The following is a 144,179-nucleotide window of genomic DNA, read 5'->3' on the forward strand; positions in this document are numbered from 1 at the left end:
CACTGATTATTATAATAGACTGCAAAATTTACCTGCGCTCTAATGACTGGCCTTCCCTCACTGTCTGACCCTGCTAAGACATGATGAGCATAGTGTTGTGAACTGACTGTGCACCATGACAGTGAAGCCTGTAGAGCTGTTTATACCGTGTCAGTGTGAAAAGTAGGGAATTATATAGGAAAACTGACAGATCAATAACGTTACATTGCTATAATGACTGTAATAAAAACTCACATTGCACTGTCAAAAAACATCCGAATATCAGTGTTCAATCCTTTGGCCGCTGGTTCCATTTCATACACAAATCCAAAAGTAACGGTTTTTTTTTAGGTTATTAAGTTGTGATAATGCATCTATGTGCTAATAACCAGGCCTCCTCAGTGTATCTCAAAATAAGTGGATATTCACGACCACTTTGAATAAAATTCATTATTTCATTGATGCAATAAGTGTCACGGCCGGCGTAAGGATGGGACCAAAATGCAGCGGGTACGTGAATGCTCATAATACTTTTATTAGAACATTTACACAAAAAAACAAGAAAAACAAAAAAATGAACGACAGCTAAACAGTATTGCAGGCTAACCCTAGCAGTGCAAAAACAACTTCCCACAAAAGACAGGTGAAAAAAGGGCTACCTAAGTATGACTCCCAATCAGCAACAACGATGTACAGCTGTTCCTGATTGAGAGCAATACCAGGCCAACAGAAAGAAATACACAACATAGAAAAACCATAGAAATACAAAACATAGAACAATACCCTAAAACCCCGACAACGCAAAACAAACACACCCCTGCCACACCCTGACCAAACTACAATAACAAATAACCCCTTATACTGGTCAGGACGTGATAGTACCCCCCCCCCCCCCCCAAAGGTGCAAACCCCGGATGCACCTGAAACAAAAAAAACTATCAAAACAATAACCCACAACAAAATATTTAAAAATAAAAATATTATAATCCCAAAACTACAGGGGAGGGAAGGGAGGGTGGCCACCGTCACCGACGGTTCTTGTGCAACACCCCCCCCCCCTCCCCAATCCTCCTACCACGGAGGTGGCTCAGGCCCCGGCCTTAGTCCCCAACCAAACCTCTCCACCCCTGCTGAAGGCTCAGGGATTAGGTGCATCGCTGGAGACCTCGGGCTGATGCGCGTCGCTGGAGACCTCGGGCTGATGCGCGACTCTGGCTGCACCGGTTCCGGACTGAAGGGCCGACTCTGGCTGCACCGGTTCCGGACTGTAGGGCCGTCTCTCTCGGTTCCGGACTGTAGGGCCGTCTCCCTCGGTTCCGGACTGTAGGGCCGTCTCTCTCGGTTCCGGACTGTAGGGCCGTCTCTCTCGGTTCCGGACTGTAGGGCCGTCTCTCTCGGTTCCGGACTGTAGGGCCGTCTCTCTCGGTTCCGGGCACTGTAGGGCCGTCGCTCTCGGATCGCGGCACTGTAGGGCCGTCGCTCTGGACGGGGCACTGTGGGCCGTCGCTCTGGACGGGGCACTGTGGGCCGTCGCTCTGGACGGGGCACTGTGGGCCGTCGCTCTGGACGGGGCACTGTGGGCCGACGCTCTGGACGGGGCACTGTGGGCCGACGCTCTGGACGGGGCACTGTGGGCCGACGCTCTGGACGGGGCACTGTCGCCGGACGCTCTGGACGGGGCACTGTCGCCGGACGCTCTGGACGGGGCACTGTCGCCGGACGCTCTGGACGGGGCACTGTCGCCGGACGCTCTGGACGGGGCACTGTCGCCGGACGCTCTGGACGGGGCACTGTCGCCGGAAGCTCTGGACGGGGACTGCGCACTGAAGGCCTGATGCGTGGGGCTGGCCTAGGAAGTGCCAGACTAGGGACACACACCACAGGGCTAGTGCGAGGAGCAGGAGCAGGACGAGCTGGACTGGGCTGACACACTGGAGGCCTGGTGCGTGGTGCTGGCTTTGGAGGTGCCAGACTGGAGACACGCACCTCAGGGCTAGTGCGGGGAGCGGGAACAGGATACATTGGGCCGTGGAGGCGCACTGGCGGTCTCGAGCGCAGGACTGGCACCACCCGTACTGGCTGGGTGCCCGCTTCCCCCCGGCAAATGCGGGACGCTGGCACTGAACACACCGGCCTGTGGATGCTGGGCCTCGATGCCATAGCCCTGGATATGCTCATCCTCATCTCCGCCCATGTCCATCCTTCTTCATCATGCTCCTTACCCCGCTGCTTGTTCCTTTGTTGGTGGGAAGTTCTGTCACGGCCGTCGTAAGGATGGGACCAAAATGCAGCGGGTACGTGAATGCTCATAATACTTTTATTAGAACATTTACACAAACAACAAGAAAACGAGAAAAAAAAACGAACGACAGCTAAACAGCATTGCAGGCTAACCCTAGCAGTGCAAAAACAACTTCCCACAAAAGACAGGTGAAAAAAGGGCTACCTTAGTATGACTCCCAATCAGCAACAACGATGTACAGCTGTTCCTGATTGAGAGCCATACCAGGCCAACACAAAGAAATACACAACATAGAATAACCATAGACATACAAACATAGAACAATACCCAAAGACCCCGACAACACAAAACAAACACACCCCTGCCACGCCCTGACCAAACTACAATAACAAATAACCCATTATACTGGTCAGGACGTGACAATAAGAATAATATGCATGTAACTAGAAAGTATGGTTGAATGTAGGCTACACATTTAGAGTGATATAGTGTGCATAAACAAGATACAAGAAATACCGAACAGAAATATCACATTCTGAAATTCTTTTTAATTTAATCACTACATTTTTATAAATCCAAGTTTAACGTATATTATATACTGACAATTCGAAATGATGTATTTTTACAGTCTTATGGTGGTATGAATGATTGTTTTAGAAATGGCACAAAGTAGGCTATGTAAAGCTTCAGGCAGTAAATCAAATGATTTACACTTGTCATTGGACAAACCTTGCATCTTGAGTTGGATCGACATATTGACTAGCCAACCATTGATTGCAGGTTTGTTTGCCCTTCCCTCTCTGATGCAGTGGTAGTGTTATGAATTGTTCTACTAGCATAACAGGATGGAAAATAGCCTACTATGTATAGCCTACTATACATTGTTGCAGTATCAGGTTCAACGGAAGTGCAACATTCAATAACAGACACCTCAAATGAGATTTTAACTATTTTATTTCAGTGCCAGGGGTAGCTATGTCTGTTTTGCAACAATAGAGTAGCACATACAAGTGCAAGTAAAATAAAAAGGTTTGCCAGTTCTCTGCATTGAGTTTCTTGTTAAAGTTACATATTTTGTAGTAATTCATCTGTATCTATCCGTGAATGGATAGATCCTCCGACAAAGACTTCATTCTATATGTAAAATGCTCACCTGCAATAAAAGTTCACCAAGTTTGAAAGTGTAACTTTGTGGGGGGCAGTGCAGCTTTGAGAAAATAAGTTCAACCACAAAGTTATTTGTAAATGTCAAATAGCAGGTTAGTTAACAGCCAAAGAGATGTGTGTATTGGAGTCGTGCTTTGTGGTGGGTGTTTCTTGTGTGTGTCTTTGCAAGTGGGAAGTGTCTGTACATCCAAAACAGTAACACTGTGTTCGAATACTGTTCGAATAAGCTGTGTTCGAATACTAATACTAACCGTACTATTTGTGATTTGAATTGAGTATATAGTGTGCTTATTGGTCATAGTTTGGATATAGTTAGTATGCCTAAAGTTCCCAGATGTTGTAATAAATTCACCAAAATATGAAGTATTCACACAGAGGACACTATTTCCGTACTTTAGGGCCTATAATGCAATTCTTCAGGAAATGGGTGTGGCTTCACCTCATTTTCAGATTTGAAGAAAATGGCGGAAAATATGGAGCCGACGTACAACGAGAGCGGATACAAAATCATTGCTTTAACAATTTATGACAAATGTTAAGAAAATGTTCAGCAATGTAATTAAGTTATGACTTGTCAAATAAGTTACCTTACACATTATGTTGGCTGACAGTTTGTTAGTTACACTGTCCTTACGAACCACATAGCATATTATTACAGCAGTACGTACCTGTATGTAACATTCGTTGGCTATTTATACATCAAACTTGCCAGTATTTTAACTATAGGCTATCTAACAAACTACCCAACGGTTATTGACTTGATTATTCCCATCATTCTTAGCTTAGCTAAATGGTATAGTTATTGTGCGTTCAAAATGGACATTCGGGTGCTTTCGTAAATTTGCTCTGGCTGTCACGTCCTGACCAGTAAAAGAGGTTGTTTGTTAATATAGTTTGGTCAGGGCGTGGCAGGGGGTGTTTGTTTAGAGTGTTTCGGGGTTTGTTGGGCTATGTTCTTTGTTAGTCTATTTCTATGTTGGTTCTAGTATGTCTATTTCTATGTGGTGTTTATTGGGTTGACCTTCAATTGGAAGCAGCTGCTCTCGTTGCTTCTAATTGAAGGTCCTATTTAAGAGGGGTGTTTTTTCTATGGGATTTGTGGGTAGTTATTTCCTGTTTTGTGTTCGTGCACCTGACGGGACTGTTTAGTGTCGTTTGTTGTTTTTGTATACGTGTTTCTTTTGTTTTCCTTCTTTAATAAAATAAGAAGATGAGTTTACACGTTCCCGCTGCGTTTTGGTCTAATCCCTACGACACCCGTGACACTGGCTCTCTACTCAGATTTCAGAGCACACTCGTCTGAGCGTACCAGAGTGCAGAATAATGAATTTACGAGCGCTCAACACCCGCTGAATATGGCCGGTGTCAGAAAACATCAGCAAAAAAGCATAGTTAAATTGTTGCCAGCAGCACAGTTACAGTCACCAACCCTCTGGATAACATGAAAACTGCCTAACCAGCTCTGCTTGGGTGAGTAAAATGATCAGAGTGGTATCATGTGTGTCTGGGAGTAGCTAGCCAATGTCAGAATGCTCAGTGGGCACACGTACAAACTGACAATGCTCTGAATTTACGAGCACACTCTGGCACTCCAGATTGAATTTAAAAACACACCTGAAGTCGTAAAATGTCCAACTAGTACTTTGTTATGCTAACTATCTAGCAAGAGGTTGCATAGCAACAGCATCAACTTCTGGTAGACAGGCGAAGAGTTGAAAGAATACCGTTAGTTAACAGTATACTAAAATGAACTAATAGTATAGAGTATGTCGTATACAATTGAAGTCGGAAGTTTACATACACTTAGGTTGGAATCATTAAAACTCGTTTTTCAACCACTCCACAAATTTCTTTTAACAAACTATAGTTTTGGCAAGTCGGTTAGGACATCTACTTTGTGCATGACACAAGTAATTTTTCCAACAATTGTTTACAGACAGATTATTTCACTTATAATTCACTGTATCACAATTCCAGTGTGTCAGAAGTTTATATACACTAAGTTGACTGTGCCTTTAAACAGCTTGGAAAATTCCAGAAAATTATGTCATGGCTTTAGAAGCTTCTGATAGGCTAATTGACATAGTTTGAGTCAATTGGAGGTGTACCTGTGGATATATTTCAAGGCCTATCTTCAAAGTCAGTGCGTCTTTGCTTGATATCATGGGAAAATCAAAAGAAATCAGCCAAGACCTCAGAAAAAGAATTGTGGACCCCCACATGTTTGGTTCATCCTTGGGAGCAATTTCCAAACGCCTGAAGGTACCACATTCATCTGTACAAACAATAGTACGCAAGTATAAACACCATGGGACCACGCAGCTGTCATACCGCTCAGGAAGGAGACGCGTTCTGTCTCCTAGAGATGAACGTACTTTGGTGCGAAAAGTGCAAATCAATCACAGAACAACAGCAAAGAACTTTGTGAAGATCATGGAGGAAACAGGAACGAAAGTATTGATATCCACAGTAAGACGAGTGCTATATCGCCATAACCTGAAAGGCCACTCAGCAAGGAAGAAGCCAAAGCTCCGAAAACCACCATAAAAAAGCCAGACTACGGTTTGTGACTGCACATGGGGACAAAGATCGTACATTTTGGAGAAATGTCCTCTGGTAGTCCCGTGTAGCTCAGTTGGTAGAGCATGGTGTTTGCAACACCAGGGTTGTGGGTTCGATTCCCACGGGGGACCAGTACGGAGAAAAAATGTATGCATTCACTACTGTAAGTCGCTCTGGATAGGAGCGTCTGCTAAATTACTAAAATGTAAATGGTCTGATGAAACAAAAATAGAACTGTTTGGTCATAATGACCATTGTTATGTTTGGAGGAAAAAGGGGAAGGATTGCAAGCAAAGAACACCATCCCAACCGTGAAGCACGGGGGTGGCAGCATCATGTTGTGGGGGTGCTTTGCTGCAGGAGGGACTGGTGCACTTCACAAAATAGATGGCATCATGAGGAAGCAAAGTTATGTGGATATTTTGAAACAACATCTCAAGACATCAGTCAGGAAGTTAAAGCTTGGTCGCAAATGCATCTTCCAAATGTACAATGACCCCAAGCATACTTCCAAAGTTGTGGACAACAAAGTTAAGGTATTGGAGTGGACATAAATGACCTCAATCCTATATAAAATTTGTGGGCGGAATTGAAAAAGCTTGTGCGAGCAAGGAGGCCTACAAACCTGACTCAGTTACACCAGCTCTGTCAGGAGGAATGGGCCAAAATTCACCCAACTTATTGTGGGAAGCTTGTGGAAGGCTACGCAAAACGTTTGACCCAAGTTAAACAATTTAAAGGCAATGCTACCAAATACTAATTGAGTATGTAAACTTCTGTCCCACTGGGAATGTGATGAAAGAAATAAAAGCTGAAATAAATAATTCTCTCTAGTATTATTCTGACATTTCACATTCTTTAAATAAAGTGGTGATCCTAACTGACTTAAGACAGGGAATTTTTACTAGGATTAAATGTCAGGAATTGTGAAACTGAGTTTAAATGTATTTGGCTAAGGTGTATGTAAACTTCCAACTTCAACTGTATGTAGTATACAATATGTTAGTATGGGTATTCGAACACAGCTTTAATCGCAGGTTGACATTCATTGTCTGAGTCTTGTCCTGGAGGCAGAACTGAGCACTTTCCACTTAGCTGCAAAGTCAAAATAGTCTATATTGTGATAATTCACTAAAAACAAACATTTTGCTTTTTGGTTTTAATTTAAGGTTAGAGTTAGACATTAGCAGTGGTGATTTTAGCATGTAAATCTTGGTGGGGCAAACAAATGTGGGATGCATGCCAGCAAAGCCACTACAAAACACAACACTTAACAATACATTAATTTCAGTATAACGGTGACAAACGGTGCCCACCAACTGTTTGGGCCTACATTACATAAAGCTTTCCCAACAGCAGAGTCCCAACAGCAGAGTCCCAACACCATTACCACTGCTACACCTGGCTATCATCGGAGCCTTGTCTGGCAGCGAAACAGTTCATTTAGCCTCATTTACTGCCTTTTAAAAAAACATAGCTGATATGGCTGACTTGCTTAAACAAATGTGGTTTCTACTGACAATTGAGATGTACAAACTATGGCATAAGGGGACAACAGTAGGCTGAAATTAAGAGGGGAAAATAGACCAAATTATTAGGGTGAGGCACATGGGCTAATAACAGCTTACTACACAACATACACTTAGTATTACTTTCTTAGCTACAGTATACATATCTCCCTGGCATATTACATAATTTATGCAGCAGCATACAATACCTTTTTGGACTCACCTTGTGCTGTGCTCACTTGAACAGGAAGGTGGTGCGGCGGTCCTTCGTGGGCAAATTCTGTCATCAAACTTTGTCTTCATATTCTGGCGTTCTCTGGATTTATGGTGCTTTCAAGACAAATGCGAACTCTGGGGAAAAAAACAAAGTCGAATCATAATGACGTCACTGTTCTTCAGGCCGTAGCTCTAGAAAGAGGCCTGAGTTACGGATTTACATTTCCAAGTTGGATGACCATTCAAAACGTGAATTTTCCAGTCTGAGATTTGTTTACGAGTTCCCAGTTGTCTTGAACTCACTGAAGTCATATTTCGCAGTTCCAAGTTGTTGTTTTGAGCGCGGCACAAATCATGCTTCATTGACAGCATGGCCAATGTTGAATGTTTATCATTTTAAGCTTGGAAAAGAGACCCTTAATTCCAGACTTGGGACCACACAGCCACTCCGCTGAATAGCAGGCTAGTGATTGCTTTGCAATGCTTGCAGTTAGCCACTGATTCCTTCTAAACCACTCATTGTTGAATTTGCGATTTCCAAACCTGTTGTGTAATGTTTATGTCCAATGGCCAATGAGCACCGATACCTTTTATCTATAAATTCTCTTCATATGACAAGGATTAAACAGTTGATTGTTAGCTAAGATTATGAAAGTATGATGATGACACGATCAGTCCAATCAAAGTTACTGTAGATAACGTGATTTGGCGAAGTCAGTTTAAAACAGTGACATCAAGCACGTGGGGTAATGTAGGATCAAGGAAATGCAGAATACTTTTCAATTTGAGAAGGGCACATTCCTCTGCCCGGTCATGTCATGGGCCATAGCCCGGTAATCGACTACCTCAGTGGCATGGAGGTGTTTCTATGGGCGTTGTCAAGTCCAGTTTCAGGTGTCACTATTTCTATGGTCTCGTCCTCCCCAGGCATGGCCCCAGGTGGGTATCCGTGACAGGTTTGTACTGAAGGACAATTTTGCTCTCCCAACAGTACTCAGTTCAGGGAAAGTGCATTTATATTTTTGTTCAGTGTAAAAGTGTGTTTTGGTCCCATGTTTCATAAGCTGCAATAAAAAACCTGAGAAACATTCCATAAGCTTGTCTCAAATTGTGAACAAAAATGTATTGTTCACATCCCTGTTAGTAAGCATTTCTCATTTGCCAAAAGAATCCATCCAGCTGACCAGTGTGGCAATTAAGAAGCTGATTAAATAGCATGATAATTACACAGGTGCACCTCGTGCCAGGGACAACAAAGGTCCTCTAATGTGCAGTTCTCGCGACACAATGCCAAAATGTCTCAAGTTAAGGGAGCCCGCAATTGGCATGCCAACTGCAGGGATGTCCACCCGAGCTATTGCCAGAGAATGCGATGTTCATTTCTCTACCATAAAACCTGTTTCAGGAAATGTGGCAGTATGGCCAACCGGCCTCACAACCGCAGACCACGTGTATAGAGAATTTTGCTGCTGTCAACGCTGTGAACAGAGTGCCCCATGGTGGCGATGGGCTTATGGTACAGGTTTAAGCTACGGACAACAAACACAATTGCATTTTATCGATGGCAATTTGAATGCACAGAAATACTGTGACAAGATCCTGAGGCCCATTTTTTTAAAACGTGTTTGACCAACAGATGCATACATATTCCCAGTCATGTGAAATTCATAGATAAGGGCCAAATAAATGTATTTCAATTAAGATTCTCATATGAACTGGAATTCTAAAATCTTAAAATGTAGCATTCATTTTTGGTTCAGTATAAAATAAGCTACTAGTAACAAGTAAATAACCCAAACACAGGTGCGGAAAGGACAGTATATTCTTTGATATCGGGGTTAATTACCAGAAGAGGGTCCCGTTGTCCTATAACACATCAAGGAATGATTATCCATGACAGCAACAAGAAGTTTTAGAACATGACCATGGCCTAAAACAAGCCAGGTTTATTAAACAATTGCGTTCTAGGTCCTTTGTTGGTACTGATGTAGCGTGGTTCGTTCTGCGTTGTGTATTTTTTATTTAGGACACTGCCACAACTGGAATTCTGTTGGTAGAATCATTTTTATTCGACCTGCACACGAAGAGACAACACACAATATGTTAGCCCTCGGTGCAGTCACAGCTCTCGGGCACCTTGCTAGCAGAAGGTCCGGCAAAAGAGAACGATAAAAGGGTACGTAAGTACGGATAACCCGCGATGGACCAAACCAAAATATACAAACTTTTACAATTAGGTGTATTTACAATATAGATATCAAAAAATGTTTGTTAACCGAAAAATAACAGTAACTATGCTGCTGTAATTAAATAAAGAAAACACATTGAATTATTATTATTATTGTTATTAACTTAACATCCCCTCTTGACCTGGCCTACTTGAACTGTCCTTGCGTGCAACTTGGTGCATAATCTAGGGGAACAACATCACTCTACTACACTAACAAAGTTCTGTTTTTACAAGGTATATTATTTTCCAAAAACCAAGGGATTTTTTAATTATTAAGTAGTTATCGAGGTGGCATTTCCTTACCTGGCTACCCAGACTCCTTGCTACTTACCATTCACCAACTGTAAAAGTGCCATAAATCAAACAATTGTCAAATTAATTATTTAGCATGGATGAAACAGGAAGTTGAGACAGACAACAGTGTATTTTCCAGGTTTTATTTTTGTACAGAAAGAAAATTCAGGGTCCTGCTTCCATCTGAACAAATGGTTGACACCTGGAGAAGAAAAGACAATATCAGCCATTAGGACACCATCCCTAACCCTACCAGAATCACACACAACATTCAGTAGTTTAGCTAAATGCGCAACAGTCTAGAAACATGCTCATGGTCAATTCCGCCACCAGTATATTGTCTGACTCAAATAGCACCCCATTCCCAATACAGTGTACTGCTTTTGAACAGAGCCCTATGGGTCCTGGTCAAAAGTAGAGCAAAATTAAGGGAATGTGGTGCCATTTGAGACACACATACTTGCTTAAGTCAGGAAGCCCTTCTCAGACAAATGCCTCGATGTCGTCAACTGAAGAGACACACTGCTCTGGGGAACTGAACCCAGAGACACAGAACGTGTCCTTGACCCAGTGACCCCAGACAGGCTGTGTCCCATTCCGACTCGTCATCGTATCATCACAGAAGGGAAGCGGAAACTAAACTAAACAAAACAAACTTAGTGTATCCCACCCTGAGATAGACGCTTTGGTAGAGCATTTTAAATGAGACAATCATGGGTGAGTCCTTTCACTACCACAAGCCTCCTCCAAAAATAATACATTATCAATCTAGATTTAAAAATGATTTCCCAAATTTAATTTGTGGTGTTCCCCCACAATGCACATTTTGAGTCAACCTGGTTAAATTTGGGTCCTGAGGCAAAACCAGTTGAGACTGATTAACAGTACATTTCTACTGTGCAGTGGCTGGGTTAGTGTAGGGTATAGTACCTGTCTATGCAATGGGTACAGGAGTCGGTGGCATGGCTGCTGGGGCTTCTGGCTTGGCCCCCTTCTGCTCAGACACGGGGGTGGAGGGGATAGTCTCGTCTTTGGGCTCCACAATGCTCACATGGTCTGGCAGAGGCTTCTTGGGGCCGATCTTACCACTGGGGTCCCATGGTAACATGATCTTCACCTTGATGCCCAGCACACCTGACAAGACAAAAACACACACATCAGTGCCCTCCACCCAACAGTTATCATTCTGCATACGTAGAACAGAGTATACACAGAACCGTGAAGCATATAGAATAGAGTATGAGGGTTAGCCTGTGTGTAGCGTAGCAAGAAAGCAGTTGATCATAATATAACTAGACTTAAGTCATTCCTGGCCCTTCTCAGACAAATGCCTCGATGTCTTCAATTGAAGAGACGCGCTGCTCTGGGGAACTGAACCCAGAGACACAGAACGTGTCCTTGACCCAGTGACCCCAGAGACAAACCGTGTCCGTTCCGACTCGTCATCGTATCATCACCGACGGAAAACATTTCATCTTTAAAAGCAACAGACCAAAACTTATACTGTTGATGACTCACCTTGACAGAGCAGAATAATCTAGGGGTAGGGTATAGGGGTTGATTTGGTATTTGCCTTCTAACCATTAGTAGTATTGTCTAAAGGTAGGGTATAGGGGTTGACTTGGGACTCGCTTTTTAGGGGTAGGGTAGTAGTGTCTAGGGGTTGATTTGGTACTCACCCTGTCGGAGCAGGACGTGGCGTACAGCAGTGTCTACGTAGTAGTTGACTGGGTCTCCACTGTGGATCATCAGGCCGTCAACAAATTTCATGGACTTGGCCCTCTGACCCCTCAGCTTCCCAGAAACTACCACTTCACAACCCTTAGAGCCACTCTCCATGATGAACCTCAGCACACCATAGCAAGCCCTGGAAGAGGGATAGAAGGAGAGGAAAGGGATGGAAAGAGGGATGGTGAAGAAGGTGGAGAAAAGAAAGCGGGTGAGGGAGAGCGAGAGAGGATGAAAGGGGGGGGGGGGGATGTAAATGAGAAAGGAAATAATTAACTCATGTCAACTATGAGATCACATCTGACATTATGAGCAATTTTGCTGGCCCTTCTCAGACAAATGCCTCGATGTCTTCAACTGAAGAGACATGCTGCTCTGGGGAACTGAATCCAGAGACACAGAACGTGACCCTGACTCAGCGACCCCAGAGACGGACTGTCCCATTCCGACTCGTCATCGTTTCATCACTGAAGGGAGACATTCTACTGTATGTCATGAGAAAGGAAGTTTAAGAAAGTGGACTAACAGCAGGGGTATGTTCTGCTCAATGGATCCCTAGAGACACTCATGTTAGCATGCTAAGCTAACCATGTGCTGCTCAAGATAACAGATCTAGAACCTGCTTACCTTCCCAAATCCTAACCTGTACGATTACAGAGTGAAACCTGCTCCATTACAGGTTAATGCATAACTGACCATGAAGCAGTGTCTAGGTGCAACATGTTAGAGCTCACAGGCCAGGGTTCGGCTTACCTACGTACAGCCAGTCCTCCCAGCAACTTGTAGCGCAGGGACTCCGCCTGAGCAATGGCACACAGACCACGTGTTGCAACCTTCTCAGCATACAGCTAGAGGGAGAGAGCGGGGAGGTTAACCTTCTACACATACAGAGAGTGGGAGAGGCTACACAGCCGAAAGCTTAAGAGCTTGGTGCAGGTGCTGCACCTAGACCACCACAGCAGAGAAGTGTAGCTTCCCGCTTCACATTCTTACAATTGTGGTGGAAATAGCATCTAGAACGCCGACTACTTCATACGTCGCTGACTACCTTCTTCTTACCCAACTAGCCACCTGACTCCCTAACAAGAAAACATCTGAATCCAGACATTTCCTATAGTGGATTGAGTCCTTCTCAGACAAATGCCTCGATGTCTTCAACTGAAGACACGCTGCTCTGGGTAACTGAACCCAGAGACACAGAACGTGACCCTGAGTCAGTGACCCCAGAGACAAACCATGTCCGTTCTGACTCGTCATCTTATCATCACTGAAGGAAAGTGGTTCCTGGTTAACAGTCTGGTGCAAAGGCAAAGCTAGAGCTTCTCCAGTCATAGACTACCTTCAGACACACACTTGAGGTTGGTTGTTGTAAGTTGATTAACACATTTAAAATCATCACCAATGTGGAATTCACACTTGTTTTAATTTAAACTTCACACAATCATATTCCTTTATCCTCCACACTGCCATCAGAAGCCAAACCTCTTCTGAACCACAGTTGTCAGCTCCTTGATGTTGGGGTTAGGGAGTATGTATAATGTTTACACGTAAGCAGCTGTTGTATGTCTAGTGGATGCATGTCAGTAGTGTGCATTTACCTCCACGTTGCCCTCAGGGAAGCCAAACCGCTTCTGAACAACAGCGGTCAGCTCCCGGATGCGACGGCCCTTCTCTCCCAGAACATTCTGGGTCCTGAAACAACAATAATCCATTACTAAATGTGCTTTGTATACAATCAGTTATCAGTCATCTTGTTTGCCTGAAAGCTCCAGCCGTATTTAACACGTTTAATATTTAAAAAAGTGATAATCAATTTCATTCAAATCAATAGATATTCTTGAGTTAGTAAACGCAGATTAGTTTGGATGATGCAGGACAGTAGCAGGAAGGCGCCAGTGTTCTCATTATGATGAACACACTTTGGCAAAATGGCCCTTTCTAAAGCAGACAACTTTCACCAACCCTAACCCACCATATCTCTAACTAGCCACCTAAACATGATTTTTTGTGAAGAGCAGTTGCACACGAGACAAGTTTGATTTGCACCCATCTCAGTGGACTAAAATACAAACGTCCAAGAAGGGGAGTGTGGCTAAGATGCACAAGAAACATCTCACTCCAGAATGTTCGGTTATGGTGATTTTTGTTAACCTGTTGGGGCTAGGGGGCAGTATTGACAATTTCGGAAAAAATATGTGCCCATATTAAACTGCCTCCTACTCAAACTCAGAAGCTAGGATATGCATATTATTAGTAGATTTGGATAGAAAACACTGAAGTTTCTAAAACCGTTTGAATGGTGTCTGAGTATAACAGAACTCATGGCAAGCAAAAACCCCAGAGAAATCCTACCAGGAAGTGGAAATCTGGATGCATGGGCTCTCTTCAAGTCGTTTCCTATTGAATACACGGTGACGTAGTAATAATTGTGCACTTCCCAAGGCTACCACTAGATGTCGAGTCTTTACAAAGTTGTTTGAAGCTTCTACGATGAACAGAGCCCGAATGACAAGGAGGGGAAGTTGTTGAGGCAGGTGTGACATCACTTCTTGGGGCGCATTCACGAGGGAGGATCCTCCAGTTCCAAAACCTTTATCACAGGAAGACACAGGAACCGTCCGGTTGAAATATTATTGAATCTTCACGTTCTGAAGGCCCTAAAAATTGATGTTTTACAACGTTTGAACAAACGTAAATACATTTTTTTTTTTTTTTTAACTTTTCGTTGCGACATCGTCCGCGCGCTTTCTACACTTGGAGTAGCTTACTGGACGCACGAACAACAAGAAGTTATTTGGACATAAATTATGGACTTTATCGAACAAAACATTATTTTGTGGACCTGGGATCCTGGAAGTGCCTTCTGATGAAGATGATCAAAGGTAAGGGAATATTTCTAATGTAATGTATGATTTTAGATGTCCCCAAGATGGCGGCTATCTGTATAGCCTAGTGTATTTTTCTGAGCTCGGTACTCAGATTATTGCAAAGAGTGCTTTCCTCGTGAAGCTTTTTTGAAATATTTCATAGCGTTGGCATAAAGGAGATGTTCATCTATAATTCTTTGAATGACAGTTTAATTTTGTATCAATGTTTATGACAAGTATTTTTGTAAATTGTGGCGCTGATTCACCGGCAGTATTTGAGGGAAAATATTTTCTGAACGTCACGCGCTGATGTAAAATGCTATTTTTATATATAAATATGAACTTTATCGAACAAAAAATGCATGTATTGTGTAACATGATGTCCTAGGAGTGTCATCTGATGAAGATCGTCAAAGGTTAGTGCTGCATTTAGCTGCGTTTTGGGTATTTGTGATGCATGCTAGTTGCTTAGAAAATGGCTGTGTGGTTATTGTGTCCATGTACTCTCCTAACATAATCTAATGTTTTGCTTTCCTTTTGGAAATCGGACAACGTGGTTCGATTCAGGAGAAGTGTATCTAAAATGGTGTAAAATAGTCGCGTTTGAGAACTTTGAATTGACATTCTGTGGGGGGTTTTCGATTTTCGTCCCACTACCCTAGAGAGGTTAATGCATTCAATTATTATTAGTTGGTTATCATTCTCATTGTGGGAGTTGACACGTTGTTTGCAGAGCTCACAACCCATGCTACACTTGTGAGAAACAAGACGATTTATTTCATTCCAGTCACAAGATGTCAATTTATTGTATTTTGTTTGAAGCGCTACTGTCAATGTCGAGTAAGGACGCGCACATGATTACACATATAGAAGTAGGCCTAGACTACCTGACCTGTGCGTAAATGTAGGCCATAAATGTGCCCATCTGCGAATGTCTGATAGTATTTCGGATTGTCTTAACTCACCACCACTAATGAGCTGTGGAGCTTCTCAAAGTAATGTTCTCTTCACCTCAAACACCATTTAAACTAAATCGGTTTATCAAATCCATTGAGGAACTATTGTCATTCTCAATGCATTAGAAAAATATTTACAGGTCTCTCTCCCTTTTGATAACCAGCTGTGTCTGTCTACTAGCACCTTCTGGTGAACACAGTTGATACAATGTTTCAAGTTCGTTGCAGAAATGCCATGACTAGCCAATGTGATTTATAGTTTTTTTTATATATTTTTTTAAATCAGGATATTTTCTACCAGCAGGCTGCAATGTTTATTTGTTGGCTTTATGTAGGCTATTTTTACATAGTTGGTAATAGTAGTTAATTTTAGATTTGGATCACTTTCAATTAGATAGAACTTTGGTTAACCATATGATAATGATTTTGAGATGCAAAGACTATAACAAACTAAAACTGTTCCACGAAAATCAAAACTCGCATTCAAAATGGAAATGGTTGCCGACCTATTACAGGCATCTTCAGAAGCATAATGTCAGAATCTGCGAAGGCCGGCAGCAGCGAGGATGGTCGGGAACAGGGTTTTCTGGTCAGGCCATCATGATCTCTGGCTCCCCCGAGTAATGCGCATCTTAATTATTTAATCAAACAGCATGCTTGAAGCATCAGACAAGCTCAGTAGATAGTTGATTTTATTAAAAGACATGGGGTGTGTCTATATGGTCAACATTCACAAGGCCAGACAGATTACCAGGACATGTACTGCGAGCATGCGCTGACCAACTAGCTAGTGTCTTCACTGACATGTTCAACCTCTCCCTGCCCGAATCTAACACCACCATGTTTTAAGAAAACCACCGTAGTGCCTGTGCCCAAGAACACTAACTTGCCTAAATGACTACCGACCCGTAGCACTCACACCTGTAGCCATGAAGTGCTTTGAAAGGCAGGTCATGGCTCACATTAACACCATGATCCCAGAAACCCTAGACCTACTCCAATTTGCGTACCACCAACAGATGATTCAATCTATATTGCACTACACACTGCCATTTCCCACCTGGACAAAAGTAACACCTATGTGAGAATGGCATGCACGTCCCCATTCTCATCGACAGGGCTGCAGTGGAGCAGATTGAGAGCATCAAGTTCCTTGGTGTCCACATCACCAACATGGTCCAAGCACAACAAGACAGTCGGGAAGAGGGCACAACAAAACTTACTCCCCCCCCCCCCCCCCCCCAGGAGACAAAAGATTTAGCATGGGTCCTCAAAGGGTTCTACAGCTGCACCATCCAGAGCATCCTGACTGGTTGCATCACTGCCTGGTATGACAACTGCTCAGACTCCGTCCGCAAGGCACTACAGAGGGTAGTGCGAACAGCCCAGTACATGACTGGGGCCAAGCTTCCTGCCATCCAGGACCTCTATACCAGTGTCAGAGGAAGGCCCTAAAAATTGTCAAACTCCAGACACCTTAGTCATAGACTGTTCGGTACTGCTTGAAGTGCGGTAGCAGAGAGGAGTGCCATGTCTAGGTCCAAGAGGCTCCTAAACAGCTTCTATCTCCAATCCATAAGACTCCTGAACACCTAATCAAATGGCTACCCAGATTATTTGCCTTGCCCCCCACACTGCTGCTACTGTTGTTATCATCAATGTGCCACCTCACATTGACTCTGTACCGGTACCCCCTGAATATTGTCCCGCTATTGTTATTTTACTGCTGCGCTTTAATTACTTCTTACTGTTATTTCTTATTCTTACCCATATTTTTATTAGTGCATTGTTGGCTCATAAGCATTTCCCTACACCTGTTGTATTCGGCGTATTCGGCGCATGCGACTAATACAATTTGATTTGATTTTGAAATACAACCAAGTTCTATTTTAGCACCTGCATTCCTTAGTACTTGTTAGCATTTTGTTATCATTATGCAAGTGACATACTTTCGGCTTATGGTTGGAAAAAAATGCCCCTTGTGTGCACTACCCGGTAATACAGTATATGCATGCATGGCACGGTTTGATGGTATAAAAATCTGGATACCACCCAATTCTACCCCTTACACATTCATTCTACTACCAACAATAAACCTTTTAAAGGCGGAATAACACCACTAGCTACCAACATACAAGTAACGTTACCTTGTGGCCAGGATTATGATCTCGGTCCTGGTCGGGGTCACACGCACCTCCACACCGGAATAACCATCCTCCGCAAGCTCGCGCGTCAGGAACTCGTTCAGTTCGGCTTTGAAGATTCCGTCCGCGACAAACTAACGAAGGATAACACAAGGTTGTAGGGAACATGCTTGTAGTCACATAGCCACTAGTGAACGTGCTACTGTAGGTAGCATCATTGGCCAGCAAGTTACAGAGCTGGTGAACTGGGTAACGTTAGTACCAAAGTTAAAATAAATTATCCTGCCACCTGTGTGACTTTAACATTAGCCAACTAGACACTGACCACTAATCTACAGACATCACTTCGACAATCAGAGGTGGTTATGCTTATTTGCTAGTACGGTCTAAACCGCAACCCGTGACACGTTCACTAGCGGAGTGAGGATTCCCGTACCAGTAGCTAGAATCTATGGTAATCCTCTTTAGACTAGGGGACGAGGACGCCGAGCAATACTATAACCAACTCCGTATTCATACTGCTAACACATGGCATCCGAATTTGCTACAAATGTATCCGTTATAAAGAGCATTTTGTGACGAAATGTGAACTGACCTTCCTCTTCTTTGAGATTTGCACAGCCATCTTACTGGAGGCCGCTGACAGGAAAGAAATTGTTAAGGAACCGGAAGTATATTTATACCCAGAATTGCGTGTTCCGACGACATTTGATGACGATGAATGTTGGGCGCTTTAAAAAAAATACTGGTTGCTACCGTTAGCTAAACAACGAACGTTAACTTCGTTGGAAATGGCAGCACATCTCAAAAAGCGAGTTTACGAAGAATTCTCAAAAGTTGTCCAGGTTGGTAGACCATGGTTACGGAAAAAAACGAAACATTCACCTTTAACCAACGTTGTTCTTTCAATAATAGCAAGCCAGCTAGCTAACGTTAGACTGCGTCTGAGTGTTTCGTAGCTAGTAAACAATAACACCACCGAGTTGTTGATAACATCATGCATCCTCTTTCATTAACTTTAGCTAGATATATATATTATATTGGCCTCATAGAAAAGCTGGGTCACAGGGATCTGAGCAAATGGCCAGTGGTAGCTAGTTATGCTGGCTGGTGTACAATTGCAATCTTGTTCTAGCCTGAGTGCCAGTCTGTTTCTGTTATGATCATGCAAAGGACATCAATATAGTGGGGAAGAGCACAAACTGATCTGGGATAGCTTTGTCTAGAGCCTAACTATAGCTCGATCCCTACAGCTTTAGATATGCCGTTTAGCTATTCAGATCCGTATCATCTCATATCACAAAATGATAAAGAAAAGGTAATCCATTGTCTCTGTTGATCAACAGCTTCCCCAAGAGGAGGCTCCAGCCAAGAAGCTCCGTCTGACCAAAGCAAGTAAGTTGTCAGCACTGCACATTGACCTGTGTAAGTCCTCCAACCTCACTGATGCCTTGCAGTACCTGCTGCACTTTGCCCGCTCCGTGGAGGCAGAGTGTGGAGGGGGTGGTGCGCATACTGCTGGAACACTACTACAAGGTATGGTGTCCTGGCTTTAATCCTTTCATCCTCCCATCTCTCCTTCCATCCCACCATATTCTCTTTCTGTCCTTTCTCTTCTCTTTCTATCTATCCTTCATCTCTCTCCCTTCTCTCCTCCTGGAACACTATTACAAAGTAAAGCAGCCCTCCTATCCCTAGCTGCTCTTAGCAATGCGGGTGTATTTACATACACTAGCGTTGCTTTCAGTTGTATTGGGTTGCACAAAAACAGTCAGCGGAAAGCCAGAAGTTCAATCAAATATAATGTTAAAGTACTGTGCCAACGTACTCTCTGCTTACCTTATGTCAAAATAAAAGTCCTGCACATGGACAAAAAAGGAATAACTTGTGGGGAACTTTTATTTTGACATGAGATATGCAGATTAGAAGTGGGTCTACAACAGACCCACGTTTGGAAAGTCTGTATTATTAAACAATCTTTTAGATATTGTCAAATTCCCCCTGTCATAATGACTAACCTTCCTGCCCACCGGCACAGTAAGTAGAAATGGAATTGTATTTAACTTCTGGCTTCCCGCAAACTGTTTTTGTGCAACCCAATACAATTGAAAGCAAGGCTAGTGTATGGAAATAAGCTTGCATTGCTAAGAGCAGCTATCCTCTCCCCTCCTTCCATGGTCCATCCTTTCTCCCCTCCTACTTTTATCCTTTCTGCCTCTCCTTCTTCCATCCCTTCTTTCCCTCACCTTGCTCCTGTCTTCCTGTAGGAGAGTGATAACCTGTACTTGTGTGTGTGTGTATATGTATGTCTCTGTAGGAGCAGGATAACTCGGTCCGGCTGAAGATTGCCTCTCCGATTGGCCTGCTTAATAAGACTCAGAACTTCAGCCCTGAGAGTATCCTAGATGACACCCTCAACACATTCAACACAGAGAGTAAGTTACACTCTGATACACAGACTTCGTACATCGTAACACTCTATCCCATATCTTCTCTGACCTAGTCCGTGTGTGTGTGTGTGTGTGTGTGTGTGTGTGTGTGTGTGTGTGTGTGTGTGTGTGTGTGTGTGTGTGTGTGTGTGTGTGTGTGTGTGTGTGTGTGTGTGTGTGTGTGTGTGTGTGTGTGTGTGTGTGTGTGTGTGTGTGTGTCCAGAGTCTCACCAGGTCCTGGCTCAGCTGCTGGACACTCTGTTGGTCATCGGCTCCCAGAAAGCCCTACTGTTAGACACAGACTCATAGAGGTGGCCTGCAAGGTAAAACACAGACGTGGTCTGCAAGTTGAATCTCTCTCATACCTCTTTTTCATCCCTCTCTCGCTCATTCCCCTCGCTCGTCCCCCTTGCTCATCCCTCTCTCGCTCATCGATCTCGCTCATCCTCCTCTCTCAGCACCTGTCAGACACATATTTTGGCGTGAGGAATAAATGCCTGCAACTCCTCAGTTGCCTGGGAAATGTGGACACGCCCCTAAATAAAGACGGACAGGGATTGGTTCCAGCTGTGGGGCGGTGCTCCAGGTGTGTATATTTTTTTGCGTTAACCAGGGTAGTTGAGTCAACAACAATAACAAATATTCACTACATGACATGTTTATATTTAATTTAACCAGACTAGTCTCCTCATCACATCACCATGTCTGTGAGAGATATGTGTGGGATGTGTGGCGGATGAATCAGAATTAGTTGGGTAACATAGATAATTAAGATGTTTTATTAGCATAATATGCTTATGTGAGATACTTGTCATTAGAATGTATCCTTTGGATTCTGGTGTCTTTCAGTTGCACGTTTCCCTTAGCTGGGGCTCAGTCACTTGGGGCCCAGAGAGGGGAGAGGTCAGACTTGTCTTTGACATATCTCTGTTGCTATGCAGAATATCAGACGGGGAGGAGGACAAAATGGAACATTGTCTTCATATGTGAATGTCTTTAACTATTCTTAAACCATGTGAAGAGATGGCGTGATTAATAGAGAACCAATTATTTGCCTCCACAATGTCTGTGTGCAAGTCACTCCCCTCAGTGAGCTTGTCCAGGAGTGGGATCAAGAGGGGGTTTACTTGAGATGGGAGTATCTAGAGTTGACAATTCATATATGCCATTGGATGAGATGGTGTTTTTGTACTATGAAGTACAAGGAACGAGATTAGAACCTCGTCATTAGGGACCAAACTGAACGATAATTTATAGCGAATGTTATCTGGTTAAGGGATACTCCTTTCTCAAGTATAAGGTCCCTTTGTGAACAGTTCCTAAGATCTGTTGTTCGTCATGTACGTTGAGAGGGGTGGATCTTGGGTATAAAAGCTCTTTGTACTTATGTGTAGTCACTTTTCAATGGTTCATTAGAGATGGTGCATCATTGAAAGTCAAGTGCTTTTGCAAAAGCATCTTAATTATTAAAGATGTAGTTTTAAGTAAATCTCTGACTTGTGTGTGAAGTTTAACTCTCCTCATTTGGTAATGCAGAAATTAGCCACCAAAGATGTGCAGCAGTAGTGGGTTATCAGTGACTACTTTCCACTCTCCCTTCCAGGGGTGTCTGGTGGAGTGTGTGTGTGTGTGTGTGTGAGAGACGCGCAGAGCGTCATCAGTGACTACTTTTCCGACCAGGACCCCAGGGTGCACACGGCGGCCATCAAAGCCATGGTATGACCTCACTTACTCCTGTTACGTCCCAATATACATACAGTTGAAGTCGGAAGTTTACACACACCTTAGCCAAATATATTTAAACTCAATTTTTCACAATTCCTGACATTTAATCCGAGTAAAAATACCCTGTTTTAGGTCAGTTAGGATCACCACTTTATTTTAAGAATGTGAAATGTCAAAATAATAGTAGAGAGAATGATTTATTTCAGCTTTTATTTCTTTCATCACATTCCCAGTGGGTCAGAACTTTACATACACTCAATTAGTATTTGGTAGCATTGCCTTTAAATTGTTTAACTTGGGTCAAATGTTTTCGCATAGCCTTCCACAAGCTTCCACACAATAAGTTGGGTGAATTTTGGCCCATTCCTCATGACAGAGCTGGTGTAACTGAGTCAGATTTGTAGGCCTCCTTGCTCGCACACACTTTTTCAGTTCTGCCCACAAATGTTCTATAGGATTGAGGTCACAACTTTGGAAGTATGCTTGGGGTCATTGTCCATTTGGAAGACCCATTCGCAACCAAGCTTTAACTTCCTGACTGATGTCTTGAGATGTTGCTTCAATATATCCACATAATTTTGCTTCCTCATGAAGCCATCTATTTTGTGAAGTGCACCAGTGCCTCCTGCAGCAAAGCACCCCCACAACATGATGCTGCCACCCCCGTGCTTCACGGCTGAGATGGTGTTCTTCGGCTTGCAAGCCTCCCCCTTTTTCCTCCAAACATAACAATGGTCATTATGCCCAAACAGTTCTATTTTTGTTTCATCAGACCAGAGGACATTTCTCCAAAAAGTATAGTCTTTGTCCCCGTTTGCAGTTGCAAACCGTAGTCTGGCTTTTTTATGGCGATGTTGGAGCAGTGGCTTCTTCCTTGCTGAGTGACCTTTCAGGTTATGTCGATATAGGACTCGTTTTACTGTGGATGTAGATACTTTTGTACCGGTTTCCTCCAGCATCTTCACAAGGTCCTTTGCTGTTGTTCTGAGATTGATTTTCACTTTCCGCACCAAAGTACGTTCATCTCTAGGAGACAGAACGCGTCTCCTTCCTGAGCGGTATGACGGCTGTGTGGTCCCATGGTGTTTATACTTGCGTACTATTGTTTGTACAGATGAACGTGGTACCTTCATGCGTTTGGAAATTGCTCCCAAGGATGAACCAGACTTGTGGAGGTCTACAATTTTTTTTCTGAGATCTTGGCTGATTTTTTTGGTCAAGGAAAGAGGCACTGAGTTTGAAGGTAGGCCTTGAAATACATCCACAGGTACACCTCCAATTGACTCAAATGATGTCAATTAGCCTATCAGAAGCTTCTAAAGCCATGACATAATTTTCTGGAATTTTCCAAGCTGTTTAAAGGCACATTCAACTTAGTGTATTTAAACTTCTGACCCATTGGAATTGTGATACAGTGAATTATAAGTGAAATTGTTGGGAAAATTACTTGTGTCATGCACAAAGTGGATGCCCTAACCGACTTGCCAAAACTACAGTTTGTAATTTGTGGAGTGGTTGAAAAACAAGTTAACAACTCCAACCAGTCAGGAAGTTAAAGCTTGGTCGCAAATGGGTCTTCCAAATGGACAATGACCCCAAGCATACTTCCAAAGTTGTGGCAAACTGGCTTAAGGACAACGAAGTCAAAAGTTTGGACACACCTACTCATTCAATGGTTTTTCTTTATTTTTACTATTTTCTACATTGTAGAATAATAGTGAAGAGATCAAAACTATGAAATAACACATGGAATCATGTAGTAACCAAAAAAGTGTTAAAGAAATCAAAATATATTTTATATTTGAGATTCTTCAAAGTAGCCACCCTTTGCCTTGATGACAGCTTTGTAAACGCTTTGGATCAAATGCATTAAGGAAAGAAATTCCCCAAATAACCTTTAAACAAGGCACACCTGTTAATTGAAATGCATTCCAGGTGACTACCTCAGGAAAATGGTTGAGGGAATAACAAGAGTGTGCAAAGCTGTCATCAAGGCAAAGGGTGGCTACTTTGAAGAATCTAAAACATAAAAATAACAATGTGTTATTTTATAGTTTAATGTCTTCACTATTGTTCTACAATGTAGAAAATAGTAAAATAAAGAAAAACCCTTGAATGAGTGGGTGTGTCCAAACTTTTGACTGGTACTGTATATGTTTTTATTTAACCAGGTAAGACCCATTGAGGTTAGAAACCTCTTTTGCGAGGGCGACCTGGCAAGAAGGCAAAACAGGGAAATAGCAGCGTGTACATAAAATGTTACAAAAAATATAAATACGCACAAAAGACAGTGTAATAAGATAAATATATCTGAAGATTAACGATTTTGCTAATTAACACTTCAAACAAACAGCGACACACAACATGCTCAGTGGAACTGCCCTGCCACCATCTTGGTCACACTGCATACAGACTACATTACATATATACTGTATTACATCTAAATTATATTGAGATCCTTGGCCCGCTCATGTGACGTACGTTTCCTCTGAAATATACACGGAACAAAAATCTAAAAACACAACATGCAACAATTTCAAAGGAAAATCAGTCAATTGAAATAAATTCATTAGGCCCCAATCTATGGATTTCACGACTGGGAATACACACAGATGGTCACAGATACCTTTACAAAAAAGGTAGGGGCGTGAATCAGAGAACCAGTCAGTATCTGGTGTGACCACTATTGGCCTCACGCAGCGTGACACATCTCCTTCGCATAAAGTTGATCTGGCTGTTGATTGTGGCCCGTGGAATGTTGTCCCACTCCTCTTCAAAGACCGTGCGAAGTTGCTGGATATGGAGGGAACTGGAATACGCTGTCGTAGACGTCGATCCAGAGCATCCCAAACATGCTCAATGTGTGACATATCTGGTAAGTATGCAGGCCATGGAAGAACTGGGACATTTTCAACTTCCAGGAATTGTGTAGAGATCCTTGCGGCATGGGGCCGTGCAATATCATGTTGAAGCATGAGGTGATGGCAGTGGATGAATGGCATGACAATGGGCCTCAGGATCTTGTCACGATGTCTCTGAGCATTCAAATTGCCATAGATAAAATGCAATTATGTTTGTTGTCCGTAGCTTATGCCTGCCCATACCATAACCCCACCAACACGCGGCACTCTGTTCACAACAGCAAACCGGGTACCCACACGACACCTTTCACGCTGTCTGCCATCTGCCCAATACAGTAAAAACCGTGATTCATCCGTGAGGTGCACACTTCTTTAGCGTGCCAGTGGCCATCGAAGGTGAGCATTTACCAACTGAAGTTGCAAACCCTCAGTTTCATCAGCTGTCCGGGTAGCTGGTCTCAGATGATCCTGCAGGTGGAGAAGCCAGATGTGGAGGTCCTGGGCTGGCGTGGTTACAAGTGGTCTGCAATTATGTGGCTGGTTGGATGTACTGTCAAGTTCTCTAAAACGATGTTGGAGGCAGTTTATGTTAAAAAAATGTACATTCAATTCTCTGGTAACAGCTCTGGTGGACATTCCTGCAGTAAACATTCCAATTGCGCGCTCCCTCAAAACTTGAGAAATCTGTGGCGTTATGTTGTGTGGCAGCATCATGTTGTGGGGGTGCTTTGCTGCAGGAGGGACCAGTGCACTTCACAAACTAGATGGCATCATGAGGAAGGGAAATTATGTGGATATATTGAAGCAAAATCTCAAGACATCAGTGAGGAAGTTAAAGCTTGGTCGCAAATGGGTCTTCCAAATGGACAATGACCCCAAGCATACTTCCAAAGTTGTGGCAAAATGGCTTAAGGACAACAAAGTCAAGGTATTGGAGTGGCCATCACAAAGCCCTGACCTCAATCCTAATGAAAATTTGTAGGCAGAACTGAAAAAGCGTATGCGAGCAAGGAGGCCTACAAACCTGACTCAGTTACACCAGCTCTGTCAGGATGAATGGGCCAAAATTCACCCAACTTATTGTGGGAAACTTGTGGAAAGCTACCCGACACATTTGACCCAAATATATATATTTTTTAAGGCAATGCTACCAAATACGAATTGAGTGTATGTAAACTTCTGACCCACTGGGAATGTGATGAAAGAAATAAAAGCTGAAATAAATCATTCTTGCAACTACTTTTCTGACATTTCACATTCTTAAAATAAAGTGGATCCAACTGACTGAAGACAGGGAATTATTACTAGGATTAAATGTCAGGAATTGTGTATGTATGTATGTATATACACTGCTCAAAAAAATAAAGGGAACACTTAAACAACACAATGTAACTCCAAGTCAATCACACTTCTGTGATTGTGTGTGTGTGTATTCTCTCAGAGACCTACAGAGACTGGGGGAGCTACAGACAGAGCTGGTAGGGGCTGCTGACTTTTCTGCCACCTACCTCCGCTGCCAACTACTGCTCACCAAGGTGTCTCTCTGGATAGACAGGTGTCTGTCTGCATTACATTTGACCACAATGGCCAAATCATATTGCCCTTCCTCATCTCCTTGTCTCCTCTCCTTGTGTCCTTCCCACAGGCCTTGCAGGATAAGTTGTGGACCATGGCCTTCACCCTCTGCCTTAAACACAACGCCATGGCAACTGCTGCTGCCAAACAGGTACACACGCACAAACGAATGTGTTTTTTTGTAGTATTTATTTAACTTTATTTAGACAGATTTCAAATGGTAGGGATACAGGCAGTTGGGAGATACGGGTTGAAGGGGTATTGAATCCCGGTCTCCAGTGGGAGGAGGAGCACATACACTGAGTGTACAAAGCATTAGGAACACCTTCCTAATATTGAGTTGCCCCCCCCCCCCCTTTTGCCCTCAGAACAGTCTCAATTCGTTGGGCATGGACTCTACAAGATGTCAAAAGTGTTCCACAGGGATACTGGCCCATGTTGACGCGTCCCACAGTTGTCAAGTTGGCTGGATGTCCTTTGGGTGGTGAACCATTCTAGATACACACGGGAAACTGTTGAGTGTGAAAAACCCAGCAGCGTTGCCGTTCTTGACACACACAAACCGGTGAACCTGGCACTTACTACCATACCCCGTTCAAAGACATCTTTTGTCTTGCCCATTCACCCACTGAATGGCACACATACACAATCCATATCTCAATTGTCTCAAGGCTTAACAATCCTTCTTTAACCTGTCTCCTCCCCTTCATCTACACTGATTTGAAGTGGATTTAACAAGTGACATCAATAAGGTTCACCTGGTCAGTCTGTCAAGGAAAGAGCAAGTGTTCCTAATGTTTTGTACACTCAGTGTATATGTCTTCAGCCGGTGGCGTTACCCCTAGACAGTAATGTGATATGCAGAGCTGTGTGTATATAATGTCATGTTGTCTGTGTGTGTGTGTGTGTGTGTGTCTGTAGATGCTGGAGGAGACGTATAAACTGGAGTTCCTATATAGTGGTCGGGAGAACAAACAGGTGGCCACCATACACCATGCCAGACTACAGGCTAAGGCCTTACATCTAGTCCTGACTGCCCGTACCAGACGAGGGTTAGTACACACACAAACACCCCCACCGTCCATGTCTATAACTGTCAAGCAGCTCGACCCCTCTCATCTCTCTGCAGAGTTGAACCTCTCATCAGTGTCTGAGAAATTCCTTCAGGAGGTGGAATCCTTTGAGGTATATTATCTTTCTTTTTTTAACTATCATTTAATCTACCAATCATTTCATCCATTTTATTTCATAAACTTTTGATATCGTTGAAAACAAAAAAGACAGAATATTTGTCCTATAAAAGACAAGAAACTGATGCATTTGTAATTAATTTATCGCCACATGGTGGCAACATTGAACTTGCAGAAAGCACACCCTTTTCTTTTGGTATTCTGATGAATCCTAACCTCTATGCCTCCAGGCTGTTCGTGATGGAGCTGCCCCACCTCCAGGAAAGTTTTGTGGGGAAGCTGTTGTACGTGAGTCCCAGGCTGTCGGCCTGCAAGCCTGGAGAACTGGTCAAGATTCTTCAGACCACACTGAGACAGAGTGGCTTCTTAAACCTTCAGTTACCTAAACAGGTACACAGAACACACACACACACACACACACACACACACACAGGTATTTGACCCAAGTGTGGTTTGTATTGGCTGGCAGGTCCAGCGTGCATCAGCGACCATCATCGAGCCGACAGGAGAGTCTGACAACCCACTGCGTTTCACCTCTGGCCTGATGGTGGCGCTAGACAACGACGCTACGCTGGAGCACGTACAAGACCCCCACAACACTGTCAAAGTACAGGTACACACCCTTGGCTGCGTTCCGATTCCCCAACCTTCTCCTAAAATGTGCACTCATACACTCACCCTCATGGATTTAAAAGGAATGAACTGGAATGTAGTGTTAACTCCCTCCAGTCGTGCTTGCACCAATCCAATGTAGATGCATAAGGTGGATATACATGCACATTTCTGGGTGAAGGGTAGAGAATCGGAATGGAGCCTTTGTTCAGGACCCTAGCGGTATATAAGCTGTGCCATCTCCTCTCTCCCGGCTCATGGATGAAGTGTTGGTCCCAGTTGTAATAGTTTGCTTTGTCTTTTACACACACACCACACACACACACACACACACCACACCACACACCACACCACTCTGTCTCTCTCCAGGAGCTGTATCCAGACGGCCAGTCTCATTTGATTCAGCCTAAACCTGGAGACTTCAGGAGTCCTGGACCACACCGCCACCGCCTCATCACACAGGTCTACTTGTCTCACTGCGCATGGACTGGTGAGGACACACACTACCTGTCTTACAGCACATGGACTAGTGGGGGCACACCCACACACATTCTACCTGTCTCACTCCGTATGGACCGGTGAGGACACAAACTCACCCCGGCCCCTTTCTCTCAGAGGCGTGTCAGATCGAAGTGAGGCTGCTGCTGGCCTACAGCTTATTTTGTCTCTGTAAGACAGCGTAGAACGACAGCAGCACTGAAGGCCTCCAGCCAGCAGAGGGTGCCACTGAGGGAACCATTCCCTTCAGCAAACCTGTCAAGGTCTTCATCATGCCCAAACCTGCTCGCCGCTGTCACCAAACACACCTCTTTAAACATCCATCTCCCTTTCCCTCTCGTCTTCCTCTAGTCTTTTCTATCTTGTCTGTTGTCTTCTCCCTCTCCCACCCATGACCTGCTTCTCCTCAGCCATTGGTGCAGACCTCAAAGCTGGTCCTTCCTTACTGTGTTCATTTTTACAAAACAATGTTTGTTAGTGGCTGGCTGACTAGCTGACTGACCTTTATGCTCAACTAGAATGAGGATGCATCCCAAATAGGTCCCTATTCCCTATATAGTGTACAACTTTTGATCACTGTAAAGGGAATAGGGTGCCATTTGGAATTCCGCCCGAGACTAAGCCAGAGTATCACTGAGGCCACATGTCTGACCTGTGTGTTGCTATTCCTAGTTGCTATAGTTAAGGACAAAAACCTTTTTTTTAATGACAATAAATGAAACCAGATGACAAAAACAAGCCTTTATTCTCACCAAGTCATTTCAGCTCTGTTCATTACAGTGTTCTGAATGTTTCACATCGCTAAATTCACCCCAGGGTTGTGTTCATCAGGCACCAAACAGAAGAAAATAGGGAGGGACTACAATGGAAAACGCCCATTATTGTTTTCCATTGCAAAAGGTTTTGCTCCCTCTGTGGTATGATTTCATCAGCAGGTAGAGTGGAAGACGCCACCCACCTTGGCTCCCTGGCCAACCAGGTTGTTGTATTCTGCGACAGCCTTCATGGTCTGCAGCACCCTCAGTTCCACACCTCTCTGTCACACAAAGTCCACAGTTGAGGAGAGACCTTTTAAAGAGAGCGTGTTCAACATTGCAGCTGACTTTAAAAGACAAATTCTACCCGAAAGCTATCATTTTGTTTTTATTTCATTAGTCCATTGTTGACATAGTCTCAACTTGATTGCTGACAAGCAAAACATTTTTTCAAGATGCGTAACTTTCCAAATACATAAATCATTCCCTTATGATGAAATTTGTATCATATTATGCTGCGGGGATGATTTCTGTATTTTGAAAGTTAAATCAAATCAAATTTTTTGTCACTTGTGCCTTACAGTGAAATGCTTACAAGCCCTTAACCAACAATGCAGTTTTAAGAAAATACCCCCCACAAAAAAGTAAGAGATAACAATAGCGGGGCTATATACAGGAGGTACCGGTACAGAGTCAATGTGCGGGGGCACTGGTGTCGAGGTAATTGAGGTAATATGCACATGTGGGTAGAGTTATTAAAGTGACTATGCATAGATAATAACAGAGAGTAGCAGCAGCGTAGAAGAGGGTGGGGGGAAGGGCAATGCAAATAGTCTGAGTAGACATTTGACTAGCTGTTCAGGAGTCTTATGGCTTGGAAGTAGAAGCTATTTAGAAGCCTCTTGGACCTAGACTTGGTGCTCCGGTACCGCTTGCCGTGCGGTAGCAGAGAGAACAGTCTATGACTAGGGTGGCTGGAGTCTGACAATTTTTAGGCCCTTCCTCTGACACCGCCTGGTATAGAGGTCCTGGGTGGCAGGAAGCTTGACCCAGGTGATGTACCGCGGTCGGAGGCCGAGCAGTTGCCATACCAAGCAGTGATGCAACCCGTCAGGATGCTCTCGATGGTGCAGCTGTAAAAGCTTTTGAGGATCTGAGGTTTTGTTGTGCCCTCTTCACGACTGTCTTGGTGTGCTTGGACCATGTTAGTTTGCTGGTGATGTGGACACCAAGAAACTTGAAGCTCTCCACCTGCTCCACTACAGCCCCGTCGATAAGAATGGGGGTGTGCTCGGTCCTCCTTTTCCTGTAGTCTACAATCATCTCCTTTGTCTTGATCACGTTGAGAGAGAGGTTGTTGTCCTTGCACCACAAGGTCAGGTCTCTGAACTCCTCCCTATAGGCTGTCTCATCATTGTTGGTGATCAGGCCTACCACTGTTGTGTCATTGGCAAACTTAATGATGGTGCTGGAGTCATGCCTGGCCGTGCAATCAGGATCCAGTTGCAGAGGGAGGTGTTTAGTCCCAGGGTACTTAGCTTAGTGATGAGCTTTGTGGGCACTATGGTGTTGAATGCTGAGCTGTAGTCAATGGTTTGAAAGGACAGTGTGGAGTGCAATAGAGATTGCATCATCTGTGGATCTGTTGGTGCGGTATGCAAATTGGAGTGGGTCTAGGGTTTCTGGGATAATGGTGGTGATGTGAGCCATGACCAGCCTTTTCAAAGCATTTCATGGCTACAAACGTGAGTGCTAGGGGTCGGTAGTCATTTAGGCAGGTTACTTTAGTGTTCTTGGGCACAGGGACTATGGTGGTCTGCTTGAAACATGTTGGTATTACAGACTCAGACAGGGAGAGGTTGAACATGTCAGTGAAGACACTTGCCAGTTGGTCAGCGCATGCTCAGAGTACACATCCTGGTAATCTGTCTGGCCCTGCGGCCTTGTGAATGTTGACCATATAGACACACCCCTGACCTGTTTAAAGGTCTTACATTGGCTGCGGAGAGCGTGATCACACAGTTGTCCGGAACAGCTGATGCTCTCATGCATGTTTCAGTCTTACTTGCCTAGACGTTATAGAAGTTATTTAGCTCGTCTGGTAGGCTCGTGTCAATGTGCAGCTCTCGGCTGTGCTTCCCTTTTGTAGTCTGTAATAGTTTGCAAGCCCTACCACATCCAATGAGCGTCAGAGCCGGTGTAGTACGATTTGATCTTAGTCCTGTATTGATGCTTTGCCTGTTTGATGGTCCGTCGTAGGGCATAGCGGGATTTCTTATAAGGTTCCGGATTAGAGTCCCGCTCCATGAAAGCGGCAGCTCTAGCCTTTAGCTCAGTGCGAATGTTATCTGTAATCCATGGCTTCTGGTTGGAGTATGTACGTACAGTCATCCAAATAAGCCCAAGAAGTGAGGAATGTTTGTATAGAGGTCAATGAGTTTCGAATTTGGTCAACAAAAAATGGAATTGCTAATTTGCTACGTGAGGCTTATTTGATTGTAAGGAATTTTTGTAATGTTTAGGTTGTTACGAATGCAGTGATAAGTGAACGCCTGTGGCATATTGGCAACTTACCCAAAAACGACTATCGTAGTTGTGCCTGTTGTCATAGATATATAGAGGACTCATCATGGATATTATCCATTTCAGCATGGACATTGCCATTGAAGGCTTCCAACATGTTAAAGTAGTAAACTGGGTGGGGATTCCTATGAGTTGGAAAAAATCAGCCAATGGAGAAAAATATTGTACTACTTTATAATGGAGATTGCCATATAGGCTATGTCTATTGCTGTCCGATGCTATAATGCCACAGATAAAGTTGAGTCCTCTATATATCTCTATGGCCTATTGTTCATACGAGTATCTGCCCTCTCATTGGTTAGAATAGTCCCACCTGATCTCACCTCCTCCCACCTACCTTCCATCTTTGAGGACATTTATTTCCATTGTTAGATTGGTCATTCTAATATCTTGTCAATAAAATAAACAATATTTGGGGTAAATGTGTATGGCTAGGGAAAGTCTGTGTGTATGGGTCCAGGCCTAGGGACATACCTGCAGTGCCTCACTCATGCCCTGCCCGATGACCAGCTTCTCCACCCCCTTCTGAAGTACCTCCTCCAGATCTGCAGGCTGCACTCCAGGGTGATGCTACACACAAAGTGAGTGACATTATCATCATAAGGAGCAGCCCATGTCCATCTCTATGTGCTATCCGTCATATTATCATCATAATTTACGTCCGTCCCAGGCGCGGCTTCCCCCGAGCCACACCTTACAGTCCTTATAGGAAGAGGAGCAGCCCTTCACCTTCATGTGTCTCCAGGAAAGGGAAGCGATCTCTGGTGACGACATAGGGCATGTGTTGTGTCTCGGCTGCTGCAGGCACATTTGGAAACGAATGCAGCGTTTTTAATCTAAAAGGTGCCCTAGCAACAGGAGGCTTGCCGGTTCTGAATCCCAACAGAAACATCTGCTGGGGAATAAGCCAGGAACCAGAGGGTACTATCCATGGCTCATCAGGGGCTGCCCTGCTCAAACCTCTCCAATCTGTGTGTTGGTGTGTCTTTCAGAGGGGTTGTCAACTTGAGATCAATGCTGCAAGGAATATGGATATATAAAGTATTCTAATAAAACAAGCATATCTGGTGAGAAACATTTCAAAAGTTGAATCCCTATTAACTATTATTAGATTGTATTTCTGTCCACATGACCATGTAAAGAAACTGGTGAACTGTAGCAAGTGCACACAAACAAGTTTAAAAACCCTAACAAATAGACGAACATGTCACATTGCCATCATTTACTACAGATTTCTGTCGGTATTCATTTTATGTCCGCCAGTCGTGATTGCTACTCTTCCTTACCAGTTCGTTCCCAGTCACCTGCTCAACGTGTCCATGATAAAATGTGGACTGGTTAATGGTTAAATTTATTAACTCAACGTTTGAAGCAAGAGCTGTTTGTCCCGAGTTCATCCAATAAACCATTTATTTTATACACTTTTTTTTTCAACATGGACTTTTATGTTGTGTGTGTGTGTCCCTCCCGTTTTCCAAAAGGCTATTCTACTGCCTTTAGGTTCCCATTCCTCCTGTTGTCACCGTCAGCCAATGTGTAACCTGTCCAAAGGGGAATAATGATGCTGCAAATGCATTTGATAATAACAAATATTTTATTTTGTTTATCCACATTAACATATGCATCACAATCTAGCTTCCGGGCCCAGAAAGCCTATTTCTGGACTAAAAAGGAATTCTCCACTCAGCATACGCCACATATAAAAATAACAGTTCTGGGTCTTTATATAAATAATGGGGGCAATGTGTGACATTTGGATGAAAATGGTTTGAAAATAAAAAAGATTTTCATGCAGTTCCACGTGTATTTAGAGTAATAAAAATGAATATTTAAATTGGCCTATAACTCCACCTATACAACAACATTGGACTATACCTCCTTTAAGCAGGGTTCATAAAAGACATTGGCAAGTCAAATTCAGGGACTTTTTCAAGCGATTAATTGTAATTTAAGGACCTCCAATTGTACATATAGGGCTTAATGTGTTCTGAACAAAAATATAAAACGCAACATGCAACAATTTCAAAGATTTTACTGAGTTACAGTTCTTATAAGGAAATTAGTAAATTGAAAGAAATTGATTAGGCCCTAATCTATGGATTTCACATGACTGGGCTGGGGTGCAGCCATGGCCCAGGCCCAGCCAATCAGAGTTTTTCCCCACAAAAGGGCTTTATTAGCCTGGTATACTCCTCAGGCTTTTGCCTTTTGCCTCATGCCTTTTAATCAGCTTCTTGATTTGCCACACCTGTCAGGTGGGTGGATTATCTTGAAGGAGAAACGCTCACTAACAGGGAGGTAAACAAATTTGTGCACAACATTTGTGAGAAATAAGGACCAAGACTTCATATGTTGCGTTTATATTTTTGTTCATTGTCGAACCCCTCCCCCAAAAAAGAATGCAAAGAGTAGGCCATTGCCACTGAGAATGCATTTTTTTAGGCCTTGCCAATGCATTGATATTCAAAATATTACAAATTAAATTGATAATAATGTAGACATTGCCTGACTAAACCGATTGGATGCATGCATGGTGATTTTTTTCTGTAGGCTGTGGCCTGATGCAGGGACATATAATAAATCCCAAAATAGGGGTAGCGTTAATCTCACCATCTGTTTTATTAATGAGAATGTAGACTACTTCAAGCCCCTTGTATTGTTTAAAATTGCAGGTGTAATATGGAAAATAATATATTCGTCATGTCATTTCATTACCAGATCATATTACATAGCCTAGTGGCAATGTCATTTGTCATTATATCCAGAATTAATAGGAATAGCATTGGGTGCTGCACAATAATCTATCCTACACAATTTCACATAGACTGTGTCCAATCCAAGGCACAAAAACATGAACTCATTACCTTAATGCTTTCTCTGTTGAATCTAAGGAGAACCTGCTGTAAATCAAGCAGACAACAGATGATCAACATCAATTCGCTAGGGATATCACCAGTGTAACTAACGTTCAAAATAAATTCTTGACAATCCTTCCGAACACCTTTTTTCCAGCACTTGGGCAGTTGTTGCATCGCATGCGCTATCACAACAGCTATTCGTCATTTGACTGTCATTCATTAAATTCCTTCCTTCATCAGATGTGAAAATATCACGGCCTAACTAATCAGCTGGACACCAAATGCACATCCAACAAATATTATGCATCATTATTGAAGAACCACGTTAATGACAGTATCAATGTAGAGTTTAAATATAAAGGGAAGGTGACTCGGTTAGAAGCACCCGATTTTGCAATTGCATACATCATTTTGGATTTGTGTGCCAATAAACCGTTTTCACCCCATAACATAACGAGATCCACACAAAATGTTACAAGTTAAATTGCATTTCTGAGATCTCTATAGAAAAACTGTTAACTGGCAAGATCCAGTATTCTTACAGGGTTCAAGTTCAATGTCTAATTTAACAGATTAATGCCAATATATTACATGAAGACAATTTACACTGCCATAATTGCATGGATATAAAAGTAATATTTTATGTTGCATGATTTTGGACAAATCCGTAAAGACACCAACCATGATAAAGGGTTAAACATACAGTTGAAGTCGGAAGTTTACATACACCTTAGCCAAATACATTTAAACTCAGTTTCACAATTCCTGACATTTAATCCTAGTAAAAATTCCCCGTCTTAGGTCAGTTAGGATCACCACTTTATTTTAAGAATGTGAAATGTCAGAATAATAGGAGAATGATTTCAGCTTTTATTTCTTTCATCACATTCCCAGTGGGTCAGAAGTTTACATACTGTACACTCAATTAGTATTTGGTAGCATTGCCTTTAAATTGTTTAACTTGGGTCAAATGTTTTGGGTAGCCTTCCACAAGCTTCCCACAATAAGTTGGGTGAATTTTGGCCCATTCCTCCTGACAGCTGGTGTAACGGAGTCAGGTTTGTAGGCTTCCTTGCTCGCGAACGCTTTTTCAGTTCTGCCCACAAATTTTCTATGGGATTGAGATCAGGGCTTTGTGATGGCCACTCCAATACCTTGACTTTGTTGTCCTTAAGCCATTTTGCCACAACTTTGGAAGTATGCTTGGGGTCATTGTCCATTTGGAAGACCCATTTGCAACCAAGCTTCAACTTCCTGACTGATGTCTTGAGATGTTGCTTCAATATATCTACATAATTTTCCGTTCCTTATGATGCCATCTATTTTGTGAAGTGCACTGGTCCCTCCTGCAGCAAAGCACCCCCACAACATGATGCTGCCCCCCGTGCTTCATGGTTGGGATGGTGTTATTTGGCATGCAAGCCTCCCTTTTTCCTCCAAACATAACGATGGTCATTATGGCCAAAACGTTATTTTTGTTTCATCAGACCAGAGGACATTTCTCCAAAAAGTACGATCTTTGTCCCCATGTGCAGTTGCAAACCGTAGTCTGGCTTTTTTTATGGCAGTTTTGGAGCAGTGGCTTTTTCCTTGCTGAGTGGCCTTTCAGATTATGTCGATATAGGACTCGTTTTACTGTGGCTATAGATACTTTTGTACCGGTTTCCTCCAGCATCTTCACAAGGTCCTTTGCTGTTGTTCTGGGATTGATTTGCACTTTTCGCACCGAAGTACGTTCATCTCTAGGAGACAGAACGCGTCTCCTTCCTGAGCGGTATGATGGCTGCGTGGTCCCATGGTGTTTATACTTGCGTGCTATTGCTTGTACAGATGAACGTTGTACCTTCAGGCGTTTGGAAATTGCGCCCAAGGATGAACCAGACTTGTGGAGATCTACAAAAAAAATTCTGAGGTCTTGGCTGATTTTAGATTTTTCCCATGATGTCAAGCAGAGGCACTGAGTTTGAAGGTAGGCCTTGAAATACATCCACAGGTACACCTCCAATTGACTCAAATTATGTAAATTAGCCTACCAGAAGCGTCTAAAGCCATGACATTTTCTGGAATTTCCCAAGCTGTTTAAAGGCACAGTCAACTTAGTGTATAAACTTCTGACCCACTGGAATTGTGATAGTGAATTATAAGTGAAATAATCTGTCTGTAAAGAATTGTTGGAAAAATGACTTGTGTCATGAACAAAGTAGATGTCCTAACTGACTTGCCACAACTATAGTTTGTTAACAAGAAATTTGTGGAGTGCTTGAAAAACGACTTCAACCTAAGTGTATGTAAACTTCCGACTTCAACTGTAGGTTATATCAACTTGTGAATTGTATTGAATATAGCTACGATCTCCCCTTATTTCTTAATGTACTTCCATGAAAAAAAAGCCATATTATCAATGTATTATAAACAGCTGTATCAAGTTGTCCTGTTTAGGAAATCCTCATTGGTACCATAGTTTATAGATTTACATTTACGTCATTTAGCAGACGCTCTTATCCAGAGCGACTTCAGACAGTATGCCACCACCACACACAAACACACCTTGGGCAGTATGGCTTTGAATATAGGAAGATACCCAAAAACTGCTTGTCGACTCAAATCCCTGATCACATCAAAGCGACTTCATGGCATTGCTGGCTAGTACCGCTGGCGTTAGTTAAGTGTCCCATTGACGTCAAGACATCTCTGCTAATCCTTAGTCTGAGTTGTTTAGATAATGGCTTGTTGAGTTTCTGGGTCTTAGAACCTATCTGGTTCCTAGTGTCCCACAACCCAATGGGGCTGTTCCTTTATGGCAACGATCAGATCATTCGCTGTCGGACCGCCCCCTCGTCACTCCGCCTTCCATCGCACTGTTGCCTGGCAAGAGAGCAGAAAATTCTGGGGGTCAAATAGAACATTACGAATTTCAATTCCGATATGTTTTATTTGTAGAAGAGTTTGTAATTTCATGGAATTCCAATTAGCTTCCTCTCACCTTCCTTCCTCCCTGTCCTTTCTTTCCCTGACCTATAATTTCTTACAATCAAATGCCGACCGCATTATCTACCAAGAGAATTCTCTTCGATTATAATCACAGCCGTGTATATCCCCACCCAAGCAGACACCTCGACGGCCCTGAAAGATCTTCATTGGACTCCATGTAAACTGGAAACCACATATCCTGAGGTTGCATTTATTGTAGCTGGAGATTTTAACAAGGCTAATCTGAAAACAAGGCTCCCTAAATTTTATCAGCATATCGAATTCGCGACCTGGGCTGGCAAAATTCTGGATCATTGCTACTCTAATTTCTGCGACGCATACAAAGCCCTCCTTTCGGCAAATCTGACCACGACTCCATTTTGTTGTTCCCAGCCTATAGACAGAAACTAAAACAGGAAATGCTCAGGTCTGTTCAAGGGTGGTCCGACCAATCTGATTCCATGCTTCAAGATTGCTTTGATCACGTGGACTGGGATATGTTCCAGATAGCCTCAGACAACAACATTGATGTATACGCTGATTTGGTGAGCGAGTTTATTAGCAAGTGCATCGATGATGTTGTACCCACGGGAACTATTAAAACCTTCCCCAACCAGAAACCGTGGATTGATGGCAGCATTCGCGCAAAACTGAAACCGCGAACCACCGCTTTTAATCATGGCAAGGCGACCGGAAACATGACCGAATACAAACAGTGTAGCTATTCCCTCCGCAAGGCAAACAAGCTAAGCGTCAGTATAGAGACAAAGTAGAGTCGCAATTCAACGGCTCAGACACGAGACATATGTGGCAGGGTCTACAGTCAATCACGGATTACAAAAAGAAAACTATCCCCGTCGCGGACACCGATGTCTTGCTCCCAGACAAACTAACTTCTTTGCTCGCTTTGAGGACAATACAGTGCCACTGACACGGCACACTACCAAAACCTGCGGGCTCTCCTTCACCGCAGCCAACGTGAATAAAACATTTAAACGTGTTAACCCTCGCAAGGCTGCCGGCCCAGACGCCATCCCTAGCCGCGTCCTCAGAGCATGCGCAGACCAGCTGGCTGGTGTGTTTACGGACATATTCAATCAATCCCGATCCCAGTCTGCTGTTCCCACATACTTCAAGAGGGCCACCATTGTTCCTGTTCCCAAGAAAGCTAAGGTAACTGAGCTAAATGACTATCGCCCCATAGCAGTCACTTCCGTCATCATGAAGTGCTTCGAGAGACTAGTCAAGGATCATATCACCTCCACCCTACCTGACACCCTAGACCCACTCCAATTTGCTTACCACCCGAATAGGTCCACAGATGACACAATCGCAATCACACTGCCCTAACCCATCTGGACAAGAGGAATACCCATGTAAAAATGCCGTTCATCGATTACAGCTCAGCATTCAGCACCATAGTACCCTCCAAACTCGTCATTAAGCTCGAAACCCTGGGTCTTGACCCCGCACTGTGCAACTGGGTCCTGGACTTTGACGGGCCGCCCCCAGGTGGTGAGGGTAGGAAACAACATCTCCACCCCGCTGATCCTCAACACTGGGACCCCACAAGGGTGCGTTCTCAGCCATCGCCTGTACTCCCTGTTCACCCATGACTGCGTGGCCATGCACGCCTCCAACGCAATCATCAAGTTTGCAGACGACACTACAGTGGTAGGCTTGATTACCAACAACGACGAGATGGCCTACAGGGAGGAGGTGAGGGCCCTCGAGTGTGGTGTCAGGAAAATAACCTCATACTCAACGTCAACAAAACAAAGGAGATAATTGTGGACTTCAGGAAACAGCAGAGGGAGCACCCCCATATCCACATCGATGGGACAGCAATGGAGAAGGTGTAAAGTTAAGTTCCTCGGTGTACACATCACGGACAAACTGAAATGGTCCACCCACACAGACAGCGTGGTGAAGAAGGCGCAACAGCGCCTCAACCTCAGGAGGCTGAAGAAATTTGGCTTGTCACCAAAAACACACAATCGAGAGCATCCTGTCGGGCTGTATCACCGCCTGGTACGGCAACTGCTCCGCCCACAACCGTAAGGCTCTCCAGAGGGTAGTGAAGTCTGCACAATGCATCACCGGGGGCAAACTACCTGCCCTCCAGGACACCTACACCACCCGATGTCACAGGAAGGCCAAAAAGATCATCAAGGACAACAACCACCCAAGCCACTGCCTGTTCACCCCGCTATCATCCAGAAGGCGAGGTCAGTACAGGTGCATCAACGCTGGGACAAAGAGACTGAAAAACAGCTTCTATCTCAAGGCCATCAGACTGTTAAACAGCCATCACTAACATTGAGTGGCTGCTGCCAACATACTGACTCATCTCTAGCCACTTTAATAATTAAAAATTGGATGTAATAAATGTATCACTAGTCACTTAAACAATGCCACTTTATAAAATGTTTACATACCCTACATTACTCATATGTATATACTGTACTCTATACCATCTACTGCATCTTGCCTATGCCGTTCAGCCATCCATATATTTATATATACACATATTCTTAATCATCCCTTTACACTTGTGTGTATAAGGTAGATGTTGTGAAATTGTTAGATTACTTGTTAGATATTACTGCACGGTCGGAACTAGAAGCACAAGCATTTTGCTACACTCGCATTAACATCTGCTAACCATGAGTATGTGACCAATACAATTTGATTTGATTCAGACTCACCTGTCATCTCAGTGGCACTGGTCTGGCTTCGGCCTGGGTCTGGAGAAGCTGGACTGGGGACTTGGGCCTTGCTGCCTGACTGTGGACTTGGGCCATTCTGCTGGCCTCCCCAGCGGCAGGGTTAGCATTAGCAATATGGCTAGCTTTAGCAATGGGTTTGTCATTAGCTTTAGCATTAAGGCCAGCATTTGCTTTAGCATTAAGGCCAGCATTTGCATTGGGGGTTTTGTCACTAGCATTGGAGGTAGCTGCGTTGCTCCTCTTTCCGTCTGTGACATCAGTCTTCACCAGACACCGCATCTGAAGCGGTCCCATGGCTTCAAAGTCCTCGCCCTCACCCCCCCCCCCCCCCCTCCCCTCCTCCTCAGCAACTCCAACACCTACAACACAGAGCTATACAGTTACACACACACACACCCCTCTGCCTTAGCAACACACACGCACAAGTTGTAACGAAGGTATGACATTGCCTCTTCCCCTTCAGGAGGTTGAAAAGATTTGGCAGGGCCCTCAAATCCTCAAAAAGTTAACACAGCTGCACCATTGAGAGCATCTTGACTGGCTGCGTCACTGCTTGGTATGGCAACTGCACTGGGGCCAAGCTCCCTGCCATCCAGGACCTCTATCAGGCGGTGTGAAGGAAGGCCCAGAAAATTGTTAGACTCCAGCCACCCAAGCCATAGACTGTTCTCTCTGCTTCCACACAGCAACCGGTACCAGAGCAAAAGGTCTGACACCAACAGGCTCCTGAACAACTTCTATACCCAGGCCATGAGTCTGCTAAATAGCTACAAAAAATGGCTACAAGAACTATCTGCATTGACCCTTATATTTTTGCACACTCCGACTTAATTTGCCCACACACACATTCATATGGACTCTACACACAGGCACTCACATACAATCATATGCACTGCTGCTACTCTGTTTAACATGTACAATACCAGTCAACAGTTTGTAGACCTACTCATTCAAGGGTCTTTCTTTATTTTTACTATTTTCTACATTGTAGAATAATAGTGAAGACATCAAAACTATGAAATAATCATGTAGTAACCAAAAAAGTGTTAAACAAATCAAAATATACTTCATATTTTAGATTCTTCGAAGTAGCCACCTTTTGTCTTGATGACAGCTTTGCATACTCTTGGTATTCTCTCAACCAGCTTCACCTGGAATGCTTTTCCAACAGTCTTGAAGGAGTTCCCACATATGCTCAGCACTTGTTGGCTGCTTTTCCTTCACTCTGTGGTCCAACTCATCCCAAACCATCTCAATTGGGTTGAGGTTGGGTGATTGTGGAGGCCAGGTCATCTGATATAGCACTCCATCACTCTCCTTGGTCAAATAGCCCTTACCCAGCCTGGAGGTGTGTTTGGTCATTGTCCTGTTGAAAAACAAATGAAAATCCCACTAAGCGCAAAACAGATGGGATGGCGTATCGCTGCAGAATGTGGTAGCCATGCTGGTTAGGTGTGCCTTGAATTCTAAATAAATGACTGACAGTGTCACCAGCAAAGCATGTTAAAGTAATGGACTATCGTTTCTCTTTGCTTATTTTTATTTATTTAAATATATATTTAAATATATATATATTTCACCTTTATTTAACCAGGTAGGCCAGTTGAGAAGAAGTTCTCATTTACAACTGCGACCTGGCCAAGATAAAGCATAGCAGTGCAACAAAAACAGAGTTACACAAACAAACGTACAGTCAATAACACAAAGGAAAAGAAAAATACAAAGATCTATTTACACTGTGTGCAAATGTAGAAGAGTAGGGAGGTAGTAAGTAAATAGGCCATAGAGACGAAAAATAATTACAACTTAGCATTAATACTGGAGTGATATGTGCAGATGATGTGCAAGTAGAGATACTGGGGTGCAAAAGGCAAGAGGGTAATTCATAATATGGGGATGAGGTAGTTGGGTGTGCTATTTACAGATTCACTGTGCCTGTACACCTGTAAGCTGCTCTAACAGCTGATGCTTAATAACTTCTTACGACACCAATCCCGTCAGCGGGACTGAGTTTGACAATAGCCAGTGAAAAATCAGAGCGCCAGATTCAAAACCACAAATCGAATCATTTCAATTTCTCAAACATAGGACTATTTTACACCATTTTATAGATACACTTCTCCTGAATCGAACCACGTTGTCCGATTTCAAAAAGGCTTTACAGCGAAAGCAAAACAGATTATGTTAGGAGAGTACATAGACACAAATAACCACACAGCCATTTTCCAAGCAACTAGATGCATCACAAATACCCAAAACACAGCTAAATGAAGCACTAACCTTTGACGATCTTCATCAGATGACACTCCTAGGACATGTTACACAATACATGCATTTTTTGTTCGATAAAGTTCATATTTATATCTAAAAACAGCATTTTACATTGGCGCGTGATGTTCAGAAAATATTTTCCCTCAAATACTGCCGGTGAATCAGCACAACAATTTACAAAAATAAATGTTGATAAAATATTAAACTGTCATTCAAAGAATTATAGATGAACATCTCCTTTATGCAAACGCTGTGAAAGATTTCAAAAAAGCTTCACTAGGAAAGCACACTTTGCAATAATCTAAGTACTGCGCTCAGAAAAATACACTAGGCAATACAGATACCCGCTATTTGAGTCGTCTAAAATCATAAATTGCATTAGAAATATTCACTTACCTTTGATGATCTTCATCAGAAGGCACTTCCAGGAATCCCAGGTCCACAACAAATGTTGTTTTGTTCGATAAACGCCATAATTTATGTCCAAATAGCTCGTTGTTCGCACGTTCAGTTAGCTACTCCAAATGTAGGAAGCGCGCGGAAAATGTCACGACGAAAAGTAAAAAAAAGTTAGATTTACGTTTGTTCAAACATGTCAAACGTTGTAAAGCATCAATCTTTAGGGCCTTTATCACGTGAAACTTCAGCAATATTCCAACCGGACAATTCCAGTGTCTTGAAAAACGTTTTGGAACACAGCTACCTCTCGTGTGAATGCGCGCCAATGAACTGATGTCCTTCCCTGAGTCAACAACTTCCCCACCTTCTTGTTCGGTCTCTGTTCATCATAGAAGCCTCAAACAACTTTCTAAAGACTGTTGACATCTAGTGGAAGCCTTAGGAAGTGCAAAATGAATACTTAGTCACTGTGTGTTCGATAGGCAATGACTTCAAAAGACTCCACGCATCAGTTTTCTACTTCCTGGTAGGATTTCTCAGATTTTTGCCTGCCATATGAGTTCTGTTATACTCACAGACATCATTCAAACAGTTTTAGAAACTTCAGAGTGTTTTCTATCCAAATCTACTAATAATATGCATATCCTAGCTTCTGAGTTTGAGTAGGAGGCAGTTTAATATGGGCACGTATTTAATCCGAAAGTGACAATACTGCCCCCATGCGATTGGTGTCGTAAGTTAAAGTTAGAGAGGGAGATAAGACTCCAGCTTCAGAGATTTTTGCAATTCGTTCCAGTCATTGGCAGCAGAGAACTGGAAGGAAAGGCGGCCAAAGGAAGTGTTGGCTTTGGGGATGACCAGTGCAATATACCTGCTGGAGTGCGTGCTACGGGTGGTTGTTGCTATGGTGACCCAAGTGAGCTGAGATAAGGCGGGGCTTTACCTAGCAAAGACTTATAGATGACCTGGAGCCAGTGGGTTTGGCGACCGATATGTAGTGAGGGCCAGCCAACGAGAGCATAGAGGTCGCTGTGGCGGGTAGTACAGTGGGGGAAAAAAGTATTTGATCCCCTGCTGATTTTGTACGTTTGCCCACTTACAAAGAGATGATCAGTCTATAATTTTAATGGTAGGTTTATTTGAACAGTGAGAGACAGAATAACAAAAAAATCCAGAAAAACGCATGTCAAAAATGTTATAAAATGATTTGCATTTTAATGAGGCAAATAAGTATTTGACCTCTCTGCAAAACATGACTTAGTACTTGGTGGCAAAACCCTTGTTGGCAATCACAGAGGTCAGACGTTTCTTGTAGTTGGCCACCAGGTTCGCACACATCTCAGGAGGGATTTTGTCCCATTCCTCTTTGCAGACCTTCTCCAAGTCATTAAGGTTTCGAGGCTGACATTTGGCAACTCGAACCTTCAGCTCCCTCCACAGGGATTAAGGTCTGGAGACTGGCTAGGCCACTCCAGGACCTTAATGTGCTTCTTCTTGAGCCACTCCTTTGTTGCCTTGGCCGTGTGTTTTGGGTCATTGTCATGCTGGAATACACATCCAAGACCCATTTTCAATGCCCTGGCTGAGGGAAGGATGTTCTCACCCAAGATTTGACAGTACATGGCCCCGTCCATCGTCCCTTTGATGCGGTGAAGTTGTCCTGTCCCCTTAGCAGAAAAACACCACCAAAGCATAATGTTTCCACCTCCATGTTTGACGGTGGAGATGGTGTTCTTGGGGTCATAGGCAGCATTCCTCCTCCTCCAAACACGGCGAGTTGAGTTGATGCCAAAGAGCTCCATTTTGGTCTCATCTGACCACAACACATTCACCAGTTGTCCTCTGAATCATTCAGATGTTCATTGGCCAACTTCAGATGGGCATGCATATGTATTCTTGAGCATGGGGACCTTGCGGGCGCTGCAGGATTTCAGTCCTTCACGGCGTAGTGTGTAACCAATTGTTTTCTTGGTGACTATGGTCCCAGCTGCCTTGAGATCATTGACAAGATCCTCCCATGTAGTTCTGGGCTGATTCCTCACCGTTCTCATGATCATTGCAACCCCACGAGGTGAGATCTTGCATAGAGCCCCAGGCCGAGGGAGATTGACAGTTATTTAGTGTTTCTTTCATTTGCGAATAATCGCACCAAATGTTGTCACCTTCTCACCAAGCTGCTTGGCGATGGTCTTGTAGCCCATTCCGGCCTTGTGTAGGTCTACAATCTTGTCCCTGACATCCTTGGAGAGCTCTTTGGTCTTGGACATGGTGGAGAGTTTGGAATCTGATTGATTGATTGCTTCTGTGGACAGGTGTCTTTTATACAGGTAACAAGCTGAGATTAGGAGCACTCCCTTTAAGAGTGTGCTCCTAATCTCAGCTCATTACCTGTATAAAAGACACCTGGGAGCCAGAAATCTTTCTGATTGAGAGGGGGTCAAATACTTATTTCTCTCATTAAAATGCAAATCAATTTATAACATTTTTGACATGCGTTTTTCTGGATTTTTTTTTGTTATTCTGTCTCTCACTGTTCAAATAAACCTACCATTAAAATTAGACTGATCCTTTCTTTATCAGTGGACAAACGTACAAAATCAGCAGGGGATCAAATACTTTTTCCCCCCACTGTATATGGGGCTTTGGTGATAAAACAGACAGCGCTGTGATGGCAAACTGGATGTAGGGTGTTGGGGGCTATTTTGTAAATGACATGGCCGAAGTCAAGGATCGGTAGGATAGTCAGTTTTACGAGGGTATGTTTGGCGGCATGAGTGAAGGAGGCTTTGAGGCGAAATAGGAAGCCGATTCCAGATTTAATTTTGGATTGGAGATTCTTAATGTGAGTCTGGAAGGAGAGTTTACAGTCTAACCAGACACCTAGGTATTTGTAGTTGTCCACATATTCTAGGTCAGAACCGTCCAGAGTAGTGATGCTAGTCGGGCGGGAGGGTGCAGGTAGCGATCGGTTGAAGAGCATGCACTTAAAAGCAGTTGGAGGCCACGGAAGGAGTGTTGTATGGCGTTGAAGCTCGTTTGGAGGTTTGTTAGTACAATGTCCAAATAAGGGCCAGATGTATACAGAATGATGTTGTTTGCGTAGAGGTGGCTCAGAGACTCACCAGCAGCAAGAGCGACATCGATGATATATACAAAGAAAAGAGTCGGCCCAAGAATTGAGCCCTGTGGCACCCCCATAAAGACCGCCAGAGGTCCGGACATCAGGCCCTCCGATTTGACACACTAAACTCTGAGAAGTAGTTGGTGAACCAGGTGAGGCAGTCATTTGAGAAGCCATGGCTATTGAGTCTGCCGATCAGAATGCGGTGATTGACAGAATCGAAAGCCTTGGCCAGGTCAATGAAGAAGTCTGCACAGTGCTGTCTTTTAACGATGCCGGTTATGATATAATTTAGGACCTTGAGTGTGGCTGAGGTGCACCCATGACCAGCTCGGAAACCAGATTGCATAGTTTATTAACTTGGCTTTCGAAGATTTTAGAAAGGCAGGGCAGGATGGATATAGCTCTAACAGTTTGGGTCTAAGGTGTTTTTGAAGAGGGAGATGACCGCGGCAGCTTTCCAATCTTTGGGGGATCTCAGATGATACGAAAGAGAGGTTGAACAGGCTAGCAATAGGGGTTGCAACAATTTGAGGATAATTTTAGGAAGAGAGGGTCCAGATTGTATAAACCAGCTGATTTGTAGGGATCCAGATTTTGCAGCTCTTTCAGAACATTAGCTGTTTGAATTTGGGTGAAGGGCAAGTTGCTGCAGGGGGTTGCTGCAGGGGGTGCTGAGGTATTGTACCGGGGTAGTGGTAGCCAGGTGGAAACATGGCCAGCCATGGAAAAAAGCTTATTGAAATTATCAATTATCGTAGATTTATCGGTGGTGACAGTGTTTCCTATCCTCAGTGCAGTGGGCAGCTGAGAGGTGCTCTTATTCTCCATGGACTTTAGTGTCCCAAAACTTTTTGGAATTAGTGCTACAGGAAGCAAATTTATGTTTGAAAAAGCTAGCCTTAGCTTTCCTAACTGACTGAGTATATTGGTTCCTGACTTCCCTGAAGAGTTGCATATCGCGGGGGCTATTCGACGCTAATGCAAAACGCCACAGGATTTTTTTATGCTGGTCGAGGGCAGTCAAGTCTGGGGTGAACCAAGGGCTATATCTGTTCTTAGTTCTACATTTTTTTAATGGGGCATGCTTATTTAAGATGCAGAGGAAAGCACTTTTGAAGAGCAACCAGGCATCCTCTACTGACGGGATGAGGTCAATATCCTTCCAGGATACCCGGGCCAGGTCGGTTAGAAAGGCCTGCTCGCTGAAGTGTTTTAGGGAGCGTTTGACAGTGATGAGGGGTGGTCGTTTGAGCTGTTCATTCCATAATATGGACTTGGTCTTTTACCAAATAGGGTTATCTTCTGAATACCACCTGTCTTGTCACAACACAACTGCTTGGCTCAAACACATTAAGGAAAGAAATTCCCCAAATAAACTTTTAAGGCACACCTGTTAATTGAAATGCATTCCAGGTGACTACCTCCATGAAGCTGGTTGAGAGAATGCCAAGAGTGTGCAAAGCTGTCATCAAGGCAAAGGGTGGCTACTTCGAAGAATCTCAAATGTAAAATATATTTTTTGGTTGCTACATGATTCCATGCGTTATTTCATAGTTTTGATGTCTTGACTTGTATTCTACAATGTAGAAAATAGTAAAAATAAAAATAAAGAAAAAACCCTGGAATAAGTTTTGACTGGTACTGTATGTCCTGATGCCTAGTCTTTACCCCTATACATATCTACCCCCACCACTCCAGAATCCCTGCACATTGTAAATGTGGTATTGGCACTGACCCTGCAACTGACTGTATATAGCTTACTTACGTTCTTCTTATGTTTTTGTTCTACTTGACTATTCTCTATAGCACTACTGATACTCATTACTGCATTGTTAGGGAAGTGCAAGCAAGATTCACTGTACTTGTGCATTCGACAATAAAAACTTAAATTCAAAACCTATAACAAAGCTATACACACACCTTCATGTACTTGTAGGACTTGAGCTCACTGAGGTTTTCTTCCAGGAAAAGGAAATAGAGTGTCAGGTCATCCCATTGCCCCTGGGGGCGCGGCAGAACACCGGTGGTAGGCAGTGATTGGTAGAACTTCAGGAATAAGGTGTGTGATTGGAAGAAAGGGCGCAGAGCGGAGTATATCACCACGGGAACCAGCATGGCGTACACCAGCAGGTTAACAAAGCTGAAATCACAATCCAGTCAACTTAATTTAAAAAGGGAACAACAACAATTACTTGCTAAAAAGGTGGCGTAAAAACCTTAGCAAAGTGAAAACGCCCACGTCGACCAGCTTGCACTGTAATTGGTCGGGGATCGAGGTGTCATTGGCCAGGAGTCCGGTGCGTAGGGAACAGCCGAACTGTGGGGAGGATCACAATTTAGGACCAATTAGTTAGCCAGATAACTCACAACATGAATTAGGGTCAGTTATGACTAGACCCAGTTGGTCAGTGGGTCAGGGTTAGTTACCTGGTCAGTGAGGGAGGCGAGGCAGAGGTAGTAGCCCAGGTAGACACAGGCCAAAAGCAAGGTGAGCAGGTTGAGGCCTCGGCACAGCAGGTAGCGCCACAACAGCACTCCTCCTCTTGGTCAGCAGATACTGCTCCACCACTGGGTACATGAAACACCCCTCAGTAGGGTCAGATGCACCACTATAGGGAGGGAGAGAGAGTGAGAGAGTGGGTTAGCAGTGGTGGAGGTCAGGCCCATAGTAATGTCTGGAGTGGAATTAATGGAACAGTATCAAACACTTCAAACGGTCTCCATGTGTATTACACCGGCTCTGACGCTCGTCGGATGTGGCAGGGCTTGCAAACTATTACGGACTACAAAGGGAAAACCAGCCCTGAGCTGCCCAGTAACGTGAGCCTACCAGACGAGCTAAATGCCTTTTATGCTCGCTTTGAGGCAAGCAACACTGAAGCATGTATGAGAGCAACAGCTGTTCCAGACGTCTGTGTGATCACGCTCTCCGTAGCCGATGTGAGCAAGACCTTTAAACAGGTCAACATTCACAGATGAATTACCAGGACGTGTACTCAGAGCATGCACAGACCAACTGGCAAGTGTCTTCACCTACATTTTCAACCTCTCCCTGACCGAGTCTGTAATACCTACATGTTTCAAGCAGACCACCATAGTCCCTATGCCCAAGAAAGCGAAGGTAACCTGCCTAAATGACTACCACCCCATAGCACTCACGTCGGTAGCCATGAAGTGCTTTGAAAGGCTGGTCATGTCTCGCATCAACACCACCTTCCCGGAAACCCAAGAAGCCCTCCAATTCACATACCGCCCCAACAGATCCACAGATGATGCAATCTCTATTGCACTCCACACTGCCCTTTCAAACCTGGACAAAAGGAACACTTATGTGAGAATGCTATTCATTGACTACAGCTCAGCATTCAACACCATAGTGCCCACAAAGCTCATCACTAAGCTAAGGACCCTCGGACTAAACACCTCCCTCTGCAACTGGATCCTGGACTTCCTGACGGGCTGCCTCCAGGTGCTAAGGATAGGCAAAAACACATTTGCCACGCTGATCCTCAGGGGTGTGTGCTTAGTCCTCTCCTGTACTCCCTGTTCACTCACGACTGCGTGGCCAAGCACGACTCCAACAACATCATTAAGTTTGCTGACGACAACAGTGGTAGGCCTGATCACCAACAATGATGAGACAACCTATACGGAGGAGGTCAGAGACCTGGCCGTGTGGTGCCAGGACAACAACCTCTCCCTCAACGTGAGCAAGACAGTTCCTTGGTGTCCACATCACCAACAAACTATTTTGGTCCAAACACACTACGACAGTTGTGAAGAGGGCACGACAAAGCCTATTCCCCCTGAGGAGACTGAAAAGTGTTGGCATGGGTCCCTAGATCCTCAAAAAGTTCTACAGCTGCATCCGAGAGCATCCTGACCAGTTGCATCACCGCCTGGTATGGCAATTGCTCAGCATCCGACCGTAAAGAGCTACAGAGGATAGTGCGTATGGCCCAGTACGTCACTGGGGCCAAGCTTCCTGCCATCCAGGTCCTATATACTAGGCAGTGTAAGAGGAAGGCTGCAAAAAATTGCCCAAGACTGCAGTCACCCAAGTCATAGACTGTTCTCTCTGCTACCGCACGGCAAGCGGTACCGGAGTGCCAAGTCTAGATCCAAAAGGGTCCTTAACTGCTTCTAACCCCAAGCCATTAGACTGCTGAACAATGAATCAAATGGCCACCCGGACTATTTACATTGACACACCACCCCCCATCCCGCCTTTGTTTTTACACTGCTGCTACTCACTGTTTATCATCTATGCATGGTCACTTTTATTTTATTTAACTAGGCAAGTCAGTTAAGAAGAAATTAATAAATTGTATTTACAATGACGGCCTACCCTGGCAAAACCCGGATGACGCTGGGCCAATTGTGCGCCGCCCTATGGGACTCCCAATCACGGCCGGATGTGATTCAGCCTGGATTCGAACCAGGGACTGTAGTGACGCCTCCTGGACTGAGATGCAGTACCTTAGATCGCTGCACCACTCGGGAGCAAATTTTACCCCTACCTACATAGACAAATTACCTCGACTAACTTGTACCCCCAGACATTGACTTGGTACCGGTACCCCGTGTATATAGCCTCGTTATTGTTATTTGTGTTACTTTTTACTTAAGTTTACTTAGTAAATATTTTCTTAACTCTATTTCTTGAACTGCATTGTTGGTTAAGGGCTTGTAAGTAAGCCTTTCACGGTAAGGTCTACACCTGTTGTATTCGGCGCGTGTGACAAATAACAGTTGATTTGATGACATTCTATTAATTCCATTCCAGCCTTTCAGTCTGTTTGGTGCCCAATGAATCCAACCCAGTCAGCCTACCTGTCTGTGTGTTCCCCAGCAGTGGCCATGCGTTTAGCCAGAGTGACAGCACGGTTGTAGCAGCGGTCGAGCTCTTCTATGATGAAGCTGAGGTCTGACTGAAGCAGAGGAGAGGCAGAGAAACCCCAGAAAACTGCTGGACTATACATAATTACTGCTACCAACAGCAGGATATAAGGGAAGAACTGAGAGAGCGGGGAAAGGGAGAGAGGAGGGTGCACAAAAGGCGAGAGGAAAGAGAAGAGAGATAGCAAGAGGAGAAAGGTTAAGTATTAGTTCCCTGTGTGTGTCCTTGTGTAGCCCTACGGATAGTCTGCAAGTGTATATGTTACCTTGTGTTGCCATAACTGTAGTGTTCGAGTGAGTGTGTAGGGCTGCCCAGCAGTAGGAGTCCACGTACATGGCCTGAGCCTGGAAAAGTTAGCTGGAGGGAAACAGCTGATCTGAACACCTGGAAGACAGACAGAAACACACAGAGATAATAATCACTAAATTACATCATCATTTATGATTTAATAATTAATTAATCGCAAACACGTACCCCCCCCCCCGTGACCTACTCACCCACAGAGACCTCCTGGGCGAAGGCTAGAGAGATGAGGAGGAGAGGGAGTCCCACCGCCACGCATGTCACCATCTTGTCCACGGCTAGCTCAGTGCGCACGGCGCGGTACCTCCCCTGACCCGGCTCCTTCAGGAGGAAATCCCTGAACACATACTCTGTAGCGACGTGGGCGATAGCCATTTCTGACTGTTGTCTTCTTAGCAGATCGACCCACCGTTTCGTTACTAAACTTGTTTACCCTCGCTCTCGTGAGCTCGAACTGACAAAGCTAAAGTTGAAACTGAAAGACGCACCATTGAAAAGTTGACAACACCTAAGCTACCGGTAAGTTAATGTAACTAGTGTGTCACGTGTACGCTTGACCCAACTATATAAATCAATCAAGCCATGCTATGAATTTAGCTAGCTAAATAAAGTATCTGGTTTGGCGGTGCACAACAAGGCAAATGCTGTTAACCAATTAAAATGCTTTGATGTCCCTTCCGGGGTGTCTCAAACTCGGGAAGTGCAAACTCGGTTTCTTGGGATCTCCCTACCCTAAACTTAACCCTTACCCTCTCCTTAACCATTTAAAATGTCAACTTCAATGGGAGGTAGGATCCCGGATAGCAAGGACCCTTTCAGATCCTTCCTTTTTTAGTGTTTCCAAGCTCTGTGATGTTTCCTTACTTCCTTTTTTAATTATTGTATTGAACCGTTATTTAACTAGGTAAGTCAGTTAAGAACAAATTCTTATTTATAATGACGGCCTACCCCTGCCAAACCCTAACCCCGACGACGCTGGGCCAATTGTGCGCTACCCTATGGGACTCCCATTCACGGCCGATTGTGATACAGCCTGGAATCGAACCAGGGTCTGTAGTGACGCCTCTAGCACTGAGATGCAGTGCCTTCGACTACTGCGCCACTCGAGAGCCCCTTGCTTGCTTTATTCTTTCATTTTTTCCGCAACGTCTTTCCCTGTGTTACCTTCTGCACTGAATCACTCGCAAAACATCTACAGGACACTGCACTTACACAGGCTTGCATGAAAGAAACTGTTTTTTTCCATCCTCTCTTTATGCACTGTAGCTGCATGTTTTTACTGTGTCTGATGAGAGCTGTTGCTCTTCCCTGAGGCCTGAGGGAGAGAGAGATGGGTCCAGACACTGAGTGTCCTCCATCTGCAGACCTCTTCACTCAGGTCCCTCGTCCCTCAGGCCCCTCTCTATACTGCCACCTACTCTCAGGCCCTCTCATCTTTATACAATGCCTTCAGAAAGTATTCAGACCCCTTGAAGTTTTTACACATTTTGTTATGTTACAGGCTTGTTCTAAAATTGATTTTTTTTTAAACAACTCAGCAATCTACACATAATACCCCATAATGGCAAAACGAAAACAGCTTTCTAGGCATTTCTGCAAATGTATTACAAATAAAAAACTTAAATACCTTATTTACATAAGTATTCAGACCCTTTGCTATGAGACTTGAAATTCTGCTCAGGTGCATCCTGTTTCCATTGATTATCCTTGAGATGTTTTTACAACTTGATTAGAGTCCACCTGTGGTAAATTAATTGATTGGACATGATTTGTAAAGGCACAAACCTGTCTATATAAGGTCCCACAGTTGACAGTGCATGTCAGAGCAAAAACCAAGCCAGGAGGTCGAAGGAATTGTCCGTAGAGCTCAGAGACAGGATTGTGTCGAGGCAAAGATCTGGGGAATGGTACCAAAACATTTCTGTAGCATTGAAGGTCCCCAAGAACACAGTGGCCTCCATCATTCTTAAATGGTAGAAGTTTGGAACCAACAAGACTCTTCCTAGAGCTGGCCAAACTGATCAATCGGGGGAGAAGGGCCTTGGTCAGGGAGGTGATCAACAACCCGATGGTCACTCTGACAGAGCTCCAGAGTTCCTCTGTGGAGATGGGAGAACCTTCCAGAAGGACAACCCTCTCTGCAGCACTCCACCAATCAGGCCTTTATGATAGAGTGGCCAGACGGAGGCAACTCCTCAGTAAAAGACCCATGACAGCCCACTTGGAGTTTGCCAAAAGGCACCTAAAGACTCTCAGACCATGAGAAACAAGATTCTCTGGTCTAATGAAACCAAGATTGAACTCTTTGGCCTGAATACCAAGTGTTACATCTAGAGGAAACCTGGCACCATCCCTACGGTGAAGCATGGTGGTGGCAGCAGGGACTAGGATACTACTAGTCAGGATCGAGGGAAAGATAAACAGAGCAAAGTACAGTGAGATCCTAGATGACAACTTGCTTCAGAGCGCTCAGGACCTCAGACTGGGGGAATGGTTCACCTTCCAACAGGACAATGACCCTAAGCACACAGCCAAGACAACGCAGGAGTGGCTTCGGCACAAGTCTCTGAATGTCCTTGAGTGGCCCTGCCAGAGTCCGGATTTGAACCCGATAGAACATCTCTGGAGAGACCTGAAAATAGCTGTGCTGCGACACTCCCCATCCAACCTGACAGAGCTGGAGAGGATCTGCAGAGCTTGTAACGTCATACCCAAGAAGACTTGAGGCTGTAATCCCTGCCAAAGGTGCCTCAACAAAGTACTGAGTAAAGGGTCTGTCAACAGGTCTGAATACTTTCAGAAGGCACTGTAGATAGGCTACAAAGAAAACTATAATAAAATGTAGCCTATTGGTTTTCGTTGCTGTAAATGGAACTATACGTGTTGGAAACGTGTTTATGGTAGGCTGGCATTGCTTAATTGATTATGTGGGTTGAATTTGATTCACAGAAGGGTATTGTGCCATAGCACAACGTGTTGCTGAACTTATGAGCGAGTGGGATGATTTTCCATGTTTGAAGCGGGCCTGTATTGGCCTATTTATTTGGCAAGACAGCTGTGCATGGCTGCTTCTCACTGTAGTTGGCTGTAGGCTGTTTTGGTTATTTGGATCTCCATTCGCCTTTTTGGTTATTGTTAATGTAACTAGCCTAAATATAGATTGTCTCATGCCTTTATCGATCTGATATTTTGTTTAATAGGCCTACTCCTTGGTACCGCTGTTTTGATCTGTTTGCATTCGTTAGCATTCGCAGTTGTGTCGGGATTCTAAGCCAAACTGCTGTTCAGTATTTGTGTTTGCATGCATGGATAACTACGCTACTACTTTCTGCATTCAGTTTGCATTATTTTGGTAAGACAGCTGTGTGTACGGCTGCATTCAGTTAGGCTGTTTGTAATAGGTGAATTGCCCTATCTATCTTGTAGCCTATATTGAATACCAGAACAGGCTAGCTGTCCATTGTGCTGATTCAGAGGCTACAGATTTCAAAAGCACTCAATGAACTCCGAGTCTCTGCATTTGAACTTTATGTTTATTGTGGTATGGCGTGATTATATAAGTATAATTCAATATAATTCCAATGCAAGAACCCCCAAACTGCCCCCTTAATCACTTTATCCTGGCGCCGGGTCTGGGCTATACCCTCGTCTATTGCCTGCACTAACCATGGAACTGTGTGATGACACAGCCAAGTATTGCGCCATCCGTCGGGTTCAAACTATTATAGCTTGGTCTGCACTCTGCTCCGTAACGATTTAATTAGCCTGCATGTCATTTAAAAAAAATATTATTAATTGTTGCTAATAATCCTCAGCAACAACCACATGACTGTGACTGTGTTTACAGAGGAAGCAAATTAAGGTAAATAAAACAATGTAATTAAATGGAATGATAACGTTGGCTATACCAATTGAAGGGAACTAACAGTACATTTGCAGTTGAATCAATACGTGTTGTTATTAGGCCTACTGATGGTCGATACTGATAGTGGCTAATATTTAACATGATAGAAATAGGAAGCAGAAAGTTGGGTATCCTATAATTAAGACATTCAAGAGTGACCATCCCTGTAAGTTAAAAGGCTGTACAATTTACATTTTGCATAATGGCACAGCATTTCATAAACTTTACTGTGGGAAATATGTTGATATGTTTCAGTTTGCTGCCATATGACTGTCATTTATATTTACAATTTTCTTATCCAAGCAATGACTAATTTACCTAGCTCTTATCAAGTTATAAATGACAGTAAATAGAGAATGGTGTTATTTCTAACGGAAAAAACAAAGTACTTGAAACCGCTAGGTTCGCTAGACCTTATTCACGGTTTCCTTGCGCGTAAAGGTGGTGGAATTATGAGGGAATTAAGTAAAGGTCAGAATACAGCATATCTGTAGACACACCTCAGCCACACCTTAATTTATTCCATCTCCACCCAAAACGAATAGCAGGTGAAAAGCTTGCTATTCTCATGCTTAAGTTCAAGGTCAGAATATGCATAGAGAGAAAAGTGCATAAAAAGGGAATGATGTACCATTTATGCGCGCCTAGGCCAATATGCACAAAGATAATAATTCAGATCATTCTGGATCTTATTTTGACAGGTTGCACGTCAAAATATAAATCATGCATTCCCTGAATATGTTATATGAAATAGCTTACTTTTTGACTTAGAAACTAACACCTCAGTTGTCTTACTTAGCACTGGGGAAAAAAAGTCTAGAGCCCTGCCACTATTGTAAAGTAACTGTCAGAGTTCAACAGTAAATTGGCCCACATAGTAGACTAAAGGTATAGAAATTGTAAATGACTTGGTAATAGGAAATACAATTACTTACATGACAGAATTAAAATGCCATTTTGGACTGACCATTGTAGACATGTTCAAATACATACAACTTGCAAGTATTATATCACCAAATTTCGACCTGAAATCTTTTGGACATCAGAGCAATGTTGAGGGAATCCTATTTGAGTCAGAAAAGGATACTCATATGATAGGTAAGATATACAAAACCTTGCAGAAAGCCTATCCAATTGATAATCTCTTAGAAAAAATAAACTATTGAAACCAAGAACTGAGATTGGCACAAGATGGAGTGTTGGTACCTAAATTACAGTTAACAAAAATGTACACTTAATCCAGTATAAACTAATGTATAGAATTTATTATACAAGAGACAAATTCAATTTTTTTACAGTTATGTCTTAAGTGTAAAACTAACACTAACACTCAATAATTCATGCATAGCCGCTGGAAGGAAGGGTGCTGAGGGTGCTGCAGCATCCCATGATAAATAACAATTAAAGAATACATGTTTAATGTAAAATGTAGAATTAAAAAAACTCACTAAATTAGTGCACTAGGCCTTTATTACTCCTGTATGAGCAGACAAAAATACTTTTTTTTTCTGGGGGCACTCCTTCACGCAGCTATGCCCCCATCAGATTCTCTTTGCTCTCACTTTGTCAGACTGGGGCAAAGTGGATAAATCTGTAGCCCTTCTGTCAGGAAAGAGCAACAGCGCCCTCCTCTGGCTCTCAACAGTCTTATCGTGACTTACTTTATGACTTTGAACTGTTTGTCTCTTATACTTCGCCGTAGAAAAGACGTATTAACACAGAAGATTACAAAACTGTTCCAGAATTCCACCAGTTCAACTCTTTGAGGGTCGGGGATCTCGTTCTCGCTACATTTTCTTTTGTTGATTATCCAAACATGGTTGTTGGAGGCGCATGACACAGAGCCTTCCCTTGATAGAAAAGCTTGAAATCTAGCTCAGACTGCTAAAAAGACAGACGTCAGACGTTGATCACCTCATTCACTTGACAGGAGCTTCTCGTCTAACGTTAGCGGGTAATGATTTATCAGATTAGATGGCTTTTGATTGACAAAATGTCTCAAGTTTCTGTTTGTTTTCATGATAGCTAGCTAGCTACCGACACCCCAAGGGTGAAGTACACACAACTAGCTAACTAATTGGCTTGCTTGCTATCCAAACAGAGGATTTAGACGTTATTACCTGATAACTAATAAGATACTGTCGTTACAAACCTAGCTAGCTAGTTACAGTAATGGTATTGCTTGCCTTTTACTGCCAGCCACCTTATGCAAAATTAATGTAAAGAGCTATGCTAGCTAAATAGTTAGCTGTTGTTGAGATTCTCAACTGTTGCTTCCTTGAATTTAGCTAGCTATTGGTAATTCATTCATATCATTTAACCTTTGCCAGTTAGATTGCTACTTGTGGTGTGAACAGATCCTTGTAGAGATATCTCATCAGATGGATGCATTTTCTTGTCTTTGCAGGATGGAGGAAGCCAATCAAGATGCCTTTGACAGAGCCAGGCTGCAAGTGATCAAAGATGGCTATGAGAAGGCCTTTGAGTGCATCAACAGAGGCCTGACAGAGGATGAAGCTGGCCACAAGGCCCAGGCCCTGGCCCAGTACACACAGGGTCGCCAGCACCTCCTCAGGGCCATCAGTGTGCCCTCACAGGGGGACGAGTGTGTTGGCAGCTCCTGGGAGTCAGCCCGCCAGATGCAGCACAAGATGCAGGAGACTCTGAACAACATCACCACTCGGTTGGCGGCCCTGGAGACCAGCCCAGACCCTGAGTTCCCACCACCTCTAGATGCCTCTAACTCAAACCTCTACCCCAAACTGGAGAAGGAGAAACCAGAGCGGCCGTCTCCACCCGAGCTGCTGATGTCTAACCGCCAGGGTGGAGCTGTGGGAGGCAGTGTGTTTCCCTCCCTGCCTCTTTCTCCCACTAGACAGTCTGTGGTGCCTGGCGAGCTGCCCCCAGCCTACTCTTCCCAGGCGGCTGACGGCCACCTGACTATCTCCTATGGGACAGAGTCTGGAGAAATGTCGCTGGTGGGAGAGGAGTTCTACAGCCACATGTCCCCCTCTCCCCCCTCTCCTCAGAGCCTGGGGGAGGATGGAGAGGAACTCTTCTTTCTGCCTCACGGGGTGCAGATATTCTTTGTCACACCTGACGGCCAGGTCAGCGCTCCCTCCTACCCAGGGTACCTGCGGATGGTCAAGTTCACCAGCCAGCAGTCAGAGAGAGTGCCCAACCGGCCCCCAGCCTTCCTGCAGGTAAGAGGGATGTGGGGGGGTGGGGTGATGCATTATAGTCACTGTCTACTGTGGGTGTTGCCATTTACAGTGCCCTTAATATAGTGTCAACACTTATTGTACCTCAGCATTTCAGTGTATGATGAAATCACAGGGTTCTTGGTATCTGTTTCTTTGATCTCTCTCTCTGTGTCCGTTGTGCACTCTAACACGATTTCATCATCAGTGATTTGCTCTGCCTCTGCTCATAAACTCTCTGTTATACAGAGGTGTTTGTGTGTGTGTGTGTGTGGTTGGTGTTTTAGAATAGGGTTGGGCTCGTGTATATGTGGGATAGGCTAACTAATGATCTGTGTCCTACATCATGCGATTAGTTACTCAGTGGCCCTAATATGTGTCACAACTAGTTGCAGCAAAGAGACAGACGGGGTGTTGAATATTCCCTGTCTTTTCCTGTATGTAGGAATGTAGGCCTAGTTGATACAGATTATAGCCGGACGGTTTCCCTCTTTGGTTTCCCCGCCCCTGTGGTGTCATGACAAGATAACCTCTGGCTCTATGCTGCTGCTGTCTGTCTGCTGCCTGCCACATGAACAGAATATTATACCAGCACCACTAGTCTTTGAACAGAGCCGGAGATAGATAACACAATCACACAGACACACACACACACCCCACGCTGTGTGTCTGCAGTGAGTAGGACAGTGGTAATACTGTCCCCATGCTTTCCACACCTCAGCACTGGACCAACTCAGACTAAAGGACTAATGTCACTGAATGGCCCGTTGATGCACTGTAGAATTAAATGACAGAACGTTTATGTCAGACCGTAGTATTTAGCACACATGCACCTGAAGTGTGTAAACATGTACTGAGACTGGTGATAAGATAAGAAATGGAAATAATACAACTCTTACTCATGTTTCACCAAGGCCTGAATGTAATCAACAGCTGTATGGCTAGGTGGGAGTGTCAGAGATAGTAACAGCCCACTTGATGTGTTTGTCTTCACAGTGAGTTAACGGTACTGTATCGTGGGGTTGGGGTCGACTTGTCATTGTGGAATATCCCATTAAGCCTGGTCTGGGGGGGTTAGGTTAGTCCTTCCGTATAAACGCCCTGTACTGTCTTGTGTGATTGGCTGTACTGTTCCAGATGTGTTCCAGGTGTGTGATGTGTTATACTGTTCATGTATTCCAGGTGTGTGATTGGCTGTACCCGCTGATGGCCACTGACTCCCCCGTCCTGCTGTGTAACACAGGGGTGTTCATGTTCCCAGACATGATGGCGTCCGCCCCGTGGTCCTACGTGGGCGTTGTGCTGTCCTCTGAACTGCCTGTAGAAGACAGACAGCTGTTCCAGGACCTGCTGTCCCAGATGACAGACCTCAGGGTGCAGGTGAGCTGCTGAGGCTGTGTCTCAAATGGCGCTCTATTCCCTATATAGTGCACTACATTTGACCATGGCCCATAGGGTCCTGCTCTTTGACTGGCCCATATGAAGGTGTCTGGTGGTCCAAGGATAAATAATAGTAATAGAATTATAAACGTGTCTCTCTGCCTGATGCATTTTTGCTGATTTCAGGTGTAGAGTCATTGCCACACCACAACATGACAAGTGTCCTTTTGCAGAAGGTTATGGACCCTGGATGAAAAGAATGACAGGGTTGCCTACATCCATTCTTAATCAGCAGTTCAGATTCAGAAACAGCGACAGTTTGACGCCATTCCCAAGCGTTGATCTTTGTTTTCTTAATTCCCAGCCAATGATCCCAGTGGAATGTAAGATTCAAATTAGGGATTTATCCCAAAATGGAACCCTATTTTCTGCATAATTCCCTACCTTTGAACAGAGCCTGGTCAAAATAGTGGACAGCATACAGAATAGTGTTCCATTTCGGACAGCCTAGATTTAATGCAGTAGTAGATTAACATGAGCTATTCTGCTCTCTCTAGCCTCAATAACGATTCAGTCTGATTGGTCAATATTTGATTTGTCCATATTTCTGATGTTACTAATGATGTAAATGCTGCTCTATTCTGGTGTGAAAATGACTGCTTGCTGCTGTAAGGCGCTCTACTTCACCTGTGGGTCTTGGGCCTTCTCAATGTCTAGGGCAGATACTGAGGGTATAGGGCAGACACTGTGGGTTGAGGCAATAAATTTCTATGCGTCCCAAATGGCACCCTATTCCCTACATAGTACACTACTTTTAACCAGAGCTCTATGGGACCTGTTCCCAAGTAGTGCACGATGTAGGTGCCATTTGGGATACATACACTAAAGGCTCTACTGCACTGCTTGCTCCCTGAATACGCCTGGCCTCAGCAGTTAGGGGAATTTAGAACGTCAGGCAGATGAAGAGCATTAATGTGTGCTAATGCTCTTATCTGGCTAGAACACAACACAGCCTCAGTAGTCACTACAGTAATGGAGTCAGATGGGGGTTCTGTCTCCGAGCAACAGTATTCAGCCAGGTTCTAACTGAGGACATGTTGCTGATAAACTACCTCTCACATGGACAGCTGCTTCTGGGATGGAATGCAATAAACAAGTAGGCTTTTCATGAATACATATTGAATATATGTACATTTAGGAGGTTGTGTCTTGTTGAGAATAGCAATGATGGTGTTAGAACAATGCCCCTCTGTCTGTTTTCCTCAAGCAAGGAGACATCTGAAATGTGTCTGGTGACCATGTCTTTGTTTAGAGAAGAATGAGACGTTGTGATCAGGATGGGGATAGAGGGAGAAGAGGCACCCTAGGGTAGCAGGAGGCTACTACTAGGAGGTTGCTATGATGTGACTAGGAGAGTTAGGGTAAGGCACTTGGAAGTTACCAGGAGGTTACCATGAGGCAGGGTCTGCTAAGCTCCAGCTAGGCTATCCAGTCCTGTATTCGTTGTAAGAGGACCATGACAACGAAGCATAGTTAATCAAACTTCAGTGTTCTTCTGCCAATGCTGTACATGTACACCACCAGGTGTCATAAAACCGCTGTTTCAAAGCACCATATTAATACAAGTCCTGCTGCTGCAGGCTCCAAATGAGGCAGCAGACAGCATCAACCTGAGCCAGAAGGTGTCCATCGCTCCCCTCGAGGAAGAGGAGGCCCCTGCAGCAGCAGAGGAGGAGGAGGAGAAGAACCTGCCAGAGTGGAGCGAGAAAGTGGCCAGCGGCATCCTCACAGGTCAGACCCAGGGCCCTAACCCCAACAACGCTAACCTTAACCAATGGCATCCTAACCCGAGGCTGCAGGGGTTAAGGTTAGGGAATGTATGCTGTGTTTCACTCACACCTACTGTGTTTTTTCCATCCAGGGGCATCGTGGCTGAGCTGGGGCCTGGTGAAGGGGGCTGAGTTCACTGGCATAGCCATCCAGAAGGGGGCATCCAAACTGCGGGAGCACATCACCCCCGAGGACAAGCCAGCCCACATCAGCCCCTCTGTCTCCAAGGGATTGCATGTAGCCAAACAGGCCACCGGGGGCGCTGTCCGCGTCAGCCAGTTCCTTGGTGAGAAGCAGCTGAGTGTCTGATTAGTTCTGGTGTTGGAAGGAGTTGACTGTCTGATTGGTTGCGGTGTTGGAAGGAGTTGACTGTCTGATTGGTTGCGGTGTTGGAAGGAGTTGACTGTCTGATTGGTGGCGGTGTTGGAAGGAGTTGACTGTCTGATTGGTTGCGGTGTTGGAAGGAGTTGACTGTCTGATTGGTTGCGGTGTTGGAAGGAGTTGACTGTCTGGTTGGTTGTGGATGGTTGTGTTATGACTGGTGTGTGTTGTGTTATGACTGGTTGTGTTATGATGTTTGTGTTTTGTGCTATGATGGGGGGTGTGTGTGTATGGTAGTGTGTATTATGTTATGACAGGGTGCGTGTTGTGTTCTGACGGGGTGTGTTTGTAGTGGACGGTGTGTGTATGGTGGCAGGGTGTGTGGGTAGAGAGCTAGCTCCCCACGTGAAGAAACATGGAGGCAAGTTGGTCCCGGAGTCCATGAAGAAAGACAAAGATGGACGATCCAACATCGATGGAGCCATGGTGGTGGCTGCTAGCGGCGTTCAAGGTACACATAGTCACTGTTGTGGTTGTTATAGTCACTAGACTACTCATTGTATAGGACAAGACAGAACAACACGAACGTTGGCAGTGCGCAGTAGATCACCTGCTGGGTGTCAACGAACAGTGGAGATTCAGGGGAAATGAAGAGATAATGGCGGCCGATGTTCGGTGGCCAGAGGCTATACGACGGCCACCCGCTACTCATGGCCGTCGTTCATATTGGTCTGTCTTGTCCTTAAGGATGGTTCACATGGATGATGTGCCCCCTATTCTACCAACTGTCTAGTCGTTGTTGTGGTTCCTGTGTTTCTACCTGAAGGCTTCGCTACCATGTGGACTGGTTTGGAAGTAGCAGCAAAGAACATCACCGTCTCCGTTGCCTCAGAAACCGTCAACACTGTCAAGCATAAGTAGGTCTTTCTCTGTACACTTCAACCAACATGTGTTGTCTGTAGTCTTCTCATTCAACATGGCTGCGTCTCAAATGGCACTCGATGAGCCTATGGGTCCTGGTCAAAAGTAGTGCACTAAATAGGGAATGGGGTGCCATTTGAGATGCATCCATGTCAAAATAAGTAAAGCTGTTGTATTGTTACATACACCAGATAGGTGAAGTGAAATGTGTTATTTTATAAGGTCAGATATAGTAGTGTGGCGCTCATGGAGCAAATTAGGGTTAAGTGCCTTGTTCAAGGGCACATCGACAGATTTTTCACCTTGTCTGCTTGTGTAATTGAACCAGGGACCTTTCGGTTACTGGCCCAAAGCTCTAACCGCTAGGCTACCAGCCGAATGTGTTCTGTGCTCAACTCATTCATCATGTCTGATTGGCAGTACTGCTTGCTTGACTTTACATTTGCTCCTGTCCACCCAGCTCAGATGTGTATGTCTGTTCTTTTGCTTTCTGGACCAGGTTTTGCTAAACCAGGTTTTTGCAGTGTATCTTGCAAACACTTACTTGTGTTTTTATAAGCAAAAACAAGCAAGCACTTACTGTACATTTCCCTCTTCCACTTATTTTTCAGATTTAGGGGTCTACAAAACATCTTAGACCCTCCTAATGACAAGAAGACATGTATTTAAAGCCAGCCTTTAATGAACCCTCCTTAATAAGGAGCAGCATGACCAAGGCTTAGCCTCTGTTTCTGGGTGGTCTGAATATATAGCTGCTAGATTCATCTCTACTCTCTAAACAGGCTACTCTTCTATCCTACTCGGTTATGCACCTGTAATTCAACATGTGGCTGACACTGATTTCTCTGGTTTCTAACTAACCAACTCTTTTTCCTGACTTTATTGAAAACAATATAACTATTCCTAATACATAATCATAGTATGAATTGATGCACTTATTGAATTGATGTATATTATCTGTAGAAATAAGTGCAGTCACCAGCCCCACAATATAATCAGTTGTATATTTAGATTTATGAATAGTCAGACAACTTGAATAATTCTGAATTCATGCTCTGCATGGGTGGTGGCTTTGTGCATGTTGTTGCTGTCCTTGCTGTTCCCTGTAATTGCCCTCCTTCCTCCAGCCCTCCCCCTCTCAACAGTTGGTTGTGTGTTATTATAAGGTATGGGGCGGCAGCCGGCCAGGCCACAGACCATGCTGTGAACTCAGCCATTAACATGGGCGTCACCGCCTTCAACATTGACAACCTGGGCATCAAAGCTGCGGTGAAGAAGACTGGCAAACAGACGGCCGTGGCCATCCTGGAGGACTACCAGCTACGGGACCCTAATACTAACCAGAAACAAGTAGAGAAACGGGACAAATAGGCTCCATCCGGGAACAAGTCTACATCCCAAATGGCACCCTATTCCATATTGTCAACTACTTTTGACCAGACAAAATATAGAGAATAGGGTGAAATTTGGGACAGTCAACCCCTAACCCCATCACACTTACCATAGCCCTTACCAACAGAGCACTGGTGTAGATATGAGAGGACTGGATAGGTGTGAGCAAAATGGCAACTTCTACCTGCCTAGTCTGTCATAGGGAAAGGCAGAGGTACTACCATATTGATTAAACATATCCTATTCTTTCAGATCTACCCAAGTGCCTAGAGAGTAGAGGCTGGCTGGGTTTGCTTCCAAAATGGCACCCTATTCCTGATTTATAGTGCACTACAAAGGGAATTGGGTGTCATTTGGGACGCACACCATGTCCTCTTCCTCTCTTTCCTTTAGAGCTTTAATTAAAACACGATTTGTGTTCTTCTATAAAGAAATCTATCTATACATGAATGCTTTAGTTGACTAATAGCCTCTAGAAATGTTACTAGGGTTTGATACAACTGTTAAGCACTTTAATCCTCATAATGAATGGTATAATGACATTATAATAATGTCAAATATAATAACTAAGATGGACGTTGTATGTAGGTAGGCTGATGTATAATCGCTAACTTATTGGTGTTCAGTGTTGGTGAGAAGAGGACACCGGAATTTAAAAAGTCACATAGGTGATATAAATATAAACTGAAAGCAGGATTCTTGTTTAAATTTCAGATGGAACTGTTTGTTTCAAGATTACTGCTGTTGACCTATTGTAGTAAAAGTAGTATTACTGCAGTAGTACTGTAGTAACACTGTCCACAGTTCAATGTATCTGGAAGTAAAGGTGTAACTGAGGTAGAGTTGCACAATTCTGGTAACTGTCCCAAAATCCCCAGGTTTTCCAGAAATTCTGGTTGGAGGAATCTGGATGTTCTGCTTATTCCCACCTAGTCTCTTTCCCCACCCCTAACCCGAGGCCAGCATTGGGTTCTGGGTTTCAAGATTCATTCACTCCTGATTCCTGGAAAACCTGGGAAAGTTGCTAGAAATGTGCAACCCTTATCTGAAAGTCAAGGCGTATGGGGGGAAGAAACCCAGCAGCATGCTAACTATGTGCTATAGGAATACATGTTTGGGTTCATTTAATCAATGAAATAATGTTAATGTGTGAAACAAGACGAAACCCAAGCATGCACAGGAATAGTTGTATAGCTGTTGAGGGTACTATATAAGATGGAACAAGGGTCTCTAAGGTATGCTCTTGTCATATGACTTTGTAGTGCAGAGGAAAGAGTCAATCCAAACGTAGAAGCAGTGGAGTTTTGAACTGGTTTGAGAATGGTCCATGGTTTGCTTAGTTTGCCTTAATAACCAGTTACTACAGGCTGTATGCTACTGTACCCATAGGCCAATGCAGCCACCTTACAGATAGCAAGCCCACGCTACTGTATCGTCCTGTGGTCCAGTTCATTATCTTTGAGAAGCTATAACCTATCCTTTCAACTTGGTATCTGATTATTACTTTTTAAAGCTGTGATATTAATTTTCTATGAAAGGACAAACTATTATTTTTTTTCATGTGATGTAAAGAGAATTATATTCAATGTCATTAACATTTGGACAATTGTTTTTAACTATGACATCTGAAATAATGATGGAAAAATTACAGATATAAATACATTAACATTTTCGGCACAATTTGAGTGTGTGTTTATGATTAGTGTCGCCGTATGTGTTATGTTGTCAACATACTGTATTTAACTTGTAATGCTGTCTACCACTCATTATTTACCTTGGGCTGATGCTGATGTTTATTCAATGTCAATTGTCTTCAGTAATATTTCCCCTTCAGAGTAAAGTGAAGGCAGACTGTTTTTTTTTTGTGTGAACTTGAAATCTCATGCAGACATTAAATACACATCAGCATTCTCACAAAGTTGTTGTGATTTTCCGAATAATGGCTCTGTGCTTCTGTGGCCCTATGTGAACAAATAGTCACATGGTCTGATGACTAACCAAATATCTGATATGTAATAAAAAGCTATAGAAGAACGTGTTGTATATCATCGGCTTGGATAGAGCATGTCATCTGTCTGGGCATTTCTGCTTCATAATAGACCCAACTTAGTCTGGGTACCAGTCTCTGTAACAATCCTCTTCTACTCCCTGTCTTGACAAATGACACGGAGCGCAAGGAGTGGCATGTAATAGCTGAAGAGACTGGCAACCAGGCCGGACTCGGCTATCACATTCGATGAAATATGGGCCAAAGGTATTTGGCTTAAGCATAATATATCATATTCAGAAATGCATTTATGTTTAACTAGCATAAAGGAGAATTTTCATGCAGATACCACTCAAATTACCTGGGAATCAAGTTGGTGAAATAGGATCATTTTCAAGCGTTTTGCAGCACGTTATCCAAGTGATTTATCCTGAATGCAAAGGAGCTCATTCACATTTGAATTAGTTGAATCACATTCAATCGAAATGTACTTTGAATTGTTTATGCATAATGGTGATGATTAGGCTACTATTATTATTATTATTAGACTGTATTACTCCTCAATCACATAATGTCATATCACTGTATTAGAGTTGTTTGTGGTTCAAGCCCTACCTCTATATTATGTTAATGATTTACATATTTGAGTTGCGTGTTTTATAAATTTGTGATCAAGACAGAGATGGCTAGCTACAGTGAGTTGGAGCGCTGAACGCTACCCTGTATCTTTCAGGTTTTTGATAAAGAGCAGAGTGAATTTTCTTCTGCTCAAAATTAAACTACAGGCTACACGTCACACACCACCGGTCCACCACTTAAGAATGAAAAGTTTGAGAGGATCCATAGATGCTATAATCTCATATTTGATTTTAACACTGAAACAAACAAGTCAAAATTCATTCTTGAAATGAGACTGTGTTTCATATTTTTTTTGTTCACAGAATTTAAAGGCCCAGTGCAGTCAAAAACGGGATTTTATCTTTGTTTTATATATATATCTCCACAGGGTTGGAATAATAATGTGAAATTGTGAAAATGATTACGATAATGCCCTTTTATTGTAAGCGCTGTTTGAAAAGACTACCTGAAATTTCAGCCTGTTTTGGTGCGATGGAGTTTCTGCCTGCCTGGCAGGCATCCTTTTTATCCATACCAAACTTGACGCAAAACTACGCCCACGAGTAACCTATATACCCAGCCATTACAGAAAGGAAGACGAAGAGAGAGGCCCAACTCGGTGAAAAATCTCTGTCAGCTCGCTGTCTTGAGACATCTTAATCCATGTCTTGAGACATCTTTATCCATGTCTTGAGGCATCTTAATCCATGTCTTGAGACATCTTAATCCATGTTTTAAGACATCTTAAGGCTTATAAATGAAGACGTCTTAGAAAATGAAGACTTGGTTAAGACAGTCTATGAACACCTCTTGGAAATTCATTGTCTTGAGACATCCGTCTTAAAACGTCTCGAGACATTTTATCATTTGTTGTTTTCATGTTTTATTAGTTATTAATCCTTAAGAGTATTGACCCACCCATGCGTCAATCAAATTAACATAATAAAAAAATTACTTTCAAAATCTGTCAGTTTCAGGTAAATATATCTGCAAATTTGAATGGGCTGCGTCTCAATCCACCGCATTCGTCTATGTCGGCCTTCCGCATCTGCGGTGGAAGGCGGCCGAGCTACAGCAGTGTTTGTCAGACCATGAGACATCCCGAAAATTGGTCTTCTCACGAAACCATCTGTAGCGTCCCAACAGTTTGGCCTATAAACAGTTTGGCCTATAAACAGTTTGGCCTGTGACCACTCTATTGAAAGATGAGACTCTTAGGAACACGAGGATGTTCTCTGTTTTTCTCTACGTCCCCCACACGTGTCATGGGACTCGTCTGAAGGTAACCCATACAAATTAATTGAAGTATGGAGGTGGTTTTGTGCCAACAAAAATAAGGGATTAAATATGTGTCTCCCAAAAATACACTGCTCAAAAAAATAAAGGGAACACTTAAACAACACAATGTAACTCCAAGTCAATCACACTTCTGTGAAATCAAACTGTCCACTTAGGAAGCAACACTGATTGACAATAAATTTCACATGCTGTTGTGCAAATGGAATAGACAACAGGTGGGAATTATAGGCAATTAGCAAGACACCCCCAATAAAGGAGTGGTTCTGCAGGTGGGGACCACAGACCACTTCTCAGTTCCTATGCTTCCTGGCTGATGTTTTGGTCACTTTTGAATGCTGCCGGTGCTTTTACTCTAGTGGTAGCATGAGACGGAGTCTACAACCCACACAAGTGGCTCAGGTAGTGCAGCTCATCCAGGATGGCACATCAATGCGAGCTGTGGCAAGAAGGTTTACTGTGTCTGTCAGCGTAGTGTCCAGAGCATGGAGGCGCTACCAGGAGACAGGCCAGTACATCAGGAGACGTGGAGGAGGCCGTAGGAGGGCAACAACCCAGCAGCAGGACCGCTACCTCCGCCTTTGTGCAAGGAGGAGCAGGAGAAGCACTGCCAGAGCCCTGCAAAATGACCTCCAGCAGGCCACAAATGTGCATGTGTCTGCTCAAACGGTCAGAAACAGACACCATGAGGGTGGTATGAGGGCCCGACGTCCACAGGTGGGGGTTGTGCTTACAGCCCAACACCGTGCAGGACGTTTGGCATTTGCCAGAGAACACCAAGATTGGTAAATTCGCCACTGGCGCCCTGTGCTCTTCACAGATGAAAGCAGGTTCACACTGAGCACGTGACAGATGTGACAGAGTCTGGAGACACCGTGGAGAACGTTCTGCTGCCTGCAACATCCTCCAGCATGACCGGTTTGGCGGTGGGTCAATCATGGTGTGTTGTGGCATTTCTTTGGGGGGCCGCACAGCCCTCCGTGTGCTCGCCAGAGGTAGCTTCACTGCCATTAGGTACCGAGATGAGATCCTCAGACCCCTTGTGAGACCATATGCTGGTGCAGTTGGCCCATATGCTGGGTTCCTCCTAATGCAAGACAATGCTAGACCTCATGTGGCTGGAGTGTGTCAGCAGTTCCTGCAAGAGGAAGGCATTGATGCTATGGAATGGCCCGCCCGTTCCCCAGACCTGAATCCAATTGAGCACATCTGGGACATCATGTCTCGCTCCATCCACCAATGCCACGTTGCACCACAGATGCTTTAGTCCAGGTCTGGGAGGAGATCCCTCAGGAGACCATCCGCCACCTCATCAGGAGCATGCCCAGGCATTGTAGGGAGGTCATACAGGCACGTGGAGGCCACACACACTACTGAGCCTCATTTTGACTTGTTTTAAGGACATTACATCAAAGTTGGATCAGCCTGTAGTGTGGTTTTCCACTTTAATTTTGAGTGTGACTCCAAATCCAGACCTCCATGGGTTGATACATTGGATTTCCATTGATTATTTTTGTGTGGTTTGTTGTCAGCACATTCAACTATGTAAAGAAAAAAGTATTTAATAAGATTATTTCTTTCATTCAGATCTAGGGTGTGTTGTTTAAGTGTTCCCTTTATTTTTTTGAGCAGTATATATATACAGTATATTTCCTAAGCTTTCTTATCTCTCCAAGATATAGGACTGACGCGTCAAAACCTTATTCCTCCAGCTGTAATGTTGTCTAACTCAGGAGGTAATGGTGCAGAGAGACAGAGAGCTGTAATGTCTAACTCTGGAGATAGTGGTGTAGGGAGACAGAGCTGTAATGTTGTCTAACTCAGGAGGTAATGGTGCAGGGAGACAGAGAGTTGTAATGTTGTCTAACACTGGAGATAGTGGTGTAGGGAGACAGAGCTGTAATGTTGTCTAACTCAACATTACAGCTCTCTTTCTCCCTACACCACTACCTCCTGAGTTAGACATGTGTTATATATGTGTGTATATATATATATATATATATATATAATATATATATATATATATATATATATATATATATATATATATACACACACAGTTGAAGTCGGAAGGGTACACAAAATTAGGCTGGAGTCATTAAACTCCTTTTTCAACCACTCCACACATTTCTTGTTAACAAACTATAGTTTTGGCAATTCGGTTAGGACATCTACTTTGTGCATGACACAAGTAATTTTTCCAACAATTGTTTGACTATTTCACTTAAAATTCACTGTATCACAATTTCAGTGGGTCAGAAGTTTACATACACTAAGTTGACTGTGCCTTTAAACAGCTTGGAAAATTCCAGAAAATGATGTCATGTCTTTAGAAGCTTCTGATATGCTAAATGGCATCATTTGAGTCAATTGGAGGTATACCTGTGGATGTATTTCAAGGCCTACCTTCAAACTCAGTGCCTCTTTGCTTGACATCATGGGAAAATAAAAATAAATCAGCCAAGACCTCCAGATGTAAACCTCCACAAGTCTGGTTCATCCTTGACAGCAATTTCCAAATGCCTGAAGGTACCACTTTTATCTGTACAAACAATAGTACGCAAGTATAAACACCATGGGACCATGCAGCCGTCATACCGCTCAGGAAGGAGACGCGTTCTGTCTCTTAGAGATTAACGTACTTTGTTGCGAAAAGTCCAGCAGCATCATGTTGTGGGGGTGCTTTGCTACAGGAGGGACTGGTGCACTTCACAAAATAGATGGCATCATTAGGCAGGAAAATTATGTGGATATATTGAAGCAAAATCTCAAGACATCAGTGAGGAAGTTAAAGCTTGGTCGCAAATGGGTCTTCCAAATGGACAATGACCCCAAGCATACTTCCAAAGTTGTGGCAAAATGGCTTAAGGACAACAAAGTCAAGGTATTGGAGTGGCCATCACAAAGCCCTGACCTCAATCCCATAGAAAATTTGTGGGCAGAACTGAAAAAGTGTATGCGAGCAAGGGGGCCTACAAACCTGACTCAGTTACACCAGCTCTGTCAGGAGGAATGGGCCAAAATTCACCCAACTTATTGTGGGAAGCTTGTGGAAGGCTACCCGAAACATTTGACCCAAGTTAAACAATTGAAATGCAATGCTACCAAATACTAATTGAGTGTATGTAAACTTCTGACCCACTGGGAATGTGATGAAAGAAATAAAATCTGAAATAAATCATTCTCTCTACAATTTTTCTGACATATCACATTCTTAAAATAAAGTGGATCCTAACTGACCTAAAACAGGGAATTTTTACTAGGATTAAATGTCAGGAATTGTGAAAACTGAGTTTAAATGTATTTGGCTGAGGTATATGTAAACTTCCGACTTCAACTGTATATCTGTGTGTGTGTACAGCTTAATCATTATTAGGTTGTTACAGACATGTTTGGTCATCCTGTGTTTGTGCATGCAGTATAGTACACTACTGCAGACACTGCTAGACATCCTCCTCAGCACCAGCATACAGATGCCCATGCTGTCTCATGTCTGCTTACCAAATGGCAAACTATTCCCTAGTGCACTAATTTTGTCTATCTGCGTTATGAACAAGCATGTTGCTGAAAAGCCTCGTGTCTGTCAGTGCAGTTACAGGGGCGGAAATCCCAGGGGGGACGGGGGGGACACGACCCCCCCATCCTGGGAAAAATATGATTTGTCCCCCCCCAATATATCACTGTAAACATAACTATCTCATTTAAATAATATTACTAATACGCAATGAAAGCAATTGTGCTGATTATAGACACTTAATAGCTCGTTTTTAAGTTTCAAAAGATTGCGCCCCCCCCACCCTTTGCTCACAATGGTTTGATCCACTGCCAGTTCCTTAGTTGGGGACAGATATGCAGGGACAGACTGGCAGAGACAGGGAGTCTCAGGTAAGTTTGTTGAGTCTTTGTTTGGCAACATTATGAAAGGTTCTCAATTTTTTTGACTAGTAAAATAGGAACATAATTGGAAAATGCCATGGATACCCCCACTCTCAACTTAAACTGGTGACTGAACTAAGATTTGTTAAAGGCAATGGTATTGCTGTTGTGATTAGTTGTGTAGTTTTGGGTACCGGTAGTTAGGAGTACGGCAAACACCTTATTTCTTTGGTTCCTCAATATACATTTACCATATTACAACGTAGTATTACAACAATGGTAAATTCCCCCTCAGGAATTGCTCTTGAGAAAATTTCATGTAATTGTCCCCTCCAAAGTTGATATCAGATTTTCGCCCCTGTGCAGTTAGTGCACTGGGGGACTAGTAGAGTAATGACCGCCTGCGCCACGCCCCTTGTTTCAGCGCATCTAGAGGGGTGGAGAGAATATGAGAGAGAAGGGAGCGTGTTAGCGAGGTGAGATGCTTGGTGCTTCCCTTGGAAGGCCTGCATGTCAATGAGTGACGGCCAAATGGAAATCACTGCTCGAGACAGACACCAGCTGCAGCTCGTGCTGCTCACACTTGCTCAATCACAGAGCAGCAAAGGGGCGGATGCTTCTTCTGCCGCTCAGGCGGGCCATCATACTACACATATCAGCACTGACACAGCCTATTGGAAAGCTGATATATGCAATTGCCAAACACTGACACGGTTGACTGCATCCGACTTCAATTAAAGGTAAGTAGTTATTTGCCCAAAACATGTTTTAATATGCCATAATGTGTCATTTAACAACAGCTGGGGTTATGTTGTCAAAAATTAATATGATCAAAACAAACGTTACATTTGATTAGAATCACAGTGCTAATTGGGCGGTGGACGAAACTAAAGAGCATGACATGTGTGAGCGTGCTATAGCCTCCAATCAGACGTTTATGTGCCTCAGAAAGAGCTAATATTCAGTATGTGACAAACTGCCCACAAGCAGGAGAATTCTATCTGGCTAGCTAGCAGCACCATCCGTTCAGCACCGCGGAGTTCAATCTGACTACTGCCACCGCTATAGACTACCTGTCAGACTTGCTAGCTGCTAGGAGATCCGCACCTGCGGCGCTGTCCTTTCAGCACCACTGAATGTCGGTCACGACCACAGAGTTCATGCAGAAATCCAATTGATTCTACTCTCTCCAGTAGGCCTATATGACATTCAACTAAAACTAAAGGATGACTTATTTATTCTGCAAAGGAAAATAAGTTGCTTGAGGTTTAAATGTTCTCATCTATAATCTTCCCCTCCCTGATTTGTCTCTTTCTGTGTAACATCACAACAGTCATGGAGCTGGAGCACTTTGACGAACGGGAGAAAGCCCAGAGAAACACCCGCAGAGGCTCCAGGAACAACGGGCTGCCGAGCCCCACTCACAGCGCCCACTGTAGTCTGTACAGGACCCGGACACTGCAGTCTCTAGCCTCGGAGAAGAAGGCCAAGAAGGTCCGCTTTTATCGCAATGGAGACCGCTACTTCAAAGGGATTGTCTACGCTATTTCCCAGGACAGGTTCCGGTCTATAGACGCCCTGTTGGCCGATCTGACCCGCTCCCTGTCAGATAATGTGAACCTGCCCCAGGGGGTCCGGACCATCTACTCTATCGACGGGACCAAGAGAATATCCGGCATGGAGCAGCTGGAGGAAGGTAAGCTAACCCTTAACCTTAACCCTACCCTAAGGGTTGGGATGAGACAGTATTGAGCAGCTAACCCTAAGGGTTGGGATGAGACAGTATTCAGCAGCTAACCCTAAGGGATGGTATGAGACAGTATTGAGAAGCTAAGCCTAAGGGATGGGACAGTATTGAGCAGCTAACCTTAAGCGATGGTACAGTATTGAGCAGCTAAACCTAAGGGATGGGACGGTATTGAGCAGCTAACCCTAAGCGATGGTACAGTATTGAGCAGCTAACCCTAAGGGATGGGACGGTATTGAGCAGCTAACCCTAAGGGATGGGACGGTATTGAACAGCTAACCCTAAGGGATGGGACAGTATTGAGCAGCTAACCCTAAAGGATGGGACAGTATTGAGCAGCTAACCCTAAGCGACGGTACAGTATTGAGCAGCTAACCCTAAGGGATGGGACGGTATTGAGCAGCTAACTCTAAGGGAGGGGACAGTATTGAGCAGCTAACTCTAAGGGATGGGACAGTATTGAGCAGCTAACCCTAAAGGGATGGGACAGTATTGAGCAGCTAACCCTAAGTGATGGTACAGTATTGAGCAGCTAACCCTAAGGGATGGGACAGTATTGAGCAGCTAACCCTAAGGGATGGGACGGTATTGAGCAGCTAACCCTAAAGGATGGGACAGTATTGAGCAGCTAACCCTAAGCGACGGTACAGTATTGAGCAGCTAACCCTAAGGGATGGGACGGTATTGAGCAGCTAACCCTAAGGGATGGGACAGTATTGAGCAGCTAACCCTAAGGGATGGGACAGTATTGAGCAGCTAACCCTAAAGGGATGGGACAGTATTGAGCAGCTAACCCTAAGGGATGGGACGGTATTGAGCAGCTAACCCTAAGGGATGGGACAGTATTGAGCAGCTAACCCTAAAGGATGGGACAGTATTGAGCAGCTAACCTTAAGCGATGGTACAGTATTGAGCAGCTAAACCTAAGGGATGGGACGGTATTGAGCAGCTAACCCTAAGCGATGGTACAGTATTGAGCAGCTAACCCTAAGGGATGGGACGGTATTGAGCAGCTAACTCTAAGGGAGGGGACAGTATTGAGCAGCTAACTCTAAGGGATGGGACAGTATTGAGCAGCTAACCCTAAAGGGATGGGACAGTATTGAGCAGCTAACCCTAAGTGATGGTACAGTATTGAGCACCTAACCCTAAGGGATGGGACAGTATTGAGCAGCTAACCCTAAGGGATGGGACGGTATTGAGCAGCTAACCCTAAAGGATGGGACAGTATTGAGCAGCTAACCCTAAGCGACGGTACAGTATTGAGCAGCTAACCCTAAGGGATGGGACGGTATTGAGCAGCTAACCCTAAGGGATGGGACAGTATTGAGCAGCTAACCCTAAGGGATGGGACAGTATTGAGCAGCTAACCCTAAAGGGATGGGACAGTATTGAGCAGCTAACCCTAAGGGATGGGACGGTATTGAGCAGCTAACCCTAAGGGATGGGACAGTATTGAGCAGCTAACCCTAAAGGATGGGACAGTATTGAGCAGCTAACCCTAAGCGACGGTACAGTATTGAGCAGCTAACCCTAAGGGATGGGACGGTATTGAGCAGCTAACTCTAAGGGATGGGACGGTATTGAGCAGCTAACCCTAAAGGGATGGGACAGTATTGAGCAGCTAACCCTAAGTGATGGTACAGTATTGAGCAGCTAACCCTAAGGGATGGGACAGTATTGAGCAGCTAACCCTAAGGGATGGGACGGTATTGAGCAGCTAACCCTAAAGGATGGGACAGTATTGAGCAGCTAACCCTAAGCGACGGTACAGTATTGAGCAGCTAACCCTAAGGGATGGGACGGTATTGAGCAGCTAACCCTAAGGGATGGGACAGTATTGAGCAGCTAACCCTAAGGGATGGGACAGTATTGAGCAGCTAACCCTAAAGGAATGGGACAGTATTGAGCAGCTAACCCTAAGGGATGGGACAGTATTGAGCAGCTAACCCTAAGGGATGGGACAGTATTGAGCAGCTAACCCTAAAGGGATGGGACGGTATTGAGCAGCTAACCCTAAGGGATGGGACGGTATTGAGCAGCTAACCCTAAGGGATGGGACAGTATTGAGCAGCTAACCCTAAGGGATGGGACAGTATTGAGCAGCTAACCCTAAAGGGATGGGACGGTATTGAGCAGCTAACCCTAAGGGATGGGACGGTATTGAGCAGCTAACCCTAAGGGAGGGGACAGTATTGAGCAGCTAACCCTAAGGGAGGGGACAGTATTGAGCAGCTAACCCTAAGGGAGGGGACAGTATTGAGCAGCTAACCCTAAGTGTTGGGACAGTAGAAGTCTGAGAACAAAATAAGTTGTGCATTTTTCTAGGTTTCCCACTGTACAATGAGTGACCTGCTCCAGTAGGCCTATGTAGTAGGCATATAGTATATTTCCAATAGGTCTGTAAACTCTATAATCTAAATGTCATAGCTGTGTCATTATGTGGTGCATTCAGTGATGTGAGTCTATGGTTGCTGTGACCATGTAGGCCTATCTCTGTCTCTGTCTCCTACCTGCAGGAGAGAGCTATGTGTGTGGCTCCATAGAGTCATACAAGAAGCTGGACTACACTAAGAATGTCAACCCCAACTGGTCAGTTGGGGTGAAGACAGCTGCGGCTGCCTCTGCACATGGCCCCCCATCCCTGGGCAGTGCCAAGGCTGGGGCCCCGGAGACCAGGGAGAGTAAGGACTTCATTCGGCCCAAACTGGTCACCATCATCCGCAGCGGGGTGAAGCCTCGTAAGGCCATCCGCATCCTCCTCAACAAGAAGACTGCCCACTCCTTTGAACAGGTTCTCTCTGACATCACAGACGCCATCAAGCTGGACTCTGGGGTCGTCAAGAGACTGTACACCGTGGACGGGAAGCTGGTAGGTTATGAATTACGGTTGTACTAGTGAATTTACTGCCTGGTTCTCAGGCTTAACTTTCCCCACAGACTCAGAGGGATGGGCTATAAGGCAATTAGAGGTAGGTTTCTGGGACTCAGTCTGCTGTGTTATCATCCTTTATTAACCCAGTCAGTAGGCGTTTCAGGAGCACAGTTTCACTGAGACATTTTCACAATGAATGACCTTTAAATATTTTTGAAGTATAGCCTTTATGACCAGATGACTATATGGTTTAAATCCCATGAACACAGACCTTTAATACAGAGTCCTGAATACAGGATTACTAGAGAGAGTAAAAAGGAGAAGTGATTCAGAGGCAAGTAGAGTTGGGAATCATTATGTTTAGTTGTGATAGGCCTATTAATAGTCAGTCTCTCCTCTTTTATATTGGTTCTATCAAAGAAACTCTGATGTAGTTTTTCTTTTTTCTCTCCTGGACCGTTTCTATGGTGATCTGGTTGCCTGGGCTGGTTGCTAAGGAACAGCCTCTGCGGCAGAGTGGTGCAGTGGGAATGTTGTCTGTGTGGCTCAGTGTTGCAGAACAGTGTGTATGTCAGTGCTATCAAGGAAGGCTAGAGCATGGTGCAGGGTACTCTATGGCCCAGATATGACCGGAGATAGTAGCTGTATATTCCATCATCAATATCATGCAGATTAAATGCATTCAGGGATTCATCTGTAGTGTCTGCGGTTCACCCTGTTCATCCGGTTCAGTTTAACTTCACTGTCTCATTAAATAATGATGGTAGAATTAGAAAGTATTGACAAGAGTTCTCCAGTCACACACTTCCGGTTCAATATCATTGTTTCTCCAGTTGATGATTTATGAGGCTAATATGCTCTCTGTGCTACTAAGTGAAACTAATGGATTTCAGGGTTGGGCTATACAGTACAGTTCTATATGGTAACGGATTTGGGCTATACAATACAGTTCTATACAGTGGATATCAGGGTTGGGCTATACAGTACAGTTCTATACATTGGGTGTCAGGGTTGGGCTATACAGCGTAGCCTAGTGGTTAGAGCGTTGGACTAATAACCGAAAGGTTGCAAGATCGAATCCCCGAGCTGATAAGGTACAAATCTGACGTTCTGCCCCTGAACAAGGCACTTAACCCACTGTTCCTAGGCCGTCATTGAAAATAAGAATTTGTTCTTTATTTATTTATTTATTTATTTCACCTTTATTTAACCAGGTAGGCAAGTTGAGAACAAGTTCTCATTTACAATTGCGACCTGGCCAAGATAAAGCAAAGCAGTTCGACACATACAACAACACAGAGTTACACATGGAGTAAAACAAACATACAGTCAATAATACAGTAGAAAAATAAGTCTATATACAATGTGAGCAAATGAGGTGAGATAAGGGAGGTAAAGGCAAAAAAGGCCATGGTGGCAAAGTAAATACAATAGAGCAAGTAAAACACTGGAATGGTAGATTTGTAGTGGAAGAAAGTGCAAAGTAGAAATATAAATAATGGGGTGCAAAGGAGCTAAATGAATAAATACAGTAGGTGTTTGGGCTAAATTATAGATGGGCTATGTACAGGTGCAGTGATCTGTGAGCTGCTCTGACAGCTGGTGCTTAAAGCTAGTGAGGGAGATAAGTGTTTCCAGTTTCAGAGATTTTTGTAGTTCGTTCCAGTCATTGGCAGCAGAGAACTGGAAGGAGAGACGGCTAAAGGAGGAATTGGCTTTGGGGGTGACCAGAGAGATATACCTGCAGGAGCGCGTGCTACAGGTGGGTGCTGCTATGGTGACCAGTGAGCGGCGAAAAGGGGGGACTTTACCTAGCAGGGTCTTGTAGATGACCTGGAGACAGTGGGTTTGGCGACGAGTATGAAGCGAGGGCCAGCCAACGAGAGCGTACAGGTCGCAGTGGTGGGTAGTATATGGGGCTTTGGTGACAAAACGGATGGCACTGTGATAGACTGCATCCAGTTTATTGAGTAGGGTATTGGAGGCTATTTTGTAAATGACATCGCCGAAGTCGAGGATCGATAGGATGGTCAATTTTACGAGGGGATGTTTGGCAGCATGAGTGAAGGATGCTATGTTGTGAAATAGGAAGCCAATTCTAGATTTAACTTTGGATTGGAGATGTTTAATGTGAGTCTTGAAGGAGAGCTTACAGTCTAACCAGACACCTAGGTATTTGTAGTTGTCCACATATTCTAGGTCAGAACCGTCCAGAGTAGTGATGCTGGACGGGCGGGCAGGTGCAGGCAGCGATCGATTGAAGAGCATGCATTTAGTTTTACTTGTATTTAGGAGCAGTTGGAGGCCACGGAAGGAGAGTTGTATGGCATTGAAGCTCGTCTGGAGGGTTGTTAACACAGTGTCCAAAGAAGGGCCAGAGGTATACAGAATGGTGTCGTATGCGTAGAGGTGGATCAGAGACTCACCAGCAGCAAGAGCGACATCATTGATGTATACAGAGAAAAGAGTTGGCCCAAGATTTGAACCCTGTGGCACCCCCATAGAGACTACCAGAGGCCCGGACAACAGTCCATCCGATTTGACACATTGAACTCTATCAGAGAAGTAGTTGGTGAACCAGGCGAGGCAATCATTTGAGAAACCAAGGCTATTGAGTCTGCCGATGAGGATGTGGTGATTGACAGAGTCGAAAGCCTTGGCCAGGTCAATGAATACGGCAGCATAGTATTGTTTCTTATCGGTGGCGGTTACGATATCGTTTAGGACCTTGAGCGTGGCTGAGGTGCACCTATGACCAGCTCTGAAACCAGATTGCATAGCGGAGATGGTGCGGTGGGATTTGAAATGGTCGGTAATCTGTTTGTTGACTTGGCTTTCGAAGACCTTAGAAAGGCAGGGTAGGATAGATATAGGTCTGTAGCAGTTTGGGTCAAGAGTGTCCCCTCCTTTGAAGAGGGGGATGACAGCAGCTGCTTTCCAATCTTTGCGAATCTCAGACGACATGAAAGAGAGGTTGAACAGGTTAGTAATAGGGGTTGCAACAATTTCGACAGATCATTTTAGAAAGAAAGGGTCCAGATTGTCTAGCCCGGCTGATTTGTATGGGTCCAGATTTTGCAGCTCTTTCTGAACATCAGCTGACTGGATTTGGGAGAAGGAGAAATGGGGAAGGCTTGGGCGAGTAGATGTGGGGGGTGCAGTGCTGTTGACCGCGGTAGGGGTAGCCAGGTGGAAAAAATGGCCAGCCGTAGAAAAATGCTTATTGAAATTTTCAATTATAGTGGATTTATCGGAGGTGACAGAGTTTCCTATCCTCAGTGCAGTGGGCAGCTGGGAGGAGGTGTTCTTATTCTCCATGAACTTTACAGTGTCCCAGAACTTTTTTGAGTTTGTGTTGCAGGAAGCAAATTTCTGCTTGAAAAAGCTAGCCTTGGCTTTTCTAACTGCCTGTGTATATTGGTTTCTAACTTCCTTGAAAAGTTGCATATCACGGGGGCTGTTCGATGCTAATGCAGAATGCCACAGGATTTTTTTGGTGTTGGTTAAGGGCAGTCAGGTCTGGAGAGAACCAAGGGCTATATCTGTTCCTGGTTCTACATTTCTTGAATGGGGCATGCTTATTTAAGATGGAGAGGAAGGCATTTAAAAAAATAACCAGCCATCCTCTACTGATGGGATGAGGTCAATATCCTTCCAGGATACCTGGGCTAGGTCGATTAGAAAGGCTTGCTCGCTGAAATGTTTCAGGGAGTGTTTAACAGTGATGAGTGGAGGTCATTTGACCGCTGACCCATTACGGATGCAGGCAATGAGGCAGTGATCGCTGAGATCTCGGTTGAAAACAGCAGAGGTGTATTTAGAGGGCAAGTTGGTTAGGATGATATCTATGAGGGTGCCCGTGTTTACGGCTTTGGGGTGGTACCTGGTAGGTTCATTGATAATTTGTGTGAGATTGAGGGCATCAAGCTTAGATTGTAGGATGGCTGGGGTGTTAAGCATGTCCCAGTTTAGGTCACCTAGCAGCACGAGCTCTGAAGATAGATGGGGGGCAATCAGTTCACATATGGTGTCCAGAGCACAGCTGGGGGCAGAGGGTGGTCTATAGCAGGCGGCAACGGTGAGAGACTTGTTTTTAGAGAGATGGATTTTTAAAAGTAGAAGTTCAAATTGTTTGGGTACAGACCTGGATAGTAGGACAGAACTCTGCAGGCTATCTCTGCAGTAGATTGCAACACCGCCCCCTTTGGCCGTTCTATCTTGTCTAAAAATTTTGTAGTTAGGGATGAAGATTTCAGAGTTTTTGGTGGACTTCCTAAGCCAGGATTCAGACACGGCTAGGACATCCGGGTTGGCAGAGTGTGCTAAAGCAGTGAATAAAACAAACTTAGGGAGGAGGCTTCTAATGTTAACATGCATGAAACCAAGGCTATTACGGTTACAGAAGTTATCAAAAGAGAGCGCCTGGGGAATAGGAGTGGAGCTAGGTACTGCAGGGCCTGGATTCACCTCTACATTACCAGAGGAACAGAGGAGGAGTAGGATAAGGGTACGGCTAAAAGCTATGAGAATTGGTCGTCTATGACGTCCGGAATAGAGAGTAAAAGGAGCAGGTTTCTGGGGGCGATAAAATAGCTTCAAGGTATAATGTACAGACAAAGGTATGGTAGGATGTGAATACAGTGGAGGTAAACCTAGGCATTGAGTGATAATAAGAGAGATATTGTCTCTAGAAACATCATTGAAACCAGAAGATGTCATAGCATGTGTGGGTGGTGGAACTGAAAGGTTGTATAAGGTATAATGAGCAGGGCTAGAGGCTCTACAGTGAAATAAGCCAATAAACACTAACCAGAACAGCAATGGACAAGGCATATTGACATTAAGGAGAGGCATGCTTAGCCGAGTGATCTTAAGGGTCCAGTGACATTCAGACAGCTAGCCGGGCCATAGGTATTAAGCTGGCAGAAGATGGAGGGATGTCTGTTTTTAGCCACCTCGTGCATTTCCGTCTGTAGATTAGTGGGGTTCCGTGTCCAAATTGCAAAATAGTTATAGTTGTAGTGGCCCAAGAAAATTGTTCGATAGACCTATTCAGTTAGCAGCCGATAAGACAGCTAACGATTAGCGGGCCGCAGATGGGCGTTCAGGTTACGTCGCGACGGAGGGGACAGTTGGATAACTCCCTCGGGCAGATAACGTCGGTAGTCCAGTCGTGAAGGCCCGATGGGGCTCCGCATCGGCAGTAAAACGGGTCCGGATAGGTGATTGTAGCCCAGGAGTGGCTGATGGAACTCTTCAGCTGGCTAGCTCCGGAATAATTGATGTTAGCTCCGGGACCGACGTTAGCCAATAGTCACTCGGGTAGCAGCTAGCTAGCTGCAAGATCCAGGTGTAAATGTCCAGAGCCTGCGGTAGAAATCCAGGGATATGGAGAGAAAATAGGTCCAGTATGCTCTGGTCTGAGTCGCGCTGTACAAAACTGGCGATAGCTTTTCAAGCTAAGGGATAGCTGATGACCGCCAACCATGGCTAGCTGAACTCCAACGTTAGCCAGTGAACTGGCCAACCTCTGGCTAACCTCTGGCTAGCTTCATGTTGTGGATTTCAGATTTGAGATAAATAATACTTTTTTTTTTAATTGGTGAGGTGGGTTGCAGGAGAATGTTTTGAGGTTGAGTTTTTAGAAAAAAATATATAAAAAGATATGCGAAGAAAATATGTAAATATATATATATATACGGGACACGACAAGAGGAGGACAAAGGACGTCTGACTGCTATGCCATCTTGGAAAGATTAGGCTCTTAACTGACTTGCCTAGTTAAATAAATGTTAAAAGAATTAAAAATATCAGGGTTGGGCTATACAGTACAGTTCTATACAGTGGGTAACAGGGTTGGGCTATACAGTACAGTTCTATACAGTGGGTAACAGGGTTGGGCTATAGAGTACAGTTCTATACAGTGGGTATCAGGGTTGGGCTATACAGTACAGTTCTATACAATGGATATCAGGGTTGGGCTGCACAGTACAGTTCTATACAGTGGGTAACAGGGTTGGGCTATACAGTACAGTTCTATACAGTGGGTAACAGGGTTGGGCAATACAGTACAGTTCTATTCAGTGGGTATCAGGGTTGGGCTATAGAGTGCAGTTCTATACAGTGGGTATCAGGGTTGGGCTACACAGTACAGTTCTATACATTGGGATTCAGGGTTGGGCTATAAAGTACAGTTCTATAAAGTAGGTTACAGGGTTTGGCTATAGAGTACAGTTCTATTCAGTGGGTATCAGGGTTTGGCTATAGAGTACAGTTCTATTCAGTGGGTATCAGGGTTGGGCTATACAGTACAGTTCTATGCAGTGGGTAACAGGGTTTGGCTATAGAGCACAGTTCAATACAGTGGGTATCAGGGTTGGACCGTTCAGTACAGTTCTATACATTGGGTATCAGGGTTGGGCTATACAGTACAGTTCTATACAGTGGGTAACAGGGTTGGGCTATAGAGTACAGTTCTATACAGTGGGTATCAGGGTTGGGCTACACAGTACAGTTCTATACATTGGGATTCAGGGTTGGGCTATAGAGTGCAGTTCTATACAGTGGGTAACAGGTTTGGGCTATAAAGTACAGTTCTGTATGGTAAGTAACGGGTTTGGGCTATACAATACAGTTCTATACAGTGGGTAGCAGGGTTGGGCTATACAGTACAGTTCTATACAGTGGGTAACAGGGTTGGCTATACAGTACAGTTCTATACAATGGGTATCAGGGTTGGGCTATACAGTACAGTTCTATATGGTAACGGATTTGGGCTATACAATACAGTTCTATACAGTGGATATCAGGGTTGGGCTATACAGTACAGTTCTATACATTGGGTGTCAGGGTTGGGCTATACAGCGTAGCCTAGTGGTTAGAGCGTTGGACTAATAACCGAAAGGTTGCAAGATCGAATCCCCGAGCTGATAAGGTACAAATCTGACGTTCTGCCCCTGAACAAGGCACTTAACCCACTGTTCCTAGGCCGTCATTGAAAATAAGAATTTGTTCTTTATTTATTTATTTATTTATTTCACCTTTATTTAACCAGGTAGGCAAGTTGAGAACAAGTTCTCATTTACAATTGCGACCTGGCCAAGATAAAGCAAAGCAGTTCGACACATACAACAACACAGAGTTACACATGGAGTAAAACAAACATACAGTCAATAATACAGTAGAAAAATAAGTCTATATACAATGTGAGCAAATGAGGTGAGATAAGGGAGGTAAAGGCAAAAAAAGGCCATGGTGGCAAAGTAAATACAATATAGCAAGTAAAACACTGGAATGGTAGATTTGTAGTGGAAGAAAGTGCAAAGTAGAAATATAAATAATGGGGTGCAAAGGAGCTAAATGAATAAATACAGTAGGTGTTTGGGCTAAATTATAGATGGGCTATGTACAGGTGCAGTGATCTGTGAGCTGCTCTGACAGCTGGTGCTTAAAGCTAGTGAGGGAGATAAGTGTTTCCAGTTTCAGAGATTTTTGTAGTTCGTTCCAGTCATTGGCAGCAGAGAACTGGAAGGAGAGACGGCTAAAGGAGGAATTGGCTTTGGGGGTGACCAGAGAGATATACCTGCAGGAGCGCGTGCTACAGGTGGGTGCTGCTATGGTGACCAGTGAGCGGCGAAAAGGGGGGACTTTACCTAGCAGGGTCTTGTAGATGACCTGGAGACAGTGGGTTTGGCGACGAGTATGAAGCGAGGGCCAGCCAACGAGAGCGTACAGGTCGCAGTGGTGGGTAGTATATGGGGCTTTGGTGACAAAACGGATGGCACTGTGATAGACTGCATCCAGTTTATTGAGTAGGGTATTGGAGGCTATTTTGTAAATGACATCGCCGAAGTCGAGGATCGGTAGGATGGTCAATTTTAGAGGGGATGTTTGGCAGCATGAGTGAAGGATGCTATGTTGTGAAATAGGAAGCCAATTCTAGATTTAACTTTGGATTGGAGATGTTTAATGTGAGTCTGGAAGGAGAGCTTACAGTCTAACCAGACACCTAGGTATTTGTAGTTGTCCACATATTCTAGGTCAGAACCGTCCAGAGTAGTGATGCTGGACGGGCGGGCAGGTGCAGGCAGCGATCGATTGAAGAGCATGCATTTAGTTTTACTTGTATTTAGGAGCAGTTGGAGGCCACGGAAGGAGAGTTGTATGGCATTGAAGCTCGTCTGGAGGGTTGTTAACACAGTGTCCAAAGAAGGGCCAGAGGTATACAGAATGGTGTCGTATGCGTAGAGGTGGATCAGAGACTCACCAGCAGCAAGAGCGACATCATTGATGTATACAGAGAAAAGAGTTGGCCCAAGATTTGAACCCTGTGGCACCCCCATAGAGACTACCAGAGGCTTGGACAACAGTCCATCCGATTTGACACATTGAACTCTATCAGAGAAGTAGTTGGTGAACCAGGCGAGGCAATCATTTGAGAAACCAAGGCTATTGAGTCTGCCGATGAGGATGTGGTGATTGACAGAGTCGAAAGCCTTGGCCAGGTCAATGAATACGGCAGCATAGTATTGTTTCTTATCGGTGGCGGTTACGATATCGTTTAGGACCTTGAGCGTGGCTGAGGTGCACCTATGACCAGCTCTGAAACCAGATTGCATAGCGGAGAAGGTGCGGTGGGATTTGAAATGGTCGGTAATCTGTTTGTTGACTTGGCTTTCGAAGACCTTAGAAAGGCAGGGTAGGATAGATATAGGTCTGTAGCAGTTTGGGTCAAGAGTGTCCCCTCCTTTGAAGAGGGGGATGACAGCAGCTGCTTTCCAATCTTTGCGAATCTCAGACGACATGAAAGAGAGGTTGAACAGGCTAGTAATAGGGGTTGCAACAATTTCGACAGATCATTTTAGAAAGAAAGGGTCCAGATTGTCTAGCCCGGCTGATTTGTATGGGTCCAGATTTTGCAGCTCTTTCTGAACATCAGCTGACTGGATTTGGGAGAAGGAGAAATGGGGAAGGCTTGGGCGAGTAGCTGTGGGGGGTGCAGTGCTGTTGACCGCGGTAGGGGTAGCCAGGTGGAAAAAATGGCCAGCCGTAGAAAAATGCTTATTGAAATTTTCAATTATAGTGGATTTATTGGTTGGTGACAGAGTTTCCTATCCTCAGTGCAGTGGGCAGCTGGGAGGAGGTGTTCTTATTCTCCATGAACTTTACAGTGTCCCAGAACTTTTTTGAGTTTGTGTTGCAGGAAGCAAATTTCTGCTTGAAAAAGCTAGCCTTGGCTTTTCTAACTGCCTGTGTATATTGGTTTCTAACTTCCTTGAAAAGTTGCATATCACGGGGGCTGTTCGATGCTAATGCAGAATGCCACAGGATTTTTTTGGTGTTGGTTAAGGGCAGTCAGGTCTGGAGAGAACCAAGGGCTATATCTGTTCCTGGTTCTAAATTTCTTGAATGGGGCATGCTTATTTAAGATGGAGAGGAAGGCATTTAAAAAAATAACCAGCCATCCTCTACTGACGGGATGAGGTCAATATCCTTCCAGGATACCTGGGCTAGGTCGATTAGAAAGGCTTGCTCGCTGAAATGTTTCAGGGAGCGTTTAACAGTGATGAGTGGAGGTCATTTGACCGCTGACCCATTACGGATGCAGGCAATGAGGCAGTGATCGCTGAGATCTCGGTTGAAAACAGCAGAGGTGTATTTAGAGGGCAAGTTGGTTAGGATGATATCTATGAGGGTGCCCGTGTTTACGGCTTTGGGGTGGTACCTGGTAGGTTCATTGATAATTTGTGTGAGATTGAGGGCATCAAGCTTAGATTGTAGGATGGCTGGGGTGTTAAGCATGTCCCAGTTTAGGTCACCTAGCAGCACGAGCTCTGAAGATAGATGGGGGGCAATCAGTTCACATATGGTGTCCAGAGCACAGCTGGGGGCAGAGGGTGGTCTATAGCAGGCGGCAACGGTGAGAGACTTGTTTTTAGAGAGATGGATTTTTAAAAGTAGAAGTTCAAATTGTTTGGGTACAGACCTGGATAGTAGGACAGAACTCTGCAGGCTATCTCTGCAGTAGATTGCAACACCGCCCCCTTTGGCCGTTCTATCTTGTCTAAAAATGTTGTAGTTAGGGATGAAGATTTCAGAGTTTTTGGTGGACTTCCTAAGCCAGGATTCAGACACGGCTAGGACATCCGGGTTGGCAGAGTGTGCTAAAGCAGTGAATAAAACAAACTTAGGGAGGAGGCTTCTAATGTTAACATGCATGAAACCAAGGCTATTACGGTTACAGAAGTCATCAAAAGAGAGCGCCTGGGGAATAGGAGTGGAGCTAGGTACTGCAGGGCCTGGATTCACCTCTACATTACCAGAGGAACAGAGGAGGAGTAGGATAAGGGTACGGCTAAAAGCTATGAGAATTGGTCGTCTATGACGTCCGGAATAGAGAGTAAAAGGGCTACAGAGTACAGTTCTATACAATGGGTATCAGGGTTGGGCTACACAGTACTGTTCTATACATTTAATAACATGGTAGGGCTATAGAGTACAGTTCTATAGAGTGGGTATAAGGGTTGGGCTATAGTGTACAGTTCTATACAGTGGGTATCAGGGTTGGGCTATAAAGTACAGTTCTATTCAGTGGGTATCAGGGTTGGACCATACAGTACAGTTCTATACATTTAGTAACATGGTAGGGCTATAGAGTACAGTTCTATACAGTGGGTATCAGGGTTGGGCTACACTGTACAATTCTATACAGTAGGTATCAGGTTTGGGCTTGGCAACTATGTGATCTGCAACTATCTGACTCGTGTTTCACTGTTTGGCATGTGTTTGTGTGCCTGTTTACCTTGACTTGGCCTCTCATTGGTGATTGTGAAATCAATCGGCAGACAAACACAAACTCATGGACGTATACCCCCCCACACACGCGCCCGCGCCTCACAGCTGTGGTAGAGATGTCACTGTTGCCTGAGGCTTATTGTCTGTTGATGTTTGGCTTCAGCACCTCTCGTCTCCTAACATGGATGGACAGGTCAGATGATACTGTTGTGTAATTACTGTTAGAACTGTGTTATTGCTTTCTTATTACTGTGCTATTACTGCACAGTAAAGCAACAGCTGTCGACAATGTGCCATTTAAAGGCAATTTCTAATTGAGCCGACATATACAGTGTTTACCACAAATGCAATATCTGCAAGCATGGTGATGTAGCATTTAAAAACCTAATTGTTGACAGTGTTATACAGATTGAATCCCAGCCTTGCACTCATTTGTTTTCTGAACATCAGCTGTGAAGTTGACCTGTTGATGTGATCTGTCTGAGGTGAAAATACAACAACTTGCAGCTGAGAACACTGGACTAACGTGAGTAGTGTCAGCAGAGTGGTGAATGGTGCGTTGCTTCATGTAGTGTAGTGTTGCTAAGTGTCTGACTCCACAGTAACTGTGGGTTAGGGAGCTGCTACAGAACAGTAATGGAGCGACATACAGTTGTGCTGACTTCCCATCTGAAGCCATTTATAATTCATCTCCTCCACTTGCAGCTGCAGGCTATGTCCCAAATGACACCCTATTCCCAATATAGTGCACTACTTTCCATTTGGGATGCAGTTGTAGTAATATAGCAGCCAGCTGGAACTTCTCAGTGCTTCATAAACACCCAGTGTGATTTACATCCTGGTTATAAGCTCATTTCAGACATTGATTAGTGTTACTGCAGAGTTACATTGACATTCTGTTACTGATTGCTACTGTAATCATATTCAACCTGATGACTACTTGTACATGTTATTGATATGAACACATTCCCTCTCCCCTCCACACGCATCTCTGATAATGGACATTCCTGCTTGACATACTGTAGCAGTCTGTCTAATGTCTCTCAATAATGAATGAACAGATCTAAGACAGATACTAGCCTCTCTCTGAAACAGCTTGTCAGTAGCCTGAAACAGCCTGCCAATAGCCTTTCTTTAAAACATTAGATTTAAGTAATTTAGCAGACACTCTTAATTGGGTTTAAGTGACTTGCTTAAGGGCACATCAACTGATTTTTCAGCTAGTCTGCTCCGGGATTTGAACCAGCAACCTTTTGGTTAATGGCCAACGCTGTTATCCACCCTACAGCCTGTCAGTAGCTTGTTTCTTGTATAGTCTGTCAGTAGCTTGTTTCTGAAAAAGTCTGTCTATGAAACCACCTGTCTCTGGAAAAGCCTGTCTCTGAGTGGGAGGCATTTAATTCCAGTGGTAATGTTGTAGCTATGAGTCAGTATTTTCTTGTACATGCATTAAGGCTGTAGGCCTATATGACTGTATGGGAGGAGGAAGGAGGAGAAGGCAGGGAGGGTGAAGACGGGGAGCAGGAAAGGAGGTGGGGAGGGGGGATCAGGGAGAGAGGAGAAGGGATATGGGGGAGGGGTGAGGAGGTAGGAGAAGTGGGGAGTGGAGAGAGAGGAGAGGGTGAGGCTGGGAGGGTGATAGCAGGAAGGGGGAGAGTTGGTGAGGAGAGGGGGTGAAGACTAGTTGTTTGTGGTGTCCTTGTTCCAGGTGACTGACAGTGTCTAGCTGTCTGTCTGTTCCAGGTGACATGCCTTCAGGACTTCTTTGGTGACGATGACATCTTTATGGCCTGTGGTCCAGAGAAGTTTCGCTACCAAGATGACTTCCTCTTAGATGAGAGTGGTGAGATAATTATAATAACAGTACCATAACATTTAAATTAGAATGTCATTGGAGTAATTAGTGTGTGTGTCTACTGTAGATTTTTACGTGTTTGTGTGGTATCTGACTGTCCTCTCCCTCCAGAGTGTAGGGTGGTGAAGTCGACGTCATACGGTCGGATCTCCTCTCTGCTGGGACGCTACTCACCCAGAGGAGGAGGCTCACCCAGAGGAGGAGGCTCACCCAGAGGAGGAGGCTCTCCCAGAGGAGGAGGCTCACCCAGAGGAGGAGGCTCACGCCGAAGCTCAGGCTCAGGTATGGCCCTGTGAGTGTGTATGTGTTTTTGTGCGTGCGTGCATAAGTAATTAATCTGCAGAATCAACAACTTTTTTAGCAATGTATTTATCCTTCTTATCAGCAGCCAACTGAGTGAGGAGTGTTTTTCTCTAACCTCTAACCTCTTGTGTCTGTACTGTAGCCAATGGGACGGTAGGCAGTCAGCTGTCGACTCCTCGATCTGGGAAGTCCCCCAGCCCCTCGCCTACCAGTCCTGCAAGCCTCCGACGACACAGGGTAGGACCACACAATGCGTTACTAATATAACCACAACACTTTAACATAGGCCTAGATTCAATCAGATCAAGTGTTAACCGGTGATAGCTGACACCACATAGCTAATGTTTTGGGCGGTGTCGGAGGTATAACTGCATTGGAGCTGTCAAATCGGTGAGCTGCTGCTCTTGATCATTGTCACAAAGTCACACCCGTCCCACTCCCATTAGAAGTTCAGAACGAGAAAGTGTAGTCTATAGCCTACAATTTGAAAATCATTAAACAAAATAATGAGGATTTCTATCAGCCTAATCAAGGTATAGATTACATGTCACATTCCAGTGTTTGAACTTGTAAACAAGGCTGCATGGGATTTCTCTTAATGCGACTCTGTGCAGCCAATGGCAATGTTTGCTTTAGGTATAATTCCAGGAGCTTGTGGATTTCACAGCTCTAAATCAGTTTCACCTCTGACACCGCCAAAACAAAGCTATGTGGATGTCGGCTAAAATGGATCTGATTGAACAGAGTCCATAGCCTCCAATAGATGGTCCCCTGTAGATAGTCACCTATAGACATTCCCTATATTTATATGGTCCCCTATAGACGTTCCCTATATTTAGTCCTCTATATATATAGTTCCCTATTAACCTTTATTTAACTAGGCAAGTCAGTTAAGAACAAATTCTTATTTACAATGACAGCCTAGGAATAGTGGGTTAACTGCCTTGTTCAGGGGCAGAACAACAGATTTTTACATTGTCAGCTCGGGGATTTGATCTCGCAATCTTTCAGTTATATATAGTCCCCTATATATAGTCCCCTATATATAATCCCCTATATGTAGTCCCCTATTGATAGTGCCCTATTTATAGTCCCCTATATATAGTCCCCCATAGATGGCCCCCTATATATAGTCCCATTTAGATAGTCCCCTATAGATAGTCTATAGATGCCCAAACTGTCAACATCCATGTGTTCAAAAAGCATTTATGATCTCTCCGTGCCTCAGGGGTCCCAACACAGTGGCTCATCCCTGTCTCTAGCCTCCACCAAGGTGTGTAGCTCCATGGATGAGGGAGACGGAGCAGGAAGTGAAGGTAGTTGAGAGGACGTACTGTATACATGTTTAAGGGCAGCTTTTCCATTGAGCATGCTCTAGAAGGCATTGGTTGTGTCCCAAATTGCAGCCTATTCCCTTTATAGTGAACTGTTTTGACCAGTGCAGAAAAAGTCAGTAAACAAAGTAAGTAAAAGTAGTGCACTGTATAGGGGATAGGGTGCCTATTGTACAGAGATTTAGGCCTAGATGCAATCCTTATCGCGGAAGTTCAGCGCTATAGCGTTACTGATATTTAAAGGCAATGTTCCCACGTTCGAGGAGACTGAATTTATGGTAAATGCTGCATTTGTCGGCTCAATTGGAAATTACTTTTACATTTATATTGGGCTATAGCGCTGATCTTCCGCCATACTGATTGAATCTAGCTCTTATTAATCTGGGGACTGTGGAATGGAGAGTGCAGTAGCAGACATGACCGAACTCTCCTGTTTGCCTGGTTTGATAGCGGAGCTGAACCTGCTGAGTGATGAATGTCCCTCCGTCCCTCCGTCCATCGCTGAGAGGTACAAGGTGGGGAGGACTTTAGGTGACGGTACCTTTGCTGTGGTCAGAGAGTGTGTGGAGAGATGTACCGGCAGAGAATACGCCCTGAAGATCATCAACAAAGTCAAATGTCGGGGAAAGGTGAGAACTACTCCTGTCTCGGCCCAGTTATACCGAAAGATACAGAGTATTAGGGAATCGCAGAGCTCTCTTTTTGTGGGTGTATCTTCGAAATATGTCACGTTCGCTAATAGCCTATCCAGCAGGATGTCAAAGCTAGCTAGTGAGACCCTACCTCTTCCGATCGGTTATCGAGCTCAGCTCACAGTAGCTGACCGTTAAGTCACTGAATGTTTCCTCATGTCTTCTCCCCCTATTGAAAATGACTGCAGGGTCTCCAGTAGTTTGATAGTAGTAGTAGTAGTAGTAGTATTATATTATTATTACCTGCACTACAGTACTATTAAGCTACTATTAACATCTGTAACTTGACCGTTCCTTGATGTTATTCCCCAGGAACACATGATCCAGAACGAGGTGTCCATCCTTCGTCGTGTCAAACATCCCAACATTGTCCTGCTGATCGAGGAAATGGACACCTACAGCGAGCTCTACCTGGTCATGGAGCTGGTCAAGGTGAGTTGACAGAACAGTTAGACGAACAGAATAGATTTGGAGACAGGTTTAGAGAGGGAAACAGAGAGGAAAGGGCACAGACAGTCGGCTGATTGGTCCGGAGCTTAGACCGCTACACCAGACTCGGACAAGCTGGTCAAGATGAGCTGTACCTGGTCAGGTGTTTCATAGATTACACCCTGTTATGGATGGAGTCATGCAGGTCAACACTGTACATTACAACTCTTCGTGTTGTGAGGTGTAATGTGTGTATGGTCCACAGGGGGGTGACCTATTTGATTCCATCACCTCCTCTAATAAATACACAGAGAGAGATGCAAGTGGGATGATTTATAACCTGGCCAGTGCCATCAAGTACCTGCACAGCCTCAACATCGTACACAGAGACATCAAACCTGAGAACCTGCTGGTGAGTGTGTGTGTGTACATGTTCTTTTTGTGTGTTTGTTTATTTATGTATATACACTACCGGTCAAACGTTTTAGAATACCTACTCATTCAAGGGTTTTTCTTTATTTTTATATTGTAGAATAATAGTGAAGACATCAAAACTATGAAAAAACACATATGGAATCATGTAGTAACCAAAAAAGTGTTAAACAAATCAAAATATATGTTATATTTGAGATTCTTCATTGTAGCCACCCTTTGCCTTGATGACAGCTTTGCACACTCTTGGCATTCTCTCAACCAGCTTCACCTGGAATGCTTTTCCAACGGTCTTGAAGGAGTTCCCACATATACTGAGCACTTAGCTGCTTTTCCTTCACTCTGCGGTCCGACTCATCCCAAACCATCTCAATTTGGTTGAGGTCGGGTGATTGTGGATGCCAGGTCATCTGATGCAGCACTCCATCACTCTCCTTCTTGGTAAAATAGCCCTTACGCAGCCTGGAGGTGTGTTGGCTCATTGTCCTGTTGAAAAACAAATGATAGTCCCACTAAGCCCAAACCAGATGGGATGGCCTTTTGCTGCAGAATGCTGTGGTAGCCATGCTGGTTAAGTGTGCCTTGAATTCTATATAAATCACAGTGTCACCAGCAAAGCACCCCCAGACCATAACACCTCCTCCTCCATGCTTTACGGTGGGAAATACACATGCGGAGATCATCCGCTCACCCACACCGCATCTCACAAAGACATGAACCAAAAATCTCCAATTTGGACTCCAGACCAAAGGACAAATTTCCACCGGTCTAATGTCCATTGCTCATGTTTCTTGGCCCAAACAAGTCTCTTCTTCTTAATGGTGTCCTTCTTTGCAGCAATTCGACCATGAAGGCCTGATTCATAGTCTCCTCTGAACAGTTGATGTTGAGATGTGTCTGTTACTTGAACTCTGTGAAGCAGACTGGTAACTCTAATGAACTTATACTCTGCAGTAGAGGTAACACTGGGTCTTCCTTTCCTGGGCGGACCTCATGAGAGCCAGTTTCATAATAATAGCGCTTGATGGTTTTTGCGACTGCATTTGAAGAAATTTTAAAAGTTCTAGTTTCCGTATTAACTGACCTTCATGTCTTAAATGAATGATGGACTGTCATTTCTCCTTGCTTATTTGAGCTGTTCTTGACATAATATGGACTTGGTCTTTTACCAAATATCTTCTGTATACCCCCCCCCCCCCCCCCCCCAACGGTCAAGTTGGCTGAAACGCATTGACAAGGAAAGAAATTCCACAAATTAACTTTAAAAAAGGCACACCTGTTAATTTAATTGCATTCCAGGTGACTACCTCATGAAGCTAGTTGGGAGAATGCCAAGAGTGTGCAAAGCTGTCATCAAGTCAACGGGTGGCTATTTGAAGAATCGCACATATAAAATGTATTTTAATTTGTTTAACATACAATGTAGAACATAGTAAAAATAAAGAAAAACCCTTGAATGAGTAAAACTATAAATAGCCGGGTTTCAATGCAAGGTGTGGTATAATGTAATGCGGCACACCATTCAATGCACCTTTTAAATGCCTGACGTTCTGGAAGATCGCATTTATGGTAAACGCTACACATGTCGACTCAACCATGAATTACTTTTAAAAGTCCGGCCTATGCTTCACTGTGTGTCCCAGGTGTATGAGCATCAGGATGGTAGTAAGTCTCTGAAGTTGGGAGACTTTGGCTTGGCTAGCCTGGTGGATGGACTCCTCTACCTGGTCTGTGGCACCCCCACCTATGTAGCACCTGAGATCATCGCTGAGACAGGGTACGTCTATGTGTGACAGGTGTGTGACAAGGGTTTGTGTGTTGTCCTCTAACAGCCATGTGTATTCTCATCTGACAGGTGTGTGTGTGTATGTGTGTGTGTGTGTGTTGTCCCCTGGCAGGTACGGGCTGAAGGTTGATATCTGGGCAGCTGGAGTAATCACATACATCCTGCTGTGTGGCTACCCTCCCTTCAGTGGGTCTGTGCTGCTCTATGATACCTACCTAGACAATACCATTATAACCCTTCAGTGGGTCTGTGCTGCTCTATGATACCTAGCTAGACAATACCATTATAACCCTTCAGTGGGTCTGTGCTGCTCTATGATACCTAGCTAGACAATACCATTATAACCCTTCAGTGGGTCTGTGCTGCTCTATGATACCTAGCTAGACAATACCATTATAACCCTTCAGTGGGTCTGTGCTGCTCTATGATACCTACCTAGACAATACCATTATAACCCTTCAGTGGGTCTGTGCTGCTCTATGATACCTACCTAGACAATACCATTATAACCCTTCAGTGGGTCTGTGCTGCTCTATGATACCTACCTAGACAATACCATTATAACCCTTCAGTGGGTCTGTGCTGCTCTATGATACCTACCTAGACAATACCATTATAACCCTTCAGTGGGTCTGTGCTGCTCTATGATACCTAACTAGACAATACCATTATAACCCTTCAGTGGGTCTGTGCTGCTCTATGATACCTAGCTAGACAATACCATTATAACCCTTCAGTGGGTCTGTGCTGCTCTATGATACCTAGCTAGACAATACCATTATAACCCTTCAGTGGGTCTGTGCTGCTCTATGATACCTAGCTAGACAATACCATTATAACCCTTCAGTGGGTCTGTGCTGCTCTATGATACCTAGCTAGACAATACCATTATAACCCTTCAGTGGGTCTGTGCTGCTCTATGATACCTAGCTAGACAATACCATTATAACCCTTCAGTGGGTCTGTGCTGCTCTATGATACCTAGCTAGACAATACCATTATAACCCTTCAGTGGGTCTGTGCTGCTCTATGATACCTACCTAGACAATACCATTATAACCCTTCAGTGGGTCTGTGCTGCTCTATGATACCTAGCTAGACAATACCATTATAACCCTTCAGTGGGTCTGTGCTGCTCTATGATACCTAGCTAGACAATACCATTATAACCCTTCAGTGGGTCTGTGCTGCTCTATGTTTTATTTGTCATAGGCCAGGATTCAATCCCAGGCACTCTCTAGCTCAATGCACTAGACTACCGACAATAAGCTGTTTAAAGGCATTTTCCCAGACATTTGCGGAGATCACATTCATAGTAAAATCTTCTCATGTTGGCTGAAGCGTAAATCACCTTTTAAAGTCAGTTTTAGTCTGTTGCGCTATAACGCGCCTTGCATTGAATCCCGGCCATAATATTTCAGCATACCCAGATAGACGATAATGACATGAGACTTGCTGTTGTTTTTGTCAAGGAGCAGTGAGGACCAGGAGATTCTGTTGGACCAGATTCTAACGGGACAACTAGACTTCCCTTCACCGTCCTGGGACAACGTGTCTGTCACTGCTAAGGTTGGTCTGTGGTTTAATCCCTTCACTTAGTGACAAAAAAATGTTAATAAAAAAAATAAAAATAAAAAGTTGTTTGATTGATAGGAGCTGATCACAGGGATGCTGCAGGTGAAGGTGGAACAGAGATACACAGCTCTGCTGGTTCTGGATCACCCCTGGGTCAATGTGAGTAACTAGAACTTAGTACATAGAACATACATATTGTGTGTGTGTGTGTGTGTGTGTGTGTGTGTGTGTGTGTGTGTGTGTGTGTGTGTGTGTGTGTGTGTGTGTGTGTGTGTGTGTGTGTGTGTGTGTGTGTGTGTGTGTGTGTGTGTGTGTGTGTGTGTGTGTGTGTGTGTGTGTGTGTGTGTGTGTGTGTGTTGACCAGGTTCTGTTTGCGTTCCAGGATGATGGCCGTTTAGTGAACGACCAGCAGCTGTCTGTCGCTGGGAAGATTAAGAAACACTTCAACACTGGTCCTAAAGCCTGCAGCACCACTGCTGGAGTGTCTGTTATCACAGTAAGGATCCATCTTAGTCATTCTTACTCAAATCAAATCAAATGTATTTCTCACATACACATGGTTAGCAGATGTTAATGCGAGTGTAGCGAAATGCTTGTGCTTCTAGTTCCGACCATGCAGTAATCTAATCTAACAATTTCACAACAGCTACCTTATACACACAAGTGTAAAGGAATGAATAAGAATATGTACATAAAAATATATGAATGAGCGATGGCCGAAAAGCATAGGCAAGATGCAGTAGATGGTATATAGTACAGTATATACATATGAGATGTGTAATGTATGGTATGTAAACATTATATAAAGTGGCATTGTTTAAAGTGACTAGTGATACATTTATTACATACATTTTTCATTATTAAAGTGGCTTGAGATTTGAGTCAGTATGTTGGCAGCAGCCACTCTATGTTAGTGATCGCTGTTTAACAGTCTGATGGCCTTGAGACAAAAGCTGTTTTTCAGTCTCTCGGTCCCCGCTTTGATGCACCTGTACTGACCTCGCCTTCTGGATGATAGCGGGGTGAACAGGCAGTGGCTCGGGTGGTTGTTGTCCTTGATGATCTTTTTGGCCTTCCTGTGACATCAGGTGGTATAGGTGTCCTGGAGGGCAGGTAGTTTGCCCCCGGTGATGTGTTGGGCAGACCTCACTACCCTCTGGAGAGCCTTACGGTTGTGGACGGAGCAGTTGCCGTACCAGGGGGTGTTACAGCCCGACAGGATGCTCTCGATTGTGCATCTGTAAAAGTTTGTGTGTTTTTGGTGACAAGCCGAATTTCTTCAGCCTCCTGAGGTTGAAGAGGTGCTGCTGCGCCTTCTTCACCACACAGTCTGTGTGGGTGGACCATTTCAGTTTGTCCGTGATGTGTACGCCGAGGAACTTAAAACTCTCCACCCTCTCCACTACTGACCCGTCAATGTGGATAGGGGGCTGCTCCCTCTGCTGTTTCCTGAAGTCCACGATCATCTCCTTTGTTTTGTTGACATTGAGTGTGAGGTTATTTTCCTGACACCACACTCCGAGGGCCCTCACCTCCTCCCTGTAGGCTGTCTCGTCGTTGTTGGTAATCAAGCCTACCACTGTAGTGTCGTCTGCAACCTTGATGATTGAGTTGGAGGTATACATGGCCATGCAGTCATGGGTGAACAGGGAGTACAGGAGAGGGCTGAGTGTTGAGGATCAGCGGGGTGGAGATGTTGTTACCTACCATCACCAAGGCTGTGTAGGTGTTTAGGACTGTTCAGAATGTGTACAGCCCAAAACATTAGGTTCTTCACATGTAACTCTGACATCTAATGCATGTCCTCTTCTACCTCATCTCCCTCTCTCTACCTCTCTCCCTCTTCTCTCTTTCTCTGCCTCTCTCCTCGCTCCTGATTCTCTCTCTTTGCCCCTCTCTCCCCCTATCTCTCTCTCTCTCTCTCTTTGTTCTCTTTCTCTCTCCTCTCGCTCCCCCCTTCTCTCTTCTCTCCTTCCTCTCTCATCTTTCCCTCTCTCCTCTCTCCCTTTCAGACCACCCCTCTTGATAAGGAGCGGAAGGTTTTCAGACTAAGACACCAGCAGGATGTGATATTGAAGCCCCGCCCCCGCCTCCAGCCCCATCCCCAACCAACTGGCTTCCCCACTAGCGCCAGCCAAAGCTCCACCCACAGCTCCAACAACCCTGCCCTTTCTCCCGCTGACTTCACTTCAGAGTCAGACGATTACTCCCCCAGCCCCTCCCCCACCTCCCCTAGCTCCGCTGACACCGTCCGCTCCCCCACCTCCCCCTTCTAGACTTCTAGACCCCGAGGGAAGAGAAAGGGGAGAGGAGGATGGAAAGAGAACGAGGAAGGACAGGGGGCACGTATCCCTGTACTAACACTAACCCATGTCCCTGTATTCACGACGACAGTCCGTCAAGATGCCTGCCAATTACTTAAACATTGATTTGCCATTCCGACTACATTGTCAGATTGTAAGATTCACTGGGGTCAGAGCCATACACAGAAATCAGTTAGGGTTAAAGGTTAGAGGTTAGGGTCAAGGTTAAAGGTGTATTCTGGATGGGTTCTGCTCTGGCCCTGAGATGTTACTAAGGCAGAGAATCTGTATCTGCTTATCTTTTCTAAGACACCACACAGACATACAGAAGTTAAGCCTTTTTTCAGCAAACACTGACTACTCGTCCGCTGAAGTCCCCTGGTGTTGGGAGATGAGTACTGCAGGGCAACCAACCTGCTAACACAACAGCTACGTAAACCTACAGATCAAAATCTTCCATTTAACTTGACAGGACCTCATACGCACTGAATAGGGCATGTTAAGTATTTCTGTGATTAAACATACATTTTGAAAAATAATAATGATAATAGTAATGACTTTGGGTCCTTGAAAAGCGCTATATAAATTAAAAAACATTTATTATTCATTTTGAAAATGTATGCATCCAGTCAGTTATCTATTTCAGTGAAGTGATATAGCATCCAATTCATTACAACTTGTTCAGTTAATTCTGTAGAAAAACACTTCCAAGTGAAAAGATGTAATCTCAGATTCAGAACATTCAATAAGACATGCTGTATGACACCTGTAATGTGAAGATATAATGTATGAATACTGAACAAAAATATAAACGCCACATGTTAAGTGTTGGTCCCATGTTTCATGAGCTGAAATAAAAGATTACAGACGTTTTCTATACGCATAAAAAGCTTATTTCTCTAAAATGTTGTTGCCAAATTTGTTTACATCCCTGTTAGTGAACATTTATCCTTTGCCAAGATAATCCATCCACCTGACAGGTGTGGCATATCAAGAAGCCGATTAAACCGCATGATCATTATACAGGCACACCTTGTGCTGGGGACAATAAAAGGCCACTCCTAAATGTGCAGTTTTGTCATACAACACAATGCCACAGATGGCTCAAGTTGATGGAGCGTGCAATTGGCATGCTGACTGCAGGAATGTCCACCAGAGCTGTTGCCAGATAATTGAATGTTCATTTCTCTACAATAAGATGCCTCCAATGTCGTTTTAGAGAATTTGGCAGTACGTCCAACCGGCCTCACAGCCGCAGACCACATGTAACCACGCCAGCCCAGGACCTCCACATGCGGCTTCTTCACCTGCGGGATCATCTGAGACCAGCTGATGAAACTGAGGAGTATTTCTGTTTATAATAAAGCCCTTTTGTAGGGAAAAACTCATTCTGATTGTCTGGGCCTTGCTCCCCAGTGGGTGGGCCAGTCTCCCATATGGGTGGGCCTATGCCCTCCCAGGCCCACCCATGGCTGCGTCCCTGCCCAGTCATCTATCTAACTATCTAGCGTTGAGCTATTCTCCAGTTCTTGGTGCTGCTGTAGATATAATATATTACACACTACAGAGGACCAGAGAAGGGAGCTAGAAGCTATCCAGGCATTCTGCTATACCATATGGAGTGGTTTATGGAATATATTTTTGTCCATGACTGTTAAGCCAGTGTGCCAGTTCATGAAAAGTCCTCATTTAATGGACTATGGAAAGGGTTGTGTATTGGGTAAAGTATTAATGGACATTTTCATGGCTTTTTATTTTGGTAAAAAAATGGCCTTGTTTCAGTTAATATGTCAATATGTTGATAGTGAAATAATTACCTAGTTAAAGTACAATTCCTGGCCTGAGCACAATAGATCAAGTGCAATTAGGTTCTGGATCTCTTACCAACATTAGACAGCACATAGACTTTTTAAAGCGATCGTTAACCATAAATAATCCGTACATGTATGTGTGTATGTCAGAACAGAGGTGTCATGGCAGCTGCTTTAAGTGCCGCCTGAATTTTCAGCTTGCTGTGTGTAAGCCAGGGGTTGGAACTGGTTCAGGGAACAGAACCGAAAACCAGCATCAGAATCTGGTCCTAATTCAGATAATGCATGTCATAACAAGATGCCCAATGCTTCAAGGCAAGCCTCCTCCTCCACCCTCTCTCACTCTCTCCCAACATGCAAAATTTCAGTTGCATCTCACGCTCTACTGTCTAATACATGTAAACAACTATGGCTTGCCCGCTCCATATCAAGCTGCTATATCTGCACAGATTGGTGAAGTAATTTAATGTCGAGCTAAATAAAAATAAAAAAAGGATTTCAGAGATTTAAAAAGGAACAGAAAGGATCGATATAAACTGTTACTTTTTTGGGGGTTCAAACCGGTTCAGAACTTTATTTTGCTGGTCAAAACAATGGAATGGAACAGAAATAATAATGATTCTGTTTAGAACAAAACAGTGAGTTGGCAGGTCTAGAGAGAGAAGCACAGTGAGTTGACAGGTCTAGAGAGAGAAGCACAGTGAGTTGGCAGGTCTAGAGAGAGAAGCACAGTGAGTTGACAGGTCTAGAGGGAGAAGGACAGTGAGTTGACAGGTCTAGAGGGAGAAGCACAGTGAGTTGGCAGGTCTAGAGAGAGAAGCACAGTGAGTTGACAGGTCTAGAGAGAGAAGCACAGTGAGTTGACAGGTCTAGAGGGAGAAGGACAGTGAGTTGACAGGTCTAGAGGGAGAAGGACAGTGAGTTGACAGGTCTAGAGGGAGAAGGACAGTGAGCTGACAGGTCTAGAGAGAGAGGCACAGTGAGTTGACAGGTCTAGAGGGAGAAGGACAGTGAGTTGACAGGTCTAGAGAGAGAAGGACAGTGAGCTGACAGGTCTAGAGGGAGAAGGACAGTGAGTTGACAGGTCTAGAGGGAGAAGGACAGTGAGTTGACAGGTCTAGAGGGAGAAGGACAGTGAGTTGACAGGTCTAGAGAGAGAAGCACAGTGAGTTGGCAGGTCTAGAGAGAGAAGCACAGTGAGTTGACAGGTCTAGAGAGAGAAGCACAGTGAGTTGACAGGTCTAGAGGGAGAAGGACAGTGAGTTGACAGGTCTAGAGGGAGAAGCACAGTGAGTTGGCAGGTCTAGAGAGAGAAGCACAGTGAGTTGACAGGTCTAGAGAGAGAAGCACAGTGAGTTGACAGGTCTAGAGGGAGAAGGACAGTGAGCTGACAGGTCTAGAGGGAGAAGGACAGTGAGTTGACAGGTCTAGAGGGAGAAGGACAGTGAGCTGACAGGTCTAGAGAGAGAGGCACAGTGAGTTGACAGGTCTAGAGGGAGAAGGACAGTGAGTTGACAGGTCTAGAGGGAGAAGGACAGTGAGTTGACAGGTCTAGAGGGAGAAGGACAGTGAGTTGACAGGTCTAGAGAGAGAAGCACAGTGAGTTGACAGGTCTAGAGAGAGAAGGTCACAGTGAGTTGACAGGTCTAGAGAGAGAAGCACAGTGAGTTGACAGGTCTAGAGGGAGAAGAACAGTGAGTTGACAGGTCTAGAGAGAGAAGGACAGTGAGTTGACAGGTCTAGAGAGAGAAGCACAGTGAGTTGACAGGTCTAGAGAGAGAATCGCAGTGAATTGACAGGTCTTCAGGGAGAAGGACAGTGAGTTGGCAGGTCTAGAGAGAGAAGGACAGTGAGCTGACAGGTCAAGAGAGAGAAGCACAGTGAGTTGGCAGGTCTAGAGGGAGAAGGACAGTGAGTTGACAGGTCTAGAGGGAGAAGGACAGTGAGTTGACAGGTCTAGAGGGAGAAGGACAGTGAGTTGGCAGGTCTAGAGGGAGAAGGACAGTGAGTTGACAGGTCTAGAGGGAGAAGGACAGTGAGTTGACAGGTCTAGAGAGAAGGACAGTGAGTTGACAGGTCTTCAGGGAGAAGGACAGTGAGTTGACAGGTCTAGAGGGAGAAGGACAGTGAGTTGACAGGTCTAGAGAGAAGGACAGTGAGTTGACAGGTCTAGAGAGAAGGACAGTGAGCTGACAGGTCTAGAGGGAGAAGGACAGTGAGTTGACAGGTCTAGAGGGAGAAGGACAGTGAGTTGACAGGTCTAGAGGGAGAAGGACAGTGAGCTGACAGGTCTAGAGGGAGAAGGACAGTGAGTTGACAGGTCTAGAGGGAGAAGGACAGTGAGTTGACAGGTCAAGAGAGAGAAGCACAGTGAGTTGGCAGGTCTAGAGGGAGAAGGACAGTGAGTTGACAGGTCTAGAGAGAAGGACAGTGAGCTGACAGGTCTAGAGGGAGAAGGACAGTGAGTTGACAGGTCTAGAGGGAGAAGGACAGTGAGTTGACAGGTCAAGAGAGAGAAGCACAGTGAGTTGGCAGGTCTAGAGGGAGAAGGACAGTGAGTTGACTGTATCTATCTGTTGAATGTAATTGTCCAAAAGACATTTGTTACCAAATTTCTGTTGTGAGAGAAAGAAAAGGTACTGATTGAAAGTATGTTACTGTGCAAAATATGCATTTTTACCCGATAATATATAAGATTCAGTGACTACATTTCAAGCCAATTTGATTGGGATTCATCACCAGTAGCACGTCTTTGTTCCTGACGATGTTAGTGAATGGTCTTTGTTCCTGACGATGTTAGTGAATGGTCTTTGTTCCTGAAGAAGCAACCCTTTAACTGTGGTCATCAGCAAGCCAAACCTGTGAATAAATCACTTCCTCAATCTGAGAGCCTGGTCATTGTGCTGCGTCGTTCCAGGGGGAGTACAGTAGAACAATCAGGGATTTACAAACAGCAGCCACAGCAGCAGCAATAACAACATCCAGTCAGTAGATGGCAGTATAGGATAATCTGTACCAGATCCAGAAGTTAGTAGTAAAACAACAAGAAACACAATAAACATTTCAGCACGTTGAGCTTCCACTCTTGAGATAACTTTTAGTGCATAGGTTTATAAGTAAAATACATATACATTCTCTATTCTATATGCCAGACTATTAGGAAAACATAGTAGTAGTTATGTTCAGACTGCTAGAAAGAATGGACAATTCACTTGCATAAGAGCTTGCTTTATTTATTTTTATTATAAATACAACAAAAAGGAAACCAATTTTATATTGCACAGTTTATCAATCTGTATATATTGGCAGAGCTTAATGTAAAACAGCTTCAAACAAACACAAGGTAAATACCTCAGAAATGGCAACATATGCAAAAAACAACAGGTAAATACAAATAACTTATAAAATCATATGATATACTTATATCAACAAAATATATTACATACAAATCAAAAAAAGTTTTTGAAAGCAATAAGAAATGTTATTTAAAAAAAACGACGTCAAATTGCAGTGCTAATGTCAACACAAATAAAATGCATTTATTTAGCAAAATCCTCCTTACACAAATATTTGTCAAATATTCTAAATAAACTCAGAATGTCAAATTCATATTGATTGTTATTATGAATCAAACCAGTAAAGTAAGATAGCTTTTCCATCCTACAGCCACTGTAGGTCTCTGCATGCAGATCCCCTGGTTTAGCTAGGCTGCTGTCTGTACCATTACAATGCAAACCCAAACTCTTAGCATATTGTCATTTCTTTTTTTCCTTTTCATCTTACTGTCAACTCACACATGGTATATTTAACATTGTTGTAAAATGTTCTGTTTATTCAATATAGTTAAGAATAATTTTGGAATGACTATAGCCTGTTCTTGGTTAGGTTAGCTACATGCCCCAACCTTTCATTTAGCCTGGGTATCAGTCTGTTTGCGCTAACATTCCATTCCTTTCCACAACTTGCCATGCCAAATATCATGTCATGTTTGGCATATGACACAGAGTACAATGAGTGGAATGGTAGTACAAAACAGGTCTGGATTGCAGGCTTAATAAACTCATGATATTGATAGTTTTCATATTGAGTTACCATAGTTATCATCCAGAGTTTCTACAACTGACGTCTTGCACTGCCTTCCTTATCAATCCATTAGCTGGAAATACAAACCATGACGACTAAACCTGACTAGCCTGTGGTAGTAATTTTAAAAGTAGATCAAAGTAATTTTAAATCTTTGCCTTTGTTGAAATATAAATAAAATAGTTACCGAACAACAAATGGGATGGAAATCATTACAAGGATTGTTATTTCCTGCTGATAATGTGAAACGTGATTAAGAAACAAATTACAATTACAATGGACACATTTCACACAGTACGCAGAGTTCTGAAATTGCCCTTACAGACATGTAAACACATTATCAAATTAACATAGAACAATTTGTTGTTTTTGACACCTACATTGCATCAATAGACTACTGTGATGGGAGACCAACTATCTGTTATTATTACTAACCAACTAATCTACGTCCCAAATGGCATGCTAATCCCTTTATAGTGCATTTCTTTTGACCAGAGCCCTATGGGTCCTGATCAAATGTTGCGCACTGTAAAGGGAATAGGGTACCATTTTGGACGCACACTAAGATATGATGTGAGAGAGTCATGTCACGGTTTGGAACATAGAATTATGGTTCAACTGTCAAAATGGAGACTAAATGGGGGCGTCTTGTTCTTTTCAAATCTTTTCTGGAAATAAACTCTTTACATCACCCTTATATACAACAGTTTTTCCTTTTTCCTAGAAAAGTGTCCCAAGTTTGATATGTATTTGACATACAAATGTTGTATAAACGTTATTAACCGTAGGTTTGTTTATTGTATTTTTCACAGTTTTAAATATGACCAGTTGAATAAAATCGTACATTCATTTTTTTTAATCAGTGTTGAAAGAAACTGTCACTGTAGCACTATAACTGACCTCTTCTTCTAAGATCATCAATTGAAGTGCTTTTTCTCCACGTCTTATAACCTATATTTTAACCTGTCTCTCTCTAGACCTTAGTATATACAGTGGGGTCTGAAATTATTGACACCCTTGATAAATATGAGCAAAAATAACTGTATAAAATAAATAATTCAAATACTGAGCTATATTGTATAATAAAAATATAGATATTATTTTATAATAATTAAATTTCTCAGAGAAAGGGATTTTGTTTAACAAGTAATATATATATATATATTTTAAATGTAGGTTGCAAAGGGAGGGTATTACTGGAAATGTTTGAAGTTTACCAATAAACTACCAGCATTTTGGTATCTTTTAAGGATTTTATGTAATCTATCACACAACATCTAGTGGCCCTTTTGGGTACTTCAGATTATAACAGGTCAAAGATCATACCCCAAGACATTCTAACCTCCCATGTTATTGGTAATGGTGAGAGGTTAGCATGTCTTGGGGATGATCTTTGACCCTCTGTAACTTTCCCACTCATCATTATTCACTCAAGATTATCTGGAATCATGGTAGCATGCACATTAATTACGAAGTGTTTAGAAACTTATCATATTTTTATTTACAATAAAAGTGACTCCAAAATGACAGAATACATTATTTACCATTCATTTTTACCATTCTATATCTATCAGAAACACAACCTAAACAAACTGCAAATGCATCCAACAAGTTTGTAGAATCCTAAGCTTGATGTAGTCAATGCATGCTATGAATATGGTACCAAATACTACAACGTTATTTATAAGAATCTTTAGGGATCTTTAATTTTCACTCCTACCTTTTTGAGAATAGTTTTTTACTTGTTAAATAAAATCTCTTTCTCTAAGCAATTGTATTAACATAAAATAATTCTCACATTTTTGGGAGCATATAATATAGCTCCGTTTTTGAATTATTTATTTTATACAGTCATTATTGTTCATCTTCATCAAGGGTGTCAATAATTGCAGACCCCACTGTATTCCTACACTGTATTACTAATCTGGTAAACAGTTTATGGTTAGTTAGTTAACCTGTAGTTAACTTGTAGTTGACCTGTAAGGTTAGTTAACATTAGTTAACTCTTATACCGTAGTTAGCTAACTTGTATAGGTAGTTAACAGCAGCTAACCTGTATAGTTGGTTAACAGTAGTGTCCAGGTGTCCTCCAAACCAGCAGCCATGTTGTACTGCCTCTCTGTCTCTGTAACCCTCAGTATCTGTTCTGGTGCTCGTAGTGCCACCGGTTGAAGTCGATGTTGAACGCCACAATGCTGCCGGATGCCATGCCAGTGATGAGAGTCCTGGGGGAGGGGACACACACACAATACAGTATGCTCATCAACACAATGTAGACATACAATGTACCTCTATATGACCCATTACATTACTAACATGAACACAATAGGTGTGTGTGTGTATGTGTGTGAGTGAGTGAGTGTGTGTGTGGTGTGTGTCTGGTGTGTGCATGTATGTGTGTGTGAGGAAAGTGACGCTTGTGTATTGCTCCAAGGCAAGTGTGCTTTCAGAACCTTTCACTGCAATTTTGTTGTCTCTATGGCAACCGGTTCTATTTAAAGAAAACAAAGCTCACTGAACTGCAAACGTTCCGTTTCCCCAAATGTACCCTGACAAGCATGAAACACACAGGCCCTTTCAGTGTTACAGCCTACATACCGCTCTACCATGCACGTGCCCCCCCCCCCCCCCCACACACACACACACACACACACACACACACACACACACACACACACACACACCCACACACACACACACACACACACACACGATCCTGTTGTAGAGGCAACCTGACTAGGTGGACTAACAGGACTAACCTCTGGTCGTGAGAGAGGTCCATGGCGCGGACACCAGCATCACAGCCTGGGTAGATGTAGAGTTGTTTGAAGTCACAGGCCTGCCACACCTCCACTACCCCGTTGTCTCCACCCGTCACCAGGTTCTGGCCATCACTACTCAGCATAATGGCCTAGGGAGCACATCATAATAATTATATAATAATAAATAAAATAAATAACATAAAAATAAATAATAATAACGACATCATCTAACTCAAATCACAGCCTAGGCCCTATGTAGAAAACTACTTTAGATATTTAGACCCTAGTCCCTATGTAGTGCACTAAGTTTGAATACTGCTGTCCAGCAATGATTACAAACACAATTTACTGAGCTTGAACAATTTAGATTTTTATATATATATATAATCATTTTGAATGAGATTCTACTGACTTTGTATATATATATATATATAATCATTTTGAATGAGATTCTACTGAATTTGTATATATATATATATATATATATATATATATATATATATATATATATATATATATATATATATATATATATATATATTGCCCTATATGTTGTGCAAAGTCAGTAGAATCTCATTCAAAATGATTCACAGCTATAACGGCTGCCAAAGGTGCTTCCACCAAGGGGTGTGAAGACATATGCAATCAAGAATGCAATCAAGATATCTTAATTTAAATATATATATATATATATATATTATTATTCATTTGGAGAATGTTCTATAATTCTTTCACTTTGAAAATGTGGAGTAGGTTCTGTAGATCGGTGGAAACCCCCCCAATTGAATCCCTTTTTTATATTTAATTTTAAGACAGTAAAATGTGAAGACTGTGCAAGGCGTGTATAGACTTTTACCAGGTACATATTGTGTCTGTGGTCGTACCCGTGTTGAGTCGTTGACCTGCATCTGAGCCAGTAGTTTCCCGTTGATGCTGAAGTTACAGAAGAGTCCTCTCTCATAGCAGATGATACAGTGGCCCTCGCTGGACACAGATATGAGGCGGGGACACAGGCAGTTATCTGGGCCCTCCAGGGCCCGCAACAGGTCCCCTGTTATAGTGTGGACCAGACATGGCCCCTCTGGAGGGAGAGCAAGATAGAGTTACACACTAACACGCATGGACGCGTGCACACACACTATTTCAAGAATGTTTCTCAACATTCCACTCCTGAGATACTCAACATTCCACTCCCAACTGAGATAACTCAACTATGTACTGTGGCATGTGACATTATAATCCTATCAGCCAACTCACATACACTATATAAACAAAAGTATGTGGACACACTTTCAAATTAGTGGATTGGGCTATTTCAGCTATTTCAGCCACACACGTTGAAAGGGACTGCCAAGTGCTGAAGCGTGTAACACGTTTCCACTGCTCCAGAGTCCAATGGCGGTGAGCTTCACACCACTCCAGCCGTCACTTGGCATTGCACATGGGGATCTTAGGCTTGTATATGGCTGCACGGCCATGGAAACCCATTTCATGAAGCTCCCGACAAAAGGTTATTGTGCTGACATTGTTTCCAGAGGTAGTTTGGAACTCAGTAGTGATTGTTGCAACCGAGGAGAGACAATTTTTACGCACTACACGCTTCAGCACTCGGCGGTTCCGTTCTGTGAGATTGTGTGGCCTACCACTTTGCAGAAGAGCCGTTGTTGCTCCTAGACGTTTCCACTTCACAATAACAGCACTTACAGTTGACCGGGGCGGCTCTAGCAGGGCAGAAATTTGACGAACTGACTTGTTGAAAAAGTGGCATCCTACAACTGTGCCGCGTTAAAAGTCCTTCAGGAATACCATTCTACTGCCAGTGTTTATCTATGGAGATTGCATGGCTGTGTGCTCGATTTTATACATCTGTCAGCAACGTGTGTGGCTGACATAGCCAAATCCACTAATCTGAAGGAGTGTCCACATACTTTTTTTATATAGTGTATGTTTTTTTAAATACTGTGACTTCAATTTTATAGTACTTCTTTCTATAGTGCCTTGGGTGCGAGAAAAGTACTTTATAAACAAGATTAATCATTATTATTAGACGAAGGTGATTATACTGTAGTGCACTACTTTGGAACAGAGACATATGGGCCCTGGTCAAAAGAAGTGCATTACACAGGGAATAGAGTGCCATTTGGGACTCAGGCTGTCTCTGCTGACCTTTGGCTCCACTGATGACCAGTCCCAGCTCGGCACACACAGAGACACACACCACCTCATGGTCATGGCCGGTCAGCACAGCTCGCGGTGCCGGGTAGTCACCTGGAACACAACATAACAGTTGGGTTTTATTAAGAACAACATACCATGGCTTGGGATCGTTGAAACAGAGTGCACTGCACTGGAGGATGCACTTATTAGGAGCGACTGAGAAGAATGTAATGAACTAAGAACTGTCTGAAATAAGAGCATTCATCAGGACTCAAATGTGTTGTTATGTTGATAAATAACTGACCACAGACATTGTGAGTGACACTCACCCAGCTGCTGCCAGCGAGGTCCTGGTTAATTGTCATAAAAATGTTGTGACGGCAGATCATCCCCTTCCCCAACCACCCTCCCCTCACACTGTCCCATGATTGATGACGGCTGGGGGAGAGGCTAGTGAAGGGAGGTCCTGGACACCTGGAGTCTCTCCCCTTCTCGTCCCTCTCTCCTCTCCTCCCTTCTACCCCTCTCTCCTCTCACCCCATATGTCCTTTCCTTCCTCTCTCCTCTCATCCCTCTTTCTTCTCCCCTCTCCTCCCTTTCACCCCTCTCTCTTCTCCAGTCCCTTAGAGGGTAGGACCAGAGCAGACCTGTCAGTCCCAGGACAGCGTGAGGCCTCCAGAGAGACCACGGACTCATTCAGCTCACCTGCCCTACAAAAGATTCAGTCAGCCTACACTGAGCCCCCCCCCCAGCTAGCCAACACAACCTCCCCACCCTGTCTCACATTGCAGTGGTATGGGCCGAGCTCGGCCTGAGAGGCAGGCGGGGGATTGAGCTGTAAGTTATTTTTATTTATCAAGAATGCGTACATTTCTCACTAAATTCTGAGCAATGGATAAATGGTAGCCTAATATTTATTGTGTAGCGGGAATAAAAGGAAACACAGTCTACATGAGATCTCCTTACCAATGGCAAATGCATCTGTTCCATCATTAGGCACATGTTTCAATGTTTTTATTAGCCTACCATTATTATCATTCCTGTGTATCAAACGCCTCCATTTTCCTCAAAAGAACAATATTTGCTTGCAATACAGTTGATCAACCACTAGACGTGGTGAATACTCATGATCTGAGATTTGCATGGAGATAAGCAAAGTTTCCCATCAAGTTCAACATTGATAAATGTTGATAAAACACCTTTGTGGGAAAACTGGCGCTGGCCAGGTTTAGCCTGTTCTGTGCGCTGACTGGGCATGGACCTTGATAAATGAGGCCTGAGGTGTTAAGGACACATGCAGGCTGATGTACATTAGAGGGCACTGTTCTCTTCCTGCCAACGGTTACAACATCTTCAACTCTGTCAAAATTGAATCATATAATACTCTCCTACCTAGATTGCTGTGAACTGAAGTCTGACAAAAAGTATTATTGTTCATCTTAAAATTGTATCATAAATTATGATTAAGTGCTTTATTAATAATACAACTAAATAGCTCATATACAGTACCAGTCAAAGGTTTGGACACGCATACTCGTTCAAGGGTTTTTCTTTTCTTGTTTTTTTTACTATTTTCTACATTGTATAATAATAGTGAAGACATTAAAACTATGAAATAACACATATGGAATCATGTAGTAACCAAATCAAAATATATTTTTACTTCAAAGTAGCCACCCTTTGCCTTGATGACAGCTTTGCACACTCTTGGCATTCTCAGAAAAAGCTTCATGAGGTAGTCACCTGGAATGCATTTCACTTAAACAGGTGTGCCTTGTTAAAAGTTCATTTGTGGAATTTCTTTCCTTCTTAATGCGTTTGAGCCAATCACTTGTGTTGTAACAAGGTAGGGGTGGTATACAGAAGAGAGTCCTATTTGGTAAAAGACCAAGTCCATATTATGGTAAGAACAGCTCAAATAAGCAAAGAGAAACGACAGTCCATCATTACTTTAAGACATGAAGGTCAGCAAAAATGTCAAGAACTTTGAACGTTTCTTCAAGTGCAGTCGCAAAAACCATCAAGCGCTATGATGAAACTGGCTCTCATGAGGACCGCCACAGGAAAGGAAGACACAGAGTTAACTCTGCTGCAGCAGAGGATAAGTTCATTAGAGTTACCAGCCTCAGAAATTGCAGCCCAAATAAATGCTTCACAGAGTTCAAGAAACAGACACATCTCAGCATCAACTGTTCAGAGGAGACTGCGTGAGTCAGGCCTTCATGGTCGAATTGCTGCAAAGAAACCACTACTAAAGGACACCAATAAGAAGAAGAGACTGGTGGAAATCTGTCTTTTGGTGTGATGAGTCCAAATTGGAGATTTTTGGTTCCAACCGCTGTGTCTTTGTGAGATGCAGAGTAGGTGAACGGATGATCTCCGCATGTGTGGTTCCCGCCATGAAGCATGGAGGAGAAGGTGAGATGGTGCTTTGCTGGTGACACTGTCAGTGATTTATTTAGAATTCAAGGCATACTTAACCAGCATGGCTACAACAGCATTCTGCACTGATACGCCTTCCCATCTGGTTTGCGCTTAGTGGGACTATCATTTGTTTTTCAACAGGACAATGACCCAAAACACACCTCCAGGATGGGTAAGGGTTATTTGACCAAGAAGGAGAGTGATGGAGTGCTGCATCAGATGACCTTGCCTCCACAATCACCTGACCTCAACCCAATTGAGATGGTTTGTGATGAGTTGGACAGCAGAGTGAAGGAAAAGCAGCCAACAAGTGCTCATTATATGTGGGAACTCCTTCAAGACTGTTGGAAAAGCATTCCAGGTGAAGCTGGTTGAGAGAATACCAAGAGTGTGCAAAGCTGTTATCAAGGCAAAGGGTGGCTACTTTGAAGAATCTAAAATCTAAAATATATTTTAACACTTTTTTGTTTACTACATGACTCCATATGTGTTATTTCATATTTTTGATGTCTACACTATTATTTTACAATTTAGAAAAAAGTTAAAATAAAGAAAAACCCTTGAATGAGTAGGTGTGTCCAAACTTTTGACGGGTACTATGTGTTTCATCTGTAGTGAAGAAAACTGATATCAAACATCCTGGTTTGATTGATATGGAATATGATTAGTTGAAGTTCTCTCCATAGAAGAAACCTTCCTTTGCTAGGGAAGGTGCACAGTACAGTAAGCCATGTGTGTGTGTGTGTGTGTGTGTGTGTGTGTGTGTGTGTGTGTGTGTGTGTGTGTGTGTGTGTGTGTGTGTGTGTGTGTGTGTGTGTGTGTACCATGGGAGTGTTTTCTCCTGCAGTATAGTGCTGCGGCACCCTCTATTAATTGGAACAAACCAAGCTGAAATTCTTAATTATCTTCAGTAAAGATAATGAGAAAAACACTCACCTCAACCACAGCCCCATGTGACACCAGTTCATGCACAGTACACACAAATACATTATATATACGAACACGCACACAAACACTCTTACACACACACACACACACACACGTACGCGCACGCGCACACACACGCGCACACACACACACGCACGCACACACACGCACGCACACACACTGTTATTGTGTCTAAGTCAGACAAACGGTGAAGTGGTTGTTTTGAACACAGATAATTAGTGAGTATGAGGAACTAAGTGAGAAGAGCAGCAGAAATCAAATCACACTCTGGAGCTGAATAGCAAGACATCTGGAGTATTTTACTGGAACGCAGGTAACACACATATAGGTGCATATACAGTAGATGCATCTCCCTGTCAGGGCCGGCGTTATGTGGGGGCCCTAGGGGGCCTGGCCCGCCCTTGCCCATCCAAATAAAATATTGAAATAATGATCATTTATTTCACTGAGATGCGCACCGACAGAAAATGCATTAATCTCAGATAAAGCGTGCGAGTGAGCAAAACAGCACCCCTCTGTCTCTGTATGTGTAGACCATGTATCTAACGCTGTCTGGGCAAAGGGAGTATGGTATGTTATACTTTTTCTGGACAGACAGCATCAGATACATGGGCTACACATAGTAAGACAGAGTGTCGCTGTTTCGCCCGCTAGTTTCTGCAGCGAGGAATACGCCCAATGCGTTTCTATGGGCACAATATGCAGACCTAAACTTGTTGAAAGGCATTATATACAGATCTCTGGTTTCAGCCACTTGAAAATTAGAAAGGAAAGTTGGCGGGTGCACAGTGCACTGTTCGGATGCTGGCTTCCCCTAACGTAAATTGATGTTTTGCCAAAATTATATAATTACTCCTGTCTAAATAAAATCATTCAAAAGACTTTACCAGAGAGCTTGACTTAGCCACAGAGGATCATTGGCTCCTTCTTTTTAAATAGCCTATGCTTATTTGCGAAGCCAGAATTCGTGCAGCGTGCGTGGCTATAGGCCTAGGTGAACATTGAGTTGTGTCTGTGAGTGAAAAGCATTTCAAATGTGTTTAGATAATGTGTCTTGAGTACAAGAAGAAGGGCCATGCACTAAACTCTACAGAATGTGCTCTGCTGTCTCTTGCCAAATCTTGCACATTCATTGTTTCATTGTGTGAATTGTTTGCCCTTTGATTGTTGATTTTTATCAATTCAACATTACATACACACTGTTCAAAAGTTTGGGGTCACTTAGAAATGTCCTTGTTTTTTAAAGAAAAGAACATTTTTGTCCATTAAAATAACATCAAATGGATCAGAAATACAGTGTAGACATTGTTAGTGTTGTAAATGACTATTGCAGCTGGAAGCGGCCGATTTTTTACGGAATATCTACATACATGCGTACAAGAGGCCCATTATCAGCAACCATCACTCCTGTGTTCCAATGGCACATTGTGTTAGCTAATCCAAGTTTATCATTTTAAAAGGCTAATTGAAAACCCTTTTGCAATTATGTTAGCACAGCTGAAAACTGTTTTCTGATTAAAGAAGCAATAAAACTGGCCTTCTTTAGACTAGACGAGCATCAGCATTTGTGGGTTCGATTACAGGCTCAAAAGGGCCAGAAACAAATAACTTTTATCTGAAACTGGTCAGTCTATTCTTGTTCTGAGAAATGAAGGCTATTCCATGTGAGAAATTGACAAGAAACTGAAGATCTCGTACAACGCTGGGTACTACTCCCTTCACAGAATAGCGCAAACTGGCTCTAACCAGAATAGAAAGAGGAGTGGGAGGCCCCGGTGCACAACTGAGCAAGAGGACAAGTACATTAGAGCGTCTAGTTTGAGAAACAGATCCCTCACAAGTCCTCAACTGGCAGATTCATTAAATAGTACCCGCAAAACACCAGTCTCAACGTCAACAGTGAAGAGGCGACTCCGGGATGCTGGCCTTCCAGGCTGAGTTGCAAAGAAAAAGCCATATGTCAGACTGGTCAATAAAAAGAAAAGATTATGATGGACAAAAGAACACAGACACCGGCCAACATCCCGGAGTCGCCTCTTCACTGTTGACGTTGAGATTTTTTGCATTTTAATTAAGATTTTTATGATTAACCACATGACAATAATTTTGAGAAACTAAATAGGTATTATTGACGTGAAAGTGTTCCACAAAAATGCGCATACATTTTTTTTAAATAACTGGCACACAGATAGGTAGAAAACATAAGATAACTTGTAAACTTCCCCAAACTTGAAACTCACAAGCTGCCTATGGTCTTTATTATAACACCCATTAACAACATTTGAAGAAAAAAACGGGCCCGCCTATAGAAATCAAATGGCAGTCCAACTGATTCATTCTGGCGCCAGCCCTGCTCCCTGTCTCTGTCCATCATTCCATAAGAGTGGAAACCAGAATTTTCACTGCTGATCAAAGAATACTTCTATTAATATAATAATCTACCTTGATGAACTACAGCTCCGCAATGAGGTGCTGTAATTCATTTGAGCTGATATGAAGAGCTTCCTCTCTCTACCCTTGGACAGAGGGCAACTACTGGCTTCAGCTCATGGACAGGACTGTTACACTGTGTGTGTGTGTCTGTTTGTGTATGTCTGTCTCTGTCTGTTTGTGTGTGTGTGTGTACATGTGAGTGTGTGTTCTGACTTACTGTTGTTGGGGTTGTCTCCTATGATGTGGTGTCGTCCACTCCAGTACCACAGTAGCAGAGTAGCGTCTCTGGACCCTGACACGATATAGCAGTCTCCCCCGATGTAGCTCTCTGACCTGGCCAGACACGTCACCACGTCCCAGTGTCCAAACACTATCTGGGTCAGCTTACCTGCAGGACAGAGAGAGCAATATAAAGTAATGTAGACATACAGTAGTAATAAGGTAGGTGTATTATACGGTCTGTACTATTATCTGGGTCAGCTTATCTGCACAGAGACAGTATTATGATTTAAACCTTTGTGTCTAGGCCTACTGTGTGGAAGTAGTACAGTGTAATATAGTAGTAGTATAGTATTAGTATTATGGTGGTACTATAGTAGCTAGTAGTACCATGGTAGTATTACCTGTCTCGGTAGAGTAGACTCTGAAACTCTTGTCCCAGAAGCCACAGACCAGGATGTAGCGGTTGTCGGCGGTAACCACGAAGCAGAGTGTATTGATCTGGATGCTCTGATCCACCAGGTCTGTGATCTGACGCTTGTTACTCCCAGAGTTGTTGGCTACACCCAATCAGAGGGATAACTTAGTTAGTATTCAGTACAATGGTCTGGCCTGGACTCAGGGTTACACTCACCAATCAGAGGGATAACTTAGTTAGTATTCAGTACAATGGTCTGGCCTGGACTCAGGGTTACACTCACCAATCAGAGGGATAACTTAGTTAGTATTCAGTACAATGGTCTGGCCTGGACTCAGGGTTACACTCACCAATCAGAGGGATAACTTAGTTAGTATTCAGTACAATGGCCTGGCCTGGCCTGGCCTCAGGGTTACACTCACCAATCAGAGGGATAACTTAGTTAGTATTCAGTACAATGGTCTGGCCTGGACTCAGGGTTACACTCACCAATCAGAGGGTCCATCTCTATGGGCAGGTGGTGGGCCTGTTCCAGGGAGTAACCTGGCGCTCCTCTCAAACCTGGAAACACACACACATTTCACATGTATGTTACACAAGCAGGTACGCACACAAGTATGCACGGCCACACACACACACACACAGAGCACCTGCTCCATGGTCAGAGGTTGGTTCATGAAGGTTCCATGAAGCTTATTGATTTCAGTTCCTGACTGTCAGGCTGAGTAGAGCTATGATCCCCTGGAGGGAGACTGGAGGGCAGAAACACAGCAGCATGCTGGGAATATGAAGCCCTTATTATTCTGCTCATTATTGTTGGAACCCAGAACCCTTTTCTTCTCTCCAACAGAAGAACATTGGAGTTGCAGCTGTGGTCCTTAACGACAGAATGTAAGGCTCCACTCTGGTCCTCAACTCTCTGTGTGTGTGTGTGTGTGTGTGTGTGTGTGTGTGTGTGTGTGTGTGTGTGTGTGTGTGTGTGTGTGTGTGTGTGTGTGTGCGCGCGCTCCAGTGACAGATGTGGAAGTGTGAAGAGAATCTGGTGCAGTTGCAGCCTAATTTCCCAGTAAGCTTTGCAGTGACCCTTGATCCTAAGGTGAGTTTGGTTCCTGAGAAGTGTGCGTGTGTGTGCGTATGTGTGTGTGTGTGTGTGTGTGTGTATGTGTGCGCCTGCGTGCGTGCGTGTTTGCGTGAGTGTTTTTTTCTTTGGAGCGTTGGGGGGTAATGTTGTTCACACATGCCTGAGGACCAACATGTGGAAGCACTCAGTCGCTCTTTACCTGACCAAGGGGTGTAGCAGAGTGGGTAGATATTGTCATGGCTTGACTTTAACATCAATCTGAATACTGTTATTTATCTAATTACCTAAATATGTTTAATTGTTACCCTATTCAATTAATCGTGTAACAATGAACTCACTAGGATCTGGGGCACCACGAGAGTGGTTCTTTAAAGAGTTACCATCTCCCGAATTAAACTCTAAAGGTCTTTACCTGTCAAGTCTATAAACAGTCAATTTATTAACCATAACCTCGTATCATATCATCATTCTGAACAGTCGTAACCTCCTTGCATCTGCAAAAACCAGAGCCTTACTTATTCAGTACAACACAAGTTGGTTTAAATATTTATTTACTAGCTAATTAAATGGTAACACAGGATAAACATACCCACTTAATACGTTAAAACAGGTCCCTAGCGGAACGACAACAACATGTCTGCTTGTTATAAAAGAGATGGAGGGGTGGGGGGCAAAGATGGACAAAGACACTTAACTTTGGTACATTTAGAAACTACTCTCACTTATAGTAATCATATACTTTGTACACGAACCACCACCCTCTTTGAGCAAGAAATCATGAATGTATTTACATGAAATGCAGGATCTCTCTCGGTGGACAGGGCCTTGGAAAGGGGGTTGGGCCTTTACGTGGCACGCTTGTAAGGCTCTGATTGTCCCAAAATGGTTCCAACAAGTCTTCTACTGTTGTTCTTCTCTGTAGTTGTCCAGTATCTGGTGACTTGTCGTGTAGTCCTGAACAGAACTACAATTGATTATTCTTCCATTCACTCCTGAAGATGCTTCTTTGAAGATAGGCTAGCCAGCCAGGTCGATGGTTCCCAGTGGGGTGGTGAGAGTAACGTAATACGATGGTTTGAGCAGAGTAACGTTAGTAGAATGGTCCCACTTAAATTTGCTTTCGAAGATACTTTAATTAGGACAGCAAATCAGCCGTACCAGTGATTGTCCGAGAGGTGAGTTTATCGTCTCTACCTCGTGTTGAGATTCAAAGTTCAGACCACTTTAAATGTGCAGCTGCATCTCAACGTTTTCTGGTCCGACATGTTAACCCAGTTTGTTCGAAAGGATGGTTCCATCAGGCTGACACACTCTCTGACCTCACTCAGGGGCGTGACTTGTCACTGTGCAAAGTTTATGTAACACAATTATCTCTTATGGCTCCTAAAATGGTTTATCCAGACCCAGGCTGCTACAGACCCAGGCTGCTACAGACCCAGGCTGCTACAGACCCAGGCTGTGTAGGTTATCCTTGGTTGGTAAGGAGGGGTTTTACAGGGCCACTGCTGTGGTAGGTAGCACATGTGGTAGAACACGCAATTAGTTTTACAAGAGCATGTGTGTTCTGGCCTATGAGTGTGTGTGTGTGTGTGTGTGTGTGTGTGTGTGTGTGTGTGTGTGTGTGTGTGTGTGTGTGTGTGTGTGTGTGTGTGCGCACGTACACTACCGTTCATAGTTGTGGGTCACTTAGAAATGTCCTTGTTTTTGAAAGAAAAGCACATTTTTGTCCATTAAAATAACATCAAATGGATCAGAAATACAGTGTAGACATTGTTAGTGTTGTAAATGACTATTGTAGCTGGAAACGGCTGATTTTTTATGGAATATCTACATAGGCGTACAAGAGGCCCATTATCAGCAACCATCACTCCTGTATTCCAATGGCACATTGTGTTAGCTAATCCAAGTTTATCATTTTAAAAGGCTAATTGATCATTAGAAAACCCTTTTGCAATTATGTTAGCACAGCTGAAAACTGTTGTCCTGATTAAAGAAGCAATAAAACTGGCCTTCTTTAGACTAGTTGAGTATCTGGGTCATCAGCACTTGTGGGTTCGATTACATGTCATTTACAACATTAACAATTTCTACACTGTATTTCTGATCAATTTGATGTTATTTTAATGGACAAAAAATGTGCTTCTCTTTCAAAAACAAGGACATTTCTAAGTGACCCCCAAACTTTTGAACGGTAGGGTATATGTGTTCTGGTCTGTGCTTTCTGGCCTCTGTGTGTGTGTAGTACCCTCACCGACAGTGTTGTGCCAGCGGTTGACAGCGAACAGTCTGCTGCAGGTGACGGTGACAGCGGCAGGGACAGAGAGGTGTGGCAGGGTGTTGGCTGCTACATGTGTCACCGGGGAGTTGGAGGGGAACTTCAACACCATGATCACATCCTGCTGCATCTGGTCCTTGAACATCAGAGGGCTCTGGGGAAGGAAACACTATTGAGTAGAAGAGAGAAGAAGAGAGGGAGTGTGGAGGATGGAGGGATGGAGGAGGATGAGGAGAGAGAAGGGGACAGAATGGAGAGAGGTAATTAGTGTGGAGGTAAAACAGGTTTCAGACACAGAAGAGCTGCATGTACATGGTGGAGGAGGAGGAGGAGAGGAGGGGGGAGGAAGAAGAGGAAGAGGAGGAGGGGAGAGGGTAAGGAGGAGGAGGACAGGAGGGAGGAGGAAGGGGGGGAGGAGGGGGAAGAGAAGGGGGAAGAGGACCCCCCCCGAGAGTCTGATGGTCAGTCAGACAAACAGACATACATACAGACATATAGGCAGACACACCTACACAAATACAGACAGACAGACTGGGGTTAGAAACATGAGATGGAATTGTTGTTTATAGTACATGAAACATCAGGGACAAGGGTTGTCCATCCATATATCTTCACTTGCAAGCAAAGTCAGGGCAACATTTTCCTAATGCTAAATGTAGGTAATCTTTGTACTTTGCACAATTATTTTGCACTACAAAAATGTGTCCCTCAGTTTAGTTGACTGTATGGGGATAGCAAAAAGGACTAAACCAACAACGCGTCAGACACGTCAGATGGCTGTGGTAGAAATGGGTCAGTAGGGGGCACTCTTCCCTCTGCTCAACACAATAGACACATCAACTCCTCATTCAATGGAGCCATTGGAAATATGTTGGAAGCAATGGGGACTGGGGAGTTGAAATGGGGAGTGGGTACAAGGAGTGGAGGACATGGTAGAGAAGAGAGCATAGAGAAACCTTTTGGCAAAATATTCTCTGTCCCACCATGGAGAGATGGGACTCATACACACACCACAAAGACAACACACACACACACCACAAAGACAACACACACACACACCACAAAGACAACACACACACACACCACAAAGACACACACACACACACACACACACACACACACACACACACACACACACACACACACACACACACACACACACACACACACACACACACACACACACACACACACACACACACACACACACACACACACAGATAGACAGAGATGCAGTGGAGAGAATTTTTCCAGCATGCCGTGTGTCTCACCAGGTGCATGGCCGAGCTGCGAGGAGGATGTGGCTCGATGAGCAACTGAGACGGAGTCTGTCCAACAATCAGAATCTGCTTCTCCATCGCCTGAGGAGAGAGGAGAGACGGAAGGGGAGGGAGATAGGGAGAGGGAGGATAGAGAGAGCAAGGGGGAGAGAGAGAGAGAGAAAGAGAGAAAGAGAGAGGGAGAGTGAGCGAGCGAGCAGGAAGGCGGGGGAGAGAGAGGGGGAGCGAGAGAGGGAGAGCGAACAGGAAGGCGGGGGAGAGAGAGAGCGAGAGAGAGGGAGAGACAGCAAGAAGGCGGGGAAGAGAGAGCGGGAAAGAGAGGGAGGGAGGGAGAGTGCGAGAGGGGGGATAGAGAGAGCAAGGGGGAGAAAGAGAGAGAGAGAGAGAGAGAGAGAGAGTGGGAAAGCGAGCGAGCAGGAAGGCGGGGGAGAGAGAGGGGGAGAGAGGGAGAAACAGCGATAGAGAGGAAGAGAGAGGGGGAGAGCAGGGGAGAGGGAGAGGGTAGAGAGAGAGACAGAGAAAGGGGGAGGAGAGGGGGAGGAAAGAAATAATAGAGAGAGGGGGAGACAGAGAGAGAAGAAAGATGAGAGAGGAAGAGGAGAGAAAGAGAGAGAGACCTGCTGTCACTATCAATATTCATCAAAGTGATGGGTCAATGCGTTACTTGACAGTGCAAGCAAATCCCAACTCAGCCGTGCCTCCGAGAAGGGTGGTCGTAGAGGGAGGAGAGGGGTGCACTCCCAATCCGCCTGGGTGCTCCCCCTCCCCCTTGCTCCCCCTTTCCTCCCCCCTCAGCCTGCAGAGTCATCCAAGTGTTAGTATGGAAGAGACAACCCTTTCCCTATTAACATGCTTCAGTTAACCATTCCCATCCCCATCCTGGGACCCTCCACACTAACGCTAACCTGGATTGACATGATGCTAGGACTGCAGCAGGCCCCACATCCATGTTATTGTGCCTGGAACAAAGGCAGAGAGCAAACACACACACATGCAGGCACACATAAATCACACACAGTACTAGACAGTACACACCACTCAGTATCTACAGCTTCCATTGGCAACCACATGCCACAGTGGAAGCAGTGTGTTCTGGGTAGAAGGTGATTCTTAGCCAGGACCGTCTACCTATAATCCCCGGGTCACTTCCCATCATGTATAGCACCAGATAGGTGAGGATCCCTGGTCAGTTGAACATCGTGGAACGCCAGTGGATGTTCCCGTGAGTCGTTGGGCGGCGAACACATTTGGCAACCATTATCAGTCAGTGGCTCTTTACTATGCAGTCAGTCAAGTAATAACCTAGTCCCATTATAGCTATTTTAGGTGAGGGCTGGGGTGAGGGTCACGAGTCTGTTCACATAATGAAATCTGAGCCAGAGATCTGAAAGAACCAGAGGGCCATGTGGAAAACATCAGCCGTTCTTCTGACCATTCATTCTATTCCAGAAAAACGTACGGAAGAATTCCTTCTTTTGGTTCTCCCGGAGAACCTTGGCTGTGTACAAGGTGCTCGATTTCTACAGGCAAAGGAAGAATGCGAGCAGAAAGTGCAGAGAGGAAGGGAGAGAGCAGGGAGAGAGAGAGTGAGAGAGAGCAGAGTGATTGAAGGTTATCTGAAGCGCATGTTTTCTCCCGACCATCACAACAACATGCTAATAGCTCTAATACTCTCTGCGGTCAGTGTGTCAGAAAGTCACGTGTATCTCAAACAGCCATCCTGAAGACTAAACAGGCAGTTCATTCATTTACGTCCCGCCTGCTTTAAGGCCCTGCCTGTCTTTTGGCTGATAAGTGACACGTATTGTGTAACTATCTGCTGATGTAGCTCCCAGCAACAACCAACCTGCCTGGACGAACACACAGGTATATCAGCAGCTATCACCTGGCCTGGGGGGCAGGCAGATGGACGGACGGATGGACGGACGGGTGGGCAGACAGACAGACAGACAGACAGACAGACAGACAGACAGACAGACAGACAGACAGACAGACAGACAGACAGACAGACAGACAGACAGACAGACAGACAGACAGACAGACAGACAGACAGACAGACAGACAGACAGACAGACAGACAGACAGACAGACAGACAGACAGACAGGTATAGTACTGACTCATCGTACCTGGGAAGTGGGAACTAACTAACACCTGTTCATCAACACCTTAACACCCACATAGAATGAATGCTCCACACACCAAATCAACACCGTTGGGTCATACACCTTAACACCCACATAGAATGAATGCTCCACACACCAAATCAACACCGTTGGGTCATACACCTTAACACCCACATAGAATGAATGCTCCACACACCAAATCAACACGGTTGGGTCATACACCTTAACACCCACATAGAATGAATGCTCCACACACCAAATCAACACGGTTGGGTCATACACCTTAACACCCACATAGAATGAATGCTCCACACACCAAATCAACACGGTTGGGTCGTACTAATAGATTGTGTTTTTCTGTGTAGTTGGGATCAGACTTTTTCTCTGGAAGTGTGATGACTGTACGTAGTTCTTAATTATCACATAATTAAATTCTAAAGGATCTATAAGAAACATTTAAGAACAAACATTAACCAAGGCACTACACGCACCCACACAAAGCCAAAATATATTATTTTGAATTCCATCCTTTCATACACTATTAAAACCTTGTTGTGAGGTTGAAGTTAACACGTTATGAAGTTAACATTTCCCATTGTCATTGGAACAATGTTAGTGACTTTGAGATGAGCCAGTGTGGATTGGCTGTAGGTAATCCTTTCACAACAGACAGAAGTTAGCCTGAAGGGTCTCTGTGAATGACCGTCTCTGAGTTAACATGTGAACTACTGTATGTAGAAGTACACCGGCTTGTCTCTAACAATGTTGTCACAACCACAGCTACCATCACCAGTAATCTGTGTCTTTTAAGTTATGTATAGCTTATCAAGGGATCTTCTTATAGCTGAGGTCAACTATTTAAACACTAGCATTCCAGAGCTGCTACTACGGCAAGGTGACTACAGTAAGCATTAACGAAAGCAGCATCAAAGCTTCTGTCATTAGGAGAACACCTTCATTGGGCTAGCACACATCCCACATGTTGTTTGTCCCTTCAATAGGCAGTAATGGGCCTTCTAACTGGAGGCTGTGTGACTGGCTGTCTGCAGGAGAACAGCCTCACTGATGAATAATTTGTCTGTTTGTGTCTGAGTGACACAGCAGGGTCTGTATCAGGGGGCTGCTGTCATGTTTTCCATATGAGAAGGCTGTCAGGATCGACATCAAGGCTGCAGTAGGACTCCTGTTCCAGCAGCGCGCCCAGTAGACCTGTCACTGTGCCCTCAGCCAACCACGGCCCGGACACCTGTCTTAGCCAACCACGTCCCGGGCGGCCCGGACAGCCCGAACGCATGTAACAGCAGCAGCCATCAGCTAGTCTAATCTGACACCTAGTCAGATGAATGATTATCTTTCAATCTGACTTTCTAATTCCTTGACATTTTAATGCCATCATTTCAGCGGTTAATGTCAGTGCTGCGGTTGCACCTGTCAGACATATGAACCAGAACCTGCCTGAAGCCAATCAACACATCCTAAAATGTTCTGGAGCCAATCAACACATACCAGAATGTTTTGGAGCCAATCAGCACATCCCAGAATGTTATGGAGCCAATCACCACATCTCAGAATGTTATGGAGCCAATCAGCACATCCACTCAGAATGGCTTACTGACTGACTGGCTTGCTGACTGGCTGGCTGACTAACAGACAGGCTGGCTGGGTCAGCTAAAAGAAAACCATGTTGGGATCCTTTGACTGGGAGCAGCTCCACACATGGCTGCCACTTTATTTCCACCAATACACAGGATCCCACTACTTTCACCATTATCAGGCGAATCGATACTTGTTGTGGGTGCCAAAAAGCAGCCTTTTCCCATAGGGTTCTGGTCAAAAGTGCTGCACTGTGTAGGGAATAGAGTGCCATTTGGGATGCAGATTTGATGTTTATCTCTAATTGTAGTGCTTGAGAAAGAAGGTCTGTTATCTGAAGCATTGAACTCTTTCTTCCTTCCGCTACATATCATCTCTCACAGACTCACTTGTTATTTTGCAGACTTGACCTTAGGTTCCTGTCTCTGAGTAAATGACAGGCAGTAATGAATTCACCTGCTATGGAGTAAGAATAAGAGGATCTGACGAAGGCATCAAGGTATTCAGGCGTACCTTAATTAGTACTTATCATATCTGTTGCATTTAGCTGAGCTAAGTCCTCCCTCCAACACACACAGACCCATGTTAGAAAGGACACAGCATCAACTGGCCACCGCCATTAGGCAGTATGAAGCCTCACAGTCAGCTTCCATCCCAACACTATCGCCTCGCAGGGTGGCAGACAGACAGCTTCCAAAACCTCACAGCCAGATGACTCCAATAATTGCCATTGTCTGAAAAAGCCTGAGAGGAAATAATGAAAACCAAAGCCGTTGTCCATATTGTTTGGTAATTAGGCAGCTGAGTGATTTGCATAGTGGTCACTTGATAGATAAAGGCGGCCCGGGAAGTGACGGGATATAAATGAGTTGTTTTGCAGACGGCAGATGGTGGATATCACAGGGAGAGGAGATCACACTGGAAACACCACACTGCTGCTGCTGCCAGCTGCTACTGCTGTACTGTAGTCTCAGCTCTCCTCCTCCTCCTCCCTCTCTCTCTACCTCAACCTCTCCTTCTCTCTCTCTACCTCTATCTTCTTCTCTCCCTTCCTCTCCCACTCTCTCTAAATCCCTCACTCTCTACCTCCTCTCTCTCTCTCTCTCCCTCTCTCTCTCTCTCCCTCACTCTACCTCCACCTCTCTCTACCTCCACCTCTCTCTACCTCCACCTCTCTCTACCTCCACCTCTCTCTACCTCCACCTCTCTCTACCTCCACCTCTCTCTACCTCCACCTCTCTCTACCTCCACCCCTCTCTACCTCTCTCCATTTCTCTCTTCCTCACCCTCTCCCTCTACCTCCTCCCTTCTCTCTCTGCAATTAAGCTATTCACAGCTTCTTCCTGCTCAGAGAACAGCTCAGATCTAGTCAATTAATTCAATGTAAATGAGAGGATTCACTCCCATGTCTATTCACTCGATGACCCCTTGATAATTTATATCAAACAACACTTCAGACTAACATTCATGGACCTGGGTGTGAATGTGAGTGAGTGAGTGAGTGAGTGAGTGAGTGAGTGAGTGAGTGAGTGAGTGAGTGAGTGAGTGAGTGAGTGAGTGAGTGAGTGAGTGAGTGAGTGAGTGAGTGAGTGAGTGAGTGAGTGAGTGAGTGAGTGAGTGAGTGAGCGAGCGAGCGAGCGGGTCTGCAGTAGTATAGGGGCAATACAGAATAATGTCAAAAGTAAATGGAGTGAATGAGAGATAGAAAATAAAAATACCCTTGACTTTGTACTGTATTGATCATGTATTTGCAACAACTATACTGTAAACCCATATCTGTGTGTACTCTGTATGTGTTTTATGCAGTTGTTGTCATCTATATCATGTTGTCTGTAAATGTTTATGGTTTAATATATTTAATGCGAGACAAATTACAGTGAAATACCAAATAAATGAACTGAACTGAGCCTGGATAGACAGAAACTGCAGTATCTGTCTATCCTGGAGCTGGGTAGATGGGATGGTTGGGGTGAGGGGGTGTTTGGTGTCCATGGTGACAGTGACGTGCGTATCGTAGCATGTCGTGTCATGGCGTACCTCTCTGAGGGCGGGGTCAGTGATGCTGTCCAGGCTGACGGAACCCTCGTAGGTCAGGTGGTGAAAGACATTGAGGGCGCGCACCGCCTCGGGCCCGCGCTGCTTGTAGCCGAAAATAAGGTCAACCCACTGATGCAGCTGACACGACACAAACTCACTTTCCAGGGCCTGTCAGAACACACAGACACAGGCAGCAGGGTTAGAGGGGAAAGGCACCCGGAAGCATGAAGACACACACAGTAAACACACAATATACATAACACACACAACACAACACAACACGTGCAGGGTGAGTAGAGGACAAAGGCAGCCAGCAGCATAAAAACACACAGTAAACACACAACAATACACACATCGGAAACAATAACACACACCACACAACCCAACACTAGTTACACTACACACACAGTCAATGTTACTGTACATACAACTGACAACATCACTGCACTGCTCAAAACATAAACCCCACTGCACTAGTTGTTGTAAAACAGGAGGAAAACTACTATTGAACCTAAAGCATTCAGTGATAATATGGAATCCTGAGTTTTGATAGCAGCTATTCTCTCTCCAGCCAGACTGTGATAAAAACTCCATCCCAAATAGCACCCTATTCCCTATATAGTGCACTACTTCTGACCACGGCTCTTAGCAAAAGTAGTGCACTAGCTAGATAGGGAATAGGGTGCTATTTGGGACTAAGCCTAATAAACAGGATGAGCCTCAGGGAGCCTGTTTAATGTCTCCAGTCTGATATCAGCCAGGTATCATGTTTCTTCTCTGTCTATTAAAAATAATGACTAGCTATCTTTCTCATGGAGCTGTTCAATACTAATGGAGATCCACTTTACTGTAAGCCGTGTGTGTGTGTGTGTGTGTGTGTGTGTGTGTGTGTGTGTGTGTGTGTGTGTGTGTGTGTGTGTGTGTGTGTGTGTGTGTGTGTGTGTGTGTGTGTGTGTGTGTGTACGGAGAGGAACATGGATTTCTGATGGGAGTCTTAAGGGTGTTTTAGATAAGATATCAAAGAGTATCTAACTAGATCACTACAGTATTCCTGTAATCTTACACTGGCCCCTATGGCAGACAAAGTTACTGTTGTGTTATATCACTATGGTAGACAGTGTTACTGTTGTGTTACATCACTATGGTAGACAGTGTTACATCACTATGGTAGACAGTGTTACTGTTGTGTTACATCACTATGGTAGACAGTGTTACTGTTGTGTTACATCACTATGGCAGACAGTGTTACTGTTGTGTTACATCACTATGGTAGACAGTGTTACATCTCTATGGTAGACAGTGTTACTGTTGTGTTACATCACTATGGTAGACAGTGTTACTGTTGTGTTACATCACTATGGTAGAGAGTGTTACATCACTATGGTAGACAGTGTTACTGTTGTGTTACATCACTATGGTAGACAATGTTACATCACTATGGTAGACCGTATTACTGTTGTGTTACATCACTATGGTAGACAGTGTTACTGTTGTGTGACATCACTATGGTAGAGAGTGTTACATCACTATGGTAGACAGTGTTACTGTTGTGTTACATCACTATGGCAGACAAAGTTACTGTTGTGTTAGATCACTATGGTAGACAGTGTTACTGTTGTGTTACATCACTATGGTAGACAGTGTTACTGTTGTGTTACAGCACTATGGCAGACAAAGTTACTGTTGTGTTATATCACTATGGTAGACAGTGTTACTGTTGTGTTACATCACTATGGTAGACAGTGTTACTGTTGTGTTACATCACTATGGTAGACAGTGTTACTGTTGTGTTACATCACTATGGTAGACAGAATTACTGTTGTGTTACAGTACATCAATTTGGTAGACAGTGTTACTGTTGTGTTACATTACAATTGTAGACAGTGTTACTGTTGTGTTGCATCACTATGGTAGACAGTGTTACTGTTGTGTTACATCACTATGGTAGACAGTGTTACTGTTGTGTTACATCACTATGGTAGACAGAATTACTGTTGTGTTACAGTACATCACTATGGTAGACAGTGTTACTGTTGTGTTACATTACAATTGTAGACAGTGTTACTGTTGTGTTGCATCACTATGGTAGACAGTGTTACTGTTGTGTTACATCACTATGGTAGACAGTGTTACTGTTGTGTTACATCACTATGGTAGACAGTGTTACTGTTGTGTTATATTACTATGGTAGACAGTGTTACTGTTGTGTTATATTACTATGGTAGACAGTGTTACTGTTGTGTTATATTACTATGGTAGACTTATAGTGCTTATGTTATTATTGTTCTTATTGTTGACCCAGTGGTCGCACACTACAACTCTAGCAGCAGATATGCATAAAGACATGCTGCAGGACTTTACACTCTCCCTCCCACAGGACAATAACAGCCTCTACCAACAGAGTGGAGCTAGCTAGAGCGCACAGACAGAGCTGAACACAGAGGGAGCTGAACTAGCCATGGGGCATGTCACCACGATTGAATCTGGCACATGCAAAGATGGGAAATGGAGGGAGGAGGGGTGGAGGGAGGGTGGGAGAGGGAAGGAGAGAGAGAGGGAGAGAGAGAAAGAGAGAGAGAGAAAGAGAGAGAATAAAAGGTAAAGTAAGAGGGAAGCAGAAAATGAAGAACGCTATAATAAGATCTGAGAGCAGGATGAGTGAGGACAGTGACGGAGAGTGAAGATGATGATTCTCTAGGTATCCATCCATGGATTCCGCATGTATGCTAATATCTATATTACAAGATAAGAGGATAAGAACACTGTGCAACACCCCCCCCCCCCCACTGCCGAGGCCTGGCCCTCCACCTCCCTCCTCTCTGTGCCACCCCTCCACCTCTCTAGGCCACCCCTCCGCCTCCCTCCTCCTCTCTGTGCCACCTCGCCACCTCTCTCCTCCTCCCTGTGCCACCCCTCCACCTCCCTCCTCTCTGTGCCACCCCTCCACCTCCCTCCTCCTCTCTGTGCCACCCCGCCACCTCTCTCCTCCTCCCTGTGCCACCCCTCCACCTCCCTCCTCTCTGTGCCACCCCTCCACCTCCCTCCTTCTCTCTGTGCCACCCCTCCACCTCCCTCCTTCTCTCTGTGCCACCCCGCCACCTCCCTCCTCCTCTCTGTGCCACCCTTCCCCCTCCCTCCTCCTCTCTGTGCCACCCCGCCACCTCTCTCCTCCTCCCTGTGTGCTAGGTTGATGTAGATGTAGCTGACCAGGCAGTAGTGGAGGAGAGCAGAGGGAGAGAGCAGAGGAGTAGAAGAGAGCTGAGCTTACTGAAAGGTCACCTCTGCTCGCCGCTAACCCCCGCCCCAGCCCCTTCCCATCACCACCCCTACCTCCCTCCCCCCAGCTCTGTCACTCCTGCTGAAAAGGTAAAGTGTGTTCCTACCCCATACCCCCCATCCAGAGCTCACGTTCTGTCTCTGTGTGTGTGTGTGTTGCTCAAAAGGGGCCTGCAGGGAGAACAGGGTTGTCCTGGGCTCACACACACACACACACACACACACACACACACACACACACACACACACACACACACACACACACACACACACACACACACACACACACACACACACACTTAAATGATGATTGATGAGTCCAGCATTAGGTAACATTATAGGGGACACTTACGGGCCCTGTCCTTTAGTGACATCACCGGGGTCAGCTGCAGATTGTGTTAGTATCGAGCAGTGCACACAGACACACAGAGTGAGGGGGAGAGGGAAGAGGGAGGAGGAGAAGGGAGAGGTGGGGGGTAGGAAAGAAGAGGGGATGATAGAGGAGGAAAGGAGAGGGTGGTACAAAATGAGAGGACGGAGGAGAAGACAAGGGTGACAAAAGCAGGAGAGGAGAAGAGGAGAGGGTGGGAGGAGCGTGTTAGGTAGAGGAACAGAGCAGAGGGTGGGAGATAAGGAGAGGAGGAGAGGCGTTTAGGTCCTCACCATCCGGTTGATCCTGACAAAGTCCTCAGGCTTGTTGGCCCAGGGAGGCAGCTCTACATCACACACCATGCTGCCATCCTCCCTCTGGCCCAGGTGGTAACCATTACTGTTACCAAACATCTCCGGCAGGTAGTAGAACTCTGGAATCAACTCCTGTTGGAGACAGGCATTACCACATTATTATACACGTTATTATACTACATTATTACACGTTTTATTACACATGGCAGGTAGTGGGATCAACAAGGGGATGAGAAATGTAAGGAGAGTAAATGGACTGTGTATGTGTGTGTGACTTCAGGGGGAAAGGTAATACAAGCCAAATAAACAGCAGGCCACGGGTGTTGAGAGGTGCTGTAACAGTTATTTCAGTGGTGTGTGTGTGTGTGTGTCAGTGCAGAGGTGTGGTGATGAGGTCAGGACCTCAGCACAGAGAGGAAGAAATAAACTCTCATGATCCTCCCTGGTGTGATTCCAACTTCAGATAAAACAAACAACTAGCTGACCCTGGAGAAACCCTTTAGCCCAGTGGTCACCAACCTTTTCTGAGTCAAAATGCAAGCCGAGATCTACGCCTTCTTTTTTTGAAACATAAAGTAAAAAATGTAAGCTTATGCATCATTAACCTAATAAAAACAGGTCTGTAGGGATGACATCTGTGCAGTTGGCCTAATTCATTATCACAGCATATTAGCTATGCTTGGTCTGCCAGTATGGTTCTTCTCAGATCACATTATATTTCAAAACTCGAGCTACATAAACAAAACAGCTCAGTTGTTGTATTACTTGCGAGGCAAAGATGAGCATACATTTAAATATGACCTTTTTCATTTTACCCAACTAATGGTACCTGCAACTGATGGTCGGTCTCAGTGGAGGAAGGGAGAGAGTAGCGGAGGGTGAGACTGACAAGAGAGAGGGGACACAGTCTTCCACCTGATGGGCGAAACTTGAGAAGCAATGCATTATTTCTCCCTCATGCACAAATTCATGTTGTTGTTCCTATGACCAGAGAAAGTGAAATATTCCTCGATATTAATATAGACGAGCTGCTAATAATAAAAACACAGGCCTATCAATACACTTGGCTACTCATTCATTTCAGTTGCTGTGCAGATTGTAGTGCGATCGTTGTCCCCATGTGCAGTTGCAAACCGTAGTCGGGCTTTTTTATGGCGGTTTGGGAGCAGTGGCTTCTTCCTTGCTGAGCAGCCTTTCAGGTTACGTCGATATAGGACTCGTTTTACTGTGGATATAGATACCTTTGTACCGGTTTCCTCCAGCATCTTCACAAGATCCTTTGCTGTTTTTCTGGGATTGATTTGCACTTTTCGCACCGAAGTACGTTCATCTCTAAGAGACAGAACGCGTCTCCTTCCTGAGCGGTATGACGGCTGCGTGGTGCCATGTTGTTTATACTTGCGTACTATTGTTTGTACAGATGAACGTGGTACCTTCAGGCGTTTGGAAATTTCTCCCAAGGATGAACCAGACTTGTGGAGGTCTTGGCTGATTTCTTTGATTTTCCCATGACGTCAAGCAAAGAGGCACAGAGTTTGAAGGTAGGCCTTGAAATACATCCACAGGTACACCTCCAATTGACTCAAATGATGTCAATTAGCCTATCAGAAGCTTCTAAAGCCATGACATCCTTTTCTGGAATTTTCCAAGCTATTTAATGGCACAGTCAACTTAGTGTATGTAAACTTCTGACCCACTGGAATTGTGATACAGTGAATTATAAGTGAAATAATCGGTCTGTAAACAATTGTTGGAAAAATTACTTGTGTCATGCAGAAAGTAGATGTCCTAACCAACTTGCCAAAACTATAGCTTGTTAACAAGACATTTGTGGAGTGGTTGAAAAGCAAGTTTTAATGACTCCAACATAAGTATATGTAAACATAAGTATATGTAAACTCCAAAATAAGTATATGTAACTGTAGTTGCCATCACACTCAGGCCAGGTCCATCTCCAGTGAGACTACTGTGCAGGCGTACTAATAACAGAGTGATAGCATGGTAATAACATAAATATAGGGATACTTAAAACCTGAACTGAACAATCTCCCACCCTTCTTTAAAAACAAATAAAACATCAACAACATAATTAAATGTCCCAAGTATTATTTAAATTACCCATTACAAATGGGTTGTGTGACAAAGTTTTTATTTGTATTACTCAAGCTGCCACTTTCCATTACTGATTGCCTGTAGGAGCACAAGACCGGATCCTCCCTTTTTAGTCAGGCAGTCACCAAGCTGTTCCTTTGTGGCCGACCACAGAATTCGCTGGATTCTCTGTGCTTGAATAAGTTCCTTGATGCTGCTAATCTCAAGACAAAGTATTTTCTCTGTGACAAACTTGGTTGACTTGACAGCATCAACTAGGGAGTTGCTGTCAGTGACACAAACTACAGGTAGAATGTGCCGTTTTGCCTCAGCAGTGGTAAGCTCTGAAAACAGAGTTGCCAGAAAGATGGCATTGTCAATTCCATCCGCAAGAGCAAGGGTTTCTCAAGCAAGTGTGCTTCGGACTACCCTTCTGATCCTTTCTGACTGCCAACAGATGGTGAAAATCTTCCTTTTTCATCCATTAACACGATTAGATGTCCACCTTGTGTGCCTCCATCTGTAAGGTTCCCTAGGGAAGCATCACTGAAGATAGTCATATTTTCCAACATGCTGAAACTTTAGAGTCACTTGTTGTGATTTCAGTTTACGAACAACTTTGTTTGTCTCTTGAATGGTTTATACAGTGGGGTGTTTAGTGTTGGATGCCAAGTTGCAGCCATCAAACATTACATCAGGTCTACTCTGTCTAGCAACCCATAGAATTTGACCCATCTTTGACCTCAATTGATCAGCTTCAATTCCACAGAGCGGGGAATTGCTTTGTACGGCTCTTGAAGAATCTGTGTGGATGGGTTGAAGATTCTTGATATAGCTTTCCTGTTGCATCAGTATTGGTCTGTCAACTGTAATAAACTCTATGCCAACATAACAAAAATGATCATGCTCCTCACGGCCGACCTGGAAAACAGCTTTGAGGTGTGGAATCACAGTAGCAAAGGTCTGTGAGCCACCCCAGATAAAGTCATCAACATGACAGGCAAGTACTCCAGTCACATTGCAGTCTTGATCAAGCCAATAGAAGACTGCAGGATCCACTTGTGACATTTTTCCACCTGTATTCAGCATTGTTGCCTTGACTTTGTTGTACCAGTAGTGATGCATCTGCCAGGCTATACACACTTTTTTAGTTTCCACAGTGTTCTTTCGCTCTTAGCTTCAGGCGGAGGTCAGCTGTGAATGTCCCTTGACAGCTCTGTTCCCTGCAAAAATGCAGATTTGATGTCTATGGAATGAAGTTTCAATTTTTTTCTGGCAGATCACTGACATCAGCAATCTGAGTGACTCTGAGGCGCATGTCGGTGAGTGTTTTAGGTGTTCTTTAGCAGCCAGCTCCTCAAAACCTCTAGCCACTAAACGTGCTTTTGGCACCATTCCAGGTAAGGATTCTTTAAGGGTACACACCCACCTTGTTGACACATCTGAGTCAGCTGACCTGTTGTTTACCAGAAAGTGTAGCTGGTGTAGCTTTTCCTGCTCTTCCAATGACTGTTGCTGTGTGTGGAATACCACTTTCTCTGTCCATGTATTTAACAGTTTGTCCAGTTGCAGATTAGAACCACCATGTTGTCTTAATACATGTGGCTGTTGTTGAACGATTTCCTCATTTAAAACCTCAACAGTATTACCTGTGTCATGGTTGAAGCTCTCTGCTCCATTTCCTGTGTCAGTTTCAGTGTCCATATCCTTGGATGCAACATCTGGTAGGTTTGTGTCTGTTAATGTGTCCTTTTTGTCATTTTCAGTAGGAGGCTGATTCTCAGCAACAGCCCCTCCATCTTGTTGATCATTTACTTTCCGCAATCTTGAGTGATGCATCCTGACAATGATGTCTCTGTGCCTCACAAATATCACCACACCATCTTGGCCAATGACTACTCCCTGTCCTTTCCACTCGACAGTCAATTCGTTTGTAGTACACTTTGTTTCCAGTCTCGTACTTCTCATCTGTGGGTAGAAGCTGTTTCAAATCAAATCAAATCAAAAATCAAATCAAACTTTATTTGCCACATGCGCCGAATACAAGTGTAGACTTTACCGTGAAATGCTTACTCACAAGCCCTTAACCAACAGTGCCGTTTAAGAAGAAGAAAATATTTACCAAGTAGACTAAAATACAAAGTAATAATAAAAAGTAACACAATAACAATAACAAGAGAGCACCGGTGCATAGGTAACAAACAAACAGTGAGTAGCAGCAGTGTACAAAAGGGAGGGGGGGGGGATCAATGTAAATTGTCCGGTGGCGATTTTTATGAATTGTTCAGCATTCTAATGGCTTGGGGGTAGAAGCTGTTGAGGAGCCTTTTGGTCCTAGACTTGACGCTCTGGAAAACAGTCTATAACTTGGGTGATTGGAGTCTCTGACAATTTTATGGGCTTTCATCTGACACCGCCTATTATACAGGTCCTGGATGGCAGGAAGCTTGGCCACAGTGATGTACTGGGCCACTCACACTACCCTCTGTAGCGCCTTACAGTCAGCTGCCGAACAGTTGCCATACCAGGCGGTGATGCACCTGATCAGGATGCTCTCGACGGTGCAGCTGTAGAACCTTTTGAGGATCTGGAGACCCATGCCAAATCTTTTCAGTCTCCTGAGGGGGAAAAGGATTTGTTGTGCCCTCTTCACGACTGTCTTGGTATGTTTGGACCATGATAGTTCGTTGGTGATGTGGATACCAAGGAACTTGAAACTCTCGACCCGCTCCACTACAGCCCCATTGATCTTAATGGGGGCCTGTTCGGCCCACCTTTTCCTGTAGTCCACGATCAGCTCCTTTGTCTTGCTCACATTGAGGGAGAGTTTGTTGTCCTGGCACCACACTGCCAGTTCTCTGACCTCCTCCCTATAGGCCGTCTCATCGTTGTCGGTGATCAGGCCTACCACTGTTGTGTCGTCAGCAAACGTAATTATGGTGTTGGAGTCGTGTTTGGCCACGCAGTCGTAGGTGAACAGGGAATACAGGAGGGGACTAAGTACACACCCCTGAGGGGCCCCAGTGTTAAGGATCAGCGTGGCAGACGTGTTGTTGCCTACTCTTACCACCTGGGGGCGGCCCATCAGGAAGTCCAGGATCCAGTTGCAGAGGGAGGTGTTTAGTCCCAGAGTCCTTAGCTTAGTGATGAGCTTCGTAGGCACTATGGTGTTGAACGCTGAGCTGTAGTCAATGAATAGCATTCTCACATAGATGTTCCTTTTGTACAGGTGAGAAAGGGCAGTGTGGAGTGCGATTGAGATTACATCATCTGTGGATCTGTTGGGGCGGTATGCGAATTGGAGTGGGTTTAGGGTGTCCGGGAGGATGCCATTAATGTGAGCCATGACCAGCCTTTCAAAGCACTTCATGGCTACCGACGTGAGTGCCACGGGCGGTAATCATTTAGGCAGGTTACCTTCGCTTCCTTGGTCACAGGGACTATGGTGGTCTGCTTGAAACATGTAGGTACTACAGACTTGGTCAGGGAGAGGTTGAAAATGTCAGTGAAGACACTTGACAGTTGGTCCGCGCTTTAAGTACACGTCCTGGTAATCCGTCTGGCCCTGCGGCTTTGTGAATGTTGACCTGTTTAAAGGTTTTGTTCACATCGGCTACAGAGAGCGTTATCACACAGTCATCCAGAACAGCTGGTTCTCTTGTGCATGCTTCAGTGTTGCTTGCCCCGAAGCGAGCATAAAAGGCATTTAGCTTGTCTGGTAGGCTTGCGTCACTGGGCAGCTCACGTCTGGGTTTCTCTTTGTAGTTTTCAAGCCCTGCCAAATCCAATGAGCGTCAGAGCCGGTGTAGTAGGATTCAATCTTAATCCTGTATTGACGCTTTGCTTGTTTGATGGTTCGTCTGAGGGCATAGCGGGATTTCTTATAAGCGTCCGGATTAGTCTCCCAATCCTTGAAAGCGGCAGCTCTAGCCTTTAGCTCGATGCGGATGTTGCCTGTAATCCATGGCTTCTGGTTGGGATATGTACGTACAGTCACTGTGGGCACGACGTCATCGATGCACTTATTGATGAAACCGATGACTGAGGTGGTGCATTCCTCAATGCCATTGGATGAATCCCGGAACATATTCCAGTCTGTGCTAGCAAAACAGTCCTGTAGTGTAGCATCCGCGTCATCTGACCACTTCCGCATTGAGCAAGTCACTGGTACTTTCTGCTTTAGTTTTTGCTTGCAAGCAGGAATCAGGAGGATAGAATTATGGTCAGATTTGCCAAATGGTGGTTGGGGGAGAGCATTGTATGCATCTCTGTGTGTGGAGTAAAGGTGGTCTAGGATTTTTTTTCCCCCTTGGTTGCACATGTGGATATGCTGGTAAAAATTGGGTAAAACTGATTTAAGTTTGCCAGCATTAAAGTCCCCGGCCACTAGGAGCGGCGCTTCTGGCTGAGCATTTTCTTCTTTGCTTATGGCCTTATAGAGTTGGTTGAGAGTGGTCTTAGTGCCAGCTTCGTTTTGTGGTGGTAAATAGATGGCTACGAATAATACAGATGAGAACTCTATTGGTAGATAATGTGGTCTGCAGCTTATCATAAGGTACTCTACTTCAGGCGAGCAATACCTCGAGACTTCTTTGATATTAGACATTGCGCACCAGCTGTTATTGACAAAAAGACTCACACCCCCAGAGGTAGCGTCTCTGTTCTGCCGGTGCATGGAAAATCCTGCCAGCTCTATGTTGTCCGTATCTTCGTTCAGCCACGTCTCGGTGAAACATAATATGTTACAGTTTTTAATGTCCCGTTGGTAGGATAATCTTAATAGTAGGTCATCAATTTTATTTCCCAAAGTCTGCATGTTAGCAAGAAGAATGGAAGGCATTGGGAGTTTACTCGCTAACCTCCGAATTCTCAGAAGGATCCTCGATCTGCATCCCCTTTTCCGGCGCGCTTTTCTTCAAGCAAAAGGTGTGGATCTGGGCCTGTTCCAGTGAAAGCAGGATATCCTTCTCATCGGACTCGTTAAAGGAAAAAGTTTCTTCAAGTCCACGGTGAGTAATCGCTTTTCTGATGTCCAGAAGCTATTGTTACGCTCGTCAATTGAATGAGACCAAGGTGCAGCGTGGTAGGGGTACATTTTCCTTTATTAACAATGACACCGGGAAAAACAACAAAATACGAAAACAAACGTAAAGCTATATGCAGTGCAGAAAGCAACTGCACACAAACAAGATCCCACAAACTAAGGTGGGAAAAAGGCTGCCTAAGTATGATCCCCAATCAGAGACAACGATAGACAGCTGCCTCTGATTGGGAACCATACCCGGCAAACAAAGAAATAGAAAAACTAGAATGCCCACCCAAATCACACCCTGGCCTAACCAAATAGAGATATAAAAAGTCTCTAAGGTCAGAGCGTGACAGTTATTTTTGGTCATAAGAGACGGTAGCAGCAACATTATGTACAGTCGTGGCCAAAGGTTTTGAGAATGACACAAATATTAATTTTCACAAAGTCTGCTGCCTCAGTGTCTTTAGATATTTTTGTCAGATGTTACTATGGAATACTGTAGTATAACTACAAGCATTTCATAAGTGTCAAATGCTTTTATTGACAATTACATGAAGTTGATGCAAAGAGTCAATATTTGCAGTGTTGATCCTTCTTTTTCAAGTCCTCTGTAATCTGTCCTGGCATGCTGTCAATTAACTTCTGGGCCACATCCTGACTGATGGCAGCCCATTCTTGCATAATCAATGCTTGGAGTTTGTCAGAATTTATGGGTTTTTGTTTGTCCACCCGCCTCTTGAGGATTGACCACAAGTTCTCAATGAGATTAAGGTCTGGGGAGCTTCCTGGCCATGGACCCAAAATATCGATGTTCTGTTCCCAGAGCCACTTAGTTATCACTTTTGCCTTATGGCAAGGTGCTCCATGATGCTGGAAAAGGCATTGTTCATCACCAAACTGTTCCTGGATGGTTGGGAGAAGTTGCTCTCAGAGGATGTTTTGGTACCATTCTTTATTCATGGCTGTGTTCTTAGGCAAAATTGTGAGTGAGCCCACTCCCTTGGCTGAGAAGCAACCCCACACATGAATGGTCTCATGATGCTTTACTGTTGGCATGACACAGGACAAATGGTAGCGCTCACCTTGTCTTCTCCGGACAAGCTTTTTTCCGGTTGCACCAAACAATCGGAAAGGGGATTCATCAGAGAAAATGACTTTACCCCAGTCCTCAGCAGTCCAATCCCTGTACCTTTTGCAGAATATCAGTCTGTCCCTGATGTTTTTCCTGGAGAGAAGTGGCTTCTTTGCTGCCCTTCTTGACACCAGGCCAACCTCCAAAAGTCTTCGCCTCACTGTTCGTGCAGATGCACTCACACCTGCCTGCTGCCATTCCTGAGCAAGCTCTGTACTGGTGGTGCCCCGATCCCGCAGCTGAATCAACTTTAGGAGACAGTCCTGGTGCTTGCTGGACTTTCTTGGGTGCCCTGAAGCCTTCTTCACAACAATTGAACTACTCTCCTTGAAGTTCTTGATGATCCGATAAACGGTTGATTTAGGTGCAATCTTACTGGCAGCAATATCCTTGGCTGTGAAGCCCTTTTTGTGCAAAGCAATGATGACGGCACGTGTTTCCTTGCAGGTAACCATGTTTGACAGAGGAAGAACAATGATTCCAAGCACCACCCTCCTTTTCAAACTTCCAGTCTGTTATTCGAACTCAATCAGCATGACAGAGTGATCTCCAGCCTTGTCCTCGTCAACACTCACACCTGTGTTAACGAGAGAATCACTGACATGATGTCAGCTGGTCCTTTTGTGGCAGGGCTGAAATGCAGTGGAAATGTTTTATTGGGGATTCAGTTCATTTGCATGGCAAAGAGGGACTTTGCAATTAATTGCAATTCATCTGATCACTCTTCATAACATTCTGGAGTATATGCAAATTGCCATCATTCAAACTGAGGCAGCAGACTTTGTGAAAATTCATATTTGTGTCATTCTCAAAACCTTTGGACACGACTGTACACAAAAGTAAAAAAGTAAGTTGCAGAAAACGCAAAAAATAACAAAATAGCACAATTGGTTGGGAGAATGTAAAACGTCAGCCATATTCTTCGGTGCCATTTTTCTATCTGTTTACGCAGAGCCCTGCGAATTCTGTCTGAACACTCTGTTTCAGTGAATGCTTTTCTCGCTGCATGTAGTGCTGAAAGGTGCTGTCCCACCCATGCACTCACACTGATCCCTTTTAGTGCTGGTGGCTTGTCAACCAGTACAGAGGGAAGATTAGGGTTCTGCCCAAACACTAGTTGGTATGGGATGTAGCCATAAACATTGTGCATTGAGTTTTTTGCCATCAAAGCCCAATCTAGGGCTGTTTTCCAGTCACATCCATTGTCTTGCTTCACTTTCAGCATGATCTCTGTGAGTGTTTGTCTCTCCAGAAGTCCATTGCTCCACGGACTGTATGCAGCAGTTGTCTATACAGTGCCTTGCAAAAGTATTCACCCCCTTGGCGTTTTTCCTATTGTGTTGCATTACAACCTTTAATTTAAATCGATTTTTATTTGGATTTCTGGTAATGGACATACACAAAATAGTACAAATTGGTGAAATGAAATGAAAAAAAATTACTTGTTTAAATTGTTTATTTTTTTTTCAAAAACGTTAAAGGGGCGCATGCTTATGTATTCACCCCCTTTGTTATGAAGCCCCTAAATAAGATCTGGTGCAACCAATTACCTTCAGAAGTCACATAATTAGTTAAATAAAGTCCACCTGTGTGCAATCTAAATGTCACATGATCTGTCACATGATCTCAGTATATATACACCTGTTCTGAAAGGCCCCAGAGTCTGCAACACTGCAAAACACTAAGCAAGGGACACCACCAAGCAAGCGGCACCATGAAGACCAAGGATCTCTCCAAACAGGTCAGGGACAAAGTTGTGGAGTACAGATGGGTTATAAAAAAAATATCCAAAACTTTGAACATCCCACAGAGCACAATTAAATCCATTATTAAAAAATGGAAAGAATATCGCACCACAACAAACCTGCCAAGAGAGGGCCGCCCACCAAAACTCACGGACCAGGCATGGAGGGCATTAATCAGAGAGGCAACAAAGAGACCAAAGATAACCCTGAAGGAGCCGCAAAGCTCCACAGCGGAGATTGGAGTATCTGACCATAGAACCACTTTAAGCCGTACACTCTACAGAGCTGGGCTTTACGGAACAGTTGCCAGAAAAAAATAAGCAAACACATTTGGTGTTCGCCAAAAGGCATGTGGAAGACTCCACAAACATATGGAAGAAGGTACTCTGGTCAGATGAGAATAAAATTGAGCTTTTTGGCCATCAAGGAAAACACTATGTCTTGCACAAACCCAACACCTTGCATCACCCCGAGAACCCTATCCCCACAGTAAAGCATGGTGGTGGCAGCATCATGCTGTTGGGATATTTTTCATCGGCAGGGACTGGGAAACTGGTCAGAACGGAAGGAATGATGGATGGCGCTAAATATAGGGAAATTCTTGAGGAAAACCTGTTTCAGTCTTCCAGAGATTTGAGACTGGGACGGAGGTTCACCTTCCAGCAGGACAATGACCCTAAGCATACTGCTAAAGCAACACTCGACTGGTTTAAGGGGAAACATTTAAATGTCTTGGAATGGCTTAGTCAAAGCCCAGACCTAAATCCAATTGAGAATCTGTGCTATGACTTAAAGATTGCTGTACACCAGCAGGAACCCATCCAACTTGAAGGAGCTGTCCTCATGAGAGCCAGTTTCATCATAGCGCCTGATGGTTTTTGTGACTGCACTTGAAGAAACTTTCAAAGTTCTTGAAATGTTCTGCATTGGCTGACTTTCATGTCTTAAAGTAATGATGGACTGTCATATCTCTTTGCTTATTTGAGCTGTTCATGCCATAATATGGACTTGGTCTTTTACCAAATCAGGCTATCTTCTGTATACCACCTCTACCTTGTCACAACACAACTGATTAGCTCAAATGCATTAGAAGGAAAGAAATTCCACAAATTCACTTTTAACAAGGCACACCTGTTAATTGAAATGCACTCCAGGTGATTACCTCATGAAGCTGGTTGAAAGATTTCCAAGAGTGTGCAATGTTGTTATCAAGGCAAAGGGTGGCTATTTTGAAGAATCTAAAATCTAAAATATATTTAGATTTGTTTAACAATTTTTTGGTTACTACATGATTCCATTTGTGTTGTTTCATAGTTTTGATGTCTTCAAAATTATTCTACAATGTAGAAAATAGTCAAAATGAAGAAAAACCCTTGAATGAGTAGGTGTGTCTGAACCTTTGACTGGTACTGTACATGTCAGTACATACACACAACAAGTACGTCACATGGGGAGAGGTGTTGTGCCTTGAGGTGTTGCTTTATTTGTTTTTTGAAATCAGATTTTCTGTTTACTTGCACTGTGTAATATGGAAGGGAGTTCCATGCACTCATTGCTTTGTATAATACTGTACATTTCCTTGAATTTGTTCTGGACCTGGGAACTGTGAAAAGACCCCTGGTGGCCTGTCTGGTAGGGTAAGTGTGTGTGTCAGTGCTGTGTGTAAGTTGACTAGGCAAACAATTTAGAATTTTCAACACATTGTTTCTTATAAAAACAAGAAGTGATGCAGTCAGTCTTTCCTCAACTCTTAGCCAAGAGAGATCCTCGGAGCTCCCAGCCTCACCAGACCGTGAGGCTGCCTGAAGACCGGCCCATTCAACATCATCAGCTGTCATCATATGGTGAGAAACATCTCGGTCCCGAAGGCAAAAACCCTGTGCTACCCAGGAGCACGAGTACAGGACATAACAAGGCTGCTTCCGACTGTTCTACCACAGATGCCGGGAGCTGACACTGTCGTAGTCCATGTGGGGTAGAACGACATCAGGAGGGCTAGCTTGGAACATTTGAAAATTAACTGATTTTAGCATTAAAAGACGGCCAATAATTTCAGGTCCAGTACAATCGTTGGGCCGCGGGTGTGAAAGATTCAGCAGACTGCTGGCATTACACATCTGGCTAAAAGACTACTGTAGCTCTGCTGGAGTCACTTCTATTGATAACTTTGACACCTTCTGGAAACAGAAGATACTCTACAGGAGTCCATCATCTTGGCTCCTGGACCTTGTCCACGCATTTCAAGGCTGCATTGAAACAATGACTGGTAAATGATCCAAGACCAGCTCAGTTAATCCCTACCATTGTGAAAATGAGTCGTCATAATGCTGCATCACATTTACATGATCTTAGGGGCATTGGGAAACACAATGTAAGTAATTTAATGTATGTACTCCTAATTGCACCGAATACATCTGTTTATCCTACAGCTATTGTAAGCAGTAATCATAAGCCTATAAACCAGAGTTACACTGTTACACTGTTAGCACTGAGGTGGTGTGCAATAGTAGGAAGACCACTTTATGCAGCTCACCCTGCACTATCAGCTCCAATGTAAATAACATGAGTAAGTCTACCTCTGATAAGCTTCCCAGTAAAGAATTAAAAACAATCAAGCAACCCAGAAAAGTGCTAAAAATAGCCCATATTAACATATGTAGCCTAAGAACAAGGTCCATGAAGTCAATAACTTGCTTGTAACAGATGACATTCCTATTCTGACTATCTCTGAAACTCACTTAGATAATACCTTTGATGATACAGTGGTAGCAATACATGGTTAATAACATCTACCGAAAAGACAGAAATGCCAACGGAGGCGGTGTTGCGTTCTATATTCAGAACCACATTCCTGTAAAGCTTAGAGACGATCTAATGTTAAATACTTTTGAAGTAATATGGCTACAGGTTAATCTGCCTCACCTAAAGCCCATTCTTGTGGGAAATTGCTATAGACCACCAAGTGCTAACAGTCACTGTCAGGATAATATGTGTGAAATGCTTGATAATGTATGTGATATCAACAGAGAAGTATATTTTCTGGGTGATTTAAATATTGACTGGCTATCATCAAGCTGCCCACTCAAGAAAAAACTTCAAACTGTAACCAGTGCCTGAAACCTGGGTCAGATTGTCAGTCAACCTACCAGGGTAGTTACAAACAGCACAGGAATTAAATCATCAACTTACTAATGCTGCATACGTTTGTTTTAAAGCAGTATCCAAATCCACGCAGCCATTAAGAAAATGACTTTAAAGACTGTTAAATCCCCTTGGATTGATGAGGATTTGAAAAATTGAGTCTGGCAGCCCAACTGATTGGCAAACGTACTGCAAATTAAGAAATAATGTGACTAAAGTAAATAAAAATAAAAATAAACTACACTATGAAACAAATATAAATTATTTAAAGAATGATAGTAAAAAGCTTTGGGGCACCTTAAATGAAATTTTGGGAAAAAAGCCAACTCATCTAATTCATTCATTGAATCAGATGGCTCATTCATCACAAAGCCCACTGATATTGCAAACTACTTTAATTACTTTTTCATTGGCAAGTTAAGCAAACTTAGGGATGACATGCCAGCAACAAACGCTGACACTACACATCCAAGTATATCGGACCAAATTATGAAAGACAAGAATTGTACTTTTGAATTCCTTAAAGTCAGTGTGGAAGAGTTAATAAATTATTGTTGTCTATCAACAATGACAAGCCACCGGGGTCTGACAATCTGGATGGGAAACTACTGAGGATAATAGCAGACGATATTGCCACTCCTATTTGCCACATCTTCAATTTAAGCCTACTAGAGAGCGTGTGCCCTCAGGCCTGGAGGGAAGCTAAAGTAATTCCGCTACCCAAGAATAGTAAAGCCCCCTTTACTGGCTCAAATAGCCGACCAATCAGCCTGTTACAAACCCTTACTAACCTTCTGGAAAAAAATTGTACTTGATCAGATACAATGCTATTTCACAGTAAACAAATTGACAACAGAATTTCAGCATGCTTATAGGGAAGGACACTCAACAAGCACAGCACTTACACAAAT

The 144,179-nt window shown here is 44.0% G+C and overlaps 4 protein-coding genes, 1 long non-coding RNA gene, 4 other non-coding genes and 3 pseudogenes across 18 annotated transcripts in view; 3 read left to right on the forward strand and 9 right to left on the reverse strand.

Moving 5' to 3' along the window:
• Positions 1 to 10,325: 10,325 nt before the first annotated feature.
• Positions 10,326 to 18,771, reverse strand: LOC106580973 (small ribosomal subunit protein uS3). The gene is made up of 7 exons (XM_014162576.3): positions 18,489 to 18,771; positions 17,897 to 18,027; positions 13,525 to 13,618; positions 12,680 to 12,774; positions 11,878 to 12,065; positions 11,129 to 11,332; positions 10,326 to 10,400 (listed from the first exon to the last, which is right to left on the reverse strand). Exons 1-6 carry the CDS (start codon positions 18,516 to 18,518, stop codon positions 11,133 to 11,135), a joined length of 738 nt encoding a protein of 245 aa, XP_014018051.1. The 5' UTR covers positions 18,519 to 18,771; the 3' UTR covers positions 10,326 to 10,400; positions 11,129 to 11,132.
• Positions 10,677 to 10,823, reverse strand: LOC123729353 (small nucleolar RNA SNORD15). The gene has a single exon (XR_006761139.2). It is a non-coding gene; the product is annotated as a small nucleolar RNA SNORD15 (small nucleolar RNA).
• Positions 11,513 to 11,660, reverse strand: LOC123729355 (small nucleolar RNA SNORD15). Its single transcript, XR_006761141.1, has one exon. It is a non-coding gene; the product is annotated as a small nucleolar RNA SNORD15 (small nucleolar RNA).
• LOC123729354 (small nucleolar RNA SNORD15) lies at positions 12,253 to 12,399 on the reverse strand. Its single transcript, XR_006761140.2, has one exon. It is a non-coding gene; the product is annotated as a small nucleolar RNA SNORD15 (small nucleolar RNA).
• Positions 13,054 to 13,199, reverse strand: LOC123729352 (small nucleolar RNA SNORD15). Its single transcript, XR_006761138.2, has one exon. It is a non-coding gene; the product is annotated as a small nucleolar RNA SNORD15 (small nucleolar RNA).
• Positions 18,607 to 29,521, forward strand: LOC106580972 (integrator complex subunit 4-like; annotated as a pseudogene). The gene is made up of 13 exons (XR_014381789.1): positions 18,607 to 18,738; positions 19,240 to 19,429; positions 20,211 to 20,328; positions 20,546 to 20,645; positions 20,781 to 20,990; positions 26,138 to 26,443; positions 26,554 to 26,634; positions 27,405 to 27,539; positions 27,615 to 27,668; positions 27,902 to 28,063; positions 28,143 to 28,286; positions 28,655 to 28,775; positions 28,901 to 29,521. The product of XR_014381789.1 is annotated as an integrator complex subunit 4-like (transcript).
• A 2,879-nt stretch (positions 29,522 to 32,400) lies between these two features.
• LOC106580983 (mth938 domain-containing protein pseudogene) lies at positions 32,401 to 33,085 on the reverse strand (annotated as a pseudogene).
• Positions 33,086 to 33,696: 611 nt separating this feature from the next.
• On the reverse strand, positions 33,697 to 41,015 carry LOC145862437 (uncharacterized). The gene is made up of 2 exons (XR_014381899.1): positions 40,658 to 41,015; positions 33,697 to 37,844 (listed from the first exon to the last, which is right to left on the reverse strand). It is a non-coding gene; the product is annotated as an uncharacterized LOC145862437 (long non-coding RNA).
• Positions 41,016 to 45,932: 4,917 nt separating this feature from the next.
• On the reverse strand, positions 45,933 to 52,050 carry LOC106580975 (pannexin-1-like; annotated as a pseudogene). Its single transcript, XR_014381898.1, has 6 exons — positions 51,870 to 52,050; positions 51,638 to 51,756; positions 51,306 to 51,490; positions 48,900 to 49,081; positions 48,689 to 48,789; positions 45,933 to 48,612 (listed from the first exon to the last, which is right to left on the reverse strand). The product of XR_014381898.1 is annotated as a pannexin-1-like (transcript).
• Positions 51,937 to 66,657, forward strand: LOC106580974 (spartin). Of its 6 annotated transcripts, XM_014162581.3 has the most exons (9): positions 57,232 to 57,533; positions 57,987 to 58,782; positions 59,962 to 60,159; positions 61,800 to 61,950; positions 62,081 to 62,275; positions 62,663 to 62,821; positions 63,137 to 63,227; positions 63,843 to 63,892; positions 64,398 to 66,657. In XM_014162581.3, the coding sequence occupies exons 2-9, from the start codon at positions 57,988 to 57,990 to the stop codon at positions 64,436 to 64,438; spliced, it is 1,680 nt and encodes a 559-aa protein (XP_014018056.2). In that variant the 5' UTR covers positions 57,232 to 57,533; position 57,987; the 3' UTR covers positions 64,439 to 66,657. The 6 variants fall into 6 exon arrangements, with proteins under 6 accessions (XP_014018053.2, XP_082822726.1, XP_014018056.2 ...); XM_014162578.3 differs by lacking the exons at positions 57,232 to 57,533; positions 63,843 to 63,892 and adding an exon at positions 51,937 to 52,194; XM_082966600.1 differs by lacking the exons at positions 57,232 to 57,533; positions 63,843 to 63,892 and adding an exon at positions 54,398 to 54,420.
• A 6,178-nt stretch (positions 66,658 to 72,835) lies between these two features.
• LOC106580976 (serine/threonine-protein kinase DCLK1) lies at positions 72,836 to 99,397 on the forward strand. Of its 2 annotated transcripts, none has more exons than XM_082966602.1 (16): positions 72,836 to 73,140; positions 73,734 to 74,096; positions 76,667 to 77,019; positions 89,560 to 89,659; positions 89,783 to 89,953; positions 90,117 to 90,211; positions 91,203 to 91,290; positions 91,759 to 91,937; positions 92,313 to 92,432; positions 92,695 to 92,841; positions 94,505 to 94,638; positions 94,760 to 94,837; positions 96,120 to 96,216; positions 96,301 to 96,381; positions 96,605 to 96,718; positions 98,235 to 99,397. In XM_082966602.1, the coding sequence occupies exons 2-16, from the start codon at positions 73,736 to 73,738 to the stop codon at positions 98,496 to 98,498; spliced, it is 2,382 nt and encodes a 793-aa protein (XP_082822728.1). In that variant the 5' UTR covers positions 72,836 to 73,140; positions 73,734 to 73,735; the 3' UTR covers positions 98,499 to 99,397. The 2 variants fall into 2 exon arrangements, with proteins under 2 accessions (XP_082822728.1, XP_082822729.1); XM_082966603.1 differs by having other exon boundaries at positions 96,126 to 96,216.
• A 4,151-nt stretch (positions 99,398 to 103,548) lies between these two features.
• The window catches only part of LOC106580977 (neurobeachin), a 313,133-nt gene continuing 272,502 nt past the window's right edge, over positions 103,549 to 144,179 (reverse strand). For both annotated transcript variants that reach the window (XM_045703701.2, XM_014162593.3), the window contains 11 exons: positions 130,110 to 130,262; positions 126,171 to 126,338; positions 120,408 to 120,497; positions 119,113 to 119,305; positions 116,270 to 116,341; positions 115,767 to 115,922; positions 115,361 to 115,531; positions 109,348 to 109,449; positions 108,066 to 108,262; positions 107,179 to 107,330; positions 103,549 to 106,644 (listed from right to left, as the gene is read on the reverse strand). In XM_045703701.2, coding sequence (XP_045559657.2) covers positions 106,554 to 106,644; positions 107,179 to 107,330; positions 108,066 to 108,262; positions 109,348 to 109,449; positions 115,361 to 115,531; positions 115,767 to 115,922; positions 116,270 to 116,341; positions 119,113 to 119,305; positions 120,408 to 120,497; positions 126,171 to 126,338; positions 130,110 to 130,262 — 1,545 coding nt within the window. In that variant the 3' untranslated portion in view covers positions 103,549 to 106,553. The remainder of the gene's footprint in view (positions 106,645 to 107,178; positions 107,331 to 108,065; positions 108,263 to 109,347; positions 109,450 to 115,360; positions 115,532 to 115,766; positions 115,923 to 116,269; positions 116,342 to 119,112; positions 119,306 to 120,407; positions 120,498 to 126,170; positions 126,339 to 130,109; positions 130,263 to 144,179) is intronic.

The sequence above is a fragment of the Salmo salar genome, chromosome 20 (assembly GCF_965601325.2).
Source record: "Salmo salar chromosome 20, fSalSal1, whole genome shotgun sequence".
NCBI classification, from domain to species: domain Eukaryota; kingdom Metazoa; phylum Chordata; class Actinopteri; order Salmoniformes; family Salmonidae; genus Salmo; species Salmo salar.

Excerpts from the sequence above, each read along its gene's own strand:
- LOC106580973 (XM_014162576.3), bottom strand. The coding sequence starts at position 18,518 with ATGGCTGTGCAAATCTCAAAGAAGAGGAAG. Across the intron at positions 12,775-13,524 it reads TCCCTGAGGGCAACGTGGAG|CTGTATGCTGAGAAGGTTGC; the intron begins GTAAATGCACAC and ends CTCTCCCTCTAG. Across the intron at positions 12,066-12,679 it reads GGAGGACTGGCTGTACGTAG|GGCTTGCTATGGTGTGCTGA; the intron begins GTAAGCCGAACC and ends TCCCTCTTCCAG.
- LOC106580974 (XM_014162578.3), top strand. The coding sequence starts at position 57,988 with ATGGAGGAAGCCAATCAAGATGCCTTTGACAGAGCCAGGCTGCAAGTG. Across the intron at positions 60,160-61,799 it reads TGACAGACCTCAGGGTGCAG|GCTCCAAATGAGGCAGCAGA; the intron begins GTGAGCTGCTGA and ends CTGCTGCTGCAG. Across the intron at positions 61,951-62,080 it reads GGCCAGCGGCATCCTCACAG|GGGCATCGTGGCTGAGCTGG; the intron begins GTCAGACCCAGG and ends TTTTCCATCCAG.
- LOC106580976 (XM_082966602.1), top strand. The coding sequence starts at position 73,736 with ATGGAGCTGGAGCACTTTGACGAACGGGAGAAAGCCCAGAGAAACACC. Across the intron at positions 74,097-76,666 it reads CATGGAGCAGCTGGAGGAAG|GAGAGAGCTATGTGTGTGGC; the intron begins GTAAGCTAACCC and ends TCCTACCTGCAG. Across the intron at positions 94,639-94,759 it reads GAGATCATCGCTGAGACAGG|GTACGGGCTGAAGGTTGATA; the intron begins GTACGTCTATGT and ends GTCCCCTGGCAG.